Consider the following 144,179-nt stretch of genomic DNA (forward strand, 5'->3'; position numbering starts at 1 on the left):
ACTTGTCTTACAATCAAATTTTTCACTAATAAATAGTGATAATATTTCTATAGAGGCTGTTTTCTATGCCCACCTCGTCTCAACCAAACTTTCTTTTTTTAAGTTTAACAGGGAAAAACAATTACCCCAAAGAATGATGGAATTCTGCATCCAATTCAATTTTTAAAAAGTCTAATACTTTCTGGGTTGTCTATGGAGTGGATTCATATATAATAGAGGCCCGATGCATTGGAAGGGGCTGGATCTTCTTCGAGCTCTGCACCTTGCTTTAAAAATTCAAAAACGTTGGACAACTTGAACCTGATGGGTGTTGATTGTTCTCAGTGACCTTGAACCACACTGGTCTCTATCTTATGCCACAGCCTGACCACCTAGTAAATTGTGAAACAGTAACAGATAACTTTAATAATTCAGAATAATTAATAAGACTGAAATTTCACATATTGACTTACTAATGTTTGTAGTACATGAATCATTCTTTATATAAAAAAAACTATATTATTTAAAAAAATTGGCGATACATCTATACCATAGATTTTCATATTATTGATGGAATTTTTTTTAAAACATTGAAGTATCATTTATTCTATTTATCTAATGTGCTGTTGCTGACCCAACATTAAGCAGAATACTAAAGTCCATGTATTTCTACCATTGTACTCTTTCTCTAAAAGAATAAAGTGAGCACATCTTGGTTTTAAGGATAAAGATTAAATCTTTATTAATAAATATGTGGTTGCCACGCCCTCACATTGAGATACCCTCATGTAGTAACAATCCATCACCAGCAGGCTGTGTGCAGCAGGCACACACGGGTGGGCGGGGACTTGATGCTGTGTGTGCCGCATGGAGGGGGGCTCCTGCGGCTCTGCGCAGCGATGCCAGGAGCAGGACCCCCAGCCCCAGCCTACCTCTTTGGGATAATCCATCAAGGAGCTTCAGATGGGTGGGCAGGGCCTACCTCTCTGGGGAGATCGATCACGGGGCTCCTGCACTGTGAGAGGGCACAGGCCAGGCTGTGGAACCCGCCCTCCCACCCCTGCCAGTGGACAAATTTCATGCACTAGGCCTCTAGTTATACATAAAACTCTTACAAGTATACTGTAAACTGCAAGCTGTAAGCTGTGTTATGCAAATAGAAGTATTGTGTTTATTTACCTTAAATTTATTTTGACTATTTCTTCAGAGATTATTTGAATCTTGAATTTTTGTGAGGATCAAATGTTAGTGTATTTACTTAGTAGAGGCCCGGTGCACAAATTTGTGCACAGGCGGGGTACCTCGGGGTAGCCCGCAAAGATCGGGCTCCAGCTTGCGTTCCCAGCCTCGCAGCCCCACCTGGTGCCCTGCCTTGACTTGGTGCCACCCCCTTACCTGTTCCACCATCCCACCTATGAAGTGATGGATTAAGCCAGATGGCACCCCCCCACCTCCGTTGGTCACTCTCTATGGGGTAATCAGGCCCCCAATCGCACCCACCTTGGCTGATGCTGCCTGCTCACCTGCTCCACCATCCCACCATGGTCCCACTCTCGTCAGGGCCCAATGGGGCTGGCAGCATCTCCACTGCCAGCACCATGTCACCGATGCCCTCCATGTTCCACACCGCCCTCTGGTGGTCAGCACACGTCATAGTAAGCAGTCAAACTCCCAGTCTCCTGGTAGAAATCCTGGCCAAACAGCTGCCCCAGGGGACAATTTGCATATTAGGATTTTATTATATAGGATTGCTCTGTGGAGTGTATCACATTTGAAAATCCACATTACTTTTTTCTTATTTATAGGACAAAATATAAATATATCAGAGAAAATATTGTTTTGCTATTGTTCGTAATCAAGGCGAACAATAGCAAAAAGTACTATTTTCTGCTACTAAAATTAAAAAATGAAAATAACAAGATCAGGGTGCAAGTAAAATAACTAATTTTGATCCTCTTTTCATTTTATGACCATTAGTCAATGTAATATTAAGATTTCACATTTACTGGAGTTAAAAATGAATGAAATAATTATAAAACCTTTTGTAATATTAAGAATAATCTATTATAAAATATTTTTTCTATATTGGTAACTTCAAATATTTTGGCTGAATTATTGTTTAAAATATTTTTCTGGTATTTTTTTCCCCCTGAGATAAAGACTTATAGTTCCAATGGCAAAAAATAGCCCCTAGGGTCAAATTTAAGGGAAAGCCGTCATTATGCTGAATTCCAGAGTTGTAAAGCCCTCTGCCTTTTAGTTTGCAATGCCAACCAGAGTCCAATGTATTCAAACATATATACAGGGTGTGGCAAAAGTAGACCTAGTATTCATATAGATAATTAAGACAATACAAAAATAAACTCTGTGTTGTGTGTGCTTACAACTGTAAACCTAATTTTGCTCCACCGTGTATATTAGAAAACTGTTTAAAAATAAATGGAAGTGTTCAGATAGATAGTTTATGTGTTAAAGGAACAAAGTAGAGAATTCACCATGTGGCTGGAGGCATTTGTGACTCCTCCGTATTTACATGTACTTTGGGTTTAATAACTAGTACTTCTTCCTACACACCCATAATAAATTTCTGGGCATTTTCATAAACCACAATAATGTTCTAAAAAGAAAACAAAAGGAAACCAAAATGAAGTATTCAAATAAAAGTTATGCAGGTTTTAGAAAACTACAGTAATCTTACTTGATTTCTTTCTTTTAAAAAATGTTTTTTAATTGATTTCAGAGAGGGGAAGGGAAAAGGAACAGAAACATTAATGATGAGAATCATTAATCGGCTGCCTCTTGCACAACCCCTACTGGGGATTGAGCTTGCAAACCAGGCACATGCCCTGACCAGGAATTGAACTGTGATCTCCTGGTTCATATGTCAACACTCAATTACTGAGCCACACCAGCCACAAGTTTTTGTTTTTGTTAATACTCACCCAAAGATATTTTTTCCATTGATTTTTTTAGACAGAGTGGAAAGGAGGGAGAGAGACAGAGAGTGAGAAACATCAAGGTAACACATCCATTGATTGCCTCCTGCACATGCCCCAACCAGGGCAGGGATCTGAGCCTGCAACTGAGATATGTGCCCTTGACCTGAATTGAACCCAAGATCCTTTAGTCCATGGGCCGACACTTCAACCACTGAGCCAAACTGGCTAGGACTTGGGCAATCTTATTTGCTTTCATTAACTCACAAGTAGTAAAAAATATCCATAGAAGCTATAGAAACAATCAAATTAGTTCACAGGTAGTAATAAGAAACAACCAAATAGAAGATATCTAGCACAATATTTGAAAGAAAAAGAGGGAATAATGGAATTATCCTAAATGACCAGGAAAGTGTGAGAAAGAATCAAACAACATCTGGAAATGAAAGAAAAAACACACAACCATAATTTATGATAGGTTAAGTAGGTTAGAAACAGTGAGAAGACAGAATGAGTGAAGTGAGCAAGAGTTAAAGAAACTATCCAGAATTTACATGCATGGTCAAAATTCCACACAGAGACAGAGACAGAAAATATGAATCAGAGATACAGAGAACACAGTGAGACCGTAAAACATAAGTCTAATTTGATACCCGAAAGGAGAGAATAGACAGAATGAAGGAAGTACAATATTCAAAGAAATGAAAGTTGAGAATTTTTAGAATTTATGAAAGATACAAATTCATAGATTCAAGAAGCTCAATTAATCTGAACAGGATAATTTTAAATACTGAGAAAAAATGACTGTCAACCCAGCTAACTTTCAGGAATAATGAAATGATAAACTTATAGGTAAGTCTAAATAAATATTGACTGCATAATTATTTTTGGAGTTAAACTGAGATAAAATAAACTTTAGACGCTAATTTATAAGTTGGGGGGATCAGACTTTGTTCAAAAGTCTCATGTTTAGAAAGAAAATATTTTATGCTAATTATGCAAATTAAATTGGTAAGCACTAAAAGATAAAAACTGAGTGTTTTTTACCTTCTAAAATATTAGAGAAAAAGTAAATGGAAAAACAAAACACTACTTAATCTGAAATAAGGCAAAAAACCCCAAAAACCCAAGACACCCCAGAAGAGCAGTAAGGTAACAGAAAAAGTGTTAAAAAATGATAATAAGATAATATAAGTAAACCCTAATATAGTAGTAAGTTCAATAAATATAGATTGATTAAACTCTTCAGGTAAAAGATAACCAGGTAAAAAGAAAGAAAAATTACAGTTTTTAAGAGGCACATCTAAAACATAATAGAAAGGTCCATCAGAAGGATAAAGAAATATGTACCATACAAATATTAACCAGCTGGTGTGGCCTTTATATTTGTTAAAGCACAGAGTTTTAAAGCAATGTAGAATGAAATAAAAACATTATTAGGAATGACTATAAATATAAGACTCGATTCTAAACTTGGAAGATAATTCTAAATTTGTATGTACTTAATAACTAAGCTTCAAAATATATGAAACAAAAACTGACAAAATTACAGGGAGAAATAAAAAAATGGAAAATAACAAATTTTGCCATATCAACTTTATATGGACCCATCTCTGACCACAATCCAATTAAAGCAGATATCAGTAACGAGAACAGAATTAAAAAATCTATGTTAGGAAATGAAATAAAAGTAACACATATGTAAGTAAAAAAAGAATCATAAAAAATAGAAAACACTTAGAACTTAAAAAAGTAAATATTTCTATAGCACTTAAGCATTATTCAAAAGAAAATCATCATGTGAGCTACACAGAACCCCTCTTATCTCTGCTCAAGGGTATAGACAGCAAAAATGTTATAAATTATGTAATTACCATATAAAAGTTAATATATATGTGTAATATATATAAAAAGTGATTTGGAGATCAAGAAATATAAATGCAAGTGCTGACTACCAGAGTATTAAAAGGGAGGCAAACCAACCATCTCTTTTAGAAGTTATACTGAATAGCTAAAGAAAGAAGTTAGTATCTTAAATGTTTAAAGGTCAAAAAGCCAATTTTTTCATTTTGGTTTAAGAAGTCCCTTAGATCCTTACATAATATATACAAACTCATATGGTAAAGTACTTATTATTCCTATGAGATGGACATATGCCATCAGAAATCCTTATTGCACCAGTTGAGTAACCACAGTTAAGAGTACATTCCTGCTCACACACAGACCTGATTTCTTGGTTATAGCTTCTGTTCAATGGTGCACTGGCAATTAATAGCATTCCAAAACTGCCTACAGTACAAAGGGAATTTTCATTTAAGGCTCCCCTAGCTTTTCATGTGTGGGATATTTTTGAAAAGTCTGTGTTTTTTTCCATCCACAGAAAGAGAATTAAGAAAATTCCAACATGCCTCTGTGTCAGCAAGAGCCCTTTTGAGTCCAGGTACCAGAGGATGATTGATGAACCTGTCAAGCCTACAGTAGCAGACAGAGAAAGTTGGCAGAAGTTCAGTGTTATTGAAAGAAATCTCAAATACTTATTTCATCTCCTATTAACTTTAATCACATTTTCAACATGCAGCCAAGAATGCAGCATTGACAGTACGCCATAAATTTACACAAGCCAGCATTGTCACTTTCTGCACTGGTAAGACTGAGATACATGAGAGAGTGGATATGTTCTTTCTGTGCCTTTCTTTATTGAAGGGCAATAAAAAATATTTGGAAGATTTATCCATACCTCAAATTCATTTGCCATAAACCTCTTGAAATATTGCATTTAATTTTGCTTTGTTTATGGCAAATAAAAAAAAATAACTTAGTTCCTCAATTACACTGTTAAATGCAGATTTTTAAAACTCACAGTGATGACTGAGTTGGTACATGTTTCATTACAATACACCTGCTTATGAGAACAGATGCTAAACACTAAAAAGGATTTACATTTAACATGGATTATTTGCCATGAGGGCAAATACTTTTGGCATATTCAGAGCCAGAATAATTGTATGATTCCAGAGGAACTCCTTGCAGATTTTGCTGATTACTCATTACCCAGATGAAACATATTTAGAGATTATTTGTCTTACAAAGCTCACCCACAGCAAAAGAGACACAAAAATGAGGTAAATACTATGGGCAAGATTATGGTTCTTGGAAAGGCTAAAAGTCAAACTATATTTTTGGTAAGCTTTTCGTTCAAAGCATGTTTTAAAAGCTGGATGTATGAAGTGCTGGAAGGCCACAAAACTTAATAAGTGTGTCTTGTCAGCAGTGAAACACGTGGTATTATGCTGCACTGCAGACTCTGTAACCTTTCAGCAGTTCAATGACCAACATGGCCACCTTTGCTACAGTAGAGAGTGTTTTACTCTCACCTCTTAAAGGTGATCTCTGTTCCAAGGACCACTGTTTTTGTCTACATTACTCATGGAAAAACACTTGACACATTCTTCCAACAGCCAAGGAGGCTAAAGCGGGCAACTATTATATCTGCTTTCTAAGCCACAATAATAAACTAATATTAACTCCGTATAAGAATGAATTATTTTTCTAAGAGGTCTATACTTACAGTTCTCTGAGACAATCAATAAAACAAAAGACCAATTCTGATTAACAAAAAAGTAAATTTATCCAATTTTTCTTCATACTCTTGCCCAAATAATCATATATAGGCACTTAAACAGGAAAGATATAGCACTCTTTTTCCACTAAACAATTAGTAGTCCAGTAGAAGTTCCTTTCTCCTGATAGGAGTGCCACTAAATATATTGCTAAGCTTGAAGCAGAGGCTAAATGGTTTGATGAGAATAGTTGGTTCTTTGGGGGAAGTCAATGCTTTCACACTGTTGTGGTTCAGGTTCTTAAAAGGTTGAAAATTTTCCAAGGTCCTTCTCCATCTCAGCATATTGTTCTTTAAGCCTCTCCACAGCTTTTCTGTGCTCTTCATCCACTTCAGCCTGTTTGTTGTGTTGTTCTTTCATGAAGTCTTCCCACTGGATTATATGGTGGTTTTCACTAGCTATTAAATGGTCATTATAAATCTGAGGAAAGAAAATTTGAAATTCATGTGACATTTTCTAGACAATTATTTTTCTATGTAGAAGAGACAAACATAACTTTAACTCTTGGTATGTGGTTACTATAGCAACCATAGCTTGAAAATCACAATGATAAAACTGCATTATAGTTTTAATGTCCAACAAGAACATGACATATTAGAAACTTACTATGGGGCTTTTGCGAGAGAATCCAAGATGGCTGCTCGGGTAGGCAACTAGCCGCAGCCGCACACAACAATTTTAATAAAATACAACTAAAATATAAAATGGACATTACCCAGAACTACAGGAAAGTCGACTGACTGGAAATCCTACAACAAGAAGCAAGGAGAAAACCAGAAGGAAGCGCGGAGGAGCTGTAAAAGCCTAAGAGGCGCCGGCAGTGAGCACTGAAGGACCCGCATAGGGCGGGGCTGACGGAAGCCAAAGCTGCAGGCTCCATCCTGAAACCCCGTCCCATCTGTAACTGCGAAATGCGACAACAAAATAGATCACAAACGAAAGAAATGGAGGACAAAAAGCGTCTGGATATAGAGTTCAAATCTACGCTTATAAGGTTTTTCAAGAATTTCCTAGAAAAGATGGATAAGGCCTATGAGGATATGAAAAGAGATCAACTAGAATTAATAAGGAGTCAACAAGAAATGATAAGGGATCAACAAGAAATAAAGAATACATTGTCTGAAATAAAAAATATTTTACAGAGTCCTAAAAACAGAAGGGAAGATCGCAAGAATCAAGTCAAAGATTTGGAACATAAAGAGCCAGAAGACACTCCTCCACAGAAGCTAGAAGGCAAGAGAATCCAGAAAATTGAAGATAATGTAAGAAACCTCTGGGACAACTTCAAGCGAACCAACATCAGAATTATGGGGGTTCCAGAAGATGAGAGAGAGCAAGATATCGAAAACATACTGAAAGAAATAGTGACAGAAAACTTCCCCCACCTGGTGAAAGAATTTGACTTACAAGTCCAGGAAGCGCACAGAACTCCAAACAAAAGGAATCCAAAGAGGACCACACAGAGACACATCATTATTAAAATTCCAAGAGCAAAAGATAAAGAGAGAATATTAAAAGAAGCAAGAGCAAAGAAGGTAGTAACTTATAAAGGAGCACCTATACGATTGTCAGCTGATTTCTCAACAGAAACCATGCAGGCCAGAAGGGAATGGCAAGAAATATTCAAGGTGATGAATAGCAAGAACCTACAGCCAAAAATAAGCTACCCAGCAAAGCTATCACTCAGAATCGAAGGCCAGATAAAGAGCTTCACTAATAAAAAAAAACTAAAGGAGTTCATCACCACCAAACCAGAATTATATGAATTGCTGAAGGGGGTTCTTTCAGAAGAGAAAGTAAACAAAGATAAAAATTATGAACAACAAATACGTAATTATCAACAAGTGAATCTAAAAACCAAGGAAATTAAAAAAAATCTGATGAACAATATTAACTGTTGAATATAACAGAATCAGAGGTATGGAAGGGGAGTGAACTGACGATTCTTGGGGAAAAGGGGAGAGGGGGGCGTGGGAAGAGACTGAACATAAACTGTGCACCTATGGATGAGGACAATGGGGAGAGGGGAAAGGGCAGAGGGTGGGGTGGGAACCTGGTGAAGGAGAGCAATGGTGGGGGGGGGGGGAAGGAACATTTGTAATAATATGAAAAATAAAAACTTATTAAAAAAAAAAAAAAAAAAGAAACTTACTATGACTGAACATGGGTATCCACATTGCCAAAATTTAAAAAAATGTCTAGTATTGTTAAATGACAAAATCAAATACAATTCAAGTAAATTTTCATACCTCTATTTCTCCTCAAATCCCATTTAACTGCATATAACTTTTAAACCAAGCTTAAAGAATATATGCTAAAAATGATTATTATAAGAAATTAAAATGTATGTCTTACACAAAACATTTTTTTAGATGCATTAAAAATAATTATGCATTGTTAGCCACTCAAGAAATCTCTTCTGGTTCAGTTCCATTCCTTAAAGCAAACAAACTCCAAAAGCATCTGTTGTCAAATATCTGGAGATGCTCCTTAATATTTCTATATGAGAATAAAATTTTTGCTTTTGAATATCACAATAGAGATAAAACAATGTATAAGTAAAAAAGGCATAAATTTAGTATAATTTCAATTATTACCTTTGAATATGTACGAGCTAAAGAGAAAAAGAGAGCATGAAAAATAACTATACCTCTGCCTCAAATATTCTACACACATCTTTAGCAGTTAAGTTTTGAGACAAGCTAAGTCCTATTCAACAAACAAGCAAAATGTGATGATGCAAACCATAGAAACTTACAAAACACCTAAAGCCATTACTAAATCCAGCACGCTAATGTAGACCCGTGGTGTACTTACATACTGGTAGCTCAGCTGCTGGAAGAGAGCTATGGGAAAAGATAAAACCAGGTTTTCCTTTGGCCTATAAAGTACTTGCGGCCTTACTTTCTCTCTTATTGGACATGATGAGAAGCAGGAAGAAGAGCTGGATAAGGCATCACGCTCTAAGTACTTATGAAATGCATATTTCTGTTAGCTGTTTTGTGTATCTTATCTACTTCTATAAACCTCTCTTACAAGGTTACATTATTCTTACTTTACAGACGAAGAAATAAAGGCTTAAGGACACTAAATTTACTTCTCCATGGCCACTCAGCTATGAAGTTGCAGAGTCTAATAAGTCTTTCTAACATCTATGCTTTTTCTATCACAAAATGCAAATCAGATCTTTCCAGAGGAAATTCTACATAGGTAGCTAAAAGTCTCTTACAGACCAAATGAAAAAGCCTATTGCAAGAGCTTTTTCTGCCAATCCTAAATGAAGTTCCTCAGCACCGAGGCTTCTCAAGCAAAAAGAGGGTGAGGGCCTGAAGTTTGATTTATAGTAAAACATTAGCCTAAAATATGTCCCATAGACTTTTGGAATTTAAATAGGTATTACAGCGGTGAGGAGAGAAGGTTAAGGAGGGTTTTACAGATCCAATAAAGTTGGGAAGCAGGTTAAACAAAATTCAAAACATTACTTTTTAACTTTTTTAGCCTCTTGAATTATAATTGTCCAAAAGATGTGTAAAATAAATTATTTTCATAAAACTTTTGCACAATTAAATGAGAAAAGCCATTAGACTAAAAAGAAAAGACAAATACAAATAAATTTCCTCAAAATGGTATCTTGTTTTAGCTGTAAATTAATTTTTTATAATATAGAGAACAAGCTCAGATGTCAATTAAAAGTTTATTATTTTATTTTTAATCGAAACACCATAATTGGCTCATCTGATCCTGTGATTTGGACCTGTTCCACTTCCCACCAGGCAGCTCAATGAAGATTTGGGAGACACTAAACCTTGCTTCAAATTCTGGTTCACTTATTACCAGTTGTATGATGCTGAGCAAATTAAAAGTTTCTTTAACTTTAAAATGAGAAAAACACTTTATATTCATAAATAATGTTTGTAAAAATCAGAGGTAATACATTTAAGTTCCTTGTTCAGTGCCTGTGGTGCTTAATAAAAGATCAATATTATTATTATACAAAATCACACCCTGGCCGGTGTGATTCAGTTGGTTGGATGTTGTACCATGCACCAAAAGGTTGCTGGTTTAATTCCAGGTCAGGGCACATACCTGGGCTGCAGGCTCAATCCCCAGTAGGGAGTGTGCAGTAGGCAGCCCAATAGATGTTCCACTCTCATATCAATGCTTCCCTTTCTCTTTCTCTCTCCCTCTCCCTTCCCCCATCTCTCTCTAAATACTCAATACATTTTTTTAAAAACTCACAAGCAAAGAATCCAGAAGGCATGTCACACTACTTTTTATCCCCTCCAATTTAAGTTTTTTTGCTCTTTAACTATAGTCATTTAATTTTAGTAATACTTTCTTGTAATAATTCGAACAACAGAATTTAACTCAAACAAAAGTAAGTTTCCTCTTTCATTCCCGTGTTCACTTCAACATCAGGATTATTACAAATAATTTGTCGGGGAGGGGCTTAAAGATGATCTATTCTAGTGTCAAATATAGACATCTTTCCAAGGTCACACAGTGAGAAAGGGGTAAAATCAATAGTAAAAATCTAGTTTTCTGCTCTTTTTTGCTATATAATGCTGTTCAAACCAAATATTATGAGTCTTGAGGACTGGCTATGTTTTAAAATGGCAAAAATAAACATATATTTCACATTTCCATATCAAAATAATTAAGAAATTTTAAAAAACACTATGTGAACCACTTAAGAGAGATATACCCTGTTTCCCCGAAAATAAAACAGTGTCTTATATTAATTTTTTTCTCCCAAAGTTGCACTAGGTCTTATTTTCAGGGGATGTCTTATCTTTCCATGCGCTAGGTCTTATTTTTGGAGGATGTATTATGTGGGACTTTAAAAATAAAAGTACAATTAACTTTGGTCTCGTTTTTCTTTGTTTCTTCTAGCAAGTGATCATATGAAATCATGTGGTATTAAAAATTAAATCACACAAGGAGCAGATGACTTTATTAGTGAATCCTACCAAATATTTCAAGAATAACACAAATCCTTTTCCAACGATTCCCAAATAAATTAAAAAGGATAGAAGATTTAACTCATTTTATGAGGCCAACACTGTGCTAATACTAACTGATACAACATATACCTCAACAAAAAACTAGCAAACTAAATTCAACAGTATATCAAAAGGATCAGATGCTATAATCAAGTAGGATTTGTTCTTGGAATGCAAGGATGGTTCAACACACGAGAATCAATTGATAAAATACACTACAACAACAGACTGAAGAAAAAACACATAATCATCTCAATTGATACTGAAAACACATTTGACCCACAAACTACTAATAGTAGAAAACTATCTCTTCATAATAAAGGCAATATGTGAAAAACTCAGAGCTAATATCATATCTGATGGTGAAAAACTGAAAGGTTTCCCTCCAATATCAAGAACAAGTATTCTGCTTTTCAACTTCTATTCAACATAGTATTTGAAGTCCTAACCAGAACTATTAGGTAAGAAAATAAAAGGCATCCAAAAATGGAAAGGAGAAAATAAAATTATCTGTATTCATAAACAACATGATTTATATGCTAAAAATTGTAAGATTCCACAAAAAAATTGCTAGAAATACTAAAAAAATTGAGCAATTTTACAGGATACAAAATCAACAGGCAAAGTTAGTTGCATTTCTATACCCTAACAAAGAACAATCCAAAAAAAATTTAAGAAAACAATCCTAACTAATAAAAAAGTAATATGCAAATTGACTATCACTCCAACACACAAGATTGCTGCCCCCATGTGGTCAAAGATGACTGTCCCTATGTGGACACAAGATGGCCACCATAAGATGGCCAGCAGGGGAGGGCAGTTGGGAGGGACCAGGCTTGCAAGGGAGGACAGTTGGGGGCGATCAAGCCTGTAGAGGAGGGCAGTTAAGGGTAACCAGGCTGGCAGAGGAGGGAAGTTAGGGGCAACCAGGCCTGCCGGGAAGGGCAGCTGGGGGGGACCCAGGCCTGCAGGGTAGGGCAGTTGGGGATGACCAGGTCTACAGGGGAGGGCAGTTAGAGGTGACCAGGCCTGCAGGAGAGTGGTTAGGGGTGATCAGGCTAGCAGGCAGAAGCAGTTAGGGGCAATCAGGAAGGCTGGCAGGCAAGCAGTTAGAAGCCACAGTCCTGGATTGTGAGAGGGATGTCCGATTGCCTGTTTAAGCCTGATCCTACTGGGGCAATTGGACATCCTTTGAGGGGTCCCAGTTTGGAGAGGGTACAGGAGAGACATCCCCCCTCCCCCGCCCTCTGTGCATGAATTTCATTCACTGGGCCTCTAGTTCCATTTATAATAGCATTGAAAAAGAATAAAATACTTAGAATAAATTTAATCAAAGAGACAAAAGACTTGTATGCTAAAAACAACAAAACATTGTTGAAAGAAATTAAAGACACAAATCAATGGAAAGGCAACTCATGCTCATGGATTGGAAGATTTTATTTTGTTAAGATGTCAATACTATCCAAAGTGATCTATAGATTTGATAAAATCCTTATTAAAATCCCAATGATGTTTTTTACAGAAACAGAAAAATCCATCCTAAAATGTATATGAAGTGACACCAAATAGTCAAAACAAAAACAATTCTTGGAAAAGAAGAACAAAACTGATGTCTCATACTGTGTTAACCATGTGTTCATGATGTTCTTACATCTGGGGTCTTGCTGACCCTGGAGAGACTGTCCCTTCCAGAGCTAGCTTATTCCTAGAGACAGTAAACAACCACCCTGTGAGCATACCTTTTATATGCAAGCCAACCAATACAAAGCCCATACCCCAGCTATGTTCTTTATTGGACTCACACATTCTAGGCCACTATCTATCTACCCTAGGCCAGGTACTAGACAACTATGCTCTTATGCCCTAGAGCTTGATAAAATTATTCAAACTAGACAACCCTAAACCTGATTACCCTGCTTCACATATAACTTCCTTTGGAAACGACAATAAAAGCTCTTGCCCATGTTTTTCCTCCCTTTCACTCTGCCTGACAAACCCTAGTGCTTTGTTACATGGTCCTGTGTACACAGCATGCCCCCTCCTTTTGAGAACTATGAGTAACAAATTATCTTTATTGGAGATTGCAATCATCTCCAATCTGTTGTCTTAACCAAATATAAATAATAAAACCTACATTAAAAAACACAATTCCTGCCGAAACCGGTTTGGCTCAGTGGATAGAGTGTCAGTCTGCAGACTGAAAGGTCCCGGGTTCGATTCCGGTCAAGGGCATGTACATTGGTTGCGGGCACATCCCCAGTAGGGGGTGTGCAGGAGGCAGCTGGTCAATGTTTCTCTCTCATTGATGTTTCTAGCTCTCTATCCCTCTCACTTCCTCTGTAAAAAAATCAATAAAATATATTTTAAAAAAAAAACCAAAAAACACAATTCATAATTTCAAAACATAATACTGTAATCAATGTGGTACTAGCACAAAGATAGACATTTAGACCAATGAAAAAGCCCTTTGTCCATTATCAAATTGTCTTTTTGTTGTTATTGTTGTTATTGAGCTATATAGAAGTTTTAAAAATATATTTTGACTATTAACTCCTTATTAGATACATGATTTGCAAATATTTCTCATTTTCTGGGGATTGCCTTTTCGTTCTGTTCATAATTCATTTGATGCACAAACATTTTTAATTTTGATGAAGTAAAAACAAAAATTTATTTTTACTTTTATTGCCTGTGCTTTTGGTGTCAGAGCCAAGGAATCATTGACAAATCCAATGTCATGAGGTTTCCCTGTTTTCTTCTAAGAATTTTATAGTTTTAGGCCTTACATTTAGGTCTTTGTTGCATTTTGAAATAATTTTTGAATATGATACAAGGTAAGGGTCCAGTAACATTTTTTTTTCTCATGTGGATATATAGTTTTCCCAGTACTACTTGTTTGAAAGATTGTCCTTTAGCTATTGAATGGTCTTGGCATATAAAGATTTAATAAAATTCTCATCAAAATCCCAATGGACATTTCTACATAGAAGGCATACAAATGTCCAAAAATCATAAGAAAAGATGTTCAACATCACTAATCATTAGGGAAATGCAAATCAAAACCACAATGAGATAGCCATTAGAATGGCTACTACGAAAAAACACACCAGAAAATAACAAGGATGTGGAGAAAAATGGAACCCTTGTACACTGTGCTGGTCGAGAGTTAAAGTGGTGCAATTTTTGCAGTTCCTCAGAAAATTAAAAATAAAATTACTATATGATACAATAAGTCCACTTCTGGTTATATATCCAAAAGAAAGAAAAGGAGAAATTTGAAAAAATATCTGTTCACCCAAATTAATAGCAGAATTATTCACAATAGTCAAAAGGTAGAAGCAACCCAGTACCCATAGATAGATGAATGGATACACAAAATATATTCATCTTTAAAAAGGAATGAAATTCTTATACATGACACAACACAGATGAACCATGAAGACACTATATAACAGAAGCCAATCACAAAAAGATAAATGCTATATGATTCCATTTAGAAAGAAATCTAGAGTAATCAAATTTTGGAGACAGAAAGTGGAATGGTGGCTACCAGGGGTGAGGAGGGGAGAATGGGGCACTAGTATTTAATGGGTACAGAGCCTCAGCTGGGAAAGATGAAAAAGTTCTGGAAATGGATGGTGGTGATGGTTGCAGAACAACTTGAATGTATTTTATGCTACAGAACTGCATGCTTAAACTGGTAAATTTTATGTTTTGTATATTTTATCACAAAAAAATTCAAATAAGGTTTCAGAAGATTCTTCATAAATGAAACCAACTACATCCTATCTAATAAAAGAGTAATATGCAAATTAACCATCACTCCGCTATACCCACCAACCACACCCACCACCGAATCAGAGTGAGTATGCAAATTAACCCCAACCAAGATGGCTGCAGCCAGAGAGAGCAGGAGGGAGGCTTGAGTTTCCTTGCCAATGGAGGAAGCCACGCTTTCCACATAACCTGGCGGGCCCAGACCTCCATACAAAGTTTCATTATAGAAGGTAAATAAATTCCAATAGAAATGGTGGCAGCCATGGAGCGGGAAGAGCAGGAGGCTAGGGTGATGGAGGAAGCCAAGCTTCTGAAGCCTTGGCTGGATCAGGCCTTCACTCCAGGCTACAAAGTTTCAATTGTAGAAGATACATAAATTCCAGATACCAGGGCCTCCACTTGGGTTGCCAGGGGGCATGGCTGGCCTGCAAACCACCACAGGCCCCATCACACAGGCCACCCCACACACCAAGGGAATCCCCACCCTGATCCGGGACACCCTTCAGGGCAAACCAGCTGGCCCCACCCATGCACCAGGCCTCTATCCTAGTTAATAAGAGTAATCTGCAGATTGACCATCACTCCAACACACAAGATGGCTGCCCCCATGTGGTCAAAGATCCTGCCCCCATATGGACACAAGATGGCCACCACAAGATGGCTGGCAGGGGATGGCAGTTGTGAGGGACCAGGCTTGCAAGGGAGGGCAGTTGAAGGTGATCAGCACTGCAGGGGAAGGCAGTTAGTGGTGACAAGGCTGGCAGAGGAGGGAAGTTGGGGCAAACAGGCTGGCAGAGGAGCAGTTAGACATCAATCAGGCTAGCATGGGAATGGTTAGGGGGTGATCAGGCTGGCAGGCAGAAGTGGTCAGGGGCAATCAGGAAGGCAGGCAGGCGAGCAGTTGGAAGCCAGCAGTCCTGTATTGTGAGAGGGATCCCAGATTGGAGAAGGTGAGGGACACACACCCAGCCCTCCTCCCCCCATGCAAGAATTTCGTGCACCAGACCTCTAGTTCTTTATAAAGTGAATGCAACTGATTTTCTGAAGATATATTTAGAAAATGCCAAAACAAAAATGAAGAGAAAGTTTGTTAATGAGCTACAACTGTGTATTAGGAGTAATTAGCTTTAATGGTTTTGTCTCTTTCTAGAAAAAGTAAACAATAGTAATAATAAACTGTCTTACATATATATTTCATTAGACATAAATTTAAAGAGAAGCCAATCTTAAAGCCAAAACATTCCAGGGATAGGTCTAGAAATGAACTCTGGGACACATAATAATACATTTCTGCATGCTTTAGTCTAAGTCAGTGGATCTCAACTGGAAATGGATTTTGATGCTTTTGTATCCCAGATTTCTGTTTATCATAGCATGGGTTAGGGGGAGGTGTTCCTGGCATATAATGGGTAAAGGCCAAGGATGCTGCAAACATCCTACAAAGCACAGGTCAGTCCCCCCTCCTCTACCCTCAACAAAGAATTATCTGGTCCAAAATGTCAATAGTGCAGAGGTTGAGAAACCCTGGTCTCAGAGAAAACTCAGTCTAAAATGCCCTATGGAACATCTGTCAGTAACACACATGACATTAATTTTACATATGCCCGACACAAACAAATGAAAAAGTATTAACTTTGGTAAGAAGTGTCAGAATAACAACTGTCAGTAATGATTTTAAATAGAATATTACTTATTGATCTATTAACTCTGCATTTTCACACTCTATCAAGAACAATGTATAATCTATGCTATCTCACTGAACTCATAAAAATCATACTGAGACATAACTAAATCTAATAAATATTTGTGAACAAGATAAATCAAAGGATTCATGTTTACTTCATTACTATCTCTAGTTTGGTTGAATGTGGCTTCAAAAGTTGATACTTGTGTATGGAAACCACGTTTAAACTATTCACACATATTAGCAAACTCACTTCCCTTGATGGAATATTTTAAGAGCCAGTGAATTTTATAGGCTACTTGTATTTTCTTTATTTTATTTTTTGCTACTTGTATTTTCATTGCACTACTCTTATTGCTAGCACCCAAAATGCAACTTTGTATTAGTGAGCGGTTTTCAAGACATTTATTGTTCTTATAAATGTACTTTTAGATATCAATTGTGGGAAATGTGATTTGGATGAATGACGTTTATCATAATTTACTTCCCACAGAATTCCACAAATTGTCTTGACATAAAAGAATTAATGATTAATGGCAAGAGTCTATTTTATTTCATTACTACTCCCATCTTTCTTTGTTCTGAGAGCCATTCAAATACACAAAATGTAGCCAACAGTATAATTAAGGACAACAATTAACAGATTGCAAAATGCAGCTAGACGTCAATTTTGCTTTTTACGTATTTGCTAGATGAGAAATTAAACTTTACCTCTATGTCTTTTATATATTTGTAGTGTTGAAACCTCTGTCATGTCAAAGTTTTGGCAAAAGCCAGATGTTAGAAAAAAAAATTCTTAAAGATACATATTTCAAATGTTTTGCTAACTACATAAACTCTAAAAAAGAAATAAAGACTAAAGGTTCATTGCCTTGGAAGAATATAAAGAATTTTTATTCTTCTAGGAAAAGCACATCATTGTGTGACTTATAGCTGGTTAATTTTATTACGTTATCTTGAGAAAAGAAAATAGTCAGGGTGGCTGATTATGCAAGTAGATTTCACAGACTCCATATCAGTCCTTAGGGAAACACAACATTTCAGTACATTCTAAAATAGTAACTTTAATGTGTACTCTATAGATAGTTCAGTAATGTTCTCTAACATAATACCTACAGAAATATGTTTAAGACTAAAATATTCTAAAGGCTTTATTATTTCTTGAGGCTATTTTAAGAAAAAACAACCATGAGACAGTATTTTTAATTTAGAAAATCATGAATGGGCAGGATTTTCAAAGGCTTTGCCAACTCTAATAAACCACAACAGGGCTCTTATGCACAAAGTGCTTGCCTGCATCTTAAACAAATGATTGAACTGGCAGGGAAAATGTGCCACCTTACATATGAAGAGTGATATACAATTTGCAAAACCATTTCACATAAACCACATAATACAATCTATCAGGTAAGTAAAATATCCATCAGGTTAAGTAAAATAGGTATTTATTTTGCAGATGAAGCACTTGAAGCTCAAGGCATTGCCCAAGAACATACAGCTAGCTAATAAAGAAAACAGCTAGAACTAGAAGACACTGTATTTTTTTTTTTTTTAAACCAAATCTGGTCATTTCCCTACTTACATATAGTTAATATACCAAATGTGAAAAATGTTCAAAGTGCCAAGAAGAACCATTCCAATTACAATTTAATTTTAGGTTAGTTCTGTTCAAGGATTAAAAGAATTGCCATTTTATCAGAATCCACTCTGACAACGTGTGAGAGCATTTTCACATGAATCTGCTTAAATCACGCAGCAACATGTTCAACATGCATTCATTGTGAAAACCAAGAGAACTGCACATGTTACACCCAGGAATAGCCAGTGTTCTTACAGAAAAAGTCTTTTTGCTTCTCAAACACAGAAATGCTCCTGGTGCCTTCAGAAACAACTTGTTTAATATATAGTAATCAAGGTTCTCGACAATCATCCTCAAATATAACCCTTTAGATCAGGGTGGGGAATGTCTGGCCCACAGGACATATGAAACCTACGAAATCATTTGGTCTGGCCCTGCCAAGGCATTAGGGGTGAGTTAATTCAATGTTTGACCAAATATAGTAGGCTAATTTAAAAAATATGTATTTGTATTAATTTCAGAAAGGGAGAGGGAGAGAAACATCAATGCTGAGAGAGAATCATTGATCTGCTGCTTCTAGCACACCCTGCATTGGGAACGAGCCTGCAACCTGGGCATGTGCCCTTGACAGGAATTGAACTGGGGACCTTTCAGTCTACAGGCCGACTCTCTATCCACTGAGTCAAACCAAACCGCCTAGGGCAAGCAGGCTAATTTTTAAGTAGACATCCCTCTCACAATCCAACTGGTGGCCATCTTGTGGCAGCCATCTTGTGTCCACATGGGGGCAGCCATCTTTGACCACATGGGGGTGGACATCTTGTGTGTTGGAGTGATGGTCAATTTGCATATTACCTTCTTATTATATAGGACTAGAGGCTTGATGCATAAAATTTGTGCAAGAATAGGCCTTCCTTTCCCTGGCTGCTGGCACAGGCTTCCCTCTGGCACCTGGGACCCAGGCTTCCCTCCGGTCCAGGCTTCATCCGGAATGACGTCGGGAATGATGTCGGTCTAAGTAGCATATTATCCTTTTATTATTATAGACTAGTGGTTTGGGACCCCTAGACTTTTACCTCCTGAGTATACAAACTGTTTCAAACTTAACAAAGTAAAATTTTCCCCCCTAGAAAAGTAGAGGATTAAAAAAAAATCTGTCCAGCCAGGAAAAGTCCATTGAAGACCCTGTTCCTGCCTATACAGTGCTCTCTAGACACAGGGCAAACACTCACCCAACCCAGACTTTCCTGCCTATGGCTTTGCCTTGCCCTTTATCAAGCTGCTCCGCAATGGCCCTGTGTCCTGACCTGGCCTGCTGGAAACAATCCTGCTCTTCTGGGGCAGCCTTCCCACCTGGCTTGAATGCCAAGTTCTTTCAGTAGGCTTGGTTTATCAAACTGTTCAATGTTTAAACTTTATATCAATATTTAAAGTTGAGCAGAGGGTGAAGACATTCAAACTGGGGCAAGGTTCATTCCATTATATATTTTTATACAATGCCAAATCTGAACCATTATTGTAGCTTAAGCACAACACCTTCCAGAGAAATCGAGATAATAACACTCGTTGATACTTGCGCATGCAAAAAGGTGTGTATCTCAGAATGACTTAGTATTTTCAACATTTCTTAAGTGTGTCTTTATTAATTTAAAGCAATAAATAAACTATATAAATACTTCATGAAAACTATATGTGAAAACACCAAATTATAACATGGACTTAAATCCTTAAGCTATTTTTCCACATCTGAATTTAGTTAAGATATAATTAAAATAAGCAAAGCACTACCTGGCAAGTGATTCACACCCCTTACGACTATTCATTAAATAACCCATCCACATGCTTCCTTTCCTAGAAGAAATATACATACTATACTCAATGCTTCAGGCATGAAGGAAGATTTATATTTCCAATCTGGTGGGCATTTTTTGTTCCATGTAAACGTCCTATTCTCTGTCCTCAATAAGACAAATACCACTTTTAAGGAAAAGATGGAAATGTTGAAAAGGTGGGGAAAAAATGGTCAAGGTATGTAATTAAAATTATAAACATATAGATGGTGCATCTTCAAAACATTGTGAATGAATTAGCCATTTTAAAATTTTTTAAAATCATCGCATAAAAAAACAAATTCAGATAGTTTATTTTAATCAAAAGCTAATGATATGATTATAAATACCCAAATGATCTATTTTTACCTTTTTTCGTTCCTGCTCCCTCTGTTGGAGTCTATAGACTGAGTCAGTAGCTGTTTGCACTGAAATAAAAGAGAATGGGTTTTCAATTAGCAACCCTTGATCAACAAAAGAATGACCTGGGGAAACAAATACTTTGGATTGTTTTAGATCTCAAAAAACTATGCAAAAAACCCTGATATTATTTTGGTTGTGGTGGGATAAAAAGAGAGAGAGAGAGAGAGAGAGAGAGAGAGAGAGAGAGAGAGAGAGAGAGAGAGAGAGAGAGTTAGTTCTGCCAATATATTCAGTATGTCGTAATCAGAACTACCATCATTCTTGAGCTTTGAGTTGCAAGCCAAAGGCATTTAAGTACATAATTCCAATGACAAATTGTCAACAATAACCTTAGAATTCTCTAAAAAGATATAAACTTAGCATTACATTTTGACTGTGCCTTTACAGTGTCTTTCCCATCCACTAGTCCCCTTTCCCTTTGTCTCATGCATGCTATTGCTCTCTTGCAGGCATTACTGGAATGCTTCAACAACTTTCTACTATTCTTCTCGCCTCTGCTTTCATCTTCAAATTCACCCTCTGCTAAATTCAGATTTCTCCAGTTTATTTTCATTGAGTTGTTTTCCTTTCTAATAGACCAAAACTGTTAGTAGTAATTACTATAATTATTTATTATTATTATGTGCCAAGTATAGTAAGTACCTTCCATGTATTACTCCTTCTAATCCCGTTTTTCTATTTAGAAGAGGATCACTGTCACACTTTACAGAGTATTGGCTTTTGTAAAAAATGGGTAAAAAGGTGAATGTCACTCAAGGAGGTAATATGACTAATAAGTACAAAAAGTAGGATTAAAATCAGATCTCTGATTCTAAAAACTTGACTCTTATCCTCAATACTCCATTCCTCTTACAATTTCATCAATGGTTTTAATCCATGAGTTATTTAAACCTCTTCATTTACTGGATCCACTGTATTTATGTAGATAAATGTCATCCCTTCACTGTTTAGTGTGCAGGCTAAGGGTCAGACTTTGGTAAATCTGGAGCTGAGCACTTATAAGCTTTCTCACGGATCTTGGGCATGTTTGCTTACTAATTCTTTCATTCATTTGCCAAATATGTTTGCCAGGTGCTGATATTGCTACTGTTGCTAATTTTATAGCATCTTAGTTCCCCATTTGTAAAACAAACTACTAATAAGAGGATTTCAAAACTGACACAAGAATTAAGATAGCACGTATTTAAATACTAATAAAAGTCACTTAGCAAAGTTCTTCACACATAGTAAGCAGAGTAATAGATCAGTACATAATAATCTATTTAAAATTACTTCTGACTGCTGTTATTTATTTCTTACCAAAGTTAATACCTTTTCATTTGTCTCTATAAAGATGTGTAGAATTAATGGCATGTGTAATACTAACAAATGTAAGCAGCCAAGATATGCTAGTGTTCTATTATTAGAACTACTAGAAGCCCAGTGCATAAAATTCATGCACTGGGGTGGTGGGGTGGGGTTTCTCAGCCTAGCTTGCACCCTCTTGCAGTCCAGGACCTCTCAGGGGATGTCTGCCTGTAGCTGACAGTTGGAAATCCCTCTCCCAGTCAGGGACCCCTCGCTCCTTACCACCCACCTGTTCGCTGCTCCTTACCACTCAGCTGGCCACGTCCCCATCACATTTCCACTGTATCCCAGCCAGGGCCCAGAGCTCCCTCTGGCCGGCGGCCCTGGCCAGGGCCCAGGAGTCCTTTGGTCATCCCTCACCGTCTCCCCTGCCGACCTGGTTGCCCCACACAGCCTCCTGTTTGTTGTCTGTTCCGGTCATTTAGGACGTGACGACCCTTGGATTTTTATATATTAGGATTATTCTGTTTCTGTACTATCCCTACTGAACATGCTTTCCTTATTCCTTTCCTATAATTAAAATGTTTTACTTGTTTCAAAAGCGTAGTTCAAGGTTACTGCCTTCATAAAATCACCCAGATTAATCCTTTCCCTATAAAAATTTCCCCTTTTTTGGTATGTAACACCCTCCCACTTTAGTTTGCATTTGCTTAAACAGAGGTTTACCTAGCTGTTTTACATTTATGCCTTCCTATATCACCTCAATCTGGCCCTGACTAGTTCACAAGTTCCACAACAGGGCAGGGACTGTGATTCTCTTTCAGAAGAATTTTAGGAACCATCCTATGAATATATGGTTAAGAGGAAGATTCTGCTTTTAAAAGTCAGGTTTTCATCAGTAACCATTTGCTTTAGTCATATCAAAGATAGTATTTTAGTATTGAAAATTAGATTCCCTATCATTGTTTGTTCTAACAAAGAAGATGAAAACAAACCAAAATAGGAGCTGATTAAATCTGCCTTCTTTCTGTGGTATATTAATATTACATCATCTTTCCTGAGCAGTGGTTTTTATCATTTCCTGGTTGGTTTTCTTTTTTTTCTTTTTTTGGAGGGGGGCGATAGAAGGAAGGCTATAAACATAACTTAAAAATATCCATTTTGTGGTCTTTGTTTCATTATTTTCAGGTTTTTCTTGGTTTAATCTGACAAGAGTTATAGAACATGACATTTACTTTTTCATTTGTTATATCCTTTAAAATTTAATTAGAACAGCCGAAACTGGTTTGGCTCAGTGGTAGAGCATTAGTCTGTGGACTGAAGGGTCCCAGGTTTGATTCCAGTCAAGGGCATGTACATTGGTTGAGGGCACATTCCCGGTAGGGGGTGAGCAAGAGGCAGCTGGTCGATGTTTCTCTCTCATCGACGTTTCTAGCTCTCTCTCTCTCTCTCCCTTCCTCTCTGTAAAAAAAAATCAATAAAATAAAATAATAAAATAAAATAAAATAAAATTTAATTAGAACAGATCGACAAAGTCATACTTTTGTTTCTTATTAGAACTGTCTTGGTGCTTAAACAAAATATACATTTTTAGAAAATTCCTTTGAAGTAATTTAGTTTTTAATTCTTTAGCCACACAATAAAAAAGGTTTACTTTCTGGGTATAATAAAATCTGCTTTTCTAAAGTCTAGGAAAACCACCTGACTACGGCAAACATTCCCTTTCTTCACAATTAGAGACTCGAAGAGGAAAAGGTCCATTTATCCAAGCCTTCCTATCACTTCCACAGGACTTACTGGTCAACAGGAAGCACTTCCCCTGTTGTCTCAGTGTTTTAGGAAACTATACTGACTTTAAAAAGTCAAGAATTTATCAAATTATTTTCGCTCAATTGAAAGATTATTCAAGGAAATTAGTATCACAATACAATAATTGTGCTGCATATAGTAGTTAACAATGTCCCAACTGCCTTCACATAAAAGAAACAAATTCATCCTGTCATGGTAGGTATGTGTAAACCTCAAATACATACATAAGAAAATAATTCTGGTTTGGTATGAGGAGCAGATGTTGGCTGAATTCTCATGCATTCATTCATTTCAATAAACAAATAATTAGTGGCTACAATGTGCCAGCCACTGCTGCTCTAGTGATACTGCAGAAAACAGAGTCCCTGAGTTCATGAAACTCATTTTAGTTGGGGAGACAAAGCATATAAATATTTAGCACTTTAGGAAGTGATGGAGAAAAACAAAGCAAGGTAGGGAGATCAGAGAATGCCAAAGTGAGAGTAGATGAATGTTAGAGTGGCTGAATTAGGTCTCTGTTGACATCTGAGCAGAGACAAACAGGAAATGAGAATGTACAGAAAGCTGAGAAAAGAGTATTCCAGAGGGAGTAGCAAGTGCACAGGCAGGTGGGAGTGTGCTTGGCACATGAGAGGAAGTATAAGGTAGCCAGAGTAGCAAGACAAAGCAAGCAGCAGGGTGGGTGGGAGGGATAGGAGGGAGTGGTGGTGGTAGTAGAAAATAAAAGTCACTGAGCCAGAAGGATTTGTTAATGAAATGCACATGAGGGGAAAAAGAAGGAAAGAATGAAAAAGGGAAAAAGAATAGAAGGAGTGGAGACGGAGAGGAAAAGAATAGAGGGAGGAGAAGGGAGGGAAGGGGGGAAAGAGAAAGGACGAGTAAAGGAGGGAAGAGAGAAGTGGAGGAGATGAAGTAGGGGAGAGAGAGCACTCCAGAGAAAGAGATGAAGAAGGGAGAGAAAGACAGGAGTACAGATTTTTCAGCCTGAGCATCTAGGGAATAGTAATGTCATTCATGAAATGGTATAAAATGAGGTAAAAGCAGAACTGAGGAAAGAATTCAAGTCTGGTACTGGATATGTTATACTATGATGCTTATTAGACATCTAAGTAGACTAAGCAGTTGGATGTAAAAAGTCTAGCAATCTAGAGTGGAGCCTAGGATTAAAACATGAATGTAAAATGGGTGAATGACACACAGATAATATTTAAAACTGTGATTCTACATGAGACCACCAAGCAAGGTTATATAGACAGAAAAGATATCCCAGACCCAAGCCTTAGGACACTGATGTTAAAAGTGAAGAAAAGGTGTGAACTAACGAAGTAGAATGGAAGGAGGCATCTGTGTTATACGAGAAAATCCAAGAGAAAGTGATGTCTCAGAAGAAAAGGTGGACTTTGCTTATTACTTTCTCAAAGATGCACAGAAGCAATATTCTAAAGTTGAAAGAACTTGGGCTTTGGAGCAGAATTAGGTTTGCATGGCAATTCCTCTGATTATTATTGGAGAACCATCGATATTAAACCACTATAAATTTCAGTTTCTCTAAAGTGGGGAGGATAATAAATATTTTACAGAGTTATGATAGTTAATGAAGAAAAGACAGGTAAAATTATAACTAATAACATGCTATAAAAATAGTATTTTAAATCATACGCTCTTAATGATTTCCAGGTAAAGAGGCAGAGTGTAGCAAAAACAGACAAAGTTAGCCCCTTAAATACCTCATAAAATACATAAAAATCTATAAAAGAGTGAGAGGGGGAGAAACCTCCATTCTTTACTGAAAAAGGAAATATTATAATTGCATACTATAAACTTTGAAAAGTGGTGGCCAAGAATAGGAACACAGATTCTAATAAAGAACTGAGACTCCTAACCTTACCATAACTATTCCTCCCTCAAAAGTCAGAGAAAGAAAACGAGTAGGCAAAACTCTGATGTACTTTCATTTATCATTTATAGAGAAATAGATATGGTGGGGAAGGGAGAAGGAACATAATATGTGAGAGGCAGATAAGACAAAGTATCCATTCTGAAAGAAAACCTAATAAAATTCTCCACTAGTACTTTGTAATACAAAACCCACCTCAACTGAATCTATTAAAAGTGATCAAACATACAGCATGAAATGAAAATGTGACTGTAAAGCTAAAGAAACAAACAAAGCTAAAGAACTATAACAACATCATTACAGATCTAATAAACAAACCAGAAACAGAAGTTGAATAGTGAACTGCAGAACAGAAACAAATACTATAAATCCTACCAAAGCGAAAATTCACAAGTGAGAGGTTGGGGAAGAGATGCAAGAGCAAAGGTTAAAAGTCTTAACCCCTCCACTTCTCAAGGCATTAACTAATGCAGAAATAATGATGCTAACTTCAAAATGTCTTTTATTACTTTTCTTTGAATGATCTTTTAGTAACTACTACCTTTTATAGTAAAGAAACAAATATTTTAAGATATTTCTTTCAGCTTTAAGTTTTTGTTCTGTTAAATTCAAATAAACTAAAAAATTTTATATTAAAAAACTAGAGGTCTGGTGCATGAATTCATGCACAGATGGGAGCCCTCAGGGTGGCCTGCCAGGATCAGGCTGAAACCCACAGTCCAACGCAGCCTGCAGCTCCTACCTGCCACTCCCGCTCATCCCGTTCCCGCTCATCCCGTTCCCACTCATCCCGGCCCCACTGTGCCTGCCCCAGGCTTGTGCCCAATCAGTATCAATTGGGAGAGGCTCATGCTGCCACAGCAGCGCTCGCCAGCCCTGTGTCTGGCACCTTCCCAAGGAGAGTGGCCTGTGGGATTGGGCTGAAACCAGTTCTCCAACATCCCCCAAGGGGTCTTGGATTGTGAGAGAGTGCAGGCCAGGCTGAGGGACCCCACCAGTACACGATTGGGCTGGGGAGGGACCAGTGGAGAGCTCCAGGGTGTGCCCGGCCCATCTTGCTCAGTCCAGATCGGCCAGACCCCAGCAGCAAGATAACCTACCAGTCGGAGCATCTGCCCCCTGGTGGTCAGTGCATGTCATAGTGAGCAGTTGAGCAGCCTTAGCATATCATTAGCATATTATGCTTTGATTGGCTGTTCGAGTGTTCTGCTATTTGGTCTATTTGCATATTACCCATTTATTATATAGGATTATATTATTGCATTCTTATCAGAAGTTCTCACACAAAGACACTTTGCAAGATAGGTGCAAAGTGTCTTTGTGTGAGAACTATATAGCCAAAAAGCAGAAACAATTCTGAGCTACAGATTCTGTAATAGGTCTCATTCAAATAACTGGAGATGTCTCCACTTTACTGTTGCAGTTATTTAGTTTTGTGCACCAGGTTAGATCACGATCCACAACAGTAGAGTTCTGAGATGCAGCTGATGGCACTGCCAGCACAGATCTCAAACACGCATAGAAGAGATCAATGTGGCAGTTCTAACTGGCACACAACAAAACTCAACTCATCACTAGTCTTGTAAAGTATAACTTAGATCAGAATATATTCCATATATAGATTCACCTGATCAGTTAGTAGTGAAAATAAACAAGCCAGCACTATGGCTTAAAATGTCAAATCTTTAAACTCAACAGGCCCAGGTGAATTTTTAAACTACATCAGCTTAAAAAGCAAGTAATTATTTCCATTATACCTGTGCTGTTCAGCCTACTGAGCTCCAAAAGTCATTGATTAGTTTCTAAAACTAACAATGAGACCCAAAGCAGTCTATATATGTCAAAACCTAAATTATTAACTTTGCATTTTGTGTTTTAATTCTTCCTTTCAGGAGAATACATTTAAATTTCAGATAATACTTTTTAATGCATTGTGAAGACTCTGCTTTTTAAAAATATCCTATATAATAATAAAGGAATATTCTAATTATTTGTTACATGGTAACATCACGACTGATTGCAGGATGCTGCCTGCGCATGCGTAGGGAGGCGTTGTCCAGAGATGTGGTGGAAGCGGGGATGTGCCTGAAGGAGGCGGGACAATCCCAGGAGGGGAGGGCAGGGGTGAGAGCCTGTGGCGCCCCACCAGTCCTTCACCACCCACCACTCACACTCAGAGCGCCTGCCACCCACCTGCCAGGGGAAGGAGCATAGCGCAGCAGGTGGGAGGCTTCCACGCTCTCCTCTCGCGCCATGACCGCGTGGAGCCGCAGCATTGCTCCAGAGATGGGGAGAAAGCAGGGAGGCGCCCAGAGAAGGCAGGACCAGCCTGAGGCGACTTGAGGGACCGAGGGCAGGGCTTGAAGTGGCCAGAGAAGGCCACAGGGGTAGGGGGCTGGGCAGGCATGCAGGGGCTCTGCGTGGAAAGGTTCCGTGTCAAGGCAGGGTGGCGGGTGGGTGGGTGGGTGGGGCCGCGCAATTTCGCACGCTGGGAACCTAGTATGTATGTATGTACGTGTGTGTGTGTGTGTGTGTGTGTGTGTGTGTGTACATATTTTAGAGAGGAAGGGAGAGGGAGAGAGAGATAGAAAGATCAATGATGAGAATCAATGATCGGTTGCTTCCAGCAGGCCCCCTACTAGGGATCCAGCTTGCACCCCAGGAAAGTTCCCTGATCAGAAATTGAACCGTGACCTCCTGGTTCATAGGTCAATGCTTAACCACTGAGCCACAGCAACTGGGCTGAAGACTCTACTTTTAAGAGGCCAGTCCTTACATCAGAAAAAACTTTAGCCCAAGAATGAAGCAAGTCAAAATAATTGTTTATAGATTTTTACCAAGTTTTATCCAATTTATTTTTATATACTCAAAATGTGGAAAAGGCAAGTTACAGGCAGAGTTCAAATGCATACATAAGCATTCTTATTAATAACTAGTGGCCCGGTGCACAAAATTCGTGCATAAGGGCGGAGGGGGGGGGGGGGCAGAAGTGTCCCTCGGGCAGAAGTGTCCCTCAGCGCAGCCTGCATTCTCTCCAATCTGGGATCCCTCTTGCAATCCAGGACTGCTGGCTCCTAACCACTCACTTGCCTGCCTGCCTAACTGCCCCTAACCACGCTGCCTGCCGGCCTGCTCACCCCCAACTGCCACTCCCCACTAGCCTGATTACCCCCAACTGCCCCCCCTGCCAGCCTGCTAACCCCCAATGTGCGCCCCTCCCCCCCTGACCTGATCACCCACAACTGCCCTCCCCTCTTGGCCCCTAACTGCCTCTACCTTGGCCCACCACCATGGCCTTGTTCAGAAGAATGTCCAAAAGGTCTCCTGGAAGGTTTCCCAATCTAATTAGCATATTACCCTTTTGTTAGCACAGAGAGAAGCGTGGTGCACTGGTTTGCCCTCAAGGGTGTCCCAGATCAGGATGGAGGGTTCCCTTGGGGAGTGGGAGTGCATGGGTGAGGGGCCTGTGGTGGTTAGCAGGCTGGTCACACCCCCATTCAGGAGGGGCTCCCCACTGAGGACAGTGCTGGCCCGCTCGAGGGGTTGGGGAAGTATGCAGGCCAGCCACACCCCCATTGGGTGAGGGTCCCCGCTGGGGGGGTGTGGCCAGCCTTGGTGAGGGGCTGAGGGCCGTTTGCAGGCACCTCCCTCGGCGGCCAGCCGGGCAACCCAAGCCTTCCGCACTCAGGACTGCTCCGTGGCCACCGCCCTTAGGCCCCTCCTTCAGCAGCTAACCAGTGTTTGCATGAAGCTTGGGTCACCCCTGGCGAACCATACCTTCCATGTGCCCAGGCTGGCTCCATGGCTGCCGCCCACAGGCTCCTTCTTCATCGACCAGCCCAGGTGGGTGCGAAGCTTGGCTTCCTCCATTGCTGGGGCAACCCAAGCCTCCTGCCCCCTCTGGCTGACCCCATGGCTACTGCCACTTTGTCCCACTAATTTGCATACTCACTCCTGATTGGCTGGTGGGCATCTCAAAGTGATGGTCAATTTACATATTTCTCTTTTATTAGTATATATAATTTTAGTTTTATTTTTAGCACAATGTCTAGAATGTTTGTCAAGGTTAAGGAAGTGACAGTGTGAACAAACAAGGGCAAGTTTGTAGTAAAATGCAAAACCCTGAGGTTAATTTTAGACTTCTTGTTGCTCCATTCAAAGAAACCAAACGTGACCTTAGGGGATTTTTCCTCTCCAATCTCCTTTTAACATCAGAGTACACAAGACTAACCTGGACTTGCACATAAAGCCTTACCTCAATTACTAGCCAAGGATTCTCAGCTGCTTTCCTTCATTGACCAGTTTTCTCTCTCTCCTCCCTGCCCAAAAGACATTTTTTGATTTTGCACTTCAATAATCCATCATTATTTACCAGCATTATCCTTGGACAAACTGAATAGTGCAAGGAGTAGCCTTGTATTTCTGATATACTTCTAATTTTAAAATCAATTAATAAAACTCCTTTTATACTATGATTTGATATGTTTAATATTCTTTTTGATTAACTATGTCTTCAAAGTAAAATATTTTACTTAATGAAACTAAGTAATAAAATACTATTATAATAACAGGATTTTTTTTTTAAAGTTAAAAAAACACTCTAATATCCTATCTATCTGAAAACATTTTATTTCAGGTCTTAAGTCTTAGTTATCAAATTTTTTCTAATGGATAAATTTTTTAAGGTAAAAAAGATTTCAATTTTCTCAGATCATAAAAGGATAAATAATCTTGTGCACTGCAGATGAACACTTCTCACTTAGGATACACATTAATCACTAGATAAGCACTTCCTCTGAGACAGGGCATTCATCTCTATCCTCTCTTACTCCCACCAAATACTCAAGATACATTTTGGCATAGAACTCATGTGAAATAAAGCAATATAAAAAAAATAGCTGGCTTACATCTCTGGAGAACTTGGTTTAAGTTGTCGTGCATTGTTTCTCTACATTTGGGAAGAGCATGTTCATTTGTTTCATGGATCATGTTCTTCAAATTCTCAAGAACTCGCATTTCTCGAAGACCACGTTTTTCCTATTAAAAGAAAGTAAGAGACTAGTACATATTGTGCCTTAAATCTTAGTAATTACTCTCTGGGATTCCCACCCAGGTTTTGGTTGTCATGTTATTTTTTATTACTAAAATTTACAAGGCCTTCTTCTAATTATTGGCAATAAATGAGATGACACAGAATCTGGAGACTTTTTTTAAAAAATTATTATGAAATGCTTCAAAAGTTGAAAAGTTACAATATGAGTAATAATTTTTATAACAATACTTTAAAATGGACATGAGAGCCTAGCTGGTATAGCTCAGTGGTTGAGCATCGACCTATAAACCAGGAGGTCACGGTTTGATTCTAGATCAGGGCATATGCCTGAGTTTTGGGCTTGATCCCCAGTTTGGGGTGTTCAGGAGGCAGCCAATCAATGATTTTCTCTCATCATTGAAGTTTCTATCTTCTTCTCCATCTCTGAAATCAATGGAGGCATGTATTTTTTTAAATGGGCATGAGAAATACTTAAAGAACAAAAAAAGAGGCCTAAATTATGACATATTTCATCCTGTACAGCAAAAGAAGATATTAGATGTCCTTGATTTTGTTAAAAAATTTTTTCATTCTTACCATCTTATTTTCACTCTCTCTCTCTATATATATATTTTTTTTTACCTGATTCCATTTTTCTCAAGTAAAAAGTATTAAATAAAGGTAACATGAGGATACTTCCCTGTGCAGAAAAGAGCTAACACTGAAGGCCTAAGATTACTATCCCTTAGAAAGGCCTAATTGCAAGACTGGCCTTTGGCTGTGGGCTGGGAAATTGACCAATAAATAGTTCCTTTCACTGGTATAAAACTTTCTACAAATGGTAAGACACCACTTTCGTTCCAGGAATCTGGAATTTGGATACATGCTAGGCAGAGATTGCCTACCTGACCAGTCCCCAATAAAAACCCTGGACTCCTAGCCTAAAGCAAGTTTTCCTGATGGATAACATTCCACCCGTGTTGTCACCGCTAAGGAATGAAGAACATACCCTGTGACCACTAGAAGAGGACTCTTGGAAGCTTCTGCCTAGTTTCACCCAGACTCCTCCCCGTGCACTTGTTCACTTGGCTCTGTATTCCTTTGCCATAACAACACTGAGCCACCAGAACAACCATATGCTTTGTCCTTGAGTTCTAGTGAGTCACTGCATTGTGGGCAGGGTCTTAATACCTCCCACTTAAGGTTGGGCTAGACTTAGTGACTTGCTTCTAAAGAACAGAGGAGAGAAAGCGAAAAATAATAACTTGACAGTGGAAACAATGACAGTTGATATCATTAGTGATGTCATGGTGATAGCATCCCCTGATGTAAAGTGATGACAAGAGCTATTTACTTCTGTGGTACTCTTCCCAAAATTCACAACCCTAGTCTAATATTTAAAAAAAAAAAAAAAAAAAAAAAAAAAAAAGGAATCAGACAAACCCAGATTGGGGGACATTTTACAGGGTACTGGCCAGTACTCAAGACTATCAAGATTATGAAAAACAAGGAAAGACTAAGTAACTGTCACAAACCAAAGAAGACTAGAGACATGACAATTAAATGCTAATGTAGTACCCTGTCCTGAACAGAAAGAATGTAATGGAAAAACTGGTGAATTCTATCTGGTGCTTAGTTAATAGTAACGTACCAATGTTGGTTTCTTAGGTTTTACCAATATAGCATGTTGATATAAGACATTAAAAGAGATAAAATGAGGAAAAAGTAAATAAGAACTCTCTGTACTATCTTAACATTTTTACTCTAAATCTAAAACCAATACAAAATAGACATTTTAAAAAAGAAAGGTGGTAAACTTGATCATAAGGAAATAAGTTAGTTATGTTATCGTAGGTTTTTATTTTGTTTTGAGTCATTATTATGGAGCAGCTGTGGTCAGATATTTATTCTTCTTAATTTTCCCACAGTAAAAAATTTAAAACTTATAGAAAACTTGGGAAAATAAAACAATGAATCCTCATATTCCTATCAACAAGCTTCAAAAATTCTCAACTCATGGCTAGCTGAGTTTGTTCCTTCTATAGCACTCCATACATCTTCCTACACAATCCTGTATACTTTTGAAGCAAATCCCAGACAATGTATCATTTCAACTATAAATATTTCAACATCTACCTTTAAAAGACAAAAACTCATCTTAAAAAACAGATACAATAAGACTACCTCTTTCACACTCAACAAATCTTTAATATTGTTAAAAATCAAGGTAGTGCCCAGCCGGTATGGCTCAGTGGTTGAGCATCGACCTATGAATCAGATCACGGTTTGATTCTCGGTAAGGGCATATGCACGGGGTTGGGGTCTCAATCCCCAGTAGGGGGTGTGAAGGAGGCAACTGATCAATGATTCTCGCTCACCAGTGATGTTTCTCTCTCTCTCTACCTCCCTTTCTTTCTGAAATCAATTTAAAAAAAAAATTTTTTTTAAGAAACACTCAAATCAAGGTAGCGTTCTCTCAAATAACCCATAAATGTTCTTTTTATCTTTTTATCCTCCAGTTTGTTTAAAACAAAATTGAAGTAAGATTCTTACATTGCAATTGGTTAGTATGTTTCTTAAATCTTTTTAAATCTATAGATTTGCCCTCCATCATTTTTCCCCCCCTTTGCAATTTGTTGGAGAAAAAAGTGAGTCATTTATTCTGCAGTTTCCCACAGTCTGTTTTTCTGCTGAATGAATCCCCATGGTGTAATTTAGCATGTTCCTTTGTCTCTTCTCTTTCCTGTAAATTAGTAGTTAGAACTAGAGGCTTGATCAGATTCAGGGTTTTATATTTTGTTTATAAAGAACATTTCAAAGGTTGGTTGTGTACTTTCAAGAGGACATTGCTAGCATTCTGTCTTCATTTATCAGCAGGAATATATCCAAAATGAAAAATTTCCCCTCATTGAGTATTTGGCTACTTTGAAGATTGCTAATATGAAAGGCAAAATAAAACACCTGATCATTTCCCTAAAACAATGATTTGGTTCCCTAGTATTCTCTAAAGGTTTTTGTTTGTTTTTACATATTCCTGTAAATCAAAAATTTAAAAATGTTTGAAGTTTTTCATCCATTATAGTATTTCTCCTTCTTTGTGGTTAAATTATCCTTTGTCCAGTGGGAGCCTATTCAAGTTGGGTCTGGAATGCTTTAAACCAGGGTGGGGAACCTTTTTTCTGCCAAGGGCTATTTGGATATTTAGAACATCATTCATGGGCCATACAAAGTTATCTTAAAAACTATCTTGCTATATTTGATCAAACATTTAATTAACTCACCCTTAATGCCTTGGCAGGGCTGGACCAAATGATTTCACAGGTCTTACATAGCCCATGGGCTGGACGGGCCCCACCCTGCTTTAGACAAAATTCGAATATTCTTTAGTAGTTTCTTTACTTCTGGTATGGCCTGATGCTCCAGGCTCATCTGTTCATTTCCTGACTCAGACTTGGAATCAGTAGGTCTCTAAATACCACTAGTATTTACATATAGTATGTGGAGACTGAGCACTAGGGGTGTTCACTCTACTGGCTTGGTCATTATTTCTAGAATTTCAGTAGACAAGGCTAGGAGATAACTATTTTTTTTTTTTAAAGGATACTTCTTAAGTTCATTAGTCAAACTTAAATTCAGGACTACAGGGTTTTTAATTACCCTTCTCTGCCTCATCTCTTTCCAATTCTCAAACTGCCAATATAATTACTCATTTACTTTATTACCAATTTAAATAAATAATACCAATATTAGCATCAACAAAATAATTAATGAAAACTATTTTTTTCGTTTTGGGGTTATTTTTGTTGTTGTTCTGAAGGGGATATTCCTCTAGGAATGCAGTCACATTACTGTGTTTTAAAGTTACTTGGGATGATTTCTCTCTGCATGGCAATCCCAACATCTACAAACATAGATTTGCTATTTTACTTGAAGAGAACTGCTCATTAAAATTTAACTTTTAAAATTATGTAAAATATTTACATGACTCCAAAATTCTCTCTTCAAAAAAGTCTAGCTTCTATCCCTCCCTATCCTTTACATTCTATTCCCTCTATCACTCTGTTTAGGTAATTCTATAATTTTTTTTATTCCACCATTGTTTTAAAGAGCCATTGAAAGAGTTATTTCTGGTAGCAGGCAACCTGGCAGTCACACATTGTAGCAAGTGAATTTGTAGTCTCGCCTCTCTAATAGCCTATTAATGACAATAATTAATTATACAACAAATAGGCCCAATGATAATGTTACACGAAACAGGGTGTCAGAAATAGTCTCTGCCCTTAAACTTACCATCTGGTATGTGCTTTTTTATATTGATACTACTGACACCTATTACAAAAGGAAAACCAAAACGTCATTTTATTTATATATACATTTTATTTCTGGGTCAAAAATTCTCAAAACAAAGCTCAGCACCTGGTTTCCAATGTAAAATACCCTGAAATTTTTCATATTCAGGCAAGTCCTTGGGTTAGGGCGGACTCAACGTACGTCGTTTCATGGTTACGTCGCATCTCCCACTTACAATATTTATTAAATAAATTCCATCATTTCGATATATGTACATATGTGTTTTATGCTTTTTATCATTTATTTACCACAAGTGAAGGTCAGGAATTATCTTTCTTTTAATTTTTTTTTTTTTTACTGTTTCGCTTCTTTACTGCTGTATTTGTGCTCCATGTGAGTGACATAGGTGCTTATGTAGGTGGGTTCTGACTTATGGCAAAAATCATGTTACATCGCACCATAGGAACGGATCTCTGAATAACCCTAGGACCTGCTGTACAGTTAATTTTTCTTATGTTGAAAGTAATAGTAATAGTAAGTGCTCATGTAATGTGCTTCAAACAGTGCCTGGCAACTAAGCACTTTAAAATGTTTACAATTATTAATAATATTAGAGGCCTGGCACACAGACTCGTGCACCGGAGGGTCCCTTGGTGTGGCCTGTGGGGATTGAGCTAAAACAGGCATCTAACATCCCCTAAGGCAATGGTCGGCAAACTGTGGCTCTCGAGCCACATGTGGCTCTTTGGCCCCTTGAGAATAGCTTTTCCACAAAATACCATGGCCTGGATGAGTCTATTTTGAAGAAGTGACATTAGAAGTTTAAGTTTAAAAAATTTGGCTCTCAAAATAAATTTCAATCATTGTACTGTTAATATTTGCCGACCACTGCCCTAAGGGATGTAGTAGTGCAAGAAGCGACAGGCGGCCACTCCCACTCATCCCAGCCCCACTCATCCCGGTCAGCTGAGCATCTGCCCCCGTCTCCCACCACCTTCGCATTCCCTGGTCTGCCGCACCCAGCTATGGAAAAGTGGGTCCCTAGGGCAGAGCTCCAGCGGCCTTGCTAGGGGTTCAGACTGAGGCTTGGAGAAGTGGGGTGAGTGCCTGAGGGGTACCCAGGGCGGACTGGGGAGTCACCATAGCTGCATGGCAAGGCCGCCCACTTCACCCATGCTTTTGCAAGTCCTGGGGTAGCTCTGATTTGATAGGAGGAGGCGGGCGCTAGGGATAGAGTTTGTGGTCTTTTTCCCCTCCCTCCGTCCCACAGTCCCAGCTGCCTGGGGAGGGCACAGCCAGGCGGAAGAGTTGACAGGGGTCGGGGGCACCACACCTCTAGAATGGTGCCTGGAAAGCAATGGCCCAGCCTCCCAATGTGAACTGCAGCTCAGCCCCACCTGCTTGCAATCTTTCAGAGACTCAATCGCCTATTTCTCTTTTCATCTGTTCAAGGTGACTGCCTGCTGGTGATAAGTTCATTTCATAGTGACTGTTCAGTCATTCAGTCACACACACACAGACTAGAGGCCCATGCATGAAAATTCGTGCTCTGGGGTAGGGGGGGGGGGTCCCTCAGTCCAACCTGTCCCCTCTCACAGTCCAGGAGCCTTCAGGAGTGGGAGTTGACCCAGCGATCGGGGGACAGCAACACCCTATCACACTTCTGCTGCTGCCACTGCCAGCAGTGCAAGCCTCAGCTGGCCCTGGATATCTGAGCCTCAGGTGGCCCTGGGCAGCGGGCAGCTGCCATCCAAGGCTTGCCTGCACCTTGAGCCAGTCCTGGGTGACTGGAGGGCTGAGGAAACTGGGGGATCCTGTAGGCAGGTGTGGTGGGATTGAGGGGAATGGATGCCACCATCTTGTGCCTGTGGGTGCTGCCATATTTGAGGGTGTGACAGTCAATTAGCATATTACCTCTTTATTGGCTGTGGGTGTCACCATTTTTTAGGGTGGGACAGCAATTAGCATATTATCTCCTTATTGGCTGTGGGCACCGTCATATTTGCAAAGACGTGAGGGTCAATTAGCATATTCCCTCTTTATTAGATAGGATTAGTACAGTTACTATCCTATCTAATGAAAGAGTAACATGCAAATTGACTGTCACTCCAACACACAATATGGCTGCTCCCATGTGGTCAAAGATGGCTGTCCCTGTGTGGAAACAATATGGCCACCACAAGATGGCCAGCAGGGGAGGGCAGTTGTGGGTGATCAGGCCAGCAGGAGAGGGCAGTTGGGAGGAACCAGCCCTGCAGGGGAGGGCAGTTGGGGATGATCAGGCCTGTAGGGGAGGGCAGTTGGGGTGACCACGCCTGCAGGGGAGGACAATTGGGAGAGAGACCAGGCCAGGAGGGCAGTTGGGGGGGGGGGGGGGACCAGGCCTGCAGGAGAGGGCAGTTGGGGGGGACCAGGACTGCAGGGGAGGGCAGCTGTGGGCAACCAGGCCTGCAGGGGAGGGCAGTTAGGGGCAATCGGGCCAGCAAGGGAGTAGTTAGGCATTGATCAGGCTAGCCAGGGAGTGGTTAGGGGGTGATCAGTTAGGGGCAATCAGGCAGGGAGGCAGGTGAGCAGTTGGGAGCCAGCAGTCCTGGATTGTGAGAGGGATGTCCGACTGCCCATTTATGCCTGATCCCGGTGGCCTAAACTGGCAGTCACACATTCTCAAGGGGTCCCAAATAGGAGAGGATACAGGCTGGGCTGAGGGACACCCTCCCACCCCTGTGCACAAATGTCATGCACCGGGCCACTAGATAGATAGATAGATAGATCATATATATATATATGAATGAACAATTTAATTTGATAATATTAGAGAGGAAATGAGAAACCAATAATTTAAAATTTTCTTTCAATTACAAAACTGGTTAGTCTTTAAGATTCAAAACCATATTGTTTATACATATACTTATTACATGATATATGGGACAGACTGCATACTGATATTTCATAATATGTCAGTTACTCTAATAATCTAAGAATGAGAGCTTAGGATGTCAAGTGAAATTCTAGCTTGTGCTGCCTTTTAAGGAATATTTTTCTTGATAAATTCAATCCATATTCAAACTCATCAACACAATCCCTCCCAAACCCATAATAACTATACTTACTTGAAACTTTTTTTTGCCTCTAATTTTAATCATCAATTTTTTTCCTATCAGGATAATATCTGTTTTTCTTTCTCAGCTCAAACATCACCCCCTTTATGAAAAGTTTCCTCCCACTATCTTGGGAGTTGTTTCCTCCTTTGTGATCCCAAGTGCTTTGTGCCTATTTTATCATCACACTTCCATCATTAAATCTCTTTGTCCCTAGACTGTAAACTTCTGCAGGTAGAGACTGTTTCTTATTTTTACATATCCAGTAAGACAGACAGTCCTGAGTCTATTCCCCTTTCCTTTCTTTTTTTAGCAACATCGAATAATATTTGGAGTGGCAAATGTGCCTATAACAGAGACTGCTAGATGTTTCCCACCTGCCTTCCTTTTGCTATATGAAATGCAGATGCCAAGGTTGGAGCTCCACAGCCACCTTATAAACATAAGCATAAGAGCAACACCTCAGGGAAATAGAAGGAAAAAAAATCAGAAAGAGAGCTGACATCATAGAGCCACCATAACAGCCCCAGGTTCTGGGTAGTGTGAGAGAAAAATAAGTACTTCTTAAAGCTATTACTTTTCAGGTGCCTGTTACTGGTAACTAAATACATCCCTTACCGGTATACCTAGGTATTCAATAACTATTCAATAAAGCATTCAAAAAAAATGAAGTTTTCTAAAAATAAGAAACTTGTACAGGACTACACACCCATAGCAAGCATATTGACTAACATGGATCTCTCCTCTGTTCTATGTGAGAGAGGACATGACATCTCCTTGTGGCTAGAAAGACAAAGTTGCAGAAGACGATGTCTCTACCCACAGACACTATCAAACTGATGCTCACTGAGAGGGCCCCACTGGGATCTCTGTTCAAAATGCTCACTGGAATCAAGGGAAGAAGAGATTTGTATAAAGTGGGGAGAAAGAGAGTCAATTGCCCAGAAAACTAGCAAACACAAAAAGAAAGCATAAAATATTATAATAGAACTTCAATAATTTAGGTAATGCTGCCACCATGTGGCACTTATTCCCCTCTTTTAGAAATAAAATTTTATAAAGAAAAAGATGATTGTGGCCATGTGCATTAACTTTTTAAAATATATAAACTATAAACAACTTCAGTTTTAAATACTAGGCAGTTTTTCTTAAAGTGAACTACATTTAAATGGTATAAAAGCAGATAAAACCTCTAGGAAGTACTGACAGCTAGCTCTGCTCACCATTCCTTTGTCCAGCCATGCAATCTGGGTGAAGACCACATGGACTAATTGGAGGATGTTATTGTTTGAACCAAGATAGAAGAGAATTGTAAACAATGCGGATATCCTTATAACTCTAAAGTCATTACAGTGTTTTTAGCTTTTCTTTTCTAATTTGAGGAAAATGCTAGGAATATAATATACATAAAAGGTAACAGAGCCTGATATGTAAGGTTTCCATACTACACTACACCTCAGGAAGACCAACTGGGGAGGTCACTGTGTGAAAAGATTGGATCAGGTACACTTCAAGAAGATATCAATATATTTAATTGAAGATAATGGCTCAAACTTAGCTGACAAAATATTTTTGAGCTCTCCCGAGACAATTTTTCAAGGACAATATATGAATGCCTTTTTCCCTAGCCAGTGTGGCTCAGTTGGTTGGGTATCAACCCATGCACTGAAAGGCTGCTGGTTTGATTCCTCGATCAGGGCACATGCCTGGGTTTCAGGCTCAATCCCTGGTGTAGGGTGCATGCAGAAGGCAGCTGACTGATATTTCGCTCTCTTGTCGATGTATCTCTTTCTCCTTCTCCCTTCCCTCTCTCTAAAATTCAACAAAAATGTTTTTAAAAGAAAAAAAGAATGCCTTGCTTCATGAAGGATGGGTCTGTGTCTGTCTCATTTACAATATAGTATTAGTTTCTGACATTCTTTCTCACACAAAATAAGGACTTTAAAACATTTCTATAGCATTGTATCTATCATGCCCAGGGTGAAATTTTATTTTTTAGTAAACATATTCCTTGGGTAATGCCAATAGCACTTGCTTAGCAAATCCCTATTCTCCCTAAGACATCAAACACTGAACCCAAATTCATAAAAATTATTGTAAATTCTGAATTAATACATGTTTATTTGATTATACTTGCTACCATTTTCTCTTAATAAGTTACCAACATTTGTCTAATACCTATATACCAGGGATTTTTTAAAAAGATGTTCTATTTAATGCTCACAAAACTTCTGCAGTATACATTATTCCCATTTTTTTTTTTTTAAATTAGGAAACTAAGCCTCAGTAAAGCAAGTAATCATAACTAGTAAGAAGAGTGCCAGGACTTGGACTTAGATATGTCAAGCTCCAAGGCCCATGTATTTTCTACTCTTTAACACAGCTTCTTCTCTAAAAAGATCTTAAGGGCAACAATGTAGAGTGTAGATACAGCTGGCCCTCAGTATAGTGAAGGACTAGTTCCAGGAACCCCTGCAGATACCAAATACCCAGAACACTCAAGTCCCTTCTATCAAATGGCATAGTTCATCCATGTAGCCTAATAACCTAAGCACATCCTCCCATAAACTTTATACCATCTCCAGATTACTCATAATAAATACATAACACAATGTAAATGCTTTATAAATAGTTGTTATACTGCACTGTTTAGGGAATAATGACAAGAAAAAAAGTCTGTACGTGTTCAATATAGACAAAACCATCATAGGCTTAACTATTTAATACACACCAACAACTTAACTTTTTTCCTGAATATTTTCAATGTGCAGATGCAGAACCTATGAATACAGAGGACTGACTATAATTCCTCTCCTTTCGAACATGCTCCTGGCAACTATGTTCCATCCTAGTTAAAAGAGGTATCGCTTTAATAGGAAGTGAGCTCTTGAATAGACATATTCAGCAGCATAAATGTAACACTTCTTTCATTCCATTCAAGACTCATTTCATAGAAAACATCTACATTATTTAAAGTATGACAACTGTATTCTTGGGATAATTAGCCAGTGAGGGAATTGAATTAGAGAATTCACCATTTGCCAAAAATCTATACTTCTTTTAGTATGAAGTAGATCTCCCTGGCTGGATAGCTCAATCAGTTACCGATACACTAAGGCAGTGGTCGGCAAACCACAGCTCGCGAGCCACATGCGGCTCTTTGGCCCCTTGAGTGTGGCTCGGCGTTAGAACCACTTCTTCAAAATATACTCGCCTAGGATGAAAACCAATTTCTTCGCATGGGCCACGAAGTTTCAATCGCACTGTATGTGCACGCTGCATGTAGTATTTTGTGGGAGAGCCACACTCAAGGGCAAAAGAGCCGCATGTGGCTCTCGAGCCGCGGTTTACCGACCACTGCACTAAGGTGTCAGGTTCAATCACCAGTCAGGGAACATACAAGAAGCATAAATAAGTAGAACAACAAATAGATATTTCTCTCTCTCTAAAATCAACAAATAATATTAAAAATATACATACAAAGTAGATTTTTAAAGATATATCTAAAATTTTTTAAATAATAACTATTTAGTACTTAACCATACTGGCAAAAAAGGATGACTTATGAAAAAGATGATTGGTGATATCACTGAATGTCGAAAACCCAAGTTTTAGTCCAAGTTTTGCTAGTTACTCTTTTGAATCATAGTAAGCATCCACAATGCAGCAGGCTTATTTTAGGGATTTTGAATACAACAGAAATAAAAACAATAGGTCCTTATTCTCATGGTGCCTATATTCTAATGAAGGAAGTCAGGTAATAAGCAAGTAGATAACAAGAAAACTATCAGTTATTTATGAGAGCTTATGGTAGGCAGAATTCTAAGATGGCCCCTGAGACTCCACCTCTAGTATACACACACATTCTCTCAGTTATGCAATCATGCCCTAGTCTAGGTGCTGCTCTGAAGATACTCTGAAGATATATTTTAGGTCCCAAATCAATTGACTTTAAAAAAAGAGAAGTTATCTCAATGGGCCTGACTTAAATCAGGCGAGTCTTTAATAGGGACTGGACTCCTCTTGGCAAGCACTACAGGATTCCATTTGACGAAGACTCCATTGACAGCTTTGAAGATGGAGGGGCAAGGAATGTGAGTGGCTTCTAGTAGCTCACAGGGGCCCCTGGCTGACAGCAAGCAGGGAAACCTATTCCACCATAGCAGAGAAGTGAGTCCTGCCACAATCATGTGAATTAGGCAGAGAACCCAGAGCCCCAAATAAGAACAAAGTCTTGATCACAGCTTTGAGAGACTGAGCAGAGAACACAGCCAGGCTTTACTCTCACTACTTTAATCTACTTTAATCTCACTAAAGAATTGGTGATAATCTTTATATAGTACGATAAGGGAATAGTCTCCGGGTAATTATATGAGTTTTCCACATTATTGTTATCCCACAACAATAATAATGAAGATAGCTAACAGTTATTCCTACCGTAGGTACCAGATAGTATTCCAAAACACACACATACAGACATGTGCATACTGGCACATACACACCCCTTTAATCTTCACAACAACACTTTGAGGTAGATATAGGCAGATTTTGAATAACAGAGTCTGTTGAACTCAGAAATGGTATCTAATGCTGCAGTGCTGCCTCTCAATTGTTGTTGCTCTGCACCACAGGCTTTTTTGTAGTGATAAGTGGTTTATGAAAAGGTTTTCTCCTTTGGCAGGTTTAGACTTCCTACTTGTTTGGAGTCTCATTTGAAAATAAATCCCAATTTACCCAGAATCACAAAATTGTTTGTGTAACATCATTTACCATCTATCCAAAAGTAGCTTGAGATGTTGAGATTTAATGCACAATGAACCAATTACAGATGTATAAACCAACGGTAACATGAAATAGGATAGCGGGTTGGTGTATCAGTATTGCCTGAACATACCATACAAGGTGGGATGGCAGATGGTTAAGCCAGAAAAGTAGGGAACAGGTTACAAAATGACGTTTGGATTTTATCCTATAGATGACAAACATTATAAAAGAGTTATGTCAGAGCACTCTGGCAAGGGGAAAAGACTGGATTTTACTGGGTTGATAAAGCAGGCACACAAGTCAGAAGGATTAGAGGTTTATGAGGTAGCATCCAGAAGACATGGTCACTAAATACAGCCCCTAAAGATGAGAGAATAGCTAAGGATAATTATCATGTTTTAACTTGAGTGCTTTAGGTGGGTGCTGATGCCCCAACCGAGAAAAACTATAAAAAATGGGCCTGAAAAACCTAGACCAATCAGTATTTAAAACCTTTTATTTTTTTGCCCTAACCGGTTGGCTCAGTGGATAGAGCGTCGGCCTACGGACTGAAGGGTCCCAGGTTTAATTCCGGCTAAGGGCATGTGCCTTGGCTGCAGGCACATACCCAGTAGGGAGTGGCAGGAGGCAGCTGATCGATGTTTCTCTCTCATTGTCTATCTCTCTCTCTTCCTCTCTGTAAAAAATCAATAAAATATATTAAAACAACAATAACAAAACACACCTTTTTTTTCACTATGTCACTGCATAGATGAAAAAAACTGAGGTTAGTAGACATTAAATATGCCAGAGTAGGACACAGAACTTGAGCCCAAGTCACCTACCGCCTAGTCCTATGCTCCTTAAGAATTATTACTATTAATATTAAAGCTTTGTAGGTTTTATGAACCATGAACAGAAATCAGAAACTTTAAAACTAGAGAATGTCCCTTCCATATATGAAAATCACTAATAATTAGGGCAGTATTTTTACAAAATAAATTTTAAATACTCACTTCAAATTCTTTCACAAAATAACGGGTTTCACCCTGAATAACCGGTCTGTGATCTAACAGCCTTGAATGAATTTCTCCAAGATCTATAAAGACAAAATAAAATTCAAGGTGAATCCATGTTAAGTGGCACTATCTCTAGCTTGTTTTTAGTCTTTCTATTTCCCACAAATATATGAATTTTAAAATCTAGTTTAGACAATGGATTAAGAGAAAATCGTATCTTATTAAGAGACTTATAAATGAGTGTGATGTCAAAAGAAAAAAGGGAATAACCTAAACATATTCATGACAAAGTACTATATATCAGCAAGTAAAATGAATACACTAGAGTTACATTTATGAACATGAATAAATTCTACAAATATAATGTTGTACACAAAAAGGTCACAGGATAAAGCTATTTATATAAACTTTAAAAATATAAAAAAATGATACTTCCTTTTTGGAAACATGCAGAAGAAATAAAACTACAAAGAAATGCATGAGAACAATAAATACCAAATTCAAGGCAGTGATTATCTTTAGAGGAGGGAGAAGAATGCAATTTGAGCAAGAAACACAGTGGTCCCCCTTTTAAAAAATTTAATTAAAAAATTATTATTATTTTTTAATAGCAGCTTTGGGCTCATAGCAAAATTAAGCAGAAATCACGGAGTTCCATTATACCTCTCACCCCCACATACCCACAATCCCCCCTTTATCAACGTACCTGCACCACAGTGGTACATTTGTTACAATCAATTAACTTACATTGACACATTATTATCACTCAAAGTAAACAGTTTACATTAGGATCCACTCTCCATGTTGAAAAATGTATAATGATATGTATTCAACACTGTAGTATATAGAATAGTTTCATGCTCTAAAAAACCTTTGTGCTCTATTCATCCCACACAGTGGTCTTTTAATGTTTACTTAGTAAGACGGTGGGTCAGTGTTCATTATAAGTCTCTGAACTTTTTAATGGGTCTGAAAAAGACATAATTGAAGAAAAAAGTTCTGAATTTTAACTGTTTTGGGTGAGTCATTCTATTCATTCTACTTAGTAACAACTACATAGTTTAAAGGGTAAACCTCAAAATTCCTGGAGGAATTAAATCTCCAAATAAGAACATGTACCACTCATTGGTATAATCTGTCCCTCAAGTTTCTTATTTTTACAGATATGCAACAGGGTAAATTTCAAGTCTCTATTTTAATGAGTTTTATTGGGATACATTGTGGAAAGTATGCTAAGTAAAAATATATAAGTAAAAGTACTACTTTTGCTTATCATTCAATGATTCATTACCTAAAACAGTTCTCTGGGAAGATACTAGGAATTAATTTTTTAAAAAATTCTACTTAGTTAAGTTTGAGAAACAGAGAAAATAAAATTAGACAGACGCCTTTACCTTCCATTTTCTGGGAGTCTATAGCATATAGACATGAACTATGAATGCCCAAGGGAGGACTACGCTATGCAGAAATTTATGGACCTAATTTGACAATTGAACTTATTCACATCTCAATAACCACCAGTGTCTGGGTAAGAGACTAGATTCCAAGCTCCTTAGAAGCCACATAGGGCCTCCATGGTCTGGCTCCAGCCTCATCACCTCACCTGTCAGCAATTCTGAACTACCTGCAGTTTTCCAAACACACCATGTTGCCTCATGCATCCTTGCCACAGTTCATACTATTGTCATCACCTGGAACCATTCCCCAACCCCCTAATCCCTGTGCTCTTCCTTCAAAACTGCTCAGACACCGAACTTCTTTAAAATTTTCACTAATTCTATCTAGCTTCCTTTAGGTTTCAAGGAATATCCCTATTGTATGTTCTCAAAGCACCCGGTGCATATATTTCCATCATAACACTTACTAAGATTATCTCTCTCCTCCAGCAAGCCTCTTCGAGACCAAATTATTTATGTGTCCAGAGTGCATAAATGAATTAACATTTTTCTATGTGACTAAGAAGTCATTAAGCTTTGTTGATTTTGGGAAATCTATTTCTGTGGCCTGATATGATGGGAATTTACTTAACCTTTTGGTGAGATGATTAAATTGTTTGGAAGTAGCTAATGATCACTTCTAAAACCATGAATTTAAGATAGTAAAGATTTGGGTGGGGGGAGTAGAGGGAGAAGATTCTGAAACACATATTACTATAGAAATTAAGCCACTGACTAGTTTTGTTATAACATTACTAGAGGCCCAGTGCCAGCCAGGGGGTGGGTAGTCCCTCAGCCTGGCCTGTGCCCTCTCGCAATCTGGAAGCTCTCGGAGGATGTCCAACTGATGGCGTAGGCTAAGGTGACCAGATGTCCCGCTTTTGGCGGGACAGTCCTGATTTTTAACAATTTGCCTTGCGTCCCGCGGTGTTTTAAAAAACATTCTTTCCAAAAATCAGGACTTTTTTTTTAAAACACCGCGGGACAAATTGGTAAAAATCAGGACTGTCCCGCTTTTGGCGGGACATCTGGTCACCTTAGGTTAGGCCACTCCCCACAGGGAATGGGCTTATGCCCAGTCAGACATCCTTACCACTGCTGGGGAGATGGGAGAGGCTCCCACCACCGCCACTGCACTCGCCAGCTGTGAGCCCAGCTTCTGGCTGAGCAGCGCTCCCCTTGTGGGAACGCAATGACCACCAGGGGCAGCTCCTGCTTTGAGCGGGATATGGTCAAAACCAGCTAACATCCCCCAACGGGTCCCAGATTGTGAGAGGGTGCAGGCCAAGCCGAGGGACCCCACCAGTGCACAATCAGGGTCAGGGAGGGATGTGGGAGGTTGGCCAGCAGGGAAGGGACCACAGGAGGGCTCTAGGGCGTGTCCAGCCCATCTCACTCAGTCCTGAACGGCCAGACCTCATCATCAAGCTAACCTACTGGTTGTAATGTCTGCCCCCTGATGGTCAGTGCATGTCATAGAGACTGGTTGACCAACCAACTGCCTGCCCCCTGGTGGTCAAATGTATGTCATAGCGAGCAGTTAAGCAGCCTTAGCATATCATTAGCATATTACGTTTTGATTGGCTGAACAGACTACTGGACACTTAGCATATTAGGCTTTTATTATATAGGATAAGATAATAAAACAAGCACATAATAAGTCAGAGTTTGTTGGAGTCCCAAGGATTACAAATACATAAAGTCTCTAAAAATAATGTAAACAAATGTAAGCTACAGATTTTCACACAACTACGTGGGAAACATTCTTTTTTTGCTTGATATCTATATATATAAAAACCTAAGCTACCATTATGAACGAATAACTGGAATGACCGATCGCTATGACGCACAATGACCACCAGGGGCAGACGCTCAATTCAGGAGCTGCCCCCTGGTGGTTAGTACACTCCCACAGCCAATCTCCCCTGGCTGGCCAACCTCCCATGGTTCCTCCCCTGAGGCCAGTCAGCCTCCTGTGCTTCAATTCCCCCTGCATCACCCGATCAGGGCCAGGCCCCAGGCTGGGATGGGGGACTGGGAATGGGTGGTGGCAGACAAGGCCCCTTTCCCAAGCGGACCAAGGGCCAGCTCCCTCCTTGGGGCTCGCAGCCAACCTCCCATGCCCTGTCCCTCCCCCTGCCGACAGACCCCAGTCAGCCCGCCATCCACCTGCTGCAGTGATGGCACAGCTGTGAGGGAAAGAGGAAGGGGGAGGCGGGGAACTGTGCGGTGGCGGGGCACTAACGATGGTAGCATTGGCATCCAGCATCCATTCCTTCTGTGCCCGGCCCAGTGACTACTGCCTCCTCTTCTGACCCTGCCGGGGCCTTAGGACCCCAATCTGCCTGGCCCCAATCTGCCCTGATCACTGGCCAGGCCTAGGGACCCCACCCATGCACGAATTTTGTACACCAGGCTCCTAGTACAAGATAAAAGATACCATCTTCTGTTCTCCAAAAGTTCATACTCGACTGTGGGAGTTAGACAAATATCCCTTCACACAAAAGATAGGATAATCACTTTAATGGAAGATCAATATGCCATGGGATTATGGAAAAAGGAATATATAAAACTGCAGATCTCTCATTAAATAAGTTTTTTACTCTGACCTTAAATTTGGAGGCCTTCAATGTAATATGTGAAGCTTTGTATATCCTAAGGAACAATTTACTGCATTGCAACTTTTCCTGTTTATACCTTTGGTGTCAACATTTAGATGTTATTCTTCCTCACAACTTATCTCCTTTTCTCACTTGGACTACATCAACAGTTGGTCGCACCTCTCTTTAACCCACTCCATACGGAGTCAATTCTCATTATTTGCAGTATTTATGTTTGTAAAGTTGCCATGAACACTAAACTATAGAATACCGAACTATTGCTCTTAAAAGTAATGTGAGGTTAGGTTCCTGCAAACCTCTTGTCATATTTTTGTTAACCAAAATGCTATCTGTGTCATATAGGTTTGTTTGCCAAGATCCTTGTAAAACATCCCAGCCTTGGGGTTGAAGATCTGCTCTTCCAATAACACTTTTTCCTTATAACACTTAGGTGTTTTTAAATTTCTTCAGCCTCCTGATCTGCAGAACCTGCTTCAGTAGCAAGTCTAACATTTTTTCACACTGTACCACCTCTGAGAATGCCAGCCAGCACTAGGGTTTAACATTTCCCTGACCCTTGGTAACTGAACTATAGATTTCTTTGGCTTTCAGCTTTACACAGTGCTGTCCACTACACTTTCTCTATGGTTCATCATCTCATAAATCCACAAATTTAGCCGCTTTTCCATTGCTTCATCACACCACCATAAATGTTACCAGGCACTTTCTGAAGTGGCCTCACATACAGATTGATGAATTGTATCCTTTTTGTCTAGATGGCTGACTAACACAGAACTCACAGCAAACAGCACTGCAGCTCACACCTGAAAGAAACTTCTCCAACACATGTATTGTCTCTCTAAGGCACAGCCTTCTTGTGTTTAGGGCCACTTCTGCACTATACCTGGAAATCACTTTAAACAGCAAAACCAACAATGAAAGTTACATAAAAGTGAAAAACATGGTACTAAATAGAGAGCAATAAGGACACTTGTTTATTGTATGAGAGCTGAAAGAAAAAGCAGTGGTGTGTTGTTCAAACTCAGCTATGGTAGCTAAATTTTTTTCTCTCCTCTGCCTATGTGGGAATGACTACGAAAGCACCACCAACATTGATTTTGGAGTTATGAATTTATCTTAGCAAACAAACTCACAAATATGCAATCCGTAAGATGAGGACCAACTATTATGTGCCCAAGTGCTTTACTTAAAATACAAATCTAATCACATGATTCTCATACTTATTATTGGACAGTTTCCTGCCATTGAAGAGAAAGTCTTCTATGGTCTGATTTCCATGGAACTCCACCTCATTTCCCAGACACTGCTGCTGCTGTAGGCCGCACGCCTTTGCTGATGGTGTTTGAAAGTCCAAAATACAATACCTTGCCCTCTTTTGTTAACGGCCAATACTTTATTCCTCAAGACTCAGGTCAGACACCCCATCCTCCAGGAAGATGCTCCTGTCTCCCAGTCCCCACCCCTAACACCCACCTAAGGGCCAAAAACCCCCAAAGACCCAGGGCATAAGTATTGAAATCATTTATTTATATACTTCCCTTTCACTAGACTCTAGCAACAAAATTAAATATCTGTTCACAATGGACAGTCTTCAAATAAGATGAACTAAAAATAGATTTTTTTAGAATGAAAAGAATGAATGGTTCCATTGAAAAAGCCAAGGCTATTCAGACATATTTTCAATTGCATCTCAATTAAGGATTAACTTGAAAAACTTCCCTTGAATCATATTTATTTAAAAAGTAAATTAAAATTTAAAAAAATTCTGTATATCAAAGAATGCAATCAACAGAATGAAAAGGCAACCCATGAATAGGAGAAAATATATGCAAATCATGTATCTGAAAAGGGGTTAATATCCAGAATAAAGAACTCCTACAACTAAAACAACAACAAAACACCCAAATGGACATTTCTCCAAAGAGCTATTCAAATAGCCATTAAGCACATAAAGATGTGAACAACACTGTATATTAAAGAAATGAAAACCAGAACTACAAGATACTACCTCATACCCATTAGGAGGAACTAGCAGGGAAACAGAAAACGACAAACTTTGGTGAGGATGTGAAGAAACGGGAATGCTTGTGCAGTTAGTGAGACTGTAATATCACACAACCTCTATGGAAAAAAACATGGTGATTGTTCAAAAAATTAAAAAAACCGAATTATCATTGACCCAGCAATTCCAGTTTTAGGTATATACTCAAAAAAAAATTTGAAAGCAGGGACTCAAACATAATGTGCATACCCATATTCACAATAACAAACGGTGGAAGCAACTGGAGTGTTCACCCACAGATAAATGGATACACAAAACGTGGTGTGTATACACACATACATACAACAGAATATTACTTAGCTTTAAAGAAGAAATTCTGCCCTAACTGGTTTGGTTCAGTGGATAGAACATTGTCCTACAGACTGAAGGATCCCAGATTTGATTCCAGTCAAGGGCATGTACCTTGGCTGTGGGCACATCCCCAGTGGGAGTGTGCAGGAGGCAACTGATCAATGTTTCTCTCTAATCAATGTTTCTAACTCTCTATCCCTCTTCCTTCCTCTCTGTAAAAAAATCAATAAAATATATATTTTTTTAAAAAAAGAGAAAAAGAAAAGGGAAATTCTGACACATGGGTGAAACTTGAGGATGGTAAGTCAAATAAGCCAATCACAAAATGACAAACAGTAGTCCTCAAAGACAGGATAGAATGGTGGTTGCTAGAAGCTGCAGGGTGTTAGTGTTGAATGAGTACAGACTTTGGGAAGATATGTGACAGCTGCACAATGTGAATGTACTAACGCCACTGAACTGCACACTTAAAAGTGGTTAAGAAAATTGGTTACGATGTATTTTACTACAACAACAACAAAAATATTAAGTGGTAGTTCACTAGGATTACATATATAAACAATTATAATGTAGCCCTAACACCTATGCCCCACTCCTGCACTCTACAATCACAGCAGCTAAGGTTAAAATAGGCGGCATGGGGGGCTGCCTCCGGGGTGCTGAAGCGCTCGGAAACCCTCCGAGGGCTTCTCCAGCATTGCACTGTGGCGGGGCTGACAGGGTAGGGAAGGGGTGAAGAGGACTGGCGATGAGAAACTGGCAAAGATCTTGTTGCAGGAAACACGGTTGTGCGCTTTGGGCTCTAAACCCAGCTTCTGTGAGAATCCAGGTTGTTACTAGGCTGTAAGCTCCCAGCTCGAAGCACACAATGGACCTCTGTACACGTGTCCGGAGCTTTCCTGTTTGCAGACGCTTTCAACGTTGATCTCATTAGCTCCCGCCTGAGCAGGAGCAGACAGAGCTGGAGGGGGTAAAGCCAACCACCTCCCCGCTCCGCAGCCCAGCCCGCTCCGGCTCCGAGTTCCCTCATCGCCGGGGGGCCGCGCGCCGCGCCCACGGAGGCCCTGCGCCGGGGGTCCGGGCTTGGGGAGGGGAGGAGGCTCCCGTCTAGGTTTTGGCCCTGAGGAAGTAAGAGAGATGGAGCTGGTCCTTCCTGGGAGAGCAGAGAACTAGGGGGCGCGGCCACACCCGGCTCGCCTCGCCACCCCCCGGGTCAGAGGGCGCCGCCGGGGAGGGGAGGCTGCCCTGGCACCCACCAGGGCGATGTCCCCTTCACTCCGTACCCTTGATAATGAGGTGCGCTGGCGAGCCCGCGGTCCCCAGCGAGTCCTTCTTTTTGTGGCCGCCCGCCGCGGGGGCCTCAACACCCACAGCGGCCTCCGCGCCGCCGCCACTCATCCCGCCAGCTCCGCCCACCGCGGCCGCGCGGCGCCTGCGCGAACTTGCCCTCCCGGTTCCCAGGCGCGGGTGTGACGTCATCATAGCGCGACGGACAGAGGAGTCTAACGTTCCCAGCTGCATTAAGGCCCAGCAGTGTGACTGGGGATGTGACTGGAGGAAGCCCATGCCGCCATGTTAGATTGGGGCAGGTGCTGCCCGTATTGGAAGGTGCCTTAAGCAATTTGTTCAAATCATTTCTCGGGCTCATTTGTGCCCACGTGAAAAAAAAAAAGAAAATCTGTTCTTGTATTTACAAAATTTAAACCAGCTGTTATAAGGGCTAAGTTAATTGTTGAAGGGTTGGGTTTTCTAGGTTGCTTTTAATTGTCCTGGTCATGAAGAGACATCTATGGGGCAGCCCTGTATCAAACTGCTGCCATTTGGTAAAACTCCATAAAGTTCATCTTCTAGTCTCAACAAGTCTGCACGCTTGTTCAAAGTACAAACACTGTGCAACTTCGCAGTGGCTTTTTCATTTCCTGTTCATCCAGTGGTTCTTCTAAGAACCATCTCTTACTAGGTGTACCAGTTAATAATGCAGACTTTTTTTCAGGAGATGGAGTTACACATATGTTGATATATATGCAATGTGATATGTGTGCTACTTTGTTGTACTGACAGCAAGCTTCAAAGCTTCATATGCCAAATTTGCTGAAGGTGTTAACATCATAGATATTTTTACACTTAAAAATGTCGAAATTTGTGCCCCCCCCCCGCCCCCCCAAAGAAAGCATTTGCTTTAAGTTTTAATTCATTATTTTGGAGAAAAATGCTGCTGAAAGTTATCGTATACTCTGGGAAGCTTATGGTGAACATACTCCATCTCAAGATACTTGTGAACACTGGTTTAAATGCTTTAAAAGTAATGATTTTGATGTGAAAGATAAAGAACAACCAGGTCAACCGAAAAAGTTTGGAGACAACAATTACAAGTATTATTGGATGAAAATGCATGTCAAACTCAAAAACAACTTGCAGAAAGATTAAACGTTGCTCAGCAAACAATTTCTGATAGTTTACAACAATGGGAAAGATTTTAAAGGAAGAAAAATGGGTGCCACATCAACTGAATGAAAGACAAATAGAAAACCGAAAAGTCATCAATAAAATGTTGCTTCAATAGCACGAAAGAAAGTCTTTTTTGCATTGAACTGTGGCGATGAAAAGTGGGTTTATTTTGACAATCACTAATTCACAGAATCATGGGTTGATCCAGGTCAACCATCAACATCAACTTCAGAAAGACAATGATCTGCGTTTGGTGGGATCAGGAAATTGTGGTGTATTATGAGCTTCTAAAACCAGGTGAAACCGTTAATACTGATCGGTACTGACAACAAATAATCACGCTTTGATCGTGAAATGACCAGAATGTGCCAGAAGACACAGCAAAGTAATTTTGCTTCATGATAACGCACCATCACACACTTCAAAACCAGTTCAAGACACGTTAAAAGATCTTGCCTGGGAAGTAGCCATGTTTCCCCAAAAATAAGACGTCCTCTGAAAATAAGACCTAGTGCATGGAAAGATAAGACATCCCCTGAAAATAAGACCTAGTGCAACTTTGGGAGAAAAAAACTAATATAAGACACTGTCTTATTTTCAGGGAAACAGGTTATTAACCCACCTGCTGTATTCACCAGACCTTGCTCCTTCAGGTTACCACTTGTTCTGATCGATGGCACATGCACTTTCTGAGCAGCACTTCAAAACGTACGAAGAAGTGGAAAATTGGGTCTCTGAATGGCTTGCCTCAAAACAAGAAAAGTTCTATTGGGACAGTATCCACAAGTTACCTGAAAGATGGGAGAAGTGTGTAGCTAGCGATGGACATTACTTTGAAAAAAGCACTTTTGATGTTTCTCTTGAAATTATCATGTTTTCTTTGATCACAAAATCTGAATTATTAACCAGTACACCTAGTAATCTCTCCTTTTCTCCCCCCTCTCTTCCTATACAAGGTTCTCCTGATTAGTGCTGAAGGAGGCACACAAACCAAAATTTAGGGCCTAAATGATAGGATGGAAGAAGGCACAGCAAACATGTGGGACAACTGGGGGTGGGAGATGGCCAAAAAGAACTTCTCAAAGAAGGCACACATCTCTCATCAGACCCCAGATGAATAAATATTAGCCAAGTTGTGGGGAGGAGGATAAAGGAACTTGGGGTTTTCTAGCACAGGAAATAATAAGTCCAAAGGCAAAAAGGCAAAAAAATAAAAAGAAAAAGAAATTGATGAGTCAATAAATAAATATAAATTCAGTTATTTGCAAGTTGTTGGGTCTGACTTTTAACTTTTCTAGTCTTACTTTCATTTACCAGCTTTAGTATTAGCCTCTAGAAAACGTAATTATTCTCCCAATAGCTAGACACTTTTCTTATTTTCTTCTGCACCTGCAATCCTACATTTCCTCTGACCTAGTCTTCGTAGTGTACAGTGAGATTGAATGTTTCTCCCACATTAACTAGCTGTTAAAAATGCAGATTATGAGTTCTGCCTCTAAAAAAATTGTTTCAGTATTTCTGGATAGCTGCTATCCCCCCTTACCCAATTGCAGATTGATTAGATAAAAAGTGATTTAAAAAAACTCTGGGTATAGTAGTTAAGACTTTGGAACCAAACAAAATTGGGTTCCAGTTCTGGCTCTGCCACACACTTGGAATTTCTTTCCTGTAAAATAAAATGAAATACCCATCTTTTAAGGTTTGCTGTGGTGATTTAAAGAAAATACTTGTAAGACACTTAGTACAATGCCTGGCATATAGTATATGCTCAATAAATTTTATTACAATCTATCTCCTTTTATAATCTCTTGTTCTTCCAATCTACCTTTATCACCCACCACTATAATATACTAGGGGCCCGGTGCACAAAATTCGTGCACTGGAGAGGGGTCCCTCAGTTCCCCTCTCACATACTGGGAGCCCTCAGGGGATGTCCTACTGATAGATTAAGTCCGCTCCCCATTGGCAGCGAACCTAAGCCGCAGTCTGGTCTCCCTTTGCGGGAGTCAACCAGGCTGATTAGGGGAAGGTGCCAGCCCCATCACCTGCTACTGCAGCCACTGCCAGTCAGCACAGCCACCAAGGTGTTTTCATCAACACGGACTCCAGTCCCTTCACCATGGAAAAATGACAACTTTCTTTAAGCATTTTCAAGATATATCTTTCATAGGATATAACATTTCTTTCTTTATTTTTCTTTTTATCCTCACCTGAGGATATGTTTCCATTGATATTTTCCCCTTCCCTCCAATCCCAAGCTCAGCCCCTTCCCAAGCCAAAGCCTCTGCCCCAGGCTTTAGGCTTGGCAAGGGGTTCCCCTCAGCACCTCCCCAAGCTTAAAGCCTCCACCTCAGGCTTTAGGCTTGGGGAAGGGGTCCCCCCCCCCCCCCCCCCCGCCCACCAGAACCTCCAAATCACAGGCTCAGCCCTTCCCAAGCCTAAAGCCTCCACCCCAGGTTTACGCTTGGGTAGGGGTTGTCACTTCGCCGCCCTGAACCTGCCATCCCAGGCTTGGCCCCTTCCCAAGCATAAAGCCTAGGCCTGATGAGTCCCCTCCACTCTCACCTCTCCCACTGTGGCAGCAACCACCTCTGCCACCAACTCTGCGGCCCTGTGCACCTCGCCCTGCCCCACCCGGCACACACTTGCCAGTGCTTTCCCTCCAGCAGTCTCAGCCACCTTGTTTTCCACTTTCCCTTCCTCTTCCTTCTATGCTGTCTTCAGTCTTCACTCCTCCCTCCTTCTGCATATGCAATTAACCATCATCTCTGGGTTAATGTGCATACTCACTGATTGGCTGGTGGGCATGGCTTGTGTAGCGGAGTGATGGTTAATTTGCATAATGCTCCATTAATAGGTTACATTAGGTTAGATTGTACTTGTTTAGCACTTTACAATTTATAAAATGCTGTCAATTATACATCATGTGTCTTAATCTCATTCATCTAGTTGAAGTAGATAATAGACATTTTCATATGAGTAAGCTGGGAATCAGAGAATATGGCAAAGTCTCTGAAGACAGCTGTGATGATTCCTTCCCTCACTGTATACACATGCAACATGCTGCTCCTCCCATCAGAATATGGAATTTGTTCCCCTTCCCCTTGAATTCGGACTGGCCTTGTGACTTGCTATGACCAAAAGAACATGACAACCAATGTACATGCCCTTGACCGGAATTGAACCTGGGACCTTTCAGTCCACAGACCAATGCTCTATCCACTGAGCCAAACCAGTTTCAGCTATTTTTGTTGTTTTAATCTACTAAGTTGTGTGTGTACCTATTTAAATTATGTCCCCCTCTCAGAGAAAGGATTCAAGCTGGCTTACAAGGATCCCTATATTCCCACAAGATGGCACCATAGTTATCTAATAGCAGACCCCTGGACAAAGCCCTGGTCCTTCAACTTCAAGGCTGGTACATTCTAATATAGCAAAGCTGATCAGCTAAGAGGTCTTTCTACTGTACCATGACTATACCACACTTATTTCTGCCTCTTTATTTTTAGACACCACCCCCCACTTCCTGAAATGCTTTTTTTTGTCCCCCTCCCCCTTCTGCCTATTCAATTTCCTGAAATTTCCATAGGTTGTATAATAAAGAATTTGGCTGATATTTGTCCCTGGCTTCTGGGAGATAACCTCTAAAGCCTTGAAATGTCCCAAGTAGGAAAAAAAGGGAGGCTGGAGCCAATGATTCAATCATCCATGTCTGTGTACTGAAACCAGATAAAAACCTCCCGGACACTGAAGCTGCAGTAAGCTTCCTGGTTGGTCCTTATATATTGATATGCTGCCAGGTAAGGAGTGAGGACAAAGAAGCTTCCTGTTCGGGGCCCTCCCAGGCCTTGCCCTATGCATCTAGTCATTTATCTGGCTCTGATTTGTATTCCTTTACAATAAATCTGTAATCCTAAGCACATCATTTTCCCAAGTTCAATGAGTCAACCCATTGACTAATGGAATCCAAGGGGGAGTGGGAACCCCCCAAATTTATAGACAGTATGTGGTAGCCTGGTAGCCTGGAACCCCAGAGCTTGTGGAGGAAGATGGTGCCCTGCACCAGCCAGGTCTGAGCTAACTCCTAATCTGTGTCAGAATTAGGTGGCAGTTGAACAGCCGAAACCGGTTTGGCTCAATGGATAGAGCGTCGGCTTGGGGACTGAAAGGTCCTGGGTTTGATTCCGGTCAAGGGCATGTACCTTGGTTGCGGGCATATCCCCAATAGGGGGTTTGCAAGAGGCAGCTGATCGATGACTCTCTTTCATTGATGTTTCTAACTCTCTATCTCTCTCCCTTCTTCTCTGTACAAAATCAATAAAATATATTTAAAAAAAAAAAAAAAAAAAAGAATTAGGTGGCAGTTGAACAAACACCAACATGGCACTTAACAATCTGCCAAATACTGTTGTAAGTGCTGGAACACATTAATTTTTAAAATTCTTATGGCAGTCCTCCGAAGCAGGTACTATTGTTACCCTTGTCTCACAGGTGAGCAGGACGGAAGCACAGACAGGTTAAAGGACTGCCCAGTCTCGATCCCTGTGTATGTGTGTAAGTGTAGGTGGTGGGTGAGGAGAAAATGAAGGATATATGTAGGGAAGGAAAAGCCATCTATAATAAAAAAAAAAAAAAGCAAAATATGCTAATTAGACCAGATGACCTTCCAGACGAAGCTGGAGCTGCGAGGGAAGCCCGAGTCCTGGGTGCCAGAGGAAAGCCAGTGCTGGCAGCCAGGGGGAAGAAGTCTTAACTCTTGCATGAATTTATTACATTGGGCCTCTAGTCTATACTAATAAAAGGGTAATGTGCTAAATTAGACTGGAGTGTCCAGACATCTTCCAGATGTCCAAATTCCTTCCAGACAGAGCCACGGTGGCAGAGGCAGAGGCAGCAGTTAAGGGTGATCAGGCCACTGTGGGGGAGCAAGCAGTTAGGGGCAAGATCAGGCTAGCATGGGGGAGCAAAAAAATTAGGGGGCTATCAGGCCAGCAGGGGAGGGAAGTTGGGGTCGATTAGGTTGGCAGGGGAGGGCAGTTAGACGGCGATCAGGCAAGCTGGCAGGCAAGTGGTTAGGAGCCAGCAATCCCAGATTGAGAGAGGGATGTCTAACTGCCAATTTTGAACATTGAACACCCCCTGAAGAGTCCCAGATTGGAGAGGGTGCAGATTAGGCTGAGGGACATCCTCACTCCTGTGCACAAATTTCATGCACTGGACCTCTAGCCTATCTAATAAAAGAGTAATGTGCAGATTGACCATCACTCCAACACACAAGATAGCTGCCCCCATGTGGTCAAAGATGACTGACCCCATGTGGACACAAGATGGCCATCACAAGATGGCCAGCAGGGTGGGAAGTTTGGTGGGACCAGGTCTGCAGTGGAGGGCAGTTGTGGGCCATTGGGCCAGCAGGGGAGGGCATTTGGGAGGGACCAGGCCTGTAGGGGAGGGATTTGGTGACAACAGGACCTGCAGGAAGGGCAATTGGGAGAGGGGGGCCAGGCCTGCAGGGGAGAGCAGTTGGGGGGACCAGGCCTGCAAGGGAGGGTATTTAGGGGTGACCAAGCCTGCAGGGGAGGGTAGTAAGGGGTGACCAGGCCTGCAGGGGAGGGCAGTTAGGGGCAAATAGGTTGGAAAGGGAGCAGCTAGGCATCAGTCAGGCTGTTAGGGGGTGATCAGGCTGGCAGGCAAAGTGGTTAGGGGCATTCAGGATGGCAGGCAGGTGAGCAGTTGGGAGCCAGCAGTATTGGATTGTGATAGGGATGTCCGACTGCCCACTTAGGCCCGATCCAGGTAGGATTGGGCCTAAATGGGCAGTCGGACATCCCTCGAGGGGTCTCAGATTGAAGAGGGTGCAGGCTGGGCTGGGTGACACACACCCCCATGCACGAATTTCATGCACTGGGCCTCTAGTTACTATATAACAGGCCATATGGGCTTTTCAATTTTTTCATCCAAACACAGTGAACATGTATTGAGCATTTTCTAAGTGTCAAATGCAGTGCTAGGGGCTGAAATATAAGTGAGCATGACTGCTCATGCCTCTACTTCCTGGTGGAGTGTACAGTCCACCTAGGGGATAACATGAAATTACTTACTACACAATTACTTTTCTGCAATTCTGTTGCTGATAGCCTGTAGAGACATGTTTTAGCCGTTTGCATTGCTCTGTACACTGTTGAGTAGTTGTTTTCTGGGGTGATCTGGTCCAGTGTATGCCTCTATTTCATTCCCTCCCTTCCCAGAAATCTTTCAACTGGAGCTCAGATAGCAAGGAGTTAGAGAAGGGCCCCTTTGGCAGCACTGTTCTGCTTGGGGCAGCTCTGAGTGTCCTTGGCTTCCAGGGCTAAAAAGGTCTTGTATGTTACCTCTTATTGTTTCTGGATTGATGAGACTATTTTGCAGTTTTTAAATAAAACTTGAGATCACACAATTGTATAGAGATTTCTCATACATTTTGCCTCTAATTGTAACATTTTGCAAATGTCAATATGACAACCAGGATATTGATATTGATACAATCTACCAATCTTATGCAGATTTTCAGTTTTACTTGTGTTCATTGTGTGTGTGTATTTAGTGCCGAACAATGTAATCACACACATGTAGGTTTATGTGTTCATCATCACAGTCAAGATATTGAGCAGTTTCAAGGATCCCCCATAGGGCCTTCTCATAACCATACCTACCTTCCTCTCTGCCCTCTCCCAACCCCTGGCAACCTATATTGTATTCTCCATTTCCAAAATTTTGTCATTTCAAAGATATTACATAAATGTAATCACACACTAAATACTTCTATGGTTTTAAGATTCGCTGTTCTCATCTTCATAGCACTTTATACAACATAATTTTACAGAGATTCTCAATACCAGATCCTTTAAACCAGGGGTCTTCAAACTACGGCCCGCGGGCCACATGTGGCCCACAGAGGAGTCTGATCTGGCCTGACAGGTTTTTTGGGCAGTGAGCGCAGCCGAGGTGTTACAGTAGGAATTAGTAGTTCATATAGTCCGGCCCTCCAGCTCTCTGAGGGACCATGATCTGGCCCCCACTTTAAAAAGTTTGAGGACCCCTGCTTTAAACCATGAAATTGTAAAGGGATTTTTAAAAATTATTATACTTGTGAGAATTAAGACACCTAAGTCATGGAAATAATGTGAATTTAGTAGAAGTTCTGACTTCAGGGTTAAATTATTTGCTAATTCTCTGTTGAATCTTATAAAAATTAGAAAATAAAAATGGGTATTCAATTACCTGCAAATTGAGATCTAAAATCGAATTCATTATAGTATAAGCCCATCAAGGATAAGCATAGTTGAGGAAGTGGACTCCTAAATTTATTTATTTTTTATTAAATGCATTTCATGACTTTTTTTCTAGAACATTTTCTGTATTACTGTTTGTCCTTCTTTTGTAACATATTTTTGAAGTGGGTTAAAAATTATAAATGGAAGAAACTGATGAAAGCAAAAGGAGGGGAGAGATTAGAAGGTTCTTGGGGGGTAAAATAGTAAATATTACTGCATATTAATCCCATGAAGTTTTGGTAATGCATCTGGCACTCTAGACCTGAGAGGTTGTTTGGTGTGAAGTGGAGGCTGTGCATCTCATCAGTGATTTTCTAGGCCAAAGCAACGTCAAAGTCCTGTGTGAAAGCTTCCTGCACTGAATTCTGCTGGCCCTCCTAGAGATGCTCCAGGTGCAGCTACATCACTTGGAGAACAGGTGGTGTTTTACTGAGAGAGCTACCATAAAGACAAACTGTGCTCCGGCTCCGTGACATGGCCAAGCAACAGGATGTAGAGTGCTCCACCACACTGGTCACTCCTTCAGAAAATTTGACTCAACTGCAAAAAGACAAAAACACGAATTCTTTGATGAATGGCACCTGATTCAGACAGATGTAACACAGCGATTCTCATGGTGTGTTCTCTGCACCAGATCTCTTCAATCAGAAACTCAAACTGGGCCCAGCAACCTCCAAGCTCCATGCATGATTACCGTGCATGCTAACATCTGAGAAGTGCTGCATTCGTTAGTGCAATGCCTGTTACCTATTCCCCAAACTCCTGACAATGATAGTTAACTCCACAGTTCTTTCATACAAGCAACAGGGCTTGCATCAAATGCTGAAAACAGGCAGGAACTGCAAGGCTGGTGAAGCCAACCAGAGGGTTAAAAACCTCTAAGGCCCATTAAAATAAGGATGAAGGTGTGTGTGTTTGTGTGTATTTTGCAGGCCAGGAAAATGGGGCAGTGGAAGAAGGATAACATATACTACCCGAAGACGCTAGTTCATGGACTGCACCAAAGAAACTTTGGAATTTGTAATAAAATGGCTAGAAGTTTGTGGTATTGGTCAAAGCAAGCCTGTGGCCTTATTGTTTAGAGCTATGTCTTGTCCAATTAGTTGTGTGGCTACTTTATTTCAAGTTTAACTTGGACAGACAGGCCTGCCAGGCACAAATTTCTCAGATGATGTTAGAGAGGACAAAAATTATCCACTGCAAGACTGTGAGGACAGATGACACCCAGCAGGAATGGAAAGCCAAATCTGCAGAAATCCATAATACAATTGGCTAGCCCTAGGGGCCCAGCCTCTTTGAAGCGGAAGCGACAGCATGAATAAGCCATCAAATCAACTCACCAAGTTGGAAAAGATGCAAAGCTTTTATTCTCCCCACAAAAAAATAAAAGTTTAAAAGATTAAAACATTCCTAAAAGAACTGTGCTAATAGGAACAGATATCCTTGAGACACAATAGTAAAAATTGCCAACATCTCAAAATCTCCTGACTTCCTATCTACCTTTTTTCCCCCTCAGAAGTGAAAGATGAGTTTCACTAGATTAGGTAGCAGTTGGAATGAGTTTTATTCACCAGCAGTATGGGGAATAAAGGCAGAGCCTGCAGGAATGTGGGCTCCAGCAACAAGTAATCATTATTGCAAAATCAAATTCCCCATCTCATCTCTGATATGCCCGTATGTAACCCTAGAGCTGGGCCTCACAGTGTTATAAATCCAGCATACAAGGCACGGAGCAGCGGGATATAGAGCCCCCCGTGTATCTAAAAGCTCTGCCCAGGCAAGAGAGATATATGACGGCAACTTCCTCCCCATTGCTTTTGCAATAAACTTCACCTAGAGCTCCAGGAAGAGTTGGGAATGTAATTCAGCTCCCATAAATCAAGACTGAAATTAAAATGGCCAGATATGTAGCAGCCTGCTCAGGTGTATGGAGAATTTGAAATTTAGTGGCCTGGTAATGAGTAGGAGCAGCTTATCCAATTAGGTAGAGAAAGAACAAATACTGCTCTCTGGGGTAAAAAGCTAAATGCTTTAATCCATTAAACCACCACATCTCTGTCAAAACTAAATTAATATTAAAGTTCATGTAGCATCTAACTTTTTTCAAAGAAATAAGGTAAAATGTTAGCAAATTACATAAATGAAAAAGCTATACTTAACAATAACTCTAATTTGCCTACTTACCACTCATACAATTACAATTTTAACACAATTTACAATTCTAAATTGTCTACTTGTCAGTAAACAAATTACTTGTGTAATTAACCTTTGGTGGGATGTACAGGTACATATGTACCTGATTATGAGTTTTAGTCTTTCCTAACAACACAACTTGAAGCTATTCTGGAAGGCCCTTCAGCAGGGCTCTCGGTGATGCACTAGCCACAGTGCTCTTCCCATTTATCCCGTTATGTTACTACTTCCCTGCAGGAGACCCAACATGCCGACTGGGTGGAGCCAACGGAGGACCTATATTTAACAGGAAGTAAAAGTGAGAATGTTTACATGACTGTTAAAAACCTCAATGCAATGGCCTTAGAGCTGAATCTGCATGGAGATAGGGCAGTTTAAACTGGGAAATCAGGTCATGTAGAGATGATTTGTACTTTTTGAAGTTATGCCTTTTTTTTTTTTTTTTTTTTTTACTGTACTGTGGCAGCAGCTACTTGAGATTTACAACCACAGAATTCCACAAAATACTTCATGACATCTTAGATGTTTTGGGCATAACTGTGCCTAAAGACAAATGGCCTTTAAAAAATAAAAATAAAAAAATATATATATATATATTATTGATTTTTTACAGAGAGGGAGAGGGATAGAGCGAGAAACATCGATCAGCCTCCTCTTGCACACCTCCTACTGGGGATGTGCCCGCAACCAATGTATATGCCCTGGACCGGAATCGAACCCGGGACATTTCAGTCTGCAGGTCGACGCTCTATCCACTGAGCCAAACCAGTTAGGGCAAGACAAATAGCCTTTTGATATTGCTTGCAGTTTTATTATTTCTATTTGTTTTACAATCAGTATTTAAGTAAAAAAAAATTATGATCTTTTCTTATTTGGGATCTTTTGTCTGTGGGAGAGGGAGGTAAGGCCAAGTGTATAGTCAGGACAGTCAAATCAACTCCAGGCATAACATGGTGACAGATTATGAGCTCTAACTCTGAAATTGCATGGTTCTCATTCACTCCAGCCATGGACTGAGATGTTAGCATGTGGGTGAGTTCCCCCACCCAATTTCCTAAACTAACATGAGATAATAAGATGGTTGTCAAGTGTCTGGTATAGAGCCCATAACAAAGAACACACTCAGTAAATGGCACCTGGTTATATTTATTTACTTTCAAAGAATGTTGAGTGGCTGGTAATCTTGCAAAGAATGCTTCACATTTCAGAAATCTGTTCACAGACGGCTAGACTGTAAACTCTCTGAAGGCAAAGATGCAAGAGTATTATTCCCAGGGCCTAGCACAGTGTCTGATACATAGTAGGTGTTAAGTAAATATTTGAGGTATTACTGAATGACCAGTGCCACAGGCTCTTGGGGATTATAGAGAGAAAAAATGCTTAGAAAAGGGCATCTACTTTGTAGAAGAAATAACGTGGACAAAGATGGCTCCACTTTGTTTCAGAGGGGTGTCATTGATATTTTAGAAAAGATGAAAAACAGTATGGTCCATTTCTCAACAGCTTGAAAGATGTGAGGACCAGAGACTTTAAAACTGGTAAGCAAATTGAATTAATGCTTTAGCAAAATTCGAGAGATACTCGGCCAATCTGTCTTATCTCAGATAGGCTTACACTGAACAAGTGCCTCAGGGATGATAGGTGGGGAAAAAACTAAAGAATTAGACCTTAAAAAATCGATCTTTTATTGATCACTTTGTGTGTGCTAGGCATGGTGCTAGGTAATGCTTATACTGCCATTGCAAATTAAAAAAAACCCATAAAATCAGTCATCTTTATTTCATTTTAAGAGGAATTTCATGTGCACTGACTTATCCAATGTCTCATAATACTTGGTGAGGTTGAAGTATTTGACTTCACTCCTTTTTAAAAACACTGGTTTTGTGCAATAATTCACATATGATAAACATTTACCCACTTAAAATATACAAGTCAGTAGGTTTTAGTACATTCTGAGTTGTGTAACTATCTCATTTATTCTTGAAGATACACACACACACACACACACACACACACATTTTATTCAATGTCTAGGCAGCTTTTTTCTAAAATTTTAAAAACTACCTTCAAAAATTGATTAGGCAGAACTTTACTGGTACACCAATAAAGTGGATTACAGGTTAAGTTTAAGCCAGACACTTGTCTGAATCCCAGCCCCTTGATACCGGTTGTGACCTTAGGCAATTTTCATTATCTGCAAAAAGGGGATAAAATTAGTAAATTCACTTAAAATGCTGTCTGATACATACTACATGCCAATAAGTTAACTATTATTGTTGTTGTTATTAAATAAAAGTGCACATTAACAGATATTCCTGGTAATTGAATATTGTGGGATCCTGAAATAACTTCCGAATCATGAAAATTGTAGTCAGTACTTATTTTATCGTATTCTTTGCAAATTAGTAATCCATGGAATGTTAACAATGTACTAATAAAAATTATTTTACAAGTTGATTATTTGGCATTCAGAGGCATTTTCCCAAACTATTTCCTGGGACAGAGCCAGCTAGCCGCCTACTCAGTGTCCCTTCTCCCTTCCTCCTCATTGGCAGGGCACAGGCTTGATCTGGAAGGCCGTGTGGGGGGTAAAGGACTCTATTTCCAGACTCTGTCCCAGCCGGGATGCCAGAGACATAAATAGATATTGCTGAATAGGACTTCTAGGAATTAGTTTCGAAAGGAGTCTTTTTGTCCTTCTCTTCCTCTGGGTCTTGATTATGGACTTGTCTGGAGCTCTGATAGCCATCTTGGATCATAAGTTAAACTCAAGAACATTACTTGTTCAGTGTGAAGAAAGATGGGAGCTAGGGGTGGAATACCAACTATGGACTGTCTTATGCTCATTTACACGAGAGAAAAACAACCTGCTTTAAAGTTATTTGGTTTTTGTGCTCTACACAGCTGTCTCTAATTTCAATTCACACTTTCACTTTTGTGAGCCCAAAATGGACTTTAAAGTGTACTACATTCTTTCAACAAGCATGCATTGAGCACCTGCTGTTGTGTGCCAGTCACTGTTTTGAGGGCTGGACATGCAAAGAAAAAGGAAACTCTGCTTTCAGGGATTAACAGTTTGGTGGAAGAGACATATAATAAAAAATAGTACAATGCCATTGGTGCCAGAAACAAGGCAGGCAGAGATGGGTCGATTGGTCTTAACAGACCTGACTTTCAGGAAAACATAAGCAAGCTGAATACTGATGAGGCCTTCAAATGAAGGGCAAAGGGCATTTCAGGCAGAGAGGTACATGAAAAAAATGACCACGATGCACAGCAGCATTTCTATGAGAAATGAATTGTTTCGATCTAGACACTGAGAACAATATCTAACTTTTGGCCTTCATATTTATGCCTTCCCCTTATTCAGTAAGATCTAAGTTGCTAGAGGGATGTCTTGGCCCATAGTAACACTGGGAAACATCTATTGAAACAATGCTGTGCACTTCAATAAAGAACTGGTTAACAGATGTAAGGATTGAGGGTTAAGACAGTTGGCAAAGAAATTAGGTGTCTTCTACCCTTCCCTCACAGCAGACCTAAATTGAAGGGGAAAAAATAAAATGGTTGGGATGGGAAGGCGGGGTAGCCCATCTCTTGTCTACCCTATCTGTCCTGCTGGCCTGCAGTCCAGGGGAGAAGAGCAGTGTGAGGAGAGGAATAATTCGTAGCAGTGAGGCATAATGTGAATGCTGTCTATTTCCTATCCTGCTCTTTCTACCTGACCTTTGACTCATATACTAGAACTTAGATTTAGAATCAAACCAAAATACTAACTAGCATTAAACAGTCAAGTGCTAGAAGACTCGATTTTTCTTATTTGGAAATATAAGTTCTTTAGTTCTCAATAAATGATTATTTAATCAGCCACTAAGAGTTATACATTGTATGGATTTGTTAAATAAAGTGTCTCTGTGTTTTTTACATTTGCTTCAACAGCAGCCTTTCTATAAAAGCTGGCTTTTAATCTAGTAGTTATCTAGCCCAAAATTAGTGGGATAGCAGGAATTTCCCATCTCTTTTTATCTACTGCACATTCCACTAACCTCAACAACAACAAAAGAACCATTAACTCAAGAGAATGAATCTTATTCTAGTTCCCTCTAGGGCAGTTCAGTAGTTAGTTTCACTTCAATGAATAATGACTACAGAAAAGAAATAAGCAAACAAAAAAAGACTTTTTCAACCACATTTACTGGTTCACATAAATATTTGAAAACAAACACATATGTCTTTTTCTCTATCCTTGGCACAATTTATTATAGATCTTAATAAACAAACAATGAATAAATATTCATAAGGGGAAACAGCATTTTAAAATATAATAGGTCAATAAGTAGCCAAATAGGTCAATCATTAAAAGGACTAATGTTTTGTTTTGTTTTTAAATTAAGCCACTGATTTGCAACTTTTATTAAAATAAATTTCATCTATAAAAACAAGCTGATTTATAACTTGATCTTAGCTAAAGTTTTGATAGCAGTTGAATTTTTACATTAAAAATTGCAAAATTTCAACTAAAGAAAAAATAATACATTCAGACATATTTATACTTTAAAAATTGTATCAACTTCAGCAAATAAAAAATAACTGCATATCAATTTACAGTAGCCCTCTGGTCCAGAATACACTTTCCATTTAAAATATTTTTAATCTCTCTTCTGCATGGAATTGGGTAGCTTCTAGTGGGAATTTGTATACAGTCTGTTCTTGATGAAGACAACACTAGATAGATGTTGCCTGATGCCTGGATAATGCTGAATGTGACAAAACCAGCGAGACACATTAAGATATTTCTCTTTTTCTTGAACTGTCAGGTCAACCTAAGTAGAGATTAAAAACACATACACAACACATGCATTACATAAGCACAACTATTAATATCATCTGAATAGAAGATAGAAACTGGGGGGGGGAAGAGACCCAGTTCTCAAAACATGTTCAGATAGGAGTGAAAAAAATTTTAGCCACTTAGAAGAACTATCCAATTGTTTAATGCTTTTATGTTCAATTCAAAACCAGATATGCTTTCCAAGGAGATCTGGAGTTTTCAACAAATGCCAATTTTACATTAACTGAGGATCTGGAAGCCCAAAGAGTTTGTTTTTTTACTTTATTAGAAAAGAAAACAGGAGAAAAAAGAAAATAGCTTTAAAGAGACTAAGATATAGTTCTCTTTCTCTAATATTTTTCAGCACACCTGAAAAAAAAAAGTTTATTGGCATTTAACAATTTAACAAGGGAATACTAAGTAAACTCATTAGATAGATAGATGATAGATAAACTTAACAAGGGAATACTACCATGTTTCCCCGAAAATAAGACATCCTCTGAAAATAAGACCTACTTAGAGGTTTCCTTCTGAGTGAAATATAAGCCCCCCCTTCCCTAGGCTAAACATTAGAGATTTGGTCCAATGATTCTGAAAGAAATGGAGTCACAAGAAATTCAGGAATTGGGTTGTTATGATGATGTTCCAGAAGATGATGAGATGATTGTCATTGAATAAATGAGTAAATTCTTGATACTGTAGGATTCACAGTTTGTCTGGTTTGTGTTAACAACTACTGTACTACCATACCGTATACAGGTAATAAATTTCCTTTATTTTCATTTAACAATAAATGTGTACCGTATTCTTCTTCATGGAAAAATAAGACATCCCCTGAAAATAAGACCTAGCTCGTCTTTGGGAGCAAAAATTAATATTAATATAAGACACTGTCTTATTTTCGGGGAAACAGGGTAAGTAAACTCATTAGATGGCTATACATGGTTGGTGTATACATATGTGTACTATTGGTTCTTTTTATTGAACTCTGGGGGGAAAAATTCACTAAAGAAGACAATGGACCATTTAATTTTAAGTGATCTATGCTTACGACAAAGAAGGAAGAGCATTTCCAGTGGCAAGTGCCTCAAATCGACAAGAGATCTTTGAAATTCTGTTTGCAATAAAACTGAACTCTATCTTCAGTGAATGTAACACAGCAGTTCACTGAATTTACTTTCAAGCTATAAGAATGCACAGAGATTTGGCTGGAGAAAGATGCAATAATAACGGTTCATGACAATCATTTCACCGGGCTCAAAATCCAAAGTAGGAGACTTACAGACTTTTTTCTAAGACAAATCTTAGATTGGAATCATGAAGAGTTGTCAGGTAAAGAGAAAGCCAATAGGGCAATAACTCACAGCCATGACCCATGTAAAAGTAGAGCAGTTCCATCTGCTGTTGTAAATTCAGCATTCATTTAACAGAGATTGTACGCCTCTGTGAAACTGACATGCATCTTAAACAAGGAAAAACACCTCAGCCACTCTTCTGGGTTCAAACCCATTAGCAGTTTGCTTACTGGAAGGTACTTTAAGTGAGATGGACATCCCATATCTGCTCAGAATTTAGCATATACATAGTTGTGCTTAAAGGAAAATATTCTGTTAAGTTACTGGGTCAAAATAACTGAAGGATAAATCCCTCTAGGGTGCAATTATTAATACAGAACAAAAAATACTATTAGCAATAAAAGGACAGACGACAATATTTTCTCAATAAGTGTTTCAGTGAAATCCTATTTCCATTTTATGTTTACTACAAGGCAATTTAATAAGAAAAACTGAAGTAAGTTATCCTGCCTTCCTTTTTGCCATTATGATATCAGGACACTATTGTAACATTTATCTTTGGTGGTATCAACTATCTCTGTTGGCCCAGTTTACTTAAATTATTAGTAGTGAGAGTCTCACTGCTTTTGTTACATAAGAACTTAAGTTTGGGTTTAAGTCCCACATACAAGCTGCTATTGCAAATTGTAAAAATACTGGAGGCCCAATGCATGAAATTTTGTGCACTGGGGGCCCCGTGGCCTCTCGCAGTCGGGGAGCCCTAGGGGGATGTTTGACTGCCGGCTTCCTGCCACCACTGCTGCACTTGACAGCCATGAGCCTGGCTTCTGGCTGAGCAGAGCTCCCCCTGTGGGAGTGTACTGACCACCAGGGAGCAGCTCCAGCGTTGGGCGTCTGTCCCCCGGTGGTCAGTGTATGTCATAGCAACCAGTTGCTCCGCCATTCAGTCAATTTGCATATTAGCCTTTTATTATACAGGATACTCATCTTGTTTCAGGAGGTGTAAGGTTGCATCTAGTTATCAGACATATGCTACTATAACTTTCACCTACAACTTAGTTAATCCATGGCATAGAGATTTTAAAAAAAATTAACACGTGTCAAAAAAATTGGTCATTAATATCTTTTTTATGCAAAAGATACTTTTTGTTAAACGAGATGTCATGGTTTCACATGTAAGAATTATGTTATTCTTGTCTGGTGTTGCTGTGCACAGGAGGCGCTTAAACACACATTGTGGAATAAACTAAATATCCATCTATATTTCAAAAGGTAAAGCATTTTATAAATAATTTTTTGGTTCTTTTTCTAACTCTTTTTAAAAAATATATATATTATTGATTTTTTACAGAAAGAAAGGAAGAGGGATAGAGAGAATCAGAAACATTGATGAGAGAGAAACATTAATCAGCTACCTCCTGCACACTTCTCATTGGGTATGTGCCTGCAACCAAGACATGCCCTTGACTGGAATTGAAGCTGGGACCCTTGAGTCCACAGGCTGACACTATCCACTGAGCCAAACTGGCTAGGGCTTTTTTCTAACTCTTTACCATATGTGAACTTCACCACTGATTTAGAAAGAAAACATAAAAATTTTTTTAGAAGCTCAATCACTAGTAAACATAGCTGCAAATCTAAAAGGAAATGGGGGTGAATTCTTAAATAAATAAATAAATAAATAAATAAATAAATAAAATTCAAAATCAACTCCAGCAAACCTCTTTGCTGATAGTTAAAGTAAACAGAAAAACAAGTTTTACTACAGGTTAGTTTCATGATCATTTAAATCTGACCACTTTTTTGCAATTTAGTCTCTCCAGAACTCTTTCTTTTAAAAAATCTCCACTCAGCCATTTTGTGAGATGTTATTTTTCAGAATGAATTAAACTCCACTAAGAAGAAAGCAATTCCAAACAATTAAGTACAACTGCTTGTTGATCTATATTCAAGCTGCTCTTGCAGATTTTGAAACGGTAAAGAGGGCAACATATTTTCACTATTTACATTTCAGAACAGCAGCGTCTGCTCTAGAGGACTAGCATATGCTGCTACCAGGCTCATTATTTAAAATAACAAGCTATAACACAGCAAAATCAGTATTCTTCAACTTAAAACTTTCACATTTAGAGTCTCTAGTGTAAGGATTATAACAGACCTACAGTATAAACTTATTTTTATTCCAAGACCTTAAACTTTGTCCAACATTTTATTCTAATGGTTTTAAACCAGATGATCTATTTTAGAGAATGCAAATGTGTTCATTTTGCCTCAGAAAACTTTGCTAGAAATACACAGAGCTTTCCTAAAATGATAGTCACCACTTAACCTCCTTTTGGTTTAAACTTTGGAGCTTATCCCTTGAGTCTAAGAAAATTATGACTGGCCTCAATGTGCTACCTTTGCTACTTTTTCAGTGGATTATCTACTTTTGAACTTACAGTAAACAAACAGATTCTCTGCACGAAACTGTTTTCTTAGAACATTTTGGATGGGATCCCCATCAACTATCTTACTTATAACACTGATTTTCCCTCATCCTTTCCTAGTGGACTGGTTTGGGTCCCCACCTCCCACCCCCCACCCCCTTTGTACAACAGGAAACACAATGCAATTGTTCTAGTTACTACTTCCTGCCTCTTATTGGTCTACATGCCAGTGTGTCTACAGTGATGCTTGGCTCTCCCTTCTTAGCCATTCCTTTTTTATTTCTATTGGCACTCTATAACTAGTTTGAACTTTAAAGCCAAACAGATAATATTCTTAGTCATTAATTTTCCATGAAGACATGTGAGAAACACTTAAAGGGACTCATTCCAGATCAGGGAGAAATGCTGGTTTGCTACCTTTCCAACTGGCACCCTGCAGCCTTTGAGACATGCTTTATGGCCAGCAGTCCTGGACTGCTCTGCAGCTATTTCTTTTACTTTTCCTTTCTTTCTAAAAGAACAGCATATCTCCATCGGTGTTCCGAACTTCAAAACAAATGGATTTTAGTAGATAATAATCTTATACTCAAGCAGCACATAATGTTACAAAGGATTATAATAATCTTGAGAAACAGTCTGCTCATAGGGACTGCTATCTACTAGTGAAATCAGTTAAGAAAGCAATGAGTCACTGGAGTGATAATAAACACAGCCACACTAACTGGCAGTTTAACAAAGGAAGAACAAGTATTATTCCTCAAGAGAATTTAGATAGATCAGATCTTAGAATTAGAGTAAGTCAGCCACAACTAAAATTGGGCTCACAGTGAAACAAAATACAGTTAGATTATATGAAGACTTGAAGGTTTCCAGACTGCTGTTTTGTACACAGCATTGATTATACTTTAAGTATTCAATAACATGAACAAACAAATGAAAGAATGAGGGCAAAAGTAAATATACTGCCAAAACAGCACGGGAAACTGTCTGATGAATTTGAGCAGGTAGCCAATCTGAACTTTACATCTATTCTGACTCATTTAATATCTAGTAATTATTTTTTTCCTTATGTGGGTATATTTACACCTAACTCAACAAGATGTCAGTTAACACCACAGTGCAATTCTGTCACAGTACAGGTTTTAGTCTGCGAGGCCTGTTCCTTGAGAAAGTATTTATTTCTCCCATGTACTTTGTACTGGGACCAAGGGTGGGAGGGATGGTTTGGTTATGAACTCATTTTACGAACACAAAAGGATGGCTAACTTATACATTATTTCACTCAATTACGTTTTTAAAAAGATAAGCATAATATCCTTAATTGCAATATGCTAGTCACTATATATAAAGAGGGTATACATTTCAAAATAGGAACTATAAATAGGTCCAGATCATTAATAATGTCAATGTAACCCTAGTTTTAACATGCAGCATTGAATGAAACACTACTCTGCTTGAAAACCAAATGCTCTGGAAGGCACCTAGATCCATAATTAAATAATTCTGCAGCTGGTGCTATGAATATTTTGCATTATGGAATTATGACCTTGTTCACTCTGCTGGCAAAGAAATTCCACACAAGCTCCCTCCTTCTCAGAGTATTCCTTTCCCTATTGCATGACTGCGTAAGCAAGGGAGAAAAATGTAAATATACACTTGGTTTGCAAGAATTATCTTTTTTTTTTTTTTTTAAATTACATGGAAGAAACACTGTCCTTCTTAAAAAAAAGCTTGGTGCTAACAAAGCCAGACCTCAGGAGGGTCCTGACAGGCCTTTGTTAGCCTGCTGAGAAGCATAACATAGGATTAGAGATGGCACCTCTCTAATATTAACCCTTTGCACTCCGCTGTCCCCTCTCAGGGGACATCGGAATTCTAGCATATCACTCGGATATCCCCTCTCAGGGGACATTGCAGTTTATTACTGATTACGGGGAATTGAGTTAATTCAACGCACGTTTCGCAAAGTAGCGTCGAGTAGCTTGTAGCCAATGTCCAGAATGGTTCGGAGTGCAAAGGGTTAACTTTAAAATTAAGTAATGCCACATTTAAATATGCATTTAAAATGATAGTATGTTGTTACTGTTTTATATAAATTATTCTTGGTCCTTTCTATAAGGTAGCTTTGCTCACAGCAGCATAGACAAATTCAAATCAAGTTATGCACTTCCCCAGGTTGAAAGATACCTTAATAGCAAGCTCTCTTTACCTGGAGGCTTTTTACACTTCAAAATGAAATAAAAAACAAAACAAAAACTACTAACATATTTTGAATCAGAATGGAATAGAAACAGACTGGTATGACCCAAGTATTTCATCTCTACTTAAACTGCCTTCACATTTAAATACTTTAGATTTAATTATATTGAAGTACTAAAGGCCTGACGCATGAATTTGTGCATGGGTGGGGTCCCTCAGTCTGGCCGGCAATTGGGGCTGATCAGGGTTGGCAGGCTGGGGGAAGGACCACGGGAGGTTGGCAGGCAGTGGGAGCACACTGACCACCAGGTCCTTCATTGAGTGGGGTGGCCCCTAGGTGATCAGTGCATATCATAGCGACCAGCTGACCTGTCATTGAGTTATCTGGTCAGTCCTTCATATATACACACAATTAAAGCTTATACTTTCACTATAAAGTTATGCAATCTAAAACAGGATATATAAAGAGATTGCTAAATACTGCTAATCTCAACTAGCATTTAGCTACACAAGGCATTATGCTAAGAGCTGAAGAGGTCAAAGGGAAATATGACATGATTCTCTTCAATCTCATCTTGCTTTAAAATGAATCTCACTCTTTTTAAGGGTGGGAAACATTCAATCACTTATTCCTGTTGTACCAGTATAATTACTAATAGCCCCAATGTCACTGACAAAAGTGTTGGTTTGGATAACAAACCATATGATCATCCTACTTACAAGCAATATTTAGTCAAACTTACTGTAAGCTTTCTAAAACAATATTTCCTCAGAGCCAAAGCTATCTAAAATCAACATATTTTTTTTCTGATAATTTCATGATTCTACATTCTACTTTTCACTAAATGTCTCCTTAATTGGTCACTTAATATTCTGATCAGAAATTAGCACTAAATTCCATTTTCTTTTATTCACTAATTATTTTTCAAGTAAGAGTCTTCCCCAGCTGGTGTGACTCAGTAGTTGGGCATCAACCCATGCACCAAGAGGTCATTGGTTCAATTCCTAGTCAGGGCACAAGCCCGGTTGTGGGCTCAATCCCCAGTAAGGGGCATGCAGGAGGCAGCCGATCAATATTTCTCTCTGATCCATGTTTCTCTCTCTCCCTCTATATTCCTCTCTAAAAATCTATAAAAAAAGTTTTATCTCTTCAATGAGATTAAAAATTGCTTGAAAATAGTTTTATACTTTTTTTTATGTAACTTCAGCATAGAACAATGGGCACACATAGTAAGCTCTTACTAAGTAAACTTATAATAATTAAGAGTACTATGCTAAATTAAGGATCAGACCAGGCCATTACAATAATAATGTTATAGAACTTAACACAATCACTTAGGTATCTTATCAAAATAATGCTTCATAAGTCCTGTAAACCCAAACAGAAGAATTACAGCTCTGCCAGAAGACAGAGTTTTCCTTGGCCCTCGATATTCCTAAGCATTCGTTTCCTTCTCTGTAACAGGAGGACAATTCAACTAGTCTTCTCTCTTTCAGAGCTATGAGATACAATGAGAAAAAATATATATAAAACTCTGAAAAACATAAGAAATGTGAATTATGTTCTTCAATGTTTATGGAGAGGACAGACTACATACACATATCAGGAGTTATGCCAAATATTGGTGCTACAAATATGAATTGCTATAATCTTTAACTCAAGCAGTTTATAATATAAAAGACAGAGAAATTTTCCAAGAAGAGTTAATAGTAAAAAATAAAACAAGCCAGAACTGAGATAGCCTTCGAAGTACAAAAAGAAACAGAGAAAAGAGTACTTGAATATGCTTTAGGATCTCAAGAAGACTTCATCAGGAAATTAGTGCTAGTGATTGATTCTTGATAAAATACAAATCAATTTTGGAGGAAGATAAAGGCTAGGCCAAGAAGCAAAAGAGAGAAGCAGTGCAAGGACACTGAGCAGAAAGAGCAAAGACTGTGGAGACTCCAGGGAGTACATTATGGCTCAGAGAGGCGTGTAGGAAGAATGATGACGATGAGGTTAGAAAGGGAGGCAGGGCCACATGAAGGGTCTCCTATTCTAGGGAGTGAAAGAAAGAAAAAGGGCCTTAGCCAGTTTGGCTCAGTGGATAGAGCACCAGCCTGTAGACAGAAAGGTTCCAGGTTCAATTCTGGTCAAGGGCACATGCCTGGGTTGTGGGCTTGATCCCCAGTAGGGGGCATGCAAGAGGCAGCCAATCAATGATTCTCTTATTAATGTTTCTATCTCTCTCTCCCTCTCCCTTCCTCTCTGAAATCAATAAAAATATATGTAAAAAAAAAAAAAAAACCCCAAAAACCTATGTTTGTAAAAAAAAAAAAAAAAAAAGTTGCCTCAGTAGCAATAAAGATGAACTGTAAGAGATGTGATTAGTTGCAGGAGGCCATTTCAATAGCTCAGACAGAACATAATGAATTCTAGAACTAGGGCAATGTCATCTAGAATTATAGAAATAAACACACGGGAGAGGTATCCATGAGGTAAAAACAAGACCTCACTGATTGAATGCACGAGGTAAAGAATACAGAAAAACATATGAGTTATTTTATCCACAGGGGAAAGATGGATGTTGGGAGGAGGTTTTAGACAGAGATGTAAAAAAGTACAAACTCTGAACCTAACTGTCTGGTTTCCAACATTTGGTTTTGCGATTCACTTGGGTGATCTCAAAGAAGACACCAGACCTCACTATGGCTCAGTCACTTCATCTGTAAAATGGGAATGATAATAGTACCTATATCACAGGGCTGTTATATGGATTAAATGAGTTAACATCTATAAAGCATACAAAACTGTCCCGATATAGTTAATGACATATAATTGTTTGTAAGTGGGAAACAATTTAAGATGTAAACAATTTAAAGTAATTGACCAGATAGAGGAAAATAATTGAAGATATGAGAAAGAAATAATATAAAATTTGGGACAAGATCCAGAAAAGGGGCAGAAGGTAGAGAGGGAATTGAAGTAAGAGGTTAGATGAATGGATTAGCCTAGGAAAACAGCAAGATGACCCTTTCTTAGTCCAGAAAGAGGAGACAGGATGAATAAGAATGTACACATAGAAAAGGCTGAAAGGTGAGTAGAGTTAAAGGCTAGCCTCTATTTTCTATCTGAGTAAGGGAGGAAAGCTCTGTGATAATGATTGAAGATAAACAGGGGAGGCAAAGAGTGGGACTGAACAAAAGGCTAAAGGTCTGAAATTGTGCCTGGGAAGAATAAAAGAGCTGATCAGTATTATAGCCTGGGTGAAACTGAATAGTATAAATTTATAGTGGTACCAATCTTAGTGTAATTTCTCCAACATAACTCGGCCTGGCTATAGTATTGAAGGCATTTATTTAGATTAACGAAGAGTTGGGGATTGGCAGGGAAAGGGTGGTGAGTGTAAAGTGGAACAAAGAAGCTGAAGATATTATAATAAAGGATGGATGTAGTTGAAAAGGGATTCTAGTTTGGGTGGGGAAGAAAGTACATAGGTCAGAAAAAAGAAAGGGGTGACTTCCAATGATGTAATTTAGGGAGTAAGAGATTAAGAGCTAAGTATAGGAGGTTGCACAGAACATGGAGTACTGGAATTAAGATGGAGAGGTGGGGTCCAGGTGATGATGACGATCAAGTCCAAAGGGTGGCAAGAGAAGAAGTTGCAAAAAGGAGAAGAGGTAAGTACAAGAAACAAACAGATCAAGAAACAGGAACCAACTATTTGATGGACACATGGAAGAAGTATTTGCATAAGGTACCTTGTATAAAAATTATTCCTTTCATTTTTTTAAAAAATATTTTTATTAATTTCAGAGAGGAAGAGAGAGGGAGATAAAAACATCAATGAGAGAATCATTGATCGGCTGCCTCCTGCACGACCCCTACTGGGGATCAAGCCTGCAACCTAGGCATGTGCCTTTGACTGGAATTAGACTTGGGATCGTCTGCAGACCGATGCTCTATCCACTGAGCCAAACTGGCCAGAGCTATTCCTTTCATTTTTATTTGATAAACTGAAAATTGAAATTACTCAATTCAAGACAAATAAATATAATCTGAACATTATAGGAAAAAAGCCAATAACTTCAAATACTCACTATGAAGCGATGGAGTCCATAGTATAAAACAATATCTGCTAAGGTAAAGTTATATCCTGTAAGGTAGACTTTATCTTCAAGATATGAATTAAGATCCTAGAAAGAAAACAAAATGTTTATTTTAAAACCAGTAATACTAAAGTTAACTACTGTATTTATCATCTGATTTTAAAACATTTAGAAAGCTATTAGAAAACACAGTACTGACATTTTAGTTTAATAAATTATCTTTGACATTAATAGTCAGATTTATTCAAAATCACAAGTCATAATCACCTCATTTTTTAAAAAAAACTAGGACAAACATTGTTAATCTTATTTTAAAGAAATAAGAAAAAATTTAAAAATGATATTCAAACTGATCATTTCAGATGCCTAAATTTTTTTTTGGGGGGGTATGAGGGTGGATATGGAGAGGAACATTTTGTAAACATGCTCATGTTAGAAATATTTTTTCATTGAAATGGAAAAAGCTCTTTGATTTCTAACTCTTTAGAGAATTATAATTTGTGTGTTTCATTTTTATATATTTAAAAAATTTTAAATGTGGTAGAATACATGGAACATAGATTTGCCATCTTGGAGAAATCAAGATGACGACATAGGTAAACACCTGAACTGCTGCCTCGCACAACTATTGCAAAACTACAACTAAAAGACAAAATGGACATCATCCAGAACCCCAGTAGGGCTAGCTGAGTGGAAATTCCACAACTAGAAGGAAAGAGAAAAGCACACTGAGACTCACAGGAGCTGCGGAAGGTAGAGGTACAGAGGCGCTCGAGGAGAAGGCTGGCCACTAAGTATGCAGCTGGCTTTCTCAATCGGGAGGGAGACAAAAAGCTCCCGACTGCTCTGAACTCCGGTTCCAGATGAGTCTCTGGAGACTCAGACTCATATGGGGAGAAACTGGGCTGTCGGGCTGTGGGCAAAATGTGAGGGCGGCTTTCTCGCAGAGGTGCTTGCACTGATTATTACAGGACACTGAGACCCAGGGTCCACTTAGGGCAGAAGCCATTGCGGTTTGCTCTGCCTTGAGATCCTGCGCCACGAAGCCCTTGCTGCCACGAAGCCCTTGCTGCCACGAAGCCCTTGCTGCGTGTTCTGCCCTGAGACTCCACCCCATCCAAGTTGAGCAGATACTTTTGCATATGAATGGCCTGGTTCTTTGAATTTTAAACTTACCTAACAAACTGCAGCTGAGTCAGTGAGACCCAGAATATCCAAAAGAAGACCCAAGGCCCCACAGCAGCTTGCATTGCTTCACAGCTGGGCCTCATTTGGACACCTCCAAAACCCAAACAAAGAGGAATCTGCAGATCTCCCTGTAGCTCCTACTGGGTGGCCTCGGACAGAGCCTAAATTACCACCTCCATGGAGATCCAAGAGCCAGTGTACCCTGGGGTCAGTGTGGGACCATCCAGATTCCATCTCCTCAGATCCATAAGGGGCACACTCAGGGGGCAGACTGAGTGAGCACCAAAGTCCCATTGAAGCAAGTCTTGTCTCATAAGGAATGTCTCCAGCACAGAAGTTCTCCCATCATAGACATAGCTTATTCTCACAACCAATTGGCCTGGAGGCCAATTCCTCCCAGTGAGACTAACAACAATCAAGGCTTAACTACAACAAGACTATGCACACGGCCCACAAAGAGGTGCATCAAGAGTGTTCACTTCAGGTAATTGGGGAGGCTGAACCACTGGGCCCTATAGGACACCTCGCACACAAAGCCACTCTATCAACTTAGGAAAGCAGCCAAAATGTGAAGACAAAGGAACAGGTCATTTAATTTTAAGAAGCATTTTAAAATAAGGTCTGAAACAATAATTTAACACTCCTTAATATAGTGTACATATTCTTAAAATAGAATCTACATCTATGTTTGTTATACAAACTCATAAAGTTATAATCTTATAACTAAGGACAAAAAACTATGATTAGATAATATTTCTGATTAGTCACATTAATGTCTTATGTTTATTTCCTTTGTAAAAGATTTTTAAAAAGTGTTTTTATTGATTTTTTTTTAGAGAGAGAGGAAGGGAAAGGGAGAGAAACATCAATTGGTTGCCTCCCACAAGCACCCTGACCAAGCAGCGGGCCTGCAACCTGGGAGTGTGCCCTGACCAATAATCCAACCAGGGACCTTTCAGGTGCACAGGATGACATTCAACCAACTGAACCACACAGGCCAGGGCTGTTTATTTTATATGATGGAATACTAAGAGGTCATCAAAAAGATAATTTAAGTGAATATTTATAAACATGTAAATACATTCACAACACACTATCAGTAAAGAAAATAAAACACATGCCTATATGCAAAGAAAAAGCTTGGAAGGAACACAAAAAGGGTTCAGTAAATATCTGATGACTAAACATAAATGTTATTAACAGTTCTTTCTTCACGGAACTACAAATGTTTGAAATTTCTTTTATTTGTTTATTTACATTTTCTAATTTCTATAATACATATCTATTCTCTTTAAAATAAAAACAATATCGTAAAACAGCAAAAAGCAAAGAAAAATAAAATAGAATATAACCCTTCTCATCTGTGCTCATATGGCCAAAACCACATTGCAGTCCATTATCTGTATATCTGCCTCTCCACTGGTTCAACTTCTGTGAGGGCAGGGACTGTGTCTGATGGGTCACTACCACATCTGTTAGGTACAGACACTGTGGCAGAGCAAGGACCATAACCCAAATCACTCAGATCCTCATATATTTTGAAAATGGCAGCCAAATTGTCCCAATTAAAACTTATATATCTCAGATCAACATTTTGGTGGAATTTCTTTTTATGCTCCTAATAGCAAATCTATTTTTTGAACTTAAAAAGCCAATTCAATGAAATCCTACTCCTATGTTTCAGAATCAAGTACTTTATTACTGTCCCTTTTCTGGAAAACTATAAGAGATAGTTATATTTTTTATTTTTTTACTTGCCTGAAATATCACATTCACTTAGGAAAGATAGGCTTGCTCCCATCTGGAAATGCTGCCAAGCATTGCAGGGGGCAGAGGAAAGGGTCAGTGTGGATATTAAGAATGACAGATCACCAGGACAGGCCTACAAAGGAACAAGGCCTGAAATTTATTTCCTATCAGTTCTATTGACAGTTTCTATCAAAAACTAATTTAGCACTAGCCAGTTTGATCATGGTCAAAGGCACAAACCTTGTGCAGGCTCGATCCCCAACCCTGGTCAGGGCATGTGCAGCAGGCAACCAATCAATGTGACTTTTTCATATCAAAGTTTCTCTTTCTCTCCCCATCCCTTCCACGCTCTCTAAAAATCAATGGGAAAATATCCTCAGGTGAGGATTAACAACAAAAAACAACCAACCAACCAAAGAAACAAAAAACATAGTTTAAGCCATTGTCCTCAGAATGATAAATGAAAAACTTTCAGTACCATAACATCATCTTGCACAACTTACTAGTATATGGTTGATTTATATGATAATGGAAACAAAATTACGTAGGAAGGAGTCCCTGCAGTGATATATGATTGGATCAGCGGTCGCCAACCTTTCGGACCTCACGGACCACGGGTTGGCAACTGCTGGTTTGGATGATCTCTAGATACCTTTAACTTTTAAGCTTTCACAATTTTTAAGAAATCTGCTTTATTTTTATTTATTTACTTAAATATGTTTTTATTGATTTCAGAGAGAAGGGAGAGGGAGAGATAAAAATATGGATGAGAATCATTTATTAACTGCCTCCTGCCATGTTCCCTACTGGGGGTTCGAGCCCACAACCCAGGCATGTGTCCTAACTGAGAATAGAATCCTGACCTCCTGGTTCATGGGTCGATGCTCAACTGCCGAGACAATTTGCTTTATTTTTACAAACATAATTAAGAAAAATAATTCCAGCTGGAATATTTTTCATTCTTGGTGACTCAGAAGCCATATTTAGTTTATATTTTATCTCAACAGATACTTTTATTCTAATGTGATTTCTTCAGAAAGAAAATAGAAATCCTAATGTATTTAAGTCTTAAAGGAGGAAAATATGAGCTTTCTTATATCAATCTGACATTTTTTTTTAAACTACAATCCCCAAAGAGTCTAATTATCTTTGTTTTTAAAAAAATTACTTTACCGATTAAGGAATCAGGATTTCCTAGTGGAAAAATAAACATTACGCCATCAGATTAAAAAAAGAAATCTTACAAAGTTATAATTACTAGCTATGATAAGTGATATGGAGGAAAAGTACAGGGTGTGGAATTCTGAAGGAAAAGCATATAGGACAAGGAATGGCATCTGTTTGAGAGAGAAGTGCACAAGGATGTTTCTGAGGAAGGGGTATCTAAGCTGAGATCTGAACAGGGAAGGCTGGCTGAGTCAGTTCAGGTAAAAACAATACCAGGTACAAACCCTGAGGCAGAAGGAAATAAGGACAAAGTTTCAGCTACTGACAGTCAGGGAAGAAAGATTCCTGCTATTAATAGGTCGTTCACTTTAGACTATAAAGAGAAGTCACAATACCTTCAACAAAATGCGGACATCATCTTTATTGGAGTTTCCATCTACTCGAGTAACTCTGAATTCTAACCATTGTTGAACTATTGCTTTTTCTTCTGCAGTGCTCCCAAGCAAATATTCTTTGTTTGCTTCCTTGACTAGATGAGCTGCTATAGTAGCCAATCCTGTTAGACATGGACCACTGTTTGTTTGAAGAACTGGAATCTTAAAAAGAAAAAAAAGAGTTCATGTAAATTTTTAAAACAAATACTAACAGGACTGCAATTCTAAGGAATTGCTCATTCCCTCAACTATTTTTCAAATACTCTTAAGATTTCAATTTAAGGTTTTTCTTTCAAGATGGCAGCAGAGTAAGTGGACTCTTCTTGCACCTCCTCTCAAAACCAAACAAAAAAACAACAATGCACAGGATTTTTAAAAATATATATATTTTATTGATTTTTTACCGAGAGGAAGGGAGAGGGATAGAGTTAGAAACATCAATGAAAGAGAAACATCGACTAGCTGCCTCCTGCATACCTCCCACTGGGGATGTGCCAGCAAACAAGTTACATGCCCTTGACCGGAATCGAACCTGGGAGCAGGCCGACCCTCCATCCACTGAGCCAAACCAGTTTCGGCAAAGCACATAATTTTTGTTTGTAGCCACTCACCTGAGGCTTTGATGGAGATTCTGGGGTGGGAGATATTGGGAGGAAGAAGGGATGGAACTGCAGGCGGGAGTGCTGAGCTCAGTCACCCCGTATTGCAGTAGCCATTTTTCCTGAGAGGCACAAGCCTTTCCCAGCATCAGCAACCTGGGGAAAGGCAAATAACCTGCTCGCGAGGAAACACCTCACCCGCCTTCAGGAAGCCTGCTTGCCCTGCTTCACAACCCCTGCCTGAGGAGCCTGCAGCAGAGGCCAAGCCTACAAGTTGTGCAGTCTCCGGGAACATCAGTGATTGGCTTTGAGATGGGGTGATCTCCCTCACACCCCCCACTGTAACATGACTAATACTTCTCCCTTGCAGAAGAACTGATAAAAACCACCAATTTCCAGCAGACCCCACCAGACTAAATATGAGATCCACGCTGCTGAGATCAGGGGAATATTCCGTATAGACTCAAATGAGTGGCTCTGGGATGGGAAAACACACCCACAATCTTCCCTGGAATCAGAATGGCACCTCCCCCTCATAGGAGACTCAGGGGTCTCATCCTCCCAATTCTGCCAAAAGCCCTTTCAGAGAGAGCCTTTTTAGTGACTAAGTCTGAAGGTTGGCCAGCAGGCAGAAGCAAGCAGAGGAAGAGCCCAAGGTGCCTTTGGACATTTGCTGCCATGGCGCTGTCAAGCTAACAAGCCGGGCCTAGAGCACAGCGTGGCCTCTCCCTAGCACAGCCAAGCTCTGGGGAGGCACCATAAACTGTGGATTGCTTGAAGCTTTGAAAAGGTTGCAGAAGAGCAAAACATGGTTGGCTTTGGACAGCAATTAGCACCAAATTACCTCCCAAGACGCCATAAATGGCATACAAAACAGTCAACTTCAGTCAACATAAAGCAGGATTAAAAGGGAGCTCCCATAATGAATTTAACTCTGCTGAGACAAAATCCACCTTAATTTCTTTTGCATTTTTTTATTGTATTGTAATTATTTTTTTACTTTTTCCTTCCATATCTCTTTTTCTCTTTCCTTTTCTTATTCTATTTTTCTTTCTCCTTCTTACCCCCTTTATTTTTTTCCTTTTTGTAATTTTTTACCTTCACTTATACTGTTTTCCTTTTCCTAGTCTTTTTGTAATTGCTCTCCCTTCTTTTCATATTCTCTTTTCTTTCCACTATTTTCATCTTTTGCAATATTCCCCCTTTCTTTTATACTTGCTCTCTTCTCTTTTCTAAATTCTCCTTTGTTTTGAAGTTGCTTTTGTTGTTGTTGTGGGGATCTTCTGTATGTTTTGTTTATTTTCTAGTTTTATTTCATTTGTTCTATCAACACCTGCATAACAGCTCACACAATATGGTGGTGGGGGCGGGGGGAGTTGAGCCTCACAGTCAGCCAGCCTGAGGGAAGATCCCACCCATGAATGGGACAGACATAATCAAGAACAGTTGCAATAGGAGAACCCAAATAACCAACCTGGACCAGATAGTTTTACAGGAGAGTTCTACCAAACTTGCAAAGAAGAACTAACACCTACCTTCTCAAACTATTCCAGAAAATTTAAGCTCTTTTACAAAGTTACCATTATCCTAATGTCAAACTAGATAAAGATACTATTAAGGGCCAATGTCTTTGATGAAAATATTAATAGATGCTAAAATCCTCAACAAAATTGGATCCAGCAGTACATTAAACTGTTTTTGCATATGCTGAAGGAGGGAAGAATGAAGACTGAAGACTGCATAGAAGAGGGAGGGAAAGCATGGGTGGGACGATGGCTTGCAGGAATCTTTCTGCAACGGGGCCCCTAGTTATAAATAACACGAATGCAATCTAAATGAATGCAGACCAGACATGAATACATTCTTGGGAAAACTGCTGCTCTTTTCAGCCATGAAATAGTATCTCATACTCATCTACAATAGTAGTTTATATTTTTCAGGGAACTCTGATACTTACATTAAGTCAAAAGGACTCTGTGAAGTATAAGGGGAGATTAGCATTTCATGACTAGAATCAAAGGTTACCCCTGAGTTTCTACGAAGATGGCACCGAAAGCGAAGAAGGAAGCCCCCCCCCGCCCCCCAAGCCGAAGCCAAAGCAAAGGCTTGGAAGGCAAAGAAAGCCGTGCTGAAAGGCGTCCACAGCCACACAAAAAAGATCCGCACGTCACCCACTTCCGACGGCCAAAGACACTAAGGCTCCGGAGGCAGCCTCAATGTCCTCGGAAGAGCACGCCCAGGAGAAACAAGCTTGACCACTATGCCATCGTCAAGTTCCCCCTGACTCCCGAGTCAGCCATGAAGAAGATAGAAGACAATAATACACTTGTGTTCATTGTGGATGTCAAGGCCAAAAAGCACCAGATCAAACTGGCTGTGAAGCTCTACGACATTGATGTGGCCAAGGTCAACACCCTGATCAGGCCTGATGGCGAGAAGAAGGCATATGTTCGACTGGCTCCTGACTATGATGCTTTGGATGTTGCCAACAAAATTGGAATCCTCTAAACTGAGTCCAGCTGCCTAATTCTAAATATAAAAATTTTACACTGGAAAAAAAAAAAAAAAAAAAAAAAAAGGTTACGCCTGAAAGTTAAAGGAAGTAACTCTCCACTTTCCACTTCCTCACCTACTACTATTACATTTTTGGGGGAGTCAAAAGTTATACATGGATTTTTAAACTCCATGAGGTATTGGTGCCCTAAACCTCCATATTGTTCAAAGGTCAACTGTATTTCCCATTCACTACTTCTTGAATTCTCACTTTTGCCTTCACACTCAAATAAAACTACTACCTCTAAGATAACCCATAACTTCCCTTAAAAATGTATTAAAAGAAAATATGGAATCCTCTGAAGGTGTTGGTAATGTTCCATTATTTGACTATGTGGTTACTTTGGTATGTTCACTGTGTGGTAATTCACTGAGAATTGTATACTTTTTCTGAATGTATGTTGGGCAAGGGAGGATAAAGGTGGGGAGAAGGGGAGGATAAGGGAGGGTATGGGGAGGGGGAGGGAAGGGGAGGAGAAAGGAAAGGGAAGGGAAGAGAAAGAAGGGGAGGGGTGGGTTGGGAAGAGGGAGGGGTGGGTAGGAGAAGGGGAGGAAGGGAAGGGGAGGAGGAGGGAAAAGTGGGGAGGAGAGGGGAGGGGAGGGAAGGGGAGGAGGAGGGAAGGTTGGGGAGAATAGGGGAGAGAGAAAAGAAACCAAAGAACTTGCAAATGTTTGGAGTGTGTGTGATTGGGGAAGGGTGGGGGGGAGACAGATGACAATTTTAGAGAGAATTATTAGTAAAAATAAATTATGCACAACCCAGCATACTAACACACACACAAAAAAATCCCAGTTAGCTTTTTTTTTTAATATATATATTTTATTGATTTTGTACAGAGAGGAAGAGAGAGGGATAGAGAGTTAGAAACATCAATGAGAGTCATCGATCAGCTGCCTCTTGCACACCCCTACTGGGGATATGCCCGTAACCAAGGTACATGCCCTTGACCGGAATCGAACCCGGGACCTTTCAGTCCCCAACCAGTTAGCTTTGTCTAATCATCATCTCCCAAGACAGGTATGTAATCTTGTCAGCATTTTACAGATTAAAAACCAAGGTCACCAGGTTTGTAATGTCAGAGTCAGGGTTCGAATACAATACAACTGGCTCCAAAGTCCATTCTCTTTAGTACAGAAATCTTAGTTGCAATTATGGCACACCTACTACTTTCTCACATTCATCTTAATGGTGTTCAATTAATCACTTCTAAAGGGCTACATGAGGAATATGATGAACCATTCCCCTAGAGCTGGATCTCTGAATTGTTTTCAGTATTCAATTATTATTGATCATTATTATTATGTTTCGGAGAACGACTTGTTGGCTTACGCTGTCGACTGTCTTAAAAACAAACAAACACCAGACTGAATCTTATCACAAACCCTCATCCCTTCCCCAAACACATACATAGGAACTTTCAATAGCTGTCTTCTGCTAAAAGAAAGAAAAGGAACCAGACTGAGCCACGGCCACACTGTCTCGGCTTCAGCGTGCCGCGAGGAAAACGGCGGCCCGGCAGGCCCTCAGCCAGCGAAGCCCGCTCCCGCGGAGGGGTGTCCGCTCCCGCGGAGGGGTGTCCGCTCCCGCGGAGGGGTGTCCGCTCCCGCGGAGGGGTGTCCGCTCCCGCGGAGGGGTGTCCGCTCCCGCGGAGGGGTGTCCGCTCCCGCGGAGGGGTGTCCGCCCCGCCGCCCCGCCGCCCCCGGCCGCACGGGGCTCCGCGCTCCGCAGCGGCTGCCGGGCGGGGCATGGAAGCTGCTCTCCCGGCAGCTGCTGTCACCGAAGGCAGGGCCTCCAGGCTGGTGTGCCCATGGGCGCGGGGGATTCTCTCAGCTTTGCCACAACCGGGTCACAGCCCTCTCCCAGAAGGAAGAGTTGGGGCCGAGCGCACAGGGGGCGGGTCCCTCGCCCGCTCCGGGGGCGAGGGCTGCAGGTAGAGACCTGGGGCGCCCGCCAGCCCGCCCCCCGCGCGGACACGTGGGCGCCGAGGCCGCATCCTACCCCCTCCGCCCCTGCCGGCCGGCCGTCCCCTCGGCCCCGCGGGCCCCGCTCCTGGCCAGCTCGTCCCCTCCGCGCCGCCCCCGCTCCTCACCTGGCGCTCGCCCTGAGCGCTGTACTTGTTCCCTTTCCTCAGCCCAAGGGACTTCTCCAGCAGCGTCAGCTCGGCGGCCGCCGCCATCTTCCAGTCTGAGCTCTCGGCCGGGGCGGGACTGCGAGACCAACGGCGGGAGGGAAGGCGCTGCACAAACTCTTCTCCTATTGGCTGAGCGCAGGGGGGCGGGAGGCGCGCCTGCGCGGGGGCGGGGCCCACAGGGGGTGGGCGGGGCCCACAGGGGTGGGCGTGGCGGGAGACAGGTGGGGCGGGCGGGGTCTCCGGCCCAGGAGGTCTGCAGGGTGACGGGGAGCCAGCCTTTGCTTGCCACTGGAAGCTGCATCTGCCCACGTCTAAATGACAGGCTGATTGATTGCAGAGTTACCTGGTTAACTGACACTTTTTATTCATAGTTGAAACCGATATTTATCTTAGTCTGGCTCAGGAATCTGAATTTAAACGATCAAGATGAAGAGCAAAGAGTTCACAATCTGTTAAGGGTTTCCAACATAAAGTGTTAATTATGGGGATTTTAACTGTTTAAGTTAAATTATTTTAATTTTTCTTATGTAAATCTACAGCTCAATAGTAGCAGTAGAATATAAATTTAATGATAATTTATAGAGCACTGGGTAGTTAGTATCCTGTAGTCCCTCTCTCCCCCAAAAAATCAGCCATTAGTATTTTTAAGGGTCTTTATTAGCAATACCAGAAAGATAGTGATATGATTTATGTAGCTTTTGTTATGTAAGTAAGCAGTGCACATGACATTTTCCCCTTAAGTTGCTATATTTTTGTATTTCAAAATAGAAAATGGGCAGTGTATGTTGAAGGCTTGAATATTTACAAAAAATTTCTGAAAAAAATTCTACATCGCAGAATGAATAAAAAAAATGTGTATTAGTTCGAGAGAAATGGAAATTCTCTTTTCCTTATATTTCTCCTGCTGCCAGTATTCTGGGTTAGGAAAGATGTCACACAATACAATATTCCCTTGTAAGCTTCTGTATTTCTCATTTAGTGATGAACTACCTAAAAGTGATAACTTTTTTGAATTAATATTGAGTAAATGGGTGGAATATCACTTCTAACTTATGCTTTTTGATTGAGTTATTGAAAATAGATTTTGTAATTAAAAAGAAATTTTGTTTGATTTAGCATATTTTCAAGCTTCTTACTTTCCTTCCAGTCCTGAAGTTTTTTAACCCGGAATTTCCTTTTCTTCTATGGTGTTCATACGTTTATTTTGGATGTTTATGGCTAGGAAAATAAAATTGGTTGAATACTCCATCACTTCTGAGATGAAAAGGAACGGAGATGATACCACAAGAAAAGAGGCAAATTTAAACTGGATTTCAGGAGCTAGAGCAGGGGTCCTCAAACTTTTTAAAGTGGGTGCCAGATCACGGTCCCTCAGAGAGCTGGAGGGCCGGACTATATGAACTACTAATTCCTACTGTAACACCTCGGCTGCGCTCACTGCCCAAAAAACCTGGCGGGCCGGATCAGACTCCTCTGCCTGCGGGCCGTAGTTTGAAGACCCCTGAGCTAGAGATTATTCAATAGTAGCTAATTTTGTCATAATAGTAGCTGATTCTGTCTTTCAATATTTAAAGTGAACATGTATTTTTGTATACTTTTGCCTTCAAGTGGACATACATTTTTGTACTATTGATATAATTTTGTAATGTAACTGCACTACTAATTCAATTTTGTATAGTTGGCTGGAAGGGCCTTTTGTTATGGACAACTGTGGTGTATAAATATAGTGGCTTGCCTGCTCTAAACAGAATTTATGGATGGCCATCGAGAGGTATCTAGGTGTCTCTGACATACTTTCTATACTAATACAAATAAATGAGAAAGAGGATCAGAAGAGCTTCATGTACAGATGCGTAGAAGGACCCTATAGTTGTTTTAATGCTCTGCTTTTGCCAACTTAAAATTCTTAACGGTGTTTTAAAAATGGGGCCTGCATTTTCATTTTGCACTAGACCTCATGAGAAGAAAGGAAATCATAATGATCAGAGTATAAATGCAATTGATTTTAAAATAACAATACAAAAGATCAATGAAACCAAGGGCTGGTTCTTTGAAAAGATAAACATGATTCACAAATGTTTAGCCAAACTCATGAAGGAAAAAAAAGGAGAGGACCCAAATAAATAAAATCAGAAATGGAAAAAGAGAAGTAACAACTGATTCCATAGGAATACACGGGATTGTAAAAAAGTATTACAGATAACTATATGCCAATAAATTGGACAATCTGGACAAAATGTATACATTTCTAGAAACATACAACCTTCTAAAACTGAATCAGGAAGAATCAGAAAATCTGAATAAATGAATTACTGTAAAACTAATGAAATCAAAGCAATAATAAGAAAACTGACAGTAAACAAAAGCCCTGGACTAGATAGCTTTTCAGGTGAATTTTCCCAATCATTCAAAGAAGAACCAGCATCTATCCTCAAACTATCCCAAAAAATTCAAGAGGAGGCAAGACTCTCATGCTCATTTTATGAGGCCAGCATTATCCTAATTCCAAAACCAGAGAAGGACACTGCAAAGAAAGAAAAGTATAGGCAATATCCCTGTTAAAATAAATGGTAAAATCCTCAACAAAATATTATCAAACAGGATCCAGTGATACATTAAAAAGATCATACACTATGCTCAAGTGGATTTTAATTCAGGGATGCAAGGTGATATTATCCACAAATCAATAAATGTGATATGCCACATAGACAAAATGATGGGTAAAAATTACATGATTATATCAATAGAAGCAAAAAAGCATTTGATAAAATCTAGCACTAATCCTATATAATAAAGAGGTAATATGCAAATTGACTGTCACTCCAATACATAAGATGGTCGTCACAAGATAGCTGGCAGGAGAGGGCAGTTGTAGGTGATCAGGTCAGCAGGGGAGGGCAGTTGGGAAGAACTAGGTCTGCAAGGGAGGGCAGTTGGGGGTGATCAGGCCTACAGGGGAGGACAGTTGAGGGTGATCAGGCCAGCAGGGAAGGACAGTTAAGGGCAATGGGCCAGTAGGGGAGCAGTTAGGGTCAATCAGGCTGGCAGGGGAGTAGTTAGGGGGTAATCAGGTTGGCAGGCAGAAGCAGTTAGGGACAATCAGGCAGGTGAGCAGTTGGGAGCCAGCAGTTCTGGATTGTGAGATGGAAGTGGGATAGAGAGAATATACCTCATATGGCCATATATGACAAAACCACTGCCAACATCATACTCAATGGGCAATAACTAAAAGTGTTTCTTTTAAGATCAGGAACAAGATAGGATGCCTACTTTCATCACTCTAATTCAACATAGTGCTAGAAGTCCTAGCTAAAGCAATCAGACAAGAAGAAGATATAAATGACATTAAAAATGGGAAAGAATAAATAAAACTGTCATTGTTTGCAGATGACATGATACTGTATATAGAAAACCCTAAAGATTCCACCTAAAAACTACTAGAACTGATAAATGAATTCAATAAAGTAGCAGGATACAAAAAATATACCCAGATGCCAGTTGTATTTTTTTACACCAATAATAAAAGGAAACTAAGAAAATGATCCCATTTACAATTGCATAAATAACTCCCTCAGAATAAATTTAACCTAGGATTTAAAAGACCTGTACTTATAGAAAAATATAAGACACTGAAGGAAGAAATTGGAGAAGTTATAAATTAGTGGAAGCATATACTTTATGGATAGGAAGAATTAACATCATTAAAATGTCCGCACTACCCAAGGCAATCTATAGATTTAACGCAATTCCTATCAAGATACCAATATCATATTTTATAGAACTGGAACAAATATTCAAAAAATTTATATGGAACCATAAAAGAATCTAAATCAATCTTTAGAAAGAAGAACAATATTCAAAAAATCATGCTATCTGTTATCAAATTATAATAAAAGGCCACAGTAATAAAAACAACATGGCATTGGCATAAAAACAGACATATAGATTAATGAAACAGAATAGCAAACCCAGAAATAAGGCCACTCCTTCATGGTCAGCTAATATTTGACAAAATAGGCAAGAACATACAATGGGGTAAAGATAGTCTATTCAATAAATAGTGTTGAGAAAATTGAACAGATATCTGCAAAAATATAGACCACCTTCTTACAGCATACACAAGAATAAACGCAAAATGGATCAAATACTTAAATGTTAGACTTGAAACCACAAAAATCCTAGAAGAAAACATAGTCAGTAAAATCTCAGACATTTCATAAAAGTTGATTAATTTAAGTAGATTAGGAATATTCAGCATTAAACACCTCAAGCAAAGGAAACAAAAGAAAAAACAAACAAATGGGACTACATAAAAATAAAAAGGTTTTGCACGGCAAAAGAAATGATCAACAAAATGAAAAGACATTTCACTGAATGGGAGAACATATTCACCAATGATATATCTGATAAGGGGTTAATCTCTAAAATTTATAAAGAACTTATACAACCTCAACACTAAAAAAACAAGCAATGCAATTTGAAAATGAGCAAAAGACCTGAATAAACACTTCTCCATGGTATATATACAGATGACCAATAAATACGAAAAGATGCTCAACATCACTAATTATCAGAGAAATGCAGATTAAAATCACAATAATATATCATCTCACACCTGTCAGAACTGGTATCATCAATAAATCAATGGACAAGTGGTGGTGAGGATGAGGAGAAAAGGGAACCTTCATGCACTATTGGTGGAAAAACAGATTGATACAGCCACTATGGAAAGCAGTATAGAGATTCTTCAAAAATTTAAAAAATGGAATTGCCTCAAGATCCAGTGATTCCACTTCTAGGAATATATCTGAAGAAATTCAAAACCCCAATTTGAAAGAATGTATTTACCCCTATGTTCATTGCTGCATTATTTACAATAACCAAGATCTGGAAACAGCCAAGTGCCCATCAGTAGATGAGTGGATAAAAAAGCCATCGTGCATTTATGCAATTGAATACTACTAAGCAGTAAGAAGAAGGAAATCTTACCTTTTGTGACTGCATGGATGGACCTGGAAGTTTTATGCTAAGTGAAATAAGCCAGTCAGCAAAAGACAAATACTATATGATTTCACTTAATGTGGAATCTAATGAACAAAATAAATAAAATAGAAACATATTCATAGATACAGAGAACAAACTGATAGCTATCAGAGGGGAGGAATTGGGATAAAGAAAAAACACACACCCTAAAACCCCAAACCCTCACAGATACAGATAACAGTATGGTGAATACAAAAGGTAGGGTGGGGTGTGTTCAAAGAGGTTATTGGTGACAGAAGGAGACTTGAGTTTGGGTGATGGACACAGAATACAGTATATAGATGATGTATTATAGATTTATACACCTGAAGCATATTTTTGTTAAGCAATGCCACCCCAAGAAATTCAATTAAAATTTTTTTAGCCTAAGTTGTATCATTCTGTCTTCATAGCAGTAATGGGAGACGTATGGACTCCAGGTATCATTCAGGGCTTTGGATGCAAACAACAATATCTACTTTGATTAATTTAAGTAGATTATGGATATTCAGTATTAAAGAATTTTAGTAAGTTCACAATCATGTTAGGAAGACTGGAGAAATAATCTCAAAGCTAGGGTTCCCAAACCTAGCTGGAGAGTTGATTTACTTAGGAAACTGCTACCACTGATGTCATGGTCACAAAGTACAAACACCAGAAATTATATTTTACTGCTACCCTACTATGACAAATACCATTTCAGCATCAGAGACATGATCTTCATTATTATGTCTTTAATCCCCATTTGAGGATATGTATTTATTGATTTTTAGAGAGACAGGAAGGGAGAGAAACAGATAGAGACAGGGAGGGAGGAAGAGAGAGAGAGAGAGGGAGGAGAGAGAGAGAGAGAGACAGAGAGAGAGAGAGAGACAGAGAGACATGGATATGAGAGAGAAACATTGATTTGCTGCTTCCTGCATGATCCCGATCAGAGCTAGAACTCACAATCTAGGTATGTTCCCTGATCTGAAATTGAACCCACAACCTTTTGGAGCACAGGATTAGGTTCCAACAAACCGAGCCACCAGGGAAGGAACTTGACCTTTAACTCATTGGGAAACTGCTCCTCTCCCACTGTGGCCTTTGGAAGCTGGATGCCCTGGAGTACTTAGCTATTCCAGTACACATGGCAGCTCCATGCAGTGTGCTTTTCAACACTGCTCAACTCTGAATCAGAATGTGTGATTGGACAAACTTTTAGTCGCTTGTTTGTGTCCTGGCGGTAAGGTAACCTGGGAAATTGAGTTTTGACTTCTATATTCAGGACCATGATTATGTATTTACCTCTAGTACCAAGACTAATGATCACAATAAAGAAGCTGCACATTATGCAATGCTTGTCTGCTCTGCATTATAGAAACAATAACAAAAATGTATAACTATAAAAAACTATAATTATTTGTATAACTATCAAATATCAGGGTGAGCATATGGAAATGAAAACAACTTGCTGATGGTTTTAATTAGGAAAAAAGCTATTATTTCAAATTAGATGCTGAAAGAGCAGGAGGAAGGATAAAAAAAGAATTCTAGCTAATTCCAATATTGTTTATAATAGGTAACTGGTAGGCAGTAACCAAAAGAAGAGGGAATTAAGGTTATTACATAAAACATTATTCTAAAAGTAACCTTAGAACAAAAATATAAACTTTCCTAAACATCAAAAGAGAGATTGCAAACAAAACAGACCACATGTATGGGGGGATGAGGACAAATATGTGATACCTTAATCAATAAAGTAATTTAAAAAATTAAAAAAAAAAATAAACAACAACAAAAAAAAGACCACATAAGTGGATGACTATATGTTTGTCTGTATGAGTATATATAATTTATATTGCATGAATCAATATAAAATAATTGAAGTACACTTTACAGATTATATGAATAAATATATATAGGTTTAACTGACATAAAAATAAAATAATTTTGAATTAGCTAACAAAGCAAAATTTATATTATGTTGTTTACAGGAGCACATGCAAAACAATACAAAGGGCCTTTTATAATGCTAAAGGCTACAATATGGGATGAAGATAAAATAGTGATTAATATTTGTTAATAACATTACAAAATTTTCACTAAAGCAGATACAGCAGGGAGATGCTAGGAGAACTAGAAACCCAGTAATAATAGGAGCTTGTAATATATCTCTCAATCTTAAAGCCAATGAATAAATAACAAACAGGAAGGATATAGAAAATCTAGACAGGATAATCAATAGTATAGAACATGTTTTTACATATGGATGTCTGAAACTTAAATAGATTTCTCTACCTTCTGCATTCGTCCCTAAGGTTGTTGTGACAAATTCCCACAATCTTGGTGGCTTAACACAACAAAACTTATTCTCTCATGTTCCGGAGGCTAGAAGTCCCAAATCAGTTTCATCAGGCCAAAAGCAAAAAACAGCAGAGCTGCGTCTTCCCAGTGCTCAAGGGCAGCATCTTCAAACCTCGGTTCTGTCTTTGCACAGCCTGCTCCTTCGTGTGCCAAAGCTCTGCAGCCTCTCCCTTAGAAAGACACCGTGCTTGCATTTAGGGCCCAACTGAGTAATCTCCCATCTACAGATTCTTAACTTAATCATATCTGAGAAGACCCTTTTGCCTTATGAAGTGGTATTTCCAGATTCTAGGGATTAGCACCTGATGCATTTGGGACCATTGTCAGCCTACCATACCTTCATTTTGAGTGCACATTACTTCATGAAAATTGATTGTAGTTTAGGTTCAAACACCACCCCCCCCCCCAAAAAAAAACAAAACAAACACACACACACACACACACAAAAAAAAACCCCAAACATTTTAAAAGTAAATAAATTCCAAAGAATAAAAAGAACTAAAACATGGTTCTTTGACCACACTGAAATAAAATCAGTAACTAATAATAAAGTAAAAATTTGAAAAGGCTTTTTTAGAAATGTAACAATAGTCTCATAAACAACTCTTGGATCAGAGAGGAAACACAGGCTGAAACTGCAGAATAACTTAAATCTGAGAGACAGTTATCAGAGAACAATTCATACTGTGATATTTTCATAGTATTAAAAATGAAAAATAACTTAAAATAAAACTATGATCTACAAAAAGAAGTTAAAAATAAGTAAAAGAAAGCAGAAGGAAAGAAGTAATAAGGATAAAAGCAATGTATAAGAAAACAACAAAAGAGTAGAACTATATTTACATTCAAATTACTAAAGTTGAAAAATTAGCTAAATAAATCACAAACTACTGTATGTAATAAGAAAACATAAACACAAAAATTGAAAGTGGCAAGAAGGAAAAAAAATCAACCATAGCAAAGAGAATTTTATTTTGTACAAGATTTTGCGAATGTGTAAACTTAAGTGTTTTCCAGAAAAAAATTTCTGATTTTTTTTTTCTTAAGTGAAATAAGCTAGTGAGAGCAAGACAAGCTTATTTGTGAAATATAATGAACAAAATAAGCTGACAAACAAAATAGATCCAGAGACATGGAAGCATGAAAGAATCTCAGAAGGGACAGGAGAAGGAGGAGCAGAAGAGATTAACCAAAGAATTATATGCATACTAGAGGCCCCATGCAAAGATTCATGCACATTGAAAGGAAATGAATTAGAAGGTAGCTAGTGGGGCAGGACTGGGCGAGATGGGCCAGTCACACCCTGGAGCCAATTTCCTGTGGTCCCTCCCCAGCTGGCCACACCTGAGGCTTGAAGGGTGGGTGTCTGCAGAGTAGCAGGGTCCCACTGGCAGGTGGGGTCCCTCAGCCTGTCCTGTAGCTATCGGCTGGAACCAGCAGTCCAACATCCCCTGAGGGGCCCCAGAGTGTGAGAGGGCACTCTGCAAAGTTGCTGATGCCCGGCAGCTCCTGTGTTGAATGTTTGCTCCCTGGTAATCAGTGTGTGTCATACCAGCTGGTCAGTCAATCGGCTGGTCACTTAGCCTTTTATATATATGTGTGTGTGTGTGTGTGTAACCCATGGACACAGACAGTAGTGCGGTAGGCCTGGAGGGGGGAATGGAGGGCTCGGATTCTGGGTAGAGGGGTGTCAAAGAGGAAAAAAATGGGACATGCGTAATACTTTCAACAATAATGATACATTTAAAAAAAATGCAACTTAATGCAAAAACAAATGAAAGAAGCCTAATTTGAAATGGAGTTGGGAAGACAACTGGGATAGGGCCTAAATGGGCAGTCGGACATCCCTTTCACAATCCAGGACTGTTGGCTCCCAACTGCTCACCTGCCTGCCTTCCTGATTGCCCCTAACCCCTTCTGCCTGCCAGCCTGATCACCCCTTAACCACTCCCAGGCCAGCCTGATTGATGTCTAACTGCTCCCTGCCAGCCTGTTTGCCCCCAACTTCCCTCCTCTGCTGGCCGGGTCACTCCTAACTGCCCTCCCCTGGAGACCTGGTCCCTCTCAACTGCCCTTCCTTGCAGGCCTGGTGCTTCCCAACTGCTCTCCCCTGCTGGTCATCTTGTGGTGGCCATCTTGTGTCCATATGGGGGAAGCCATCTTTGACCACATGGAGGCAGCCATCCTGTATGTTGGAGTGATGATCAATCTGTGTATTACTTTTTTATTAGATAGGATAGAGGCCTGGTGCAGGGGTGGGGGCTGGCTGGTTTGCCCTAAAGGGTGTCCTGGATCAGGGTGGAGGTTTCCTTGGGTGGAGGGGCAGCCTGGGCGAGGGGCCTGTGACAATTTGCAGGCTGGCCACGCCCCTGGGCAACCAAGTGGAGGCCCTGGTATCTGGGATTTGTTTTCCTCTACAATTGAAACTTTGTATCCTGGAATAGAACCAGGCCTTCTGATCGCTCTGTGGTTGCTGCCCTGTTTGTTGGGATTTATGTAACTTCTATAATTGAAACTTTGTAGTCTTAAGCAGAGGCCTGGACTGCCCAGGGTGTGAAGAAAGCTTGGCTTCCTCTATTGGTCAATCCTAGCCTCCTGCTCTTTCCAGCTCTGTGGCTGCTGCCATTTCTGTGTGGATTCATGTGTTTCTATCATTGACACTTTGTAGCCTTGAGTGGAGGCCTAGGCCAGAAAGGGCGGGTGGAAAGCTTGGCTTCCTGTATTGCTGGGGAAACCCAAGCCTCCCTCCTGCTCTCTGTGGCATAGCCATTTGGTTGGGTTTATTTGCATATTTGCTCCTGATTGGCTTGTGGGCATGGCTTTTGCGTATAGTTGAGTGATGGTTAATTTGCATATTATTGTTTTATTAGATAGGGTTATATATATATCATTATGTAAATATATTCAAATATATAATATAAATAATAATATGTAATAATATTATTATTGTTATAATGTAATAATATAAACATAGATGTATATAAAAATTGTACCAAGCAAAAGGGAATGTATAATTCATAGAGAAATCATTCAGTTTTACATAGAGAAAAGAAGAGTAGAGTGGTAGTTACCAGGGGCGGAGGGTGGGGAAATGGAATATACTGGCCAAAGGGTACAAATTTCTAGTTACAAGAATAACAAGTTCTGGGGATATCATGTGCAGCATGGTGATTATATACCAGTGTTTGAGAGTTGCTAAGATAGTAGATCTCAAATATTCTCAACACAAATGGAAAATGGTTGTGTAATGGAGGTGTCAGCTAATGCTATGGTGATAATCATTTTGCAATATATGAATGTATGAAATCAACACATCGTACACTTTAAATTTATGTCGTGCTATGTCAATTCATCTCAATAAAACTGATAGAGATAAATTTGTGAAGTTTTTTAAATAACAAAAATAAAAGATAGTTCAGCTTTGAAAGTAGAAGTTTCCAGTTCCACTAGAGTTTGCTTTATTTCAGTCCTGTCCAATACCACGTAGGAGCCCCCAGTATGAGGCCCCACAGGGGAAATCGTTTTCTAATACTACAGCTCACCTCCGGTTTCCTAGCTTTTGGTGTAGCAAATAACCTCCTCCTTGCCCACTTGTATACAGGGACTAGAATTGTATCCAGGGCACAGCCAGTAGTTAAAAACACTAGTTATTTTTACGTTTTGAATCTATGATTTGAAGGACAGAACAGATATAATAGTTTAAAATAAGATATCTGAGGAAAAAAGATTTTAAAAACAAGGTATAGGAGCTCAAACTGCTTGTATAATATAGTCAAAGCACATTGGCTAAATATAGTCAAAGCACATTGACTAATTGCTGGAAAAGCAATTTCCAAAGAAAACATTTTTTTTTCAGGTTCCAGCACAACTCTAAGCAACATAAACACCCTTGTTATATACACTGAGTGGCCAGATTAGTATGATCTCTGAACGCATAATAATCTGGCCACTCAGTATGCTTATGTATAAGGGAAAGCTTGCAAATCTTGATATATCAAAGGACCAAGAGATAATGGCCCCCGGCCTCTGACTAGTAAGTCCTCTGCTTCTTTCTAACTACCCACAAAGCAGTTTTTATACATGGAAAAACATCATTTTAAAATCCCAATTATGTGGTCAGGCTACAGAGTGGCCAGATTATTATGCATTCAGAGATCATAATAATCTGGCCACTCAGTGCATAAATTCCTAATAAGGTGTGTGTGTGTGTGTGTGTGTGTGTGTGTGTGAGAGAGAGAGAGAGAGAGAGAGAGAGAGAGAGAGAGAGAGAACCCAGGTGCCCAATAATGTGTCCATATTAATCTCTTCTGGGATATGCACATGTTTGAGGAAGTGGACATAGCTTTCCGCAGTGGTAATTTCTACTCTTACCGGATAGTGGGTGGACATGGGTTCTGACCCTTAGTGCACGCCAACAACATCTTCAGGATGCCTGCCCATGTCACCTATCTCATCCTCTCATACATACCTGCTGTAAGTGTGGTCCCCTCATTGCTAAAGGCAAGTGACATCATGGTGAAGGGCATGCAATGGAATGGTAATTGGGCCCCAAATATTTACAAATCCATTGCAACCTCTTGTAGCAAGTGTATTGTGGATATAATGAAGGAAAAGAGCACTACTAGATAAACCTGTTAGATATTACATTCCTTTAGTCTATGACATTGCATATGTGCTTCCTTTGTAGTTCAGGACTTTAGTCAAATATTCAATAGTCATCTGACATGTAACAGCACTTAACACATAACCTTGCTTAAATATTGGATCCATTGAGAAGTTTAATTCTGCATATCACCCTTGTTTTTTTACCTCCTGCACCCAGTCTGAAGCCAGCTGTTTCCACACAAGCCAGTCTCTGCATACTGAGGGTGTGGATGCCTTCTCAGGCTGAGGAGAGTGGCTCTGGGGTCTCTCGATGATTTCAACTTCCAGTAACCACCACATCACATTCTCTTCTGGGCAGCATTTAAACGTCTGAGGGAGGCATTACCTTATGTCCTCCTGAAGCCAGCCTTGGGGGTAAAAATGTGCATTCAAAGCAACCCAAGTTTCCCTCAACAATAGATGGGGAAACAAAATGTGTCTATACATATAACGGAATATTATTTAGCCTTTAGGGAGGAAGTCCTATTATATATTACTGCATGGATGAACTTTGAAAACCCTATGCCTAGTGAAAGAACCCAGATACAAAAGGATAAATTTGTATGATTCCACTTATATGAAATACCCAGAGTAGCCATATTTATACAGACAGAGAGTAGAATGGTGCCAAGGGCTGGGGCAGGGGGCGGGGAGTTGTTTAATGGGTAGTTTCAGACAGGGAAAAGGAAAAGACTTCTGGACAGTGGTGCTAGCTGTGCAACGTTGTGAGTGCACCTAATGCCACTAAACCATACACTTAAAATGGTTTTAAAATGTACCTTGGCTGGTGTCGCTCAGTGGTTAGAGTGTCAGTGGGACCATCAAAGGATTGGGGGTTCAATTCCTAGTCAAGGGCATGGATCTGGTGTCCCAATTAAGCCTCAATTAATTGATTATTTGTCTAGACTTAGTGGGACAAATGCAGGTGACCAGGGGTCAGCAATAATGGCCTATCCCCTGGTACTTCAATGTTTAGAAAGCTGAGCTGAACCTGAACACATGACACACAAGACAGAATTAATATGCAGTCACATAAGGGTTATTTACCTATTCCTCGTGGGTCCTAGGCTCCAGCAGAGGCAACCCAGCGATGCACACTGAAAGACGGATGATGAAGATGAAGACAGGCGGCCGCAGGTGGTTCAGGCTCGCACAGCAGAGCAATCAGGGACTTGTCTCTCTGAGTGACATGGAGTCCTCCTCTTATCGGGCAGGAAACCTCAACTGAAGCTGGTCCTGTGGTCATACAGACCGCCATAAACAAGTGTGTCCTTATCAGTGTGGGCCAGCCAGTGTGCCTTATACTGGGAGCAGGGCATTTACATTTGAAGGATGCAGAGCTTTTACATCAAGATATTGGGGTGTTCTTTAATTTTGGAAGTTACAGTGTATTGAGGGTTTCCATACAGCAAACATTTCACACATAATTAGAGGGGTTACATTATTATAACATCTGGGTTGCAGGTTTGATCCCATCCCCAGTTGGGGGTGGGGGGTGGGAGGCAACCAATCAATGTGAGATTCCTCCCTTCCATTCTCTCTCAGAATCAATGGAAAAATAGAAGTGGAAATCTTTAAAAATGGTTAGAATGGTTAATTTTATGTTATTTATTAAAAATAAAAACATGGAGGCTAAACAGTGTGCCTCAGTGCTTGAGTATTGACCTATGAACTAGCAGGTCATGGTTCAATTCCTGGTCAGGGCATGTGTCCAGCTTTCGGGCTTGGGCCCCCGGGTGGAGCATGCAGGAGGCAGCCAATTAATGATTGTCTCTCATCATTGATGTTTCTATCCCCCTCTCTCCCTTGCTCCCTTACTCTGTGAAATCAATAAAAATATTTAAAAATAAAGTAAAAAATAAAAACATGGGATGGAGACTCATATATGGCGCCCACCTCCTGGCTCTGTGTGAGGAGGGCTGGGCAAAGGAGCAATGCCTCTGCTGGCACTTTTCTCAGGGGAAAGCTGCCCTCCCAGCTCTCTTCCTGAAGCCAGACAGTTCTGCCCTGGCACCTTTCAAGCTGCTGACCCAAGTCTTAGAGCAAAACTGAGATTTCCAATAGAAGAAAATGTTTTTCCTTAAGACTGCAGCATCAGATTTCAGATTTGCCCCACAGATTTCAGACTTGCTAGTCACACAATCATGGTACTAGGTCACACTGAGGAACAGACAAGTAATTGGCTTTATTACTTTTCACAATCTAGCATCACCTCCATTCTCCAGTGTGAAGCAGGTCAAAAGACAGTGTTAAATCAGTCCAATATTCTTCTCTTATCAGTCCTTAATCTGCAAAAAAAAAAAAAAAAAAAAAATACACTCAAATTTCAGCTGTTTATCCAAATAACTTAATTTGAAGAAACTGGAACAGGTAAACAATAAAAAATGGAATATCCCAAATGTATTCCACACAATCATTGAAGTGTTACACCCAGATATGGTAGGATTACTGTGGTGGGCATCGTAGTGAGAAAAGTTAGCTTGATGTAAGCATACAGGGCAGGGCTCCAGTGGAAAACAAAGGTGGGTGGACCATAGGCAGGGACAGACACCACAGTTTGAGCAGCCTAACCACAGGAACCAACCACGCAGAAATAATAAAGTGTTTCTGGACTCAAAGCGGGAGGCATAGGAAAACAAGAGAGGGCCCGCAACAATAAGGTGTACTGACATAGAAACAAAGGAAGTTCAGCCTAGAAACAAAAGAACACATAGATATAGGGAGAGTTCAGGTTCGATGCTGGGCAAGAACAATTGAGAGAATCAATCAGGTGACGACACGAATAGATATAAAAACAGGCTTAGAGCAAGTATATCAGCTTGGACTACAAGGCTTCACCAGGCAGCCCATTGTTTGGCCCCCTTTCCATGTGGTGACTCTGAACCTGCTTGTAATCAATTTTCCACACTTTTGCTTCTTAAACCTTCTGGTCTACAGAGCTTATTCTTGGGCATCACCACACAACCCCAGGAAAAACCCTCAGCTCACTGTCCGTTACCAGCAGGCTGGGAGATCTTTGGACCTGGAACTAGACTTGTCTGCTGTGCTGGGATTGGTGTTGGAGCTTCAGCCTCAGCTGCTGCTGATGGGAGGCAGGTGGAACATGGGTTCCAGCAAGTGGAGTGTCATTAGGCAACTGGTGGGAGGCCAGGCAAGCAGGGGGCCTCAGAGAAGTCCAGAGAGGTGGCAGATGGAGCACAGCTACAAGCTGCAGTAGTCAGAGATGCAGGCAGGCAGGCTATGTTAGCAGCCTCTGTCAGTGGGTAACAGTAGCCTACTCGTGTACTGGGTCTGGGTCAGATTTAAGACTCCTTATCTTTGTAGAGTCCATGAGAGCAAAATTACACCCCAGGCCTAAAATGACTGAGCAGAATGCCATCTAGATCTATTGAAGTTCCACATGAAAAAGAAAGGGTGAGGATAACTAAGAAATGATAAGATAACTTTGGTGGAGGGCCTAGAAAAGGTCTGTACAATTAGCTACATTGTCGTTTTCTTGTCGGCTTCCTTAGCTCAATGTTAGCATTCAAGAATGAAAGCCAAGCAAAAGTTGCTCAGTGGTTGAGTGTCAACCCATGAACCAAGAGTCACTAGTCCTTGTCAGAGCACAGGCCTGGGTTGTGGGCTTGATCCCCAGTAGGGGGCATGAAGGAGGCAGCCGATTGATGATGTTTCTCTCATCAATGTTTTTCTCTCTCTATCCCTCTTCTTTCCTCTCTAAAATCAATAAAAACATATTTTTAAAAAGCCAAGCAAAATTTTAGATTGAAGAGCATCTCCTTTTAATAGAACGTATTCCTGAGGCCAAGTAATTCAGCTTCCAGAGAGTCCTAATGAAGTGCATTCACAGCAGGGTCAGAGGAAAGAGCCCTGATGAGGGGGATGAATGAGGGAAGTGGCCTCCTTGGATTTGGTGCTGAGCACAGGCTGGTATGTGCTTGGTGAGAGGGTTGTACGGCTGTAAAGCCACTGTAATCTGGACTGTGAGGTGACCTCTTTGTATACATAGGCTAGTGAGACCTGCAATGTTCAACACACACACACACACACACACACACACACGCAAGTGCACACGCAATTGCATACTTACATTTTTATTTCTGTCCTCTTGATGATACCATTCATGATTTATTTCCTTTTAGTTATGGTGTATGCATTTTTCTACCTATAAAATCACCTTTTCCATTTCTCAAGGCACTTTATTTTTTTCAAGTTTTATTCAGGAATAATTGACATACACCTCTGTATAAGTTTAAAGCAGACAGCATGATGGTTGGATTTGTATATATTGTGAAATGATTACCACACTGTGTTCAGCTAATATCCATCTAAAATGTGACAAACAAAATTGAAATCTCTAATGGAGCAACTAGAGTTAATTTTCTCTTCAAAGTCAAAACCACTATTCTTACATTCTACTGTGCTTTTTTTTTTTTTTTTAAAGGTTTCTTAGACTGTTTCTTAAATTAAATATTAGATCTTGTGTTTGGATCTGATTTCATAGTTTACCCAGTTTTATACACTAGAATAACTCTATTAATTTATTTCCTGAAAGGAACTACTTTTTAAAAGTAGAAAGTCTGCAATGCTTTAGGGTTCATTTAAAAATCAACTCTAAGAATTCTGTATTTTTTAAAAATTACATTACTGGCAAATTAATTGTAGATTTCAGGTATCTAAATAGTGACATTTTTAATAAGGCTAAACTGTTCCTGAGTGAAACCTGTACGTAGTCAGGGTAGGCTGACTTCCAAGACACGTCTGTGAGGGTGGAGATTATTTTTCTTTTAATTTGAGGTCACTTTGTCTGGCTGGTCCTATCCCCAGAGCCCAGTCATGGTTTCACTCACAGTGACCTAACACATAGAGTAGGGATCTGGCAGAGGGGGAGCAGAGGCGGGCAAACCTCAGGGAGCTGAGGCTTCCCTGAGCTGGTTAAATGTGCCATGCTCTCTAAGTGCTACCTGCAGTGGAACCTGCCAGAAAGTCCTGCTCTTCCCCCAGCAAATTCTCAGTTATTCTGAGCTCCTGGAGGAGGCAGAGACTTCCCCACTTCTCTCTCTTATTCCTGCCCGTGTGTGTGTGTGTGTGTGTGTGAGTGTGTGTGTGTGTGAAAGCATGTATGAAGATATGTATAAATATGGATGTCACTGTGTGTGACAAAATGTTACTGTGTGTTTAAGTGTATGTTACAGTGTGTGTGTAGGGGCATGTGAATGTCAACTTGTACGGTTGTTTGTAGGTGTGTATGAATATGTGTGTGAATGTATGAATTGTGTGACTGTGTGAATGTGTATGTTAGCATATATGAAGGAATGTGTGTGCATGTGTGTGAGGCTGTGTGAATGTCAATGTGTATGAATGATTGTGAATTGGTATATATGAATGTGCATGTGTGTGTCTGTACCCTGGGAAAGGAGTTCTTTCATTATAACTTTAAGGCCTCGAATGTAGACCTTTGGTCTCCTTTTCAGATGAAGTTTAAGTCACAGTGAGACATGGCCAGCCTTGAACCACGATACCATCTGCTTCTAGCACATGTCCTATAGTGGACATCATCGAAGAAGCCCTAGGAGTCAGTACTTTAGAGAGTAAATTCTACAATTTCTGTGGTGGCACAATTATCATAGGGAATCCATTATTTGCAGTTAAAATATTTATTAATATAAACATTAAAAGCCCCCCATTTTAAGCCCCGTTGGCACTTCTCAGCTCTCTCCTCCAAGGGCGTCTCGGTGGCACGGTGGGCGGTGCAGTTGCCATGGGGGTTCCATCGCCAGCTGCAGGTGGCTGTGTGTCAGGTGGGCTGCTGGGCTCCCTCAGGTGTGAGCGTCCCAGGGGCTGGCCTGCTGTGCGCCTCTCTGCACCTGCACATGATGGCGACCCCCACGCAGCTGCCCTGCTTCTCTTAACAGGCCTGTTGGGTAGACAGGAGGGAACCAAGGCTTGCCCAGGGTTTCTCAACAGACCTCACACCCCTGGCTCTTCTCATCACTGTGTGTCCAGAGGCCTCCTGGGAGCGGGGTTCAGGTGGCCTGAGCACATCCCACCATGGTTCTATTTTAAGGTCTGGCCTTTTCCTTTCTATTTTTTGGGTTGTTTTATCACAGTGAAATTTATCAGTGCAGTGGCATTAAGCACATTCATACTGTTGTGCGGCCCACACCACCATCATCTCCATCATTTTTCTCATCTTCTCCAACCGAAATTCTGTCCCCAGTAAACCATCTGCATTCCACCTTCTCCCTACACCTTCATCTTTTTCACCCACACCCATAGCCATTTTCCCCTCTGATAACTGTTATTCTGTTCTCTTTCTATGTGTCTGTTTCTATTTTCAATGTTAATCTATTTTGCTAATTAGATTCAACATACAAGTGAAATCATATGGCATTAGTCTTTCTCTGACTGGCTTATTTCCATTTTCACTTTTTTGTCAATGCACAGTGCAGTTGTGTGGCCCACACCACCATCATCTCCTTCACTTTTCCCATCTTCTCCAACCAGAACTCTGTCCCCAGTAAACAACTCTGCATTTCACCCCATTTCCCCCACCCCCACCACCACTGGCACCTTCACTTTGCTTCCATCTCTGACTCCTATGGGGCTAGGGACCTCATGTGAGTGGAATCTCACAGTAGTTGTCTTCTTTTGACTGGCTTTTGCACTGAACGTGTCGTCAATGTCCATCTATGTTATAGCTTCTATCACAATATTCTTCCTGTGATTTAAATTGACTCTATTGGTTAATAACATCATGTGGGATATGTTACTTGTAAAGCTAACTGGATCTTGCTCTGATGTCATCTGAATCTGGCCACTGAGGCCTCCTGGGAGGGACTCTGGTGCCAGCCAATGTCAGATGCTTCCTGTGACTGGCCCTGGGCAACCTCTTTGGAGCTACAAAGCAATTCACAGTGTGTTGCTACTTCTGCCAGGCCTGAATGAGCACAAGAAGGTCCAAACCAAGGCTGGCTTTTCTTAGCACTGGGCCTAGGGGCCGTTCAACAAAGCTCCCAAGGCACCCCAAGATCTGCTTCCACCTGCTGGCTGCCTGTTAGGCTCAGTCACTGAAAGAGCCTCTGCAGGTACTCAGATTGCATGAGGTAGGTTCTCAATGAGTCCTCAAGTAATTCCACTGTAAGAGTGGAGTTTAAAAGTCACTACAGTTTGCTTCCCAGGAGTTAAGATGTCTGAGATCAGCCGTGTGAGCTTAAGGTTTTTGCAGAGTGTCTGTGAGTTCTCCGAGGCCAGGAGAACTTGTCATGGGGGGTGATTCTTGGGTCCCTTGGAATGTAGTTGGGGAGGGAGAGCATGGCGGGGTCATGCAGCTGTGATCCTATTACTGTGTCATTAAAAGTATAGTCTCTTCATTCATGGCTGATACTAGCAGATGCTTCCCTCCACTTCCTTCCTAAGGAAACTGCAGTTCTGTTCAGATGGCCACCCAGATGTTCCCTAGCTTCCTGACCAACACTGCGCCAGCCCTCTGTCCTCAAGACTGGGTGGGTCAGGCTGGCAGGAGTGCAGGGAAGAGCAGGTAAAAGTCACTTGTCCCTTGGGAGGGTTGAAAATGCTATTAGAACCATTAAGGCTTAAAAATGTTTTCTCTGTGTCTGCTCCCACACCAGAACTAAGCAGCCAAAGTGATGCTTAGCTTGCTCTCAGGAAGCACAGTTCTGCCTTGCCCCAGTGCCAGCTGTGGTCAGAACACTGACAGAGGCGACTGGAGGAAGAAGACAGGGCATTCCTCTCCCAGCAGTGTAACACCGTCACAGACATGATTCTGTCTGCACAGCTGACTACTGCTGGAGCCCTTCAGACTTTTAGACATGATCTGATTTATATTTTTTAAAGATCACTTTCTGATTTTTTATTTTATGTTTATTATTTTTAAAAATTAATTTTTTTCCAATTAGAGTTAGCATTCAATATTTCAAGTTTACAGCATAGGCATATATAGAACTTGCAAAGTGATCCCCCGGAATAGTCTAGTATGGGTTTTTTTTTAAAAGGGTATTAATCCTATTCATGAGAGTTCCACCCTCATGATCCAATCACCCTGAAAGGCCCTCATCTTTTGCCGAAACTGGTTTGGATCAGTGGATAGAGCATCAGCCTGCGAACTGAAGTGTCCTGGGTTAGATTCCAGTCAAGGTCATGTACCTTGGTTGTGGGCACATCCCTAGGAGGGGGTGTGCAGAAGGCAGCTGACGGATGATTCTTTCTCATCCATGTTTCTAATTCTCTACCTCTCTCCCTTCCTCTCTCTGTAAAAAAATCAATAAAATATTTATTTTTTTAAAATAGGCCTCCACCTATTTTTAACTGAATTTATTGGGCTGACATTAGTTAATAAAATTATATAGGTTTCAGGTATACATTTATGTAATGCATTATCTGTATACTAGAGCCCTGGTGCATGAAATTCATGCATGGGGGGAGTGTCCCTCAGCGCAGCCTGCACACTCTCCAATCTGGGACCCCTCGAGGTATGTCCGACTACCCGTTTAGACTTGATCCTGGTGGGATCAGGCCTAAACGGGCAGTCGGACATCCCTTTCACAATCCAGGACTGCTGGCTCCCAACTGCTCACCTACCTGCCTTCCTGTTTGCCCTTAACCACTTCTGCCTGCCAGCCTGATCGTGCCCTAACCACTCCCATGCCAGCCTGATTGATGTCTAACTGAACCCCCTTGCCATCCTTTTTGTCCCCAACTTCCTCCTCTGCTGGCCGGGTCACTCCTAACTGCCCTCCCCTGGAGACCTGGTCCCTCTCAATTTCACTCCCTGCAGGCCTGGTCCCTCCCAACTGCCCTCCCCTGCTGGCCATCTTGTGGTGGCCATCTTGTGTCCATATTGGGGCAGGATCTTTGACCACATGGGGGTAGCCATCTTGTGTGTTGGAGTGATGGTCAATCTGCATATTACTCTTTTATTAGATAGGATAGAGGCCTGGTGCATGGGTGGAGACCAGCTGTTTTGCCCTGAAGGGTGTCCTGGATCAGGGTGGGAATTCTCTTAGGGTGTGGGGTAGCCTGGGAGATGGGCCTGTGGTGGTCTGCAGGCCGGCCATGCTCCCCTGTGACCCATGCAAAGGCCGTGGTATCTGGAATTTATTTATCTCCTACAATTGAAACTTTGTAGCCTGAAATGAAGGCCTGAACCAGCCAGGGTAACAGAAGCTTGGCTTCCTGCATCACCCTAGCCTCCTGCTCTTTCAGCTCTGTGGCCGCTGCCATTTCTGTTGGAATTTATTTTCCTTCTATAATTGAAACTTTGTACCCTTGAGTGGAGGCCTGGGCCCACCGGGAGTGTGTGGAAAGCTTGGCTTCCTCCATTGCCATGGAAACCCAAGCCTCCCTCCTGTTCTCTGTGGCCACATCCATCTTGGTTAGGTTAATTTGCATACTCTCTCTTATTGGCTGGTGGGTGTGGCTGGTGAGCGTGGCTGGTGGGGGTGGCTGGTGGGTGTAGCAGAGTGGTGGTTAATTGGATATTACTCCTTTATTAGGTAGGATTGTATTGTGTGTACACCACCCCAAGGCAAGTCTCCTTCCATCACCATCTGTCCCCACTTTGCCATCTTCTACTTTCCCCCACCCCCATCCCCTGTGGAGATCACTTTATGATTTGACATTTGAAATGATATTTCAGATGTGCCTTGAGAGCACAGGTAGGATTTAGACAGATGAAGAGGGTGAGAATGTGCTTCAGGTACAGAGAGTGAGCACGTGGCCTGGAGGCAGGAGAGATGAAGACCGGAAAGACCAGAGCACATGCCCCTCAGATGCCTGTCAGTGAGGGGACCTGAGAGGGAAACAGAAGACCCTCCATGGAGGGAGCAAGGCTGAAGAGAAAAGGAACCAACCATAGAATGGTCAAACAAGGGAGATTGTGGGCCCTTCATGGGAAAGCAGGAAGAAGAGGGGACCATGGGAAGGGGCAGGGCTGGGGGAACAGGGAAACCTTCTTGGGGGTAAAGGGGACCCTCCTTGGAGGGGGCAGTGTCCCATGTCATCCCTCCCTCCTCTCCTATCCTCCCTGCTCTGCCCCCTCCATGGAGTGTCCCTCCCCCCTGCCCTGTACCCTCCATGGAGGGTCCACTTTCCCCCTGCCCTGTACCTTCCATGTAAGGTCCCCTGTCCCCCTACCCTGAATCCTCCATGGAGGGTCTCTACCCCCTGCCCTGTACCCTCCATTGGACAGTCCCCTACCCCCTGACCTATACCCTCCATGGAGGGTCCTCTATCCCCCTGCCTTATACCCTCCATGGAGAGTCCCCTGTCCCCCCTGCCCTGCACCCTCAATGGAGGTTCTTCTGCCCTGCCCTGTCCCTCACTCACCGGCCTCTGAGAGGTGTGTGCTCAGGTCTCCAGTGTTCATCTCTCCTGCCTCCAGGCCATGTTCCCACTCTCTGTACCTGAAGCACATCTCACCCTCTTCATCTGTATGGATTCTACCCCCTCAAATATAATTTTAAATGCCAAAAATCACAGTGACCTTTAAAAAATATAAACCTGATCATGTCATTCCCCACACAAGGGCCCTCTACTCACCCGTCCTCTCCCGCACCCAGCCAGCCTGGTTCTCCCTGCCCCGGGGGCACTTGCTGCCCCTTTGGTGGTGGCTTCCCCTTTCTCCATGTGGCCAACTCTGTCTCAACAACCGAGTCTGAATTTAAATATGACGAGATCTTGGGGAGCTCTTCCTGAGCCTGCAGGGGAGTCACCCTGCAGTGGCCCCAGCCCAGCCTTGTGGGGTGTCATGTGGCAACAGGTCACAGAACTAAGACAGGTCACAATGGTAAGGCAGGTTATAGAGGTAGCCTGGCAACTGTCCTGGGTTAGGCAGGTGGTGAAGTTAACCAGGTGTTTCTTTGTTTTTAAATCAGTGATTGGACATTTATTGAGCACCAAATCCCAGACCCTGTACTGAACGTGCAGAAGTTGTGGCCCCACTCTGAGGTCCTGGCCCTCGGTGACCAGGTGTTCTTGAAAGTGGGAAGTGGGCCGGAGGGTGGGTCAGAGATGCCATGGGAGGGACTCAACATCCATTGCTGGCTTTGAGGCTAGAGAAAGGGATCACAGACCAAGGTTTTCTGGAGGCCCCTGGCAGCTGGCAGTGGCTTAGGCAGAGACATGAAACAGAATGGTCCCATAGGAGGAGATTCTGCCGGCACCCATGAGCAGGGGATGGGCTGGGTCTCCCAGACCCTCTCAGCACCTGAAAGGTAACCTGTGAAGGCCCGCCCCCAAGACCCAGGTCCAGGGAGGGCCACAGGCGGAGCACATGTGTTCAATGAGTTTGGGACTGAAGGGCTATTTTCTGATTTCATAGAATGTGATCTATATACTAGAGGCTTGGGGCACAAAATTCATGCATAGGAGGGGGGTGTCCCTCAGCTCAGCCTGCACCCTCTCCAATCTGAGATTCTTTGAGGGATGTCCGACTGCCTGGGATCAGGTCTAAACAGGCAGTCTGACATCCCTCTCACAATCCAGGACTGCTGGTTCTCAACTACTCACCTGCCTGCCTTCCTGATTGCCCCTAACCCCTTCTGCCTGCCAGCCTGATCACCCCTTAACCACTCCCCTATTAGCCTGATTGATGTCTAACTGCTCCCTGCCAGCCTGTTTGCCCCCAACTTCCCTCCCTTGCTAGCCTGATTGCCCCTAACTGCCCTCCCATGCAGGCCTGGTCACCCCTAACTGCCCTCCCCTGCAGGCCTGGTCCCCCAACTGCCCTCTCTTGCAGGCCTGAGTTTCTCCCAGTTGCCCTCCCCTACTGGCCATTTTGTGGTGGCCATCTGGTGTCCGCTTGGGGGCAGCCATCTTTGACCACATAGGGGCAGCCATCTTATGTGTTGCAGTGATGGGCAATTTGCATATTACCGTACTTTTTTATTAGATAGGATAGAGGCGTGGTGCACGGGTGGGGATGGGGACAAGCTGGTTTGCCCTGAAGGGTGTCCAGATCAGGGTGGGGTTCCCTTGGGGTGTGGGGTAGCCTGGGTGGTTTGCAGGCTGGCCATGCCCCCTAGCTACTCAAGCATAGGCCAGGGCTAGCTGGAAGCAAGTATCTGGGATTTATTTGTCTTTTATAATTGAAACTTTGCAGCCTTGAGAGGAGCCCAGGGCAGGCCAAGGCAGGTGGGAAGCTTAGTTTTCTCCATTGCCGGGGGCAATCCTGATCTCTCCAGCTCTATGGCTGCCTCCATCTTTGTTGGGATTTATTTATCTTCTATAATTGAAATTTTGTAGTCTTGAGCAGAGGCCAGGGCCGGCCAGGGTGGATGGGAAGCTTGGCTTCCTTCATCGCTGGGGGAAACCCAAGCATCCTACTGCTCCAGCTCTGTGGCCGCCGCCATATTTGTTGGGTTAATTTGCATACTTTTTTCTGATTGGCTGGTGGGCATGGCTTGATGGCATAGCAGAGGTACAGTCGATTTGCATGTTTCACCTTTATTAGATAGGATAGAACCCAATAGTACATTAAAAATAATAGGTAATGAGTAAGTTAATTTATTTTAATAATGCTAGGGTGGTTCAACATTCAGAAATCTGTTATAAAATCCATCATATTATTATTAATACAGCTAAGAAGAATAAATTATGTAATCATCTCCATAGGCTCAGAAAAGTCATTTGACGTTATTTAATACTCATTCACATACAAGTATAGAACACTCAATAAAATAACAATATAAATATATGTATTTAAATTCCAAAGTCTGAAAGGTAGTGGTTTATTTTTTTATTTAATGAGAAAACATTAGATACTTTCCTGTTAGAGTAAGGAATAAGGTAAGAATCCTCATCATCTCCTCTACTTTGCAACATTGTGTTCAAAAGTTTTAGCCAATATACTTAGATGAGAGAAACTAATTAGAGGCATGCAAATGGAAATGAGAGATCAGTTATCTCTGAAGATAATATGATTTCAAATTCAAAAGAATTAATGGAAAAACTAAAAACAATAAGATAATTTATCAAAGCATCAGATTATAATATCAACATTAAAAAATAAAGTTAGAAATTATAATTAGAGAGAAGACCCCACTTATATTAAATATTTAAAAAAACAGATGTAAATATAAGAGGTTTTAGTTACATGAATAAATATATAAAAAACAAAAGGCTGCAAAGTATATTTGAGCACGCCATATCGCTGTCAATTTTCTCTAAATTAATTTATAAATTAGCAAATTTTAATAAAAAGTTACGTGTGTGTGTGTGTGTATGTGTGGAGACTGGAGACAATAAAAGGTTCATTTGGAAGAACAGACAAGCAAGAAATGCTATAAAAATTCTTTAGGTTAAGAAAGAGCAATGGAAGGCGTGGGTTGAGCGAGTCCTTTTAGATATTAAAACATTATTATAAATTCCCTATAATTAAACCAGAGTGGTATTGACATGAATAGACACATTAATGGAACAGAACAGAAAACTCAGATATAGACCCAGTTGCAGTTGTTAATATGCAATAAGGCAGCATCTCAAATTGATGGTAGGGGAGAGGTGAACTTTTTAATAAATGGTGTTCAATAGTTTCCAAAATACACACTGATAAATTATAAATGCATTGGAGATTAAATGTACAAAATAAAGGAATTATAAACAAAAACGTAAAAAAGAAAAAAGATTACCTGTGAAGGAGGAGACAGTATGAAAGGGACAGAAATAGAAACCAGACTTTTGTGACTCTGCCTTTCATATAGCTTTGACTTTGGAATCAGACATATATTTTTACATAATTATAAACATATTAAATTAAAAAAAGAAACCCCTAAAGAACTGAAAGTAAAAGAAAATAAAATGTACATCAAGTTGGTGACAAGATCATTTAGTGGAAAACTTTATGAAAAAATTTATATTTCTGGTTTGGTTGCCACTAGCGGTGTTAGTGGTGTTATTATTTCTCTGGCTCTAAGGAAACTAAAACACTTGTGCTGTGCAGTCAGGCATGTGTACAGTGCCGCAAAACAAAGGGGGAACTGCAGTGTTGCTGGAAACCTGGGTTTAGGTATGGCAGAAAAGAGAAGCAGATGCAAGACAGATGAATTTATCAAAACTCCTCAGTTCTGAATTTGAATTAAAATATCAATATAAACTTCTAATAGTTTTTATCTTAAAGAAAATAAAAAAAGTATTTCCTATCTAGTTATGTTTAATTAAAAGTCTTAGAAACCAGGGTAACTCCATCAATCAGTGTTCATTGGAGAATTGACTGATTCTAGATCTGGGACAGGACACGTACAAAAAATGAGCCTGGATCATCTTGTCATTGCAGAAAGCAAATATGTTAACAAAGAGTAATGGGAGTGTCAAAGGGTAGGATAGAATCATGTTAAGGTCAATGATAATTGCAATGATTGAAACACTTTAAACATGTTTAAACATATGAGTTAAAATAAAAAAAAAAAAAAACAAGAACAAAATTAAAACAACTTTCATCGGTTCCCTTTGGAAGATTCTAGAAATCCAATTCATTATTTTGAAAAGTGATAAGTAAAGGGAACAAATAAATTTATAAATTATAAATTATAATTTATAATTTATAATTTTTTTTTCTTGATTATCCTATTGATACTCTCTCTCAGGGTAAGTTTCTCTGTATAGAAGTGTTCCAGCTAACAAATGAAAATATCACAATATAATATCACTTTTTTACATCCTTCACTGAAATAATGGATCTAGGCAATGGTTATTAATAATTGTTCACATCACAAAAGTAGAGACCAATATACATAGTGTGATTCTGAAAGAGCTACACATCACCGCCACTGAAGAGACCGGTTGAATAAATCTTGCCATTGAACCTGAATCTGATCAAGCCTTTTGATCTCAGAATCAATTTACAACACATACAAGTGAGAATCAGGAACGTGTTAAGTGACACCATGAAGAACCAATTAACAAATTCTACACCACAGAAAACTCCATAGGACAGATAATCTATTTCAATAGATAAATTGGAAATAAAAAAGAAAGAGAGGGGTAAAATGAAACCTATACATTTAAAGAGTTATAAGAACAATTGCAAGGTTGCAATCAAGCAATTGCAAGGTTGATGGTCAGCCATGACAGTGGCAGCTATGTACCATACTTCATTTTGTGTATCAAGGATGTTAAATTACTTGCCCAAATTCACAAAGCTAATAGATATATGCATGAATCACCTGTGGGTTTTAAAAATGCAAATGTCATGTCGAAACCAGTTTGGCTCAGTGGATAGAGCTTCAGCCTTCGGACTGAAGGGTCCCGGGTTTGATTCTGGTCAAGGGCATGTACCTTGATTGCGGGCACATCGCCAGTAGGGGGTGTTCAAGAGGCAGCTGATCGATGATTCTCTCTCTATCTCTCTCCCTTCCTCTCTGTAAAAAATCAATAAAATACATTAAAAAAAATGCAAATGTCATGTAATGCTCTTGGATATTCTGATTTATTTTGTCTGGTGTGGGACCATGCATTGGTATTTTAAAAAATCCCCAGGTGATTCTAATGTGCAGCTGGGGTTGAGATCCCCTTCTACAGATGGAGAATCTGAGATTTCAACTCAGCTTTCTGGTTATCAAGCTCACACACTTCTAACTTCCCACTGTCTCTTCTCTGCTGTCATGCTGAGCAGAGGCATGTTCTTCATTCGATGAAAGAGGGAAGGTATTTTAATTAAAATAATCAATAAATGTAATTTAAAAATATATTTTTATTGATTTCAGAGAGGAAGGGAGAGGGAGAGAGAGAGAGATAGAAACACCAATGAAGAGAGAGAATCATTGATCGGCTGCCTCTTGCATGTTCCATATTGGGGATCAAGCCCACAACCCAGACATGTACCCTGATCCAAAATCAAACCATGACCTCCTTGGGTCATAGGCCCAATGTTCAACCATTGAGTGTCTTAACAAGACAGCCTCACTTATAATAAAAATAACTTGATGATTTGATTTTATCAAACAGAACACTTCTCTAATCTACTGTTATCAGAGTCAAGTTGAAAACCACAGTACCGTAGGATACAAATTAAATGTCAAATGAAATTAATTTGGTGAATGGAAGAGGCACTGACTGACTTTCCTCTTTGAGGCAGGTCTGACAGCTCTCTATATGTCATGTGGGCATCTGCTAAAATGAGCTACACATGCCAGAAACTGTTACCATATCAGATTGCTCTTAGTGGTGCCTGTTTGACAATTTTCAGTTTCAGGAGAGCTTAACTTTCTCTTTCAGAACATGTTTAAGCGACATCAACTGTGTAGTAAACAAGGTGATGTAAGTGCTACGTGTGTCCTATATCACAAGCCTCCTCATATCTACGTGTGTCCTCATTTATGGTGTGCATCAAGCCATCATCGCGTGCCAGGCACTGAGCTGAATACGAGGGACACATTGATGAGCAACCCCTTCCCCTCCATCCAGTTTGCAGTGTCTGAGTGAAGAGTCTTATAAACAGACAAGTAGAATCGTGTGATAGGCAATGAGCAGGAAATAGAGAGAAAGGTAAGAATGCACAGAGGGGCACTTAACCTGGAACTAGGGAGGCCAGGGACGGTTACTAGGAGGTCGTGGTGTCCAGGCTGAGATTTGAAGGCTGAAAAAGAGTTGGTTAGGTGTGAGGTAAAATGGAGTGGTGTTGGAGGGGGTGGGAGGTGTCCGAGTTGTGAGAATTGCACGTGCAAAGGCTATGAAGTGAGGAGAGCATGATTCCTTGTGGGATCTGCTCAGAGTGAAAAGGTGAGAGACTGGACAGGTAAGCAGATTCTGGATCAGATGGGCCTGAAACTCCATAGTCTCTTGGTCACCTCAAACTCAGCATGTCTGAGTTGAACTCTATTTTCTCTTATGCTCTTTCCCCAGACCTGCCCTCTCTCTTCTCCTCCCCATCTCACAAGAATCACATTCAAACATTAGCCCCAGCCACAAGTCCCGGTGCCCTCCTGGACTCTTCCCTCTCTCACACCCCATATGTAGGCAACAGAGAGTTGATTCAAGCCCCGCAGGAAGACTGGCTGAAAGTCTTTACACTGGATTTGTATTCAGGCCCAGGCTGTCTACTCCTTGAAATCTGCCCTTTATCCTCATTTCTCATGCCTTAGCACAAACATCATCATAGATCATCTGAAATTCTTTTTTAAAAAATATATACATTTTTATTGATTTCAGAGAGGAAGGGAGAGAGAGAAAGAGAGATAGAAACATCAATGATGAGAGAGAATCATTGATCGGCTGCCTCCTGTACGTCCCTTACTGGGAATTGAGCCTGCAACCCAGGAATGTGCCCTTGACCAGAATCGAACCTGAGACCCTTCAGTCCACAGGCCACTGCTAGGGTGACCATCTGAAATTCTTTAGCTGTCTGGGCTTCTGGCTAGAATCCAGGTACCCATTTTACCTCCTCCCATCTGTTTTCCATCCTGCAGCTCTAACGAGCTCTCTCAATTGCCAGTTTATCTTGTCACACCCCTGCTGAAAACATACCCATAGTTTCTCATAGAACTTAGAATTCAGTCCAGACTCCTTAGCCTGGCAACTAAGATCCTTTATAATCTGACCTCAGGTGACTTCTTCAGACTCACCTTTGACACCTCTTGCCTGCTGTTCCGCGCGCCACTCCCTCCTGTCTCCTCAAACTGCTGAAAGCCCCACGTGCTCTCTTGCCTTCAGCCCTTGCACTTGTGGTTCTCTTCACAGAAATGTCTCCACCCACCTACCCATCCTCTGTTAGCCCTGTGACTCCGAGCTCTCTTGGCAGCCATGACAATGCTGCCTGCACAAGACATACCCCACTCTATTCAAACCGTCTTCTTGCCTCTCTACCACCCACTGGCAGGCTTGCTGAGGACATAGATCTGGCATGAGGGAGGGTCAGAAGAGAGAGGGCAATGGATAATTTATTCACTGAATAAATAAATGAACATGCAAAGATACAGAATGAGGTTGGAAGCTAGGCTAGTGCAAAACAACTAACATGCAAAGTGTGAGGACATTGTAATTTGCCTTTAAGTAAATATTAAAACCCCGAAAGCAGGGGTGGGGAGGCCAGTGCAAATGAAAATGACTCAGGGTTGGCAACCAGTTTACTAAAGGATAAACCAGTTCCTTTCGCCAGTCCCCCAACCACTCCTGAACCAAGTTCTTCAGGCTTAGGAGGTGGCTATTTATCATCTCATCCTCATCCTCATCCTCATCCTCATCCTCATCCTCATCCTCACCCTCATCACTGGACTGTGAGACATTTATGGATCATTTCTGTGTGCCAGACTCTGTCCTAACCTCCTTCCTGGTATTAACTCATGGATCCTGCAGCCTTTGAAGCAAATACTATTATTATTTCCACTTTAGAGATGAGGAAGCTGGGGCTCAAAAAAGGACTTTCCAGAGCATTTCAGAAAGCCAAGTGCCTTGGGAGAATGAACTGACCTGCTTCCCCCCAGGTTTGGAGACCTGGCCCTGGCTGACCTGTTCTCTGCCGCCTCACAACTCTCAGACTCAGGGCAGCTCAGGTGGAAGCTCTGGCTCTTCACGGGGCACCAGTTCAGCAGAGCTTGAGGAGAGCTTGGCCTGAGAGCCATCTGGGCCAGGGCTGCACTGTGGTGGAGCAGTGCTGGCACCAAGGTTGCTGCTGAGCTGAGGATGTGTTGGGAAAAGCCTTGGCACAGCTTTAACTGCAGCCCTGAGGGTTGTGATGGCTGTCAATCACAGGATTTTTAGCGGCAGACTACTCAACCTCGCCCAAAGGTGAAGCATGTCCTTAAAGTGAAGGGTTAGCTTTTAGCCAGCACACACTTACTGATCCATCCCTCAGGACCGGGCAATTCTTTCTGTTTGGGAGGAGTACAGGCTGTAGGCAGGACATGTGCTCATGTAGCCATTTCCTTTCAGACCCTGCTCAGGATCACTTTCTCTCTGAAGACTTCCTAATCCATTTCTACGCCTACCCTCAATCCAGGAGAGATGACCACCCTCCCTTTTGGGTCCCACTGAACCCTGATATACTTCGAACATTTGGGACTCTTCCCAGTAGACTGAAAGTCACTTGACAGGTGACTGGCACAAAACAGCCATTCAGTAAATATTTCTAGAATGAGTGAATGAAGATTAAATGGATAATAATTATAGGAGTGAAATCTCAAGGAGAGAGAATAGCATTGAAGAAAGAGGATGGGCTCTTTAAAGGTCCAAACTGTACGTACACACACACACACACACACACACACACACACACACACACACGGACTAACAGTCCACACGCTGGTGTTGAAGGGCTGCACCTGTCCTTATCTATCACAGACACGGTCGTGTTCTTACCCCAAAGCAACTTTCATCCCCTTTCTACCATGCCATAGAGAACACCTTCCATAACACAGCCAGAAAACACAGGGGAAAACCCATGAAACAAAGGTCTGGTAACTTTAGTCCTTCTCTGCTAATAAGTTGTTTTTATTAGCTTTAAAAAAATTATTCTTAGACTCTTTTGCTAACTTCAGCTCAGTTTAGACTTGTCCTTTCCCAAAAATAACCAATCATATAATGGTTAAGGTTGTTTATATAACGAGTAATTCTAAAACCTTGGAAGTTTAGAATATAATAATTGATTTCTCATTCATGTCACTGTTCAATGTAGGTCTCTGGTAGACACAGTCATTTAGAAGCCCAGGCTAGCCCTAACCAGTTTGTCTCAGTGGAAAGAGTGTCGGCCTGCGGACTGAAATGTCCGGTCAAGGGCATGTACCTTGGTTGCAGGCATATCTCCAGTGGGGGGTGTGCAGGAGGCAGCTGATTGATGTTGCTCTCTTATTGATGTTACTAGCTATCTCTCTCCCTTCCTCTCGGTAAAAAATCAATAAAATATATTAAAAAAACCCACAGAAGTCCAAGCTATAACTTAGTGGCTCCACCATCCTCTAAGGCCTCAAAGTTTTCATCTGGACCCTTTAAATCTGAACTGCAGATGAAGGAAGAGGAAGAGCCTTGAGGGCCATGCCAAGGGCTGTAGACTGGTCTGAAAATGTTGCACCTCACTTATGTCCTGTACCAGTGGCTAGAACTCACTCTTGAAGCCACACCTAAATGAAGGCAGGGAGGCTGACTCATGGGATCTGTCTATCTGCTGGTTATTTTGCCTTTGTTCCCAAGTTCAATTCTCTGCTCTCTTTGACCCTGCTCTGGGCTCTGGAAGACTGACATTACTCTATGGATGACATCACCCAGGATCTCTTTCTTCCGGATAGGTTCAGTGTGGGAAACATAGCAGGAGATTGGAGAGCTAGAGTTTGGGGGTTTTATTCCCCTACCTTCCTGCATTTCACTGTGTAAGAGTTGGACTCTCTTTTTGATGTTTGATAGTTGGTATCATTTAGGCTTCCACCATCCCTTTTTCTACTGCATCACTTATGCTACTTTACGTAAGGAAACCCCTTACATTTATGAGTTCTTGACACCAACAGGAGGTTTGAACCTTGCAGTCCAGGCATGGGAACCCTTCTCCAGTCTGACCCCCCTGGCACCATGAAGGCCAAACACATTCTCTGCTCTTTGCCCTGCCATTCCAGACAGCCTTGCTCCCCTGAAGTTCCTTGGGTATAAGTAATAAACTTTCTTTTAAACACTCTTGATTCATGAAGATGTGTCATCAGCTAAGACATCCAATCTATTAATTGAGAAGAGTCCACCTCACATACTTGGGATGACCTAAACGGGCAATGTTATCTGATGATAGTTGAAAACCTAGGGGTGGTAATGACTTTCTCTTCTTGCTAGTCCCTGGGTGCCTCAGCATCTCTCTCTCTCTCTCTCTCTCTCTCTCTCTCTCTCTCTCTCTCTCTCTCTCTCTATTTTTTTTTTTTACAGAGAGGAATGGAGAAAGGTAGAGAATTAGAAACATCGATGAGAGAGAAACATCGATCAGCTGCCTCCTGCACACTCCCTACCGGGGATGTGCCCACAACCAAGGTACATGCCCTTGACCGGAATTGAACCTGGGACCTTTCAGTCCACAGGCCGACACTCTTTCCACTGAGACAAACCGGTGCCGGTGCCTCAGCATCTCCTACTAATTTTCTTAATCCTTTTCCATGACTTTGAAAAAAGTCCTTTCATTAAAGTTTCTTGAGTCATCAGAGTTGGATTCTATTTTCTGCAAGAATCCTGATCAATAACAGAAGAGGTAGAAACTGGTTTGGTGAGCATTTAGTCAGTTGCTTTTATTTGTGGTCTGTGCCAAACTTTAGATTTTATCATTGGTTTCCAACAGATAAGGATATATGTGAGTTCCTAACTCAGTAAATGACATCTGAATAAGAAGTATAGTAGAGGACAGTCTTTTTCATGTAACTGACAATAAAGTGTCATTTTGCTTTAAAACATTTTTAGAGTAGGGTGGCATCTGGACATGTATTAAGATAAAAAACACTCACTTGGGACTGGATTTTGGCTAATATGGGACAAGTATGTTTCATACCATTCTTCAGTGTAAAGCCAAACGTGATCACCAGTGAGGGAGCACTACTGCAGAATTTAGTCTGCAAACAAAACATTTTCCCTGCACACACTCTGCTGAGGTGCGTTCAGATGTCCCCATCTTAGCATCAACTCATGTTGGCAATGAGTCCACGTAATTAAGGAAGGAGGTGCTTGGAATTCCATACTTTATTTTATTTTTATATCAAGCATCCTCCAAATTGAGGGAGATTTTGCAAATCCCCTTAGTTTGTGAACAAGAATCTCCAAGGAGGTTTGGCTGTCTTTTCTCCTGATTTGTGAGTTCTCACTAGCTTGCAGCTCTTTCCAGGCTCTCTGGTGGTGAACTAATGACAAAGGATGTGGAGCTGACAGGTAGGTGAAAATGGAGAGTACCATGATATTAAAAAAATCTCAATCTATTATGTAGCACAATGTGTAACACTTGCCTGTAGGTGTCTTAATTTAACTTAAATATTTTGCTCACATCTTTTTAACTCAGAGGATGGAAACATAGCCCTGAGCATCTTTCTAGCAGACTTTGTAGCATACATTAGTTGTGATACAGAACACCAAACTTTGCCAGTTATTTGGGAAAATGCACTGAGGAAAATAAAAAGGATAAATATACTTTCTTGGTGAAGATTCTTCCTAGAAGTTAGAAGGGGTCATATTTTGAATGAATATTGACATTATTTTCTCACAAGTGGAGCAATTCAACTCTGACTGCCTCAAAATTAGTATTTCCTTGTCATTATAAGTATTTTAGCAATGGCAGATCACCTGCCAAGATTTCCTTGGGAAGAATTCTTAGCAAATATGCAGAATATTGGAATAGTACTTTGGCAGTATTTAAACTGCATGCATTTAATCTGTGTCACATATTAAATTTCAATGCAATAGTCATTTTTAAAATATTTTTTGTGAAAAATTTCAAACATAGAGACAACTGGAAAGAATGATATGATGAGTCCATATTACTGATCACCCGGTTTCAACAATTATAAAATTTCTTTTTTTTTTTTTTTTTTTTTTTTTTTTTTTTGCTTGCATTCTTTTTTTTTTTTTTTTTTTTTAATTTATTTTTAAATCAATCTTTATTGTTCATTTTATTACAAAGGTTCCTCATTTCTTCCCCCCTCCACCAGGTTCCCACCCCACCCTCCGCCCCCTCCCCATCCCCCATTGTCCTCATCCATAGGTGCACAGTTTATGTTCAGTCTCTTCCTCCCTCCTTTTCCCCGATAGTAAATCCCTTTTCAGATAGTAAATCTGTTACTTAGCATTTTCTCATCAATAATACCTCCACATGCCCAATGATACACTTCACACAAAAGACATTTCCAAATAGGTCAACCAGCCTCATCCAGGCCCCACCCAAGGCACTCACAGATCAACACCCCAGCGCAATACTAACTCAACACATCCAGATCTAAGCCTTCATCACTTGCTTCAGCAGACCCTCAAGTTCCCGCAAAAGTTTCCAGCCATGTCTGAGAGGCAGCCGTGGGCAGGGACAGGCGAGGAGCGAGCTGTTTCGGGCCTGGCTGCTCCGGGCCTGGCCTCTGTTGCTCTGGTTCGTTCCACAACCAGCTGCTCCGGGTCTGGTCACTGCCGCTCCTGACCTAGTTGCTCTGGACTTGGCTGTTGCTGCTACAGGCCTGGCCGCACCCGACCCGGCTGCTCTGGGCCCGGTTGCTCCGGTCCCGGCCGCTCCGGGCCTGGCCGCTCCCAGCCTGTCAGCCGCTGCTCCGGGCCTGGCCGCACCCGACCCGGCTGCTCTGGGCCCGGTTGCTCCGGTCCCGGCCGCTCCGGGCCTGGCCGCTCCCAGCCTGGCAGCTGCTGCTCCTGGCCTGGCCGCACCCGACCCGGCTGCTCCGGGCCTGGCCGCTCCCAGCCTGGCAGCTGCTGCTCCGGGCCTGGTCGCTCCCAGCCTGGCAGCCGCTGCTCCGGGCCTGGCCGCTCCCAGCCTGGCAGCCGCTGCTCCGGGCCTGGCCGCACCAGACCCGGCTGCTCCGGGCCTGGCCGCTCCCAGCCTGGCAGCTGTTGCTCTGGGCCTGGCCGCTCCCAGCCTGGCAGCCGCTGCTCCGGGCCTGGCCGCACCAGACCCGGTTGCTCCGGGCCTGGCCGCTCCCAGCCTGGCAGCCGCTGCTCCGGGCCTGGCCACACCAGACCCGGCTGCTCCGGGCCTGGCTGCTCCCAGCCTGGCAGCTGCTGCTCCGGGCCTGGCCGCTCCTAGCCTGGCAGCTGTTGCTCTGGGCCTGGCCGCTCCCAGCCTGGCAGCCGCTGCTCCGGGCCTGGCCGCACCAGACCCGGCTGCTCCGGGCCTGGCCGCTCCCAGCCTGGCAGCTGTTGCTCTGGGCCTGGCCGCTCCCAGCCTGGCAGCCGCTGCTCCGGGCCTGGCCGCACCAGACCCGGCTGCTCCGGGCCTGGCCGCTCCCAGCCTGGCAGCCACTGCTCCGGGCCAAGCCACACCAGACCCGGCTGCTCCGGGCCTGGCCGCTCCCAGCCTGGCAGCCGCTGCTCCGGGCCTGGCCACACCAGACCCGGCTGCTCCGGGCCTGGCTGCTCCCAGCCTGGCAACTGCTGCTCCGGGCCTGGCCGCTCCTAGCCTGGCAGCCGCTGCTCCGGGCCTGGCCGCACCGGACCCGGCTGCTCCGGGCCTGGCCGCTCCCAGCCTGGCAGCTGTTGCTCTGGGCCTGGCCGCTCCCAGCCTGGCAGCCGCTGCTCCGGGCCTGGCCGCACCAGACCCGGCTGCTCCGGGCCTGGCCGCTCCCAGCCTGGCAGCCACTGCTCCGGGCCAGGCCACACCAGACCCGGCTGCTCCGGGCCTGGCCGCTCCCAGCCTGGCAGCCGCTGCTCCGGGCCTGGCCACATCAGACCCGGCTGCTCCGGGCCTGGCTGCTCCCAGCCTGGATGCTCCGTGCTTGGCTACTGCTGTTCTGGGCCTGGCTGCTCCCAACCCGGCTGCTCTGGGCCCGGATTCTCCGGGCCCGGCCACTCCGTGTCTGGGTGTTCCTGGACTGGCCACCCTGGGCTTGGCCGCCTCTGCCTCAGGCCTGGCTGCCACTGCCCCAGGTCTGGCTGCTCCAGTGCTGGCCGTTGATGCTCTTGTTCTGGCTGCTGCTGCTCTGGGGCCTGGCCTCTGCTGCTCCGGGCCCAGCTGTCACTGCCTTGTGCCTGGCCACTCTAGGCCTGGTCGCCGCTGTTCCAACATTCTGTCCCTTTTTTCTTTTTTGTTTTTCTTTTTTTTTAAAAAAAAAAACAAAAAACGCCTTTATGTTGCAATGTTGGCTGGTGCGTTGAGTTCTGACTTAGTCTTTGATTTTTCAAGATCTTCTTTGTATTCTTTCTTAAGTAATTTTACTATCATTTGCTCTCACTTGATTTCTTCACATTGAGAACTTCTTTGGTTTCTTCCTCCTTGTCCTGGGAGCTCAGCAGGTTGGCATGTGGCACCCCTTTGTTCTCCGCAGGCTCCTGTGCTGCTTCAGCCTGTTACTGGGGTCGGCGCCGCCCAGGAAGCAGCCCCCGTCCTTGGCTCCGTTGCCCGCGCTCAGCAGTCGAAGGCTCAGGGGCACCCCCCCCCCCCCGGGGACCCCGTCGCCCAGCTCCTTGCTGGCGCCCGGCTGGCCGGTGTCCCGCAGGGGCTCCTGCTCCTCGTCGCGTTCCTCCAGTCTGTAGCTTTCTTTCTCCCTCCCACTAGGGGAGTCCAGGATCAGAGTCAACAGACTGTCCTCTGCGCAGTGTGCGCGACTCCGGGGGCTCGGCCTTTCGCCGCGCTCCCAGGACTCCATCTCACAGCCCCGTCTCCCCCTGCCCGTGCCTGGGTCCCCAGGGATTGGCCCAGACCTGGAGTTCGGGGCGGTCTGGACTGAGGCTTAGTGCCACCGCCGGAGGCTTTGTTTCTTCCGGCTAGGGTAATCCAGCATCAGAGTCAACATTCAGTCCTCTGCGCGCCATGTGCGCAGGACTCCGGGGGCCCCGCCTTTCGCCGGGATTCTGCCTCACAGCCCCCTCTCCCCCTGCCGGAGCCTGGGTCCCCAGGTTCTGGCCCATAACTTGGGGCTCAGCGCTGCCGGTTCGGGGGTTCAGCCCAGGCTGGGGGTTCTATTTCCTTCCTGCTAGGGAACGCCAGGCAGCACCCAGCCCTCTCCTCCTCTCCGGCTGCGACCTCTCCGCGCGTGTGCGTGCGAGCGCGCAGCATGTCTCCGTACCTTAGGCTTTTTTTCAGCTCCTCTGATTTTCCTTCTGGTTTTCTCCCTCCTTCCTATTGTAGAGTTTTCAGTCAGTCGACTACCTGCAGCTCTGGGCAATGTCCACTCTACATTTTAGTTGTATTCCATTGAAATTGTTGTGAGCTGCTGCGGCTAGGTGTCTACCCGAGCAGCCATCTTGGATCCTCCCCTAAAATTTCTTTTTAAAATTTTTCTTTTAGAAACTGTTTGATTGGATAATGTCTAAAGTCCCCATGATTCCATTTTGTAGGCAACATAAGCTTTCCTGTCTCGAAGGGCCATATTCTTGGCGTACAGTGAGAGAGAAGGCTTTAATCGATGCCCTTCTGACCCGTTTCTTGGCCGCTGCTCTCAGCTTTTCTGTGGGCAGCTGCTCATTTCTCTGCTGGATACAATTCCTTCCCAAATACGCTCCCTTTCTAGGTGTCTGTGGAGAAGGGAAGATGGGCAGGCTCCATATCTATGTCTGCTGGTTTCCTTTGTTTTCTTGCACAGCATGTAACTTTACTGCAAGGTCAAGGTGAGCATGAGGCTTTTTGAACATTATTTTTCTAAGACAACTTGAAAACTGGTCCTTTAGGTTGAAAGACCTGTGAACTAAGTGATATGTTATTTGGATCCCACTTACCCAACATACCATGATGAGGTAACCATGATAGGCCTGGGATAACCATTATAAACATTCTTGTTCAAAGAAGATGAAGGCACACAGCACTTATGGTTCGGAACAATTCTGAAATCCATGGGCATGTGTGGCCTGGTCCATGATTAGGGCTCAGGACTGATGCCTGGGAATGAGTCACCATGGCCCTTGGCTCCATGTTCTGAAATAAACTTCCTTCTGTATAAAATGTGGCCCTTGTTCGAAGCTGAGTAATTTCTTTAAAAAATATATATTCTATTGATTTTTTACAGAGAGAAAGGGAAAGGGATAGAAAGTTAGAAATATCGAAGAGAGAGAAACATCAATCGGCTGCCTCCTTCACAGCCCCTATTGGTGATGTGCCCACAACGAAGGTACATGCCCTTGACCAGAATTGAACCTGGGACCCTTAAGTCCGCAGGCTGATGTGCTATCCATTGAGCCAAACCAGTTAGGGCGAAGCTGAGTAATTTCTCAGTCTATTTTCTAACCATAGAAATTATGGCAATCAAAGGTATTGTTTCATATTGTACTGCCTATTCTTCTCAATTCAAACTAATATAATTCTTTAAAAAGTTCACAGGTTTTATTGTGCATTACTTTATAATCCTTTACTTTACCGACCAGGGGTGGGAACATCCAGCCCCCAGGCCTGTGGCCCATGAAATCAGGCAGAAGGGGTGAGTTAATTAAGTTTGACCAAATATAGCAGGCTAATTTTTAAGTTGGTAATTTTGAATGGCCCGCAAATGATATAAATATCCAAATGGCCCTTGGCAGGAAAAATGATTCCCCACCCCTGAAATCTCTTGAATAAACCCTTCTGCAGCCCAGGTTCCCTGTAATGCAGCCGAGGAACAATAACTTTAAGATCCATAGAGAAACTCTCTTTTGTTTGGAAAGGGTGCTGCCTTCGGAGATCTTAGCAGGAGGTTTTACAGACACACTCTTGGTTTGGTCTTTAGTTTAGACAAATTTGTCTAAAGTTTAGACAAATTTCCCTGATCAAGCCTCTTGTCCAGGTGGTATTTCCTAATGTTACATTGTTTTCTATCTGGAATGGCTGGAAATGAGAAAGGGTTTCATTTGTGAACCTCATAAGTCCTGGTTCCCTTCTATTAAGCACTCCTTTAGTTTTCTTTATTTCTCTATTCACATTTACTATAAGCAGCAAACTGAGGCAGGCAGCACGCTGCGTGCACTGTGTGGAAGCCGCCTTAGCTAGGCTTTTTATTTCAAAAGAGCATCTTCTTTTCCCATGTTCCCACAGCAACAGTGTTACCAGATCTTCTGCTATGTCTCAGGAATCCCCAGTGCTCTGGCTCCCCGAAGCCGTTCTCTTCAGTTTCTTTTGGGGCCACCATCAACATCCTAGCAGCCTTCTGAAGGCCCTCAGGACTCCTGCCCTCCCCTTGACCCTGGAAACTGGCACATGTCCTAGGATTTTGTTAGGGCATCACCCCACTTTCCAGGCACCAAGATCCGATTTCCATTCATCCAGGCAGTCCATAGCATAGCGCCTGGTAAGTAATGCACATTTGATGCGAAATTGGATTTTCAGTTATTTTTGTCTTTTCCTTATTTTAAATGATGAGCCTATGTGATAATGGTTTCCATTTTTCTTTTTCTTTTTTTTTTTTTTAATATATTTTATTGATTTTTCACAGAGAGGAAGAGAGAGGGATAGAGAGTTAGAAACATCGATGAGAGAGAATCATCGATCAGCTGCCTCTTGCACACCCCCTACTGGGGATGTGCCCGCAACCAAGGTACATGTCCTTGCCCGGAATCGAACCCGGGACCTTTCAGTGCGCAGGCCGACGCTCTATCCACTGAGCCAAACCGGTCCCGGCTCCATTTTTCTTTTATTAGATGGGAATTAGTGGGGAATTTTAAAGTTTTATGCCTGAGAAGAGAGTATTAGTTTCTACAATGGATCAATGGCATTTTGAAAAGTTTTCTTTAAAAATTACTTAAATACAGTGTTTGAGACCCTGTAATTTATTTTTCCTCCATAGAGGCATTAATGGGGACCAGGTAATAGTTTATAAATCAAACACAAAGATCAAAGTCATTTGAAATTCAGGCTGATTTTCTATTTTGGGGGTTTGGGAGTTGATGAAAATGATAAACCTTCAATTCATTTTAATTTATGACCATTTGTGCCAGTAAGGGAAATTTAATCCACATCAACCATCAAATCATTGACTATATATTATATTTATTTATTAAAGTAATCCTTCAATAGGAATAAATATTTAAAATATATTAAATGATTAAAATGATGGATTCATAAAGATGTCTAGGAGTTTTCATTTCTTACCTTATCTCTGCTCTTTGCAATAATATTATCCTGTCTGTGGAGTTGGACATAGTTGCATGCTTTTTGAGTTGTCTAGATGTCCCTGAAAAAGAGAGAATGCAGGCAACGGTAATACAAATTAGAGACCCAAATGAGAACAGAAGCATTGGCATTTGCACATTTGGGGGACAGATGTTGGCAGCCTGTGGATGTATTTCTCCACTAGTACCAGGACTGCTCACTCCCAGTGTCTCGCCTACAAGGGTCGGTGGTCTGTCCTCAGTTAGGTAGACTTGCAGGGAAAAAAAAATCCACTGATAGCTCTCAAATTTCAAAAGTAGATAATAAATAAATGCAATCACATAATTATCATAACTATTATTTTCTGTCATAAGTAAATTCATGAAAATGGCTTTCTTTGATATTTTTTAAATGGTTGATATTTGTTCTAAAAATAGCAGCACATTTAAATCTTTTTATTGCAGCCTAACCTGCCTACAGAAAAGTATGCTAATTACACATATACAGATCAATGAAGTTTGATCGACAGACTCTTAACTTACACCCAGACCAAGAAGCAGCATTTCCTGCACCCTCTGCTGGGCATGACCTATCCTTACGGCCATAAGTCAGTTTTTTTTTTTTTTTGTTAACAATATCTAAACAATTGTATGGGAAGTGTTCTTTCAAAAGCATTTTTTAAGTTTTATTGAGGAATAACTGTCATACAATAAATTGCATATATTTGGAGTGTACAATTTGATGAGTTTTGACATATGGTACACCCGCAGTCAAGTTAATGAACATACTCATCTCTTCCCAAAGATTCCTTACCTATTCTCTTTCCCACTCCTACCTCTCCTCACCTCAGGTCGCCACTTTCTGTCATCACAGATACGTTGCATTTTCAGAATTTTATATAAATGGCATCCTACATAATGTACTCTTTTTTGTGTCTTTATTCCCCAGTTATTTTGAGATTCATTTATGCTGTTGTGTGTATCAATGAGTCATTCCTTTTTACTGCTGAGTAGTATTCCTTTGTATAAGTACATCACAAGTTCTTTATCCATTCACCTCATAGTAAGTACTTTTTGGCACCTGGCTTCTTGTGCTTAAAATTATGTTTGTGTGGTTCATTCCTAGTAGGACATTTGTGGTAGAAAAGGGGAAGTTACTGTGTAACACTCCACGGTATAAACTGCACCAGAAAAGATGAATCAATGTATATTTAGTATGAGGACATGTTAACATTAAGTTATTCCCATACTAATTCAAAGCATTTATTAAGCATCTATTTTGTACAAGGCTTTGGGCTTTTAGTGGGGTGGTAGATTATATTATTCTTCCTAAGTGTTTCCTGTCCTCTCTATAAGAGCATTATACATCCCTGTCCATAGCTATGCGATTTGTAGAGTCTTCCTATGCAAGGATTATACAAGGTAGGGGGAAAGTAGGTTGGCAGTAGTGAGTACGGGGAGCACAGAGTTTATTTATTAACTAGAGGCCTGGTGCATGAATTCATGCACTAGTGGGGTTCCTCGGCCTGGCCTGCAGGATTGGGCTGAAACTGGCTCTCTGGCATCCCCCAAGGGGTTCTGGATTGCGAGAGGGTGCAGGCCAGGCTGAGGGACCCCATCGGTGCACTATCAGGGCAGGGGAGAGATGCAAGAGGTTGGCCAGCCAGGGAGGCAGGAGGGCTCCAGGGCATGTCTGCCCGCCTATCTCAGTCTTGATTGGCAAGCTAACTTACCCGTGGAAGTGTCTGCCCCCTGGTGATCAGTGTATGTCATAGTGAGTGGTTGAGCAGTCTTAGCGTATCATTAGCATATTATGCTTTGATTGGTTGAATGGTCAACCAGTCTACCAGACACTTAGCATATTAGGCTTTTATTAAATAGGAAAATTATATTATTTTTCATATGAATAACTGTAAACCTACTTTTGTCCCACCTGGAATTCCTGCCCCTCCCACATCAGGGATGGACACTGGACTTATTTTGGTCAATGAAATGTGAGCAGAAGCTTGAAGAGCTGTTAGTGGTTTTAGCTTTAGCTTTTTTCTCTGCCGCTGGACAGGGTGCTTCTTCAGCCTGAGTCTGAATGAAGAGGATACAGAACAGAGCAACTACTGGCCTGTGGCTGGTATGCACAGTGAACAAGAAATCTTAGTTATTGTGGGTAGCAGTTACAAATAAGAGCTTAGTTCCTCTATACATGAGCAATTCAACTCAAATGATTGAAGAACTGGTTGTTTCTAGGCTAACACAACATTTCAGTATCTACATTTATAGGTATTTTTAGTTTTAATCTATTTTAATCTATTTATTCTTTATTTACTAATATATTTCCGTTTTCTTTAAAAAGAATTTACCTTGAATTATGAAAGAACTCATTTCATGAGTTCCTAGATTATCTTATTTAAAATTTGGTCATCTGATTTCTTCCTCTCAAAGCACTATTAGATTTAGACAGTTGTTTTCAAACTGTGCTTTGCGGATTCTAGGAATGTTTCTTGACATCCCCACCACGAATTATAGACATGGTGCTCTTGATTCTTCTTCCGTTTCCCTCTCAACCTTCTAAACCTGTAGTTTTGTTCCGCTTCAACCAGAGGCTCTCCTGTACTGTTAAAAATAAGTGCAAACCACAGAGTTAAGAAACTACCAGCACAGTGCCAAAATTCCTACTGAAAGTCCTTCGTCTGGGAACCCAATAAAAGAGGTCTAACTATTGCTCTGGCTGGTGTGGCTCCGTTGGTTGAGAATCATCTCAAGCACCAAAGGGTCTCCGGTTTGATTCCTGGTTGGGGCACATGCCTGGGTTTCGGGTTTGATCTCCAGTAGGGGGAGTTTGTGAGGCAGCCTATCAATGTTTCTCACATTGATGTTTCTCTCTCTTCCTTCTTCTCTCCCTAAAATTAATAAAAACATGAGTTTTTTTTTTTAAAGAGATCTAAGATGGACTCAACTGTATTTTCTTATGCTCACACCCTCACATTGTTAATTTTCTCATATTTCACATTCATTCAGGACTAAGTGGCATAGCTGTGTAACTCTCAGACAGAAGTCACTTTATGTCTTTTTTTTTGTATAATATATTTTTATTGATTTCAGAGAGGAAAGGTGAGGGAGAGAGAGACAGAAACATCAATGATGAGAGGGAATCCTTGATCAGCTGCCTCCTGCATGAGCCCCACTGGAGACCCAGCCTGCAATCCAGGCATGTGTGGTGTCCGGGAAGGGAACCATGATCATAGGTCTGTGCTCAACCATTGAGCCATGCATCCTGGGCGTCACTTTATGTCTTAATATTGTATGAGAAGCCATTTCACACTGTGCTTAGTTCCCACCCTATATTTTAAAAATTAAAATCTATTCATAATTTATAAAATTTATGTGCTTTATTTTGGTTTATCATACTTATTATCATGCTTGTTGCCATTGGAAAGTTTTAAATTCCCATTTCTAAAAGCTTACTTCACCAGCTGTTAATATTGCCTATTTGGAAGAAGCACTAGAAAAGACACTTTGAAAATCTAGCTTATGTGCAGAAACTAAAAAAATGCACTTACCTGGTGGATCTTGGCCATCATTGCCTTTCAAATGTTTTCCTGAGCCGGTTCCTCCTGAGCTTGGGTGTTGTTTGGGAAGTGACCAGCTGATGTCACTATGGCACCGTGAATGCAGGCATATTTCAAGGCCCTTGTTAGGAGAAATTTTGGATTGGCAGTTTAGCAGCCTAGGAAAAGATAGCCTCCCTCCCACCCAGCGCCTTCGCCAGCCTCCTTTCTTCTTCTGCCTTCATAGTTTATAAAATCGAGGACTGGCTGACAGGTTTAATTTTGATGGAGAATTACCTGTAGGCAAGAGGGCAATCAAACCCATACTGCTGAGGAGGGGAATGAGGTGGTGGTGGTGAGTTAATGAATCTGTTATCTAGGTTTAGCAACTGGAGAGTGTCAGGCCAATAATTCGTCAGTTTCTTTCTCCTATGCTATAAGCTTTCACTTCCATCTTGTTAGGTACAAGTAACTTAGAACTGTCTACAAAGGGGCTGATTAACTGGGCGATGTATTTTCTAGATTTATTTCCTGTGTCTTTTTCTGTGCCTGCCCTTGATCTGTCAGGAGCATCACAGAGTCCCAGCTAGATTTGGAATTTCAAATCAGTCTCTGGACCACAAAGTGTTAGCAAATCATGGAGGTTGGTGTGGGGGCAGGTTGAGGGTAAGAGCTAATAAGAATTTTGGAATCACTTATAGGTATAAGGCATTTTGCCATCACTTCTCTTCACCGCCACAAATCATGCACACACTCTCAGAGGACACAGGGAACAGACAACACTGCATGAGCTAAAGTTGTGCAAAAAGAAGAGTCCTGCTGACTCAAGCTCCCTGCTGTAACAAAATGTCCCCGACTGGGTGGCTTAAGCAACAGAAATGCATTTTCATACAGTCCTGGAGGCCGAAAATTCAAGATCAAGGAGTCAGGCAGGATGGGTTCCTTCTGAGGTTCCGGCTTAGCTTGCAGATGGCTATCTTCTTGTGTTCTCACAGGCCACCCTTCTGCAAATGTGCCTTCCTGGTGTCTCTCGTGTGTGCTCAGATTTCCTCTTTTTATGAGGACACAAGCCAGATTGAATTAGGACTCACCCTAAGGCCTTATTTTAATGCAAACACTTCGGTAAAGGACCTGTCTCCAGACAGTCATATTCTGGAGCTTCGACATAGGAATTGGGTGTGGGGGGTACACTTCATTCCATAGCACCCTCTCCTCCCCACCACTCTAGATTGAAGTTGACTAGTCTGGGAGGCTGATTATTTAACTGAAATATTTCCCCCAATTTTCTTAGCTTCTTGATGCCTCTCTGAGTAGCATGCTTTATCAGCTTGCCAATAGCCTGCAATTTTCTTCAGAACCTTGAGCTCATAGAGAACTTCTGCATGTCCAGGGACCTGCCCTGAAGCCCACAGAGCCTGGGTGAACAGAGGGATCTGCTCAAGCCCACAGGAGCCAGGGCCCAAGCCTGGGTTCCTGAGGAGAAGTGACGTGGTCTCCTTCCATTTATCCTTAGACGTAGATACACATTCTTAAGAAACCCTATACTAAGATGCTCTAAAAGTTAAAGTATTGAAAATGGAGTTAATACAAAAATAATTGAATTGAGACTGTGCTGTTGTTATGCAGTATGGATGGTTTTAACCTTTTGCTACATAAAAATAAAGCAACGTGAATGAAAATAGTGTGTAGATATAACAGTCTATTACAAAATTAATAACATAATAATGTCATGTTAGAAAATGTAGAAAGTATACACAAATAAAGGAAGAATACTCTATTAACTATAACTCTTAACATAGGGTTATTTATTTTTTCTTTATTTCTCTCTGAAAAGATCATGTTATAAATACTGCTTTTCTATGAAAATAACAAGTTTAACTGAAAAGAATAAACCTCTCTTAAATTGTTAACTAAATGATATTCATGAATGAATTAATTCAACCATGTCTTCAAGAAATGTTTATTGAGCACCGAACATGCCAGCATTGTTCTAGGGCTGGAAAGATGGCTGTAATCAATTAGACACAACCCCTGATTTCCCATTCTAGTGGAGCAAATAGCAAATCCATTAAAAGCTGCATTTTATTGATTCCACATGCAGATAATTTTAAAAATATCTCTGATATTGAGATGCATCTTATAGCCACTGATCTGTAGGGGCTACTTCCTGAAACATGATATCAAAGACTTCACAGTGTGTGTCAGGAACCTGGAAGAGAATTCTAGAAGCAGAGTATATCACTCTCTCAGCCTCTGTGAACACATGGCCGCGGGGTGGGGCAACACTGAGTCAGAGGAGTGTAGCCGCCTCCTGGAAGGTTGAGTCCAAATAGGCCCAACCACATGATGCACAGCTGTGAGTTTAAGGTTTCCTATGGATTTATTTTAAGAAATGCCGCATGATCAATAATCTTAAGGCACCAAAGGTGACGTTGTGTGGCAAAACAAGCATAAGATGGCTCTGGCTCAAAAAAATGATTCCAAAGAATGGAACTCCGTGAAAAAGTTTTAGAAGTATTTTAACCAATTTATCTCACTTTAAAAAATGTATGTGCAGGAGGATACATGAGAAAATCTATGCCTAATCAGATCTTTAAAAGCTCTCTTAATGAGTATAAAATGATTTTCTATGTGATAAGGAAGTGTTGTGTCCTTGTGTAATTGGAGCTAGTTCTCCTCTTAGTGGTATTCATAAAACACTGGTGTGTGCCACAATAGACAGCATTTTAGATTCTTTAAAATACGGTGCCATATCAGGTGGTGACATGTGACTCAAATAAATTGAGGGTAAACGTGGAGGTCGTGCTAGTGTGCTCAGGCTGCTAAAACAAAATACCACAGACCGGGTGTCTTAAATCATAGACATTTATTTCTCATCTGAAGTCCAGATGATGATGCCTGTAAAACTGGTTATTTACTGGTAAGGACAACCCTCTTCCTGGCTTACAAAAGCCTTCCTATTTGCTGTGACTTGGAGAAGAGGGTGGAAGGGAGGGAGGGAGAGAGGGGAAGAGTGAGAGAATTTTGGTTAATAATTCCATCATGGGAGCCCTACTCTTATGACTTTACTTAAATTAAACTTTTCCCCAAAGACCCTACCTCCAAATACTATCACACTGAGGGGCAGAGCTTTGGTACATGAATTTGGGGGAGAATACAAACATTCGGCTCATTAAGAGTGGCACCTGGCTGGATAAGCTAATTTTTCAGGAAGAACTAGGAGCACCTATATTTTTCTCCTGTTTGACTTTGGGGAAAACTCTTAACTTTCCCAGCCTCAGTTTCCTCATTGGCCAAATGATACCTGTCCTGCATATTTCGTAGGGGTTTGATGATAGTCTTATGGTATTGATTCATACGGACAGTCATTTAACAGTGGTCACTGAGGACCAGGCACAGACCTTGGGGTATAGCATTGAAGAAGGCCAAGGTGGTGCCCCACTTCAGAGGGTCAGAGTTGATGGAGTACGCATCCAACTTTCTCCCACCATCCAGGAGGACCTCTCCCAGTTCCTTCTGCTTTCTCTTCCCAACTAATAACCAGTATTGCATAGTGTCAAAAAGGGTGTGACAAATTTCCTGATTTGTTTAAGCCATGCTTGAAAAAAATAAATGGACACTACGAGGTGGATTTTTGATGCTTCTTGCTAGTTACTTGAGAATGATTTCGCTCCTTCAACATTTGGATTGGGCCTTGGCAAAAATAGCACACAAGAAAATTGGCCTTTGGGAAGTCAGACATCAAATTTCTTTTCTTTTGGTATTCTAGCTATCATTGTATGGAGTCAGGGCTCATGGCTTGAGGCACATAGAAGCCAATACTATGGCACTGTTTTTGTTTTTTGTTTTAATAAGAAAAAGGTTTATTGCGAGGTGAGGGCAAGGAGACAGGAGACAAGGCTCAAATCTGCCTCTTTGATCCAGGGTTCCGGGGAGAGATTTAAAGGACTACAGCATGGGGTCTTCCTGGACAGCAGACGCTTTGCTTCTGAAAGAGTCCAGTGTTCAGGTTCGGGTCTTCTCCTGGTCCTTTGGTTCTATGGGGAAGTGTGGATGGAGAAACTTGATTCTAGGTGTCATTTGCATCATCCTCTCCCCTGCGATTGCTTTGGCTGTATGACTTACAGTTTTGCTCTGTTGTCTCTGAGAAACAACCCAGTATCTTATAAGAAACAGGACACAGCCAGTTTGAGATGGTTCTGCAGTTGCATCACCTTTGAAGGACCAGGTGCCTCCTCCTCCCTACTCTGTCTTTCTGCCTGCACCCCTCTTCCCCCCACATTCATGCTTTCCAACTTGTTTTTAGGAAACTTGTACTAAGTGGTACTGGTAAAAGCCTAAAATATAACCCTTACTTTGTAAAATACAAACTTTTGTAAAACACAAAATGCTTTGTGTTTTACATGGGATCAGTGCTTTGTGGTCATGGCGACATTTTTACAATGGATTTTAGGTCACAATCATGAAGTAAAAACTTGGTCTCCAGCACCACCCTCCTCCCAACCCAGAAGCCAAGTAGGAAAACACATCATCACAGTTACATCAGTTATGCCACTTTCTAGGAAGGTCAGCTCTCCTTATGCGGAAGTTTCCTCATTGTTATTGTTAGGGCAGCCTGACTTAATGCGAGGTTTTGGGAAACCATGTTGTCAGCAATGAACAATGACCGAATAGAATCACTTCCGTGTTGACCGAGCTTTAATCACCGGAGACACCGGAGCTGCATTGGCTGCAGGGAGCAGAGGCTGCCTCAGGAGCAGCTTTCCTGCTTGGGAAGACCTAGAGGCACAGGTACAAGAGCTTCTCTTGTCGTTCTGGTCCCAGGGACAGGTAGCCGAGTTCTTCGCTTGCTCTATGGGCGTCAGGGAGGACCCGTGGTGGGAAGAAACACAGCAACTGAAGAGGGGCCGGGAGAAGGGGCCTTTCCGTGGAAACACCCACCATTTCAACAACCGCGCAGCAGTACGAAGGGATGGAAGAAGCCCTTCACAGAGCATGGTCCCCCTCCATCCTCTTCAGGGAAACGTCGTCTACCTCTTTACTCCCCGAGGGAGAGGGAGAGTTAAATGGCAGATTTAGTTGGTGATCACTGTACCTCCAGCAATTCCTTTGATGTCAGTATTGTTCCTCTCATCTTACTACAGAGGAAGCTCAAAATGGTTAAATCACTAATTCAAGGTATCATATACAAGAGTTAAGTTTTTGATTCCTAAAATCAAAATCTTCTACTAAAGGTTTTAAAAATTATTTTTTACTATATGCCTTAAAGTCAGGAACGCCTGTTACAAACGATTGAAAAGTAGACATGCATGGGCTTTGTAGTTGTGTGCTCTTTACAAAGCACTTATCCATCCCCCATTTCAAGCTCTTCATATACCATGAAAGCACATGTACGGAGAAATACCAGGCACTAGGTACATGTTACCCTTTGTATAATCCTATATAATAAAAGGCTAATATGCAAATCAATCGAACGGTAGAATGACCAGTGGAACAACTGGTTGCTATGATACACACTGATCACCAGGAGGCAGATGCTCAATGCAGGCACTGCCCCTAGCCTGCAGGCCCCAGGCCAACCAAGGCGGGTGCTAGTGGGGGACCCTGATCACCCTGCAGAGGGAAGCGACCTGTGGTGGCAGGGGATAGGGATGGCTGGTGAACAGGCTGGCTGGTCCCACCCCGGATCGCCCTGCTGGTCGCCTCCCCTAGAGGTGGCGGCAGCGGGGGACAGAGCTGGTGAGCAGGCCATGCCAGGTAGGCCAAGTTGGTTGCCAGCAGGCTTCCCCCTCCCCTGATTGCCCTGCTGGTCATGCCACAGATTGGACCTGATCACCAACTAGGCCTAGGGACTGTACCCATGAACGAATTTCATGCGCCGGGCCTCTAGTTCTTAATATATTACATGAATTGATCACAATGAAGGAATTTCCTGTTAAGGATGATGAGTATTTCTTAAAAGTGTTATTTAATTAATCTTACATACCTGTAATGTTCATACACAATAATTTAGTCAGAGGTATTGGGATGATAATTTGTCAATTAATAAACTAGGGTCAAATTCAATACACTACAAAGGAGCTGTGTAAAACAAAATAGTAATTTTCCTTATTGTTTTTAACTTAAACTTGCATTACTTTAAAAAAAAAAGTCTTTAGCCGAAGCCAGTTTGGCTCAGCGGTCTGCGGACTGAAAGGTCCCAGGTTTGATTCTGGTCAAGGGCATGTACATTGGTTGCAGCACATCCCCAGTAGGGGGTGTGCAAGAGGCAGCTGGTCGATGTTTCTCTCTCATCGACGTCTCTAGCTCTCTATCTCTCTCTCTTCCTTTCTGTAAAAAAATCAATAAAATATATTTTTAAAAAAGTCTTTATTGTTGAAAGTATTACATATGTTCCTCCTCTTCCCCATTCACCTCTTCTGGCTTTCCCCCTCTGATAGTACTCAGAAGAGTGATACAGATAATTTGGCTGGTTCTATTACTTGAATAATGAGGAATTCCACTGGAACGCTGAGTATTTTTAAGAATGTGACTTATTTGACATTAGCTAGAAACTTTTCTATTTTTTTCCTTGCAGTTTTGAACAGGGAAAAGTTCATGCAGTTTGGAGTTACAATAGACATAGGGCAACTTTGCTACCTTTTTGAGGTCCAGTTTCTTAATTGAGATATTAGCTGCCTCTCTGTATGTTTGTGAGGGTATAATGAGATAATGTTTTAAAAATTAGCATCCCCTAAAACACATGGTAGTCACTCCATAAATATCTATTTCTTTTCACTTTCTTCTTTGATATACTCTTTCCTTAAAGAAAATATTACATAAGCCTCATAGTGAACGCAATAGAATGAATGATGGAAAATGGAGAAAGAAAGAACAAAAAGAGAAGAAAAAGAGAAAAGGAATGGTATCAATATAACATGAAAATTAGTTCAGAAACACAAGTTTAGTTAAAAATGTTTTCTTGCAACCCTAACTGGTTTGGCTCAGTGGATAGAGCATCAGCCTGTGGACTGAAAGGTCCCAGGTTTGATTCCAGTCAAGGGAATGTATCTGGGTTGCGGGCACATCCCCAGTAGGAGATGGGAGGAGGCAGCTGATCGATATTTCTCTTTCATTGATGTTTCTAACTCTCTATCCCTCTCCTTTCCTCTCTGAAAAAAATAAATAAAATATATTTAAAAAGTGTTTTCTGACATTGTGCTAACCTAATAATTATTCAGGCTTAAAGAAAACTGATTGTGCAATGCTTATTCAGCACCTACTAATTGCCAAGTACAGGGATAAGCACTAAAGATTAAAAGGGGAGCACACTGGTTTCTGTCCCTCTAGTAGCTCAGGTTCATGTGGGGAAACAGACACAAACAGTAATGACCTCTAATAAGATATGCTAAGTTCTGTAGTAAAGAAAAGTCTGCACATTGGCGAATGGATGGTGGTGTTACACCAAAAGGATTACTTAGATTCAGCTCCATGAGCTCCTATAATCCCTAGCACATTACAGAGATTTTTATGCAGTGCTTCTCTGCCATGAAAATCCCTTGCCAGTGGATGGAGAGTTAGGGTAACTGGTTGCTCAGACTCAGAATAAGCTATTGTGGCTTCCTTAAAAATTCTGAGTAGTGAGGCAAAAATTGAGTATTAGGGAAAATCATAGAAAATCTATTTCCTCGAGGGTTACAAAGTTTTATTACTTATGTTTTATTTTGTAGCAAAACAAACATGCACAAGAGATAAGACTAAAATAAAGCACCTCTACAGTAAGTGGGCATCTCCAATGAGTAGGTGTAGGCTGGAGAGAAGTCCCAGTTGCTCATAGCTTTAAGCAGACTTGACAGTTTCTGATTTAGAGAGAGTGTGTTCCATAGTTCACATGAAAAGTTTAGATGACACACTGCTCTAATTATCCCCTACTCCGTGGAAGAGCTGAATCCATACTGTATTCTGGGTGGTATATTTTTGCCCTTCTTGCTATTTCTCAGTCTCCACTAACTGGTCATCAAGTCAAGTTATCCTATAAAGGCAAACTCCTGAGCCATTTAATGAAGTCCTTATCTATGCCAACTTTGAGGTCTCTTTAGAACGCTCCCATTCCCTCATTAATTTTTTTGATGAACAATAGTAGAAATAATGCTTCCATTAATAATACATGCATGTTGGTTAGAGATGTCACATTTAGGGGTGTCTGGTCTCTAAAGCTGGCTAAGGCATCACTCTTTTGCTGGGACAAGGAAGAGGGCTCACTGAAGTGATTAAAGCAATTATTCAGTTACCTGTCATAGCTAATCAGCTCTTGTCCACCTGAAGGATAGAGGTGGCCTAGCCCTGCCTTCTCAGACCAATCACTGTTATCAGATGGTATTTTTGCCTCCGGCATCTCCCTAGACATGCTCACATTAGACATTTGTTGGCAAAACTTAACTTTCTTGCATTTATTTTCTGTTTTATTTTAATAATTTTCCTACTTAGAGGAGGTCATCTGAGGCTTATTATGGTTTTGTTTCCCCTTTATCCCACTTGACATGCGTTATTGCTAAGTTCCTTGTGATAGAGCAAGAGTTCTTCTCATTTTCTTTCTTACCACCAAATCATCTTGAAGAGAAGTTGAAAGCCTTTTTAGTGAAAGCTGGTATCACTGAGGAGGAAAGAAAATTGAAAGTCACAAGAAAATGGCTTATATTTGATGCAGAAGTTATTGAAGAAGAATTTATTATTAATCACTGTGATTTTTGCCATCATTGTCAACATCCACATCATTATCATCATCATCATCCTAATCAATCACCATCCTCACCTCCATTATCCTTGTTTTCACTACTATCAGATATTTGTGTGTATGGAAAGTAGCATTAGAGTTCCTTAAAATGGAATTAAATATGCATAGTCCGGCCTCTCTAAGTCATGCAATTTAAGGCAAGTGCGATTCAACATACACTAACAATAAATAGAATATTAAATTTTGAGTAAAATGTAAACAAGGGCTTAAACAACAAAAATAATTGAAATAGTGCCCTTACATATAGCAGTTTTTATTTATTTATTTTATTTATTTATTTTATTTTATTTTATTGTATGAGACATAAAGGAAAACTACAAATGCTGTGTACTTCATCTAGAGCATGGTCAGGAGAATGTTTTTACCATCTCTTCTAATTTGTCAGAGAGACTTAGGGCAGAGGTGGGACATTATTTTAAGAACTAGAGTCCCAGTGCACAAAATTCATGCACTTGAGGGGGTGTTCCTCAGCCTGGCTTGCACCCTCTCACAATCCAGGAGCCCTCAGGAGATGTCCATTAGGTGTGGGCCTAAGCTGACAGTTGGACATCCTTAGTGCTGCTGCAGAGGTAGAGAGGCTTTTGCTGCTGCTGCTGCACTTGCCACTCATGAGCCTGGCTGAGTGGTGCTCCCCTGTGGGAGGGCACAGACCACCTGGGGACAGCTGCTGCATTGACCATCTGCCCCCTGATTGTCAGTGTGTGAATAGTGACTGGTCATTCCACCGTTGGACCAAAACTGGCTCTCCGACATCCCCTGAGGGGTCCCAGATTGAAAGAGGACACAGGCTAGGCTGAGGGACCCTCAGGTGCACAATCAGGGCCAGGGAAGGACAAGGGAGGTTGGCCAACCTGGGAGGAACTGCAGGAGGGCTCCAGGGCAAGTCCGGCCTGTCTGGCTCCGTCCCAATCAGCTGGAACCCAGCAGCAAGCTAACCAACCAGTTGGAGCATCTGCCCCCTAGTGGTCAATGTACATCATAGCAATCAGTTGATTGGCCTTAGCATATCATTAGCATATTACACTTTGGTTGAATGGCCTACCGAACCACTGGACACTTAACATATTAAGCCTTTATGACATAGGATTACTTAAGAAAAGGTATTTCAGGTGTATTAACACCTTTATTGAAATCAGTTTTATAATTTTAATAAAAGTAGGATTATTTTCTTTGTCTGACTGTGGTTAACAGTAAAGATAAGATTGAGATAGACATTTCTGGTGATTAGAGTAAACCTGGATACATGACAAGATATTTGACTTGATCTGAATCAGTGAAAAATTTTCTCCTTATTTCTATTTATCATAAGTTCCACTTCACTCTACAATGCAGTGGACAATTCTCCTAGTTATGGCTCAGAAATAGCATCCAGTAGTTACTTCTTACTTTCTAAAATAAGTGTTTCCTAGTAGATTTGAAAGCAAGATCCACTGCCATGTGTAGGAGAATGATATTACTGGCTAGACCTTTGGTCATGCTGTTTCCCTTGCCATAAATGCCTTTTTCAATCACCATAATTTACTAAGCCTGCTTTTTCATTCTGGTCCAACTTAAGTCCCCCTTCACTTGAAGGTAGTTTTTCCCCCCCCAAATAGAGTTGTTCCAAGTGATATTTGGGGGTTGGAAATGTGGGGTGGTCCTTCTGAATTCCCATATTTACTGCTTTACAAAACAGATGTTCCCTTTTATTATCCTTTTTCCTTTTTTGCATGAATTCTGTCCATCTGGCCACATATTATCCTCAGAGTGATATGACCTGGTGGGAGCAATTTAATATCACTGAACCTTAGAGTCCCCACCTCTAATATGGGAGATAGTAGTATCATCCCAATGCACCATATGGGCTGTTTTGAAGCTAAGATAAAATGCATGACAATGTGTTGAAAGAATAAAATACTGTGCAACTTAAGTCCTCAGGTCCATAAAATGACAGAGCTCTTTAACATCACCTAGTCCAGTGCTATTGTTTTAGAGGTAAGGAAGCTGAAGTCCTTGAAGGGAAAGTCACAGAGTGGTTAATGTGGCTGATCCTGTGCTCAGGTTTCTGGACTCTGAGCCAGGTGCTCTCTGTTCCCCACCCTGCTGCTGCTCTCATTAGGTGGTACCATATACTTTCTGGGCACTGGATACTTGTTTGTTCATTAGAGATAACAACTCTGGGGTGTGAAGAACTGATAGTACATTCTTTAATGAAAGTGGAAGCTGATACAAAGTTGAAGGATCAGCAGAAAGGCAATGAGAGTCTTGGTGCCTGCAAGAGGAATGGGGAGAGTTTTGGAGGATGAATAGGAGCACAGAAGAGGGAGGCAGGGCCTGTGGAAATAAACTTCGCTGGTGCTGTACATTTTCTGGGTTGCATGGATAGCTTAAATGTGTGGGGCAACCTATGTGGATTTATGTGTGGATGAGAAGCTCACTTACCTCCCTCCAATAGTCCACTGCCTTCCACTGTGCAACCACTCACGTCCACTGTTCAAAGGGTGACTCATTTCTAACAGGAGCTACCTGTTAGCATAGTACTCAGGTGGGGGAGTCGATTCTAAACAGTGAGGTTTCTATCAGTCTTAGTTCATGGATAGGGAAAGAGGGGGTCAGAATTCGAAGGGCTTGGATGGGGATGGTTGATGGCCATTTGAACACCATTTTGACGCAGAGGAACAAGCACCAGAAAGTGATTGACAAATGAGTAGATACTGTAGCAGTCAGGATATGGAATGGGATGCAACTGAGTAGATTTGACAGTTCTGGACCATTGTGCATGAATATTGAGAAACTGCAGTCCTTCCTTTTATACAAGGCTTGTTTGTTGCTGAGCTGGGTTGGTGAAGGGGTCAAGCTGGACATCCCCTATAAAGTATTGTTTGGCACTCACAAGTCCGAAGAGGAGAGAAGGGAGATGCAATATGCCTCCCTAGATGATTGTTTTAGGATGCTAACCCTATGTCTCATTTCTAGCAAGTGTATCATCTCTATTATTCATACCTTGGTCAGAATGCAGCTGCTCCTTCTTTACCACACAAAGGAAAATATTTGCTTGCACAAGAAGAGGGTTCAGCTTCCTTCTGTCCACTAAAAGTAACCAAAACTGTTGTTCTCACAAAAGACAAAAGAGACTGCCACCAGACTTCTTAAAGTAAAGGTGTGATAAAACATCATCATATGTTTCAAATGCTGGGCCCAATGGCAGACCTGCACAGGGAAACACTTGAAAACAAACACTTCTGGTAGGAGAGCTGTTCACATCTGTCCTGGCTCCAGCTGTTTTCTCAGCCTGGAAGAGACAGACTTATTCTCCTAATGTTTTGACACATTGCGTTAAAATATCTGTTTGAATTAAAAGATTGTGATTCAGCTTTTGAAAAAGGACATATTTGCTCCTGTGGGTTTTTTTTTTTTAATTTTTGTGAATGATAATCTCACTTCAACCTTATCACTTTGGGATGCTTGCACATCCCTCGTTCCCCCTCATTGCTGATGAGCAGTTAAAGTCCTCACAGGCACACAGCTTCATTCAATGCCATCACTTGTGACAGAAGCAGAATAATAACATTTATAGATGGTGGCATTGTACAGCCTGGAGTGCATGAATTAAAGCTGTACAGGCTGGCCTAATTGCTTCACCGTAGCAAGGTGATCCTATGCTACCACTCTAAAGGAAGAAGACTTGGGGGCAATTGTGTCTCTCCAATTCTATTTTAACACACTGTGCATGGAAACATCCCCTTTCACACTTGGCAAGGGAGAAAGACATGTTGTTCATTAGAAGGGGGAAAAACCCAAATCAAGTGTGAGTGAGGAAGCAGTGCCGGTGAGCTTGCTAGTGGTGTGATCACTCAGTGTGATGTTTTCAAACCTCCTCTGTTAGGAAAAGATGACGATTGGGTTGGTCATTTTCACACTTAACTGAGGCCTGGAGAATGACAGCCTTTTTTTATTATAACATAAGATTTTTACATGCATTAACTTTAGAAATATAATCCAGTAGCTCTAGCATGCAGGTTTTTGTATTTCTGCAAACTTGTTTGAGTTTCTACAATGTTTGCCTTATGAATGGAGAGTTAACAATTTAACAAAGCAATTATAATTGATGTTAAATTTAAATATACCAGGGACATTGTATTATGTCCTTCAGAGAAACAGAATATATATA

At 41.0% G+C, this 144,179-nt stretch overlaps 2 protein-coding genes, 1 long non-coding RNA gene and 1 pseudogene across 5 annotated transcripts; 1 reads left to right on the forward strand and 3 right to left on the reverse strand.

The window, feature by feature from the left end:
* Positions 1 to 6,518: 6,518 nt before the first annotated feature.
* On the reverse strand, positions 6,519 to 51,852 carry BLOC1S5 (biogenesis of lysosomal organelles complex 1 subunit 5). The gene is made up of 5 exons (XM_084875615.1): positions 51,699 to 51,852; positions 44,003 to 44,085; positions 30,731 to 30,860; positions 20,777 to 20,835; positions 6,519 to 6,955 (listed from the first exon to the last, which is right to left on the reverse strand). The coding sequence occupies exons 1-5, from the start codon at positions 51,811 to 51,813 to the stop codon at positions 6,776 to 6,778; spliced, it is 567 nt and encodes a 188-aa protein (XP_084731741.1). The 5' UTR covers positions 51,814 to 51,852; the 3' UTR covers positions 6,519 to 6,775.
* An 8,334-nt stretch (positions 51,853 to 60,186) lies between these two features.
* EEF1E1 (eukaryotic translation elongation factor 1 epsilon 1) lies at positions 60,187 to 87,134 on the reverse strand. Of its 2 annotated transcripts, none has more exons than XM_084875617.1 (4): positions 86,996 to 87,134; positions 81,715 to 81,915; positions 77,207 to 77,302; positions 60,187 to 60,716 (listed from the first exon to the last, which is right to left on the reverse strand). In XM_084875617.1, exons 1-4 carry the CDS (start codon positions 87,080 to 87,082, stop codon positions 60,699 to 60,701), a joined length of 402 nt encoding a protein of 133 aa, XP_084731743.1. In that variant the 5' UTR covers positions 87,083 to 87,134; the 3' UTR covers positions 60,187 to 60,698. The 2 variants fall into 2 exon arrangements, with proteins under 2 accessions (XP_084731743.1, XP_084731742.1); XM_084875616.1 differs by lacking the exon at positions 60,187 to 60,716 and adding an exon at positions 66,544 to 67,192.
* Positions 67,469 to 77,187, reverse strand: LOC311618233. Its single transcript, XR_014794281.1, has 2 exons — positions 72,950 to 77,187; positions 67,469 to 72,747 (listed from the first exon to the last, which is right to left on the reverse strand). It is a non-coding gene; the product is annotated as an uncharacterized lncRNA (long non-coding RNA).
* LOC311618232 (large ribosomal subunit protein uL23-like) lies at positions 84,396 to 84,930 on the forward strand (annotated as a pseudogene). Its single transcript has one exon. The product of its transcript is annotated as a large ribosomal subunit protein uL23-like (transcript).
* Positions 87,135 to 144,179: the final 57,045 nt, after the last annotated feature.

The sequence above is a fragment of the Pipistrellus hanaki genome (assembly GCF_964339955.1).
Source record: "Pipistrellus hanaki genome assembly, chromosome: 2".
NCBI lineage: Eukaryota > Metazoa > Chordata > Mammalia > Chiroptera > Vespertilionidae > Pipistrellus > Pipistrellus hanaki.

What these genes read in the sequence shown, in the direction of transcription:
- BLOC1S5 (XM_084875615.1), bottom strand. Translation starts at nt 51,813, where the DNA reads ATGAGTGGCGGCGGCGCGGAGGCCGCTGTGGGTGTTGAGGCCCCCGCG. An exon ending in AGCGCACCTCATTATCAAGG is followed by an intron (nt 44,086 to 51,698) that starts GTACGGAGTGAA and finishes TTGTCTTTATAG; the next exon opens with ATCTTGGAGAAATTCATTCA. An exon ending in AAACCAAGTTCTCCAGAGAT is followed by an intron (nt 20,836 to 30,730) that starts GTAAGCCAGCTA and finishes CTTTTATTTCAG; the next exon opens with TGCAAACAGCTACTGACTCA.
- EEF1E1 (XM_084875616.1), bottom strand. Translation starts at nt 87,082, where the DNA reads ATGGCGGCGGCCGCCGAGCTGACGCTGCTGGAGAAGTCCCTTGGGCTG. An exon ending in GCGCTCAGGGCGAGCGCCAG is followed by an intron (nt 81,916 to 86,995) that starts GTGAGGAGCGGG and finishes TTTCTTTTTAAG; the next exon opens with ATTCCAGTTCTTCAAACAAA. An exon ending in ATGTCCGCATTTTGTTGAAG is followed by an intron (nt 77,303 to 81,714) that starts GTATTGTGACTT and finishes TTTTCTTTCTAG; the next exon opens with GATCTTAATTCATATCTTGA.